A 138,442-nucleotide genomic window follows, 5' to 3' on the forward strand; every position below is an offset into this window, starting at 1 on the left:
TGGAACACGGATCAAGCATCTCGTGTAACAAGCCAGGATGCCCCGGCGCCTGTTATGCAATGCGTGCTTGGCCCATTTTCTGGTTGCAACACGCTTTCCTTGAACTCTGCTCATCCAATAAGGTGATTCAATGGGGGTGTTGAACTGCCACCTGTCTGACAGAGGAGGCTGCAATCTCTAGTGTGTTTACCTTTGCCTTGAGCTAGTCACATGGCTGGGTCACTGTGTAATCTGCGGATGAGGAGGAGAGGTCAGCCACGTGGTAATAGGGGGGAGGAATTGCACAAAACTTCTTCGTCATTAAACTGAATAACCTTGGTAGAAAAGGCATAGCAGCTCCCCCACCTTGCTGGGGATGGTGTATGCTACCAGCTGAATCGGCACAACTTGCAAAAGCAAAGGAAATCTGCACACTCCAGGGAAATGACCCGAGTCGGGTTGGACTCCCTCCTCAGCCCTGGAGCCGTCACCAGGGCTGTTCCCAATTGCCAGGCGGAGGCTCTGATGAGGCACTGTGAATCTGGGCCAAGTGCTAAGCTGCTGCAGTGCGGAGGATGCCTGGCATGGATACCCATCCGGCTGGCATGAGCCAAGCAGCATCAGCCTACGTGGCACAATGGGGTTCGAGCCATGGACTGGGAGCTGAGCTAAAGAGAACAGATGTGGATCTAGAGCCAGAAGCTTCACCACTGAAGATCAAGGAGAGTCCCTGGTGGCTCAGTGGCCGCTCCACACTGAGATCCCCTTCCAGATCCATACTGCCTGGGGGTCCTCCTGGAGCATCTATTATCCCAAAGCGCTGTACAAATTCTCCCATTACTAAAATGCAGCCACCGCTGGGGTAGGAAATTGCACTCGGCTTTAAACAGCTGCCTAGAACAAATGACGGTTGAGGTTAAGTTCAAATTTCTGTGCTAACTTCCCCACTAGCCAGACACAGGCATTCTTAGCCCAGAAAAGTGTCTCATGTAGTCAAGATATAAAAAAAAAAGAAAAGTATTTCTTATTTCACTGAAGGTGTCCTAGCATGCATCGCCTGGTGACATTGCAAATGCAGTGAAAAGCAACACCGCTTCTGGTGACTGACGTCCCATTCTAGGATATTTACAGTGAGCTAGGAAATGCCAAAGGAGGATTTCACAGAGAGGGAAAGGAATTTTATAAAAGAAGGGCTACTGCACTTCTGGGTCAGCTACCTCTCCCTCACCATGGCCTGGCTAATGGGGATATTCAGCCCAGGAATCTATACACTTGCCAGCTCCTCTTTCTACCTGGCTCACTGCAATGCTATGTTTCAGGGAGTAAAGAGTACCCTAGCCATCTGAAACAATAGCATTGATGAGTCAGATATGAGGCAAGTTATACCAGCCAGATGGAAAGAAGGGCCAGAAGGGATCATTAGGATTTTTAGGCCAGAAGGGATCATTATGATAATCTATTCTGACCTAGTGCATAGCACAGGCCAGAGACTAACAGCCGTGACTTGGTCATTCCAGTTTGACCCTGTTCATGTTTGATTCTTTAGCAGAATCTCTAAGCCCTTGCATCAGCCTGTAGTGTGTAGGTGTGTACTTCCTGGCTTCCAGTGGAGTGGGAGGGAAGGCAGGTACACTCAGTCTAGCACAACAGGAAATGCTAATCTGCCCTTGAAATGGAGGGGAATTTCGGGAGCCAGAATGCAGCCACCCAGGAGAAAAGGACTAACAAACATCCTTACTCTCCTGACAAATACTGCGGGCTCTCCAATGATCACGTGGCTGGAGGATCTTCAATACTTTCCACAGTATGCATCCGATGAAGTGAGCTGTAGCTCACGAAAGCTTATGCTCAAATAAATTGGTTAGTCTCTAAGGTGCCACAAGTCCTCCTTTTCTTTTTGCGAATACAGACTAACACGGCTGTTACTCTGAAACCTTAGATCTACGGCACCTCCAGCAGCAGGGGGCACCCTGGCACCGAGCTCAGGGATTGGCTCAGGAATCCATCCGGGGGACGCTAACCAGTTGCAAGAACTGGTGAAAGAGCAAATCTCGTTTACGTGAGGCCAAAAGCGCCTGGCGCGAGGATCTGAGAACTTGGTGTGATGGAGACACTGCTGCTGGCTAGGCCCTGTGGAATGGACCAGCCTTGCTACGAGGTCGCTGGCAAAGAACGGTTGCTTTGCCGGGTCTGGAGGGCAGCAGGATGTGTGACGCCTTCCTGCAGTTGAACAGCCCCATAACAATTGAGCGTCGGTGGGTCTCCCTCGCTCGTGGTGATGGCTGGATTCTAGGGTCTTAAATACCACAGGTGGTTCCAGTGAAGAGCAGTCAGGACTCCGCGTCTAGAACCGAATCAGAGAAATAACCAATCTGTCTAGAGTCCAGAAGAGGGTTCCTGATTCTAATTGCAACGGCGGCAGCAGGCTGGAGAGGCAGAACTGCAATTCTCCTGCAGCCACAGCAGCTCCGCCTGCAGAATTTCGAAATGTGGGCGTCGGCCAAGCGTGACCTCACAAATGCCAACTCTGCCCATCCCCTGAGGACAGGGCACTGCTGCTAGCTGCCTGGCGCTTGCAGGAGGTGCAGAAAGCTCCAGCTAAGGAACAGCTGCGGTCGCATTGTTTAGAACTAGGAAGAGTCCCATGCTGAAGGGCCATCGCAGTGCTCCTGTAATGCATACGTCGTAAATACACCACAGCCGGGCTGCTCCCAGAGACCGAACTCCCATCACCTGTAAACCAATGGGGGAAGTATCCAGAAGGGTCCAGGAAGGAACCGCAGGGTTTTATAAAGGAGAGCAGCCTTTACAGCCGTTGTCAGTTGCCAGCCCAACCTGGCCATTCCCTCTGATAGGATTCACAAGACTGTTAGCTGAGGGGGAAGCAGGCGATCTGAGGCTAGTTAAGCACTGGAATAGGGAGGTTGTGGAACCCCCATTCTTGGAGAACAGGTTCAACAAATGCCTGCCAGGATGGTCTAAGTCTAGGATAGGCCGCAAGGGATGGATTAGATGGTCTTTGAGGGCCCTACATTTCTATGATCCCATGGCATACTGTATCTGATCTTAGTAAAGCACTTGATACAGTATCTCAGGCTTACACATGAGATTAATTCAACTGAACTTGGCTACGAGCATGGTCGTCAAACAGAGCCTTGGTTTATGATCTGTGGGCTGACTTCCAGTGCCTGGAACAAAGGGCGGGATCTAGGTGCAGCAGGGATCTGGGCTGGGTTGGATTTGATTAAATAATTGGGTTGAGGAAGTAAACCTAGGAATGAAACTAGCCACTGATACTAAACTGGGAGGAGCTGCAAATGCCACTGAGGCAAAGATAGGCTACTAAGACCTCTAGAGAGACTGGAAACATGGCCAGGTAATGAAAGAAACAAAATTCCCCCTAGAATCATAGAGAAGTAGGACTGGAAGGTACCTCTACAGGTCATCTAGTCCAACCGCTTCGGGGTAAATGCAAAAGAATCTGACATTCAGCTATTTAGTAGGCAGGTAAAGTGGGAAGCAGAGATCTGAAAGAGACCTAGGGGTGGTAGCAGACAGCAAATTGGACACACATTTTCAACGTGATATGGCAGCAGGAAGGGACCAGTACAACTGGGTCTGGGGGGGAGTCTACGCAGAGGCATTGCAGGATGGGGAATTAATAGATCCATCTCTATGGATACGGCTACAAGCCCGCGGCATCGAGCCTATGTCGACACCAGCATGGAGCGGCTACGTGAGAGAGCTTCCAGCTGCAGTGACACAGCTGAGCGGCTGCAAGCTGCCTGGTGTAGACATGGCCCGAGTCTCAGAGCCCAGGTCAGCTGACTCGGGCTTGCAGGGCTAAGAATAGCAGTGCAGACGCACGTCTCCCCTGCCATTTTAGAGCCCCGCAAGCCCGCGTCAGGTGACCCGAGCTAGTCGTGGCCATGTTGCAGGTCTTGTAGTGCAGTGTAGTGCATAACGTGTATGGCTCTGGTGCAACTGCACCTGGACTAGGCTGGTCACTGCAGGCCCTCGGTTACCAGAAGTGCACGGACAAACTGGAGGGAATTCAGAGCAGAGGAACAAAAATGGCCAAGAGGGCTGTGGGACTGGTCTACCAGGGATGATTGAGAGGGAACAGGAGGCGAATCAATTCAACACCTGGCTTTCTAGCTGGAAACTTAGACTCGTAGACTATCAGAGTTGGAAGGGACCTCAGGAGATCATCTAGTCCAACCCCCTGCTCAAAGCAGGCACAATCCCCAATTTTTTTTGCCCCAGATCCCTAAATGGCCCCCTCAGGGATTGAACTCACAACCCTGGGTTTAGCAGGCCAATGCTCAAACCACTGAGCTATCCCTTCCCCCAAACTTCCTCTCTCTCTTTATAGTTGCAAGTGAGGATGGCCACTAAACCCACAAAAACAAGCACAAATGTACCCTTGTTCGCCAAGACCTGGATGGGCCATACCGTCTGAACCCCCCTTTCACCCCTCTACCTGGCCTGTGCAGGCACATGCTGGCTGGGGCTTGCACTGCTGGCATTGGGGGACATTCTCTGGCCTTATGCAGGAGGCCAGACTAAATGATCATGACGGTTCCTTCTGGCCATAGATCTCCGGACTGCACCTGTTCCAGGGATAACTGGGGGGTAGGACTCTGTAGCGGGCTCCTTCTCCCCAAATATTAGAGTGGGGTGAAATGTTTTGCCCAAAACTCCTTTCGGTGAAAAACGCAGATTCAGTAACACCAAAACATTCACCACGTCGGTCACTGGGAAGGGAAAATCAAAGTTTTGCTTTGCCAGCTTGACGTGACATTTTATCTTGAAATTTCCTTTACTTTTACTTTTTTAAAAATCCCCAAGTGGTCATAAAACAATGCTTTCTGTTTTGGCTGAAAGGGTGACAGGGGAATTCCTGTCACCACAATAAACCCATTTGCCCAGTCTGCAGGGGAGGGGGGACCTTGGCGTGGATGCATTGCACGCCCATGGCCTGATGGTCCTGCCCCATCATCAGCCTCCAGGCAGGGGCACAACCCCCATTCCCATCCCCCCAGCTACCCCAGTGCTCCAGCATCTGTGGGAATCCCAGCCCCCCCTGCAGTGAGAGCTCTGACTCCCCTCCTTGCTCACTCCATCCCCATCAGGGAGCCCCATAGCCAGAAGAACCTCAGCCTCCCAGCGTCAGGGGCCCCCCTCCTTAGTTCCCCAGGGCCAGATCCACCTGTGGGCATCCCCCTGATCCCACAGCCAGGGGCCACAGGGCCCAAGGACCCCCAATCTCAATAGCCAGGAACCCTTGGGCCCCCAACCCCCCATAGGTCCCCTACTCCTCCACTGCCAGGACCACCTGGGCCCCCACCTCATCAGCCCCCCCAAACCCCATAACCAGCCCCGCCACGGGGCCTCTACCCCCCACTTCCAGGAGCCCATCATCCCCCCCCAACCGCACAGCCAACCCCCCACGGGGCCTCCACCCCCACACTGCCAGGAGCCCAGCAGCCCCCCCCCATCCAGCCCCCCATGAGGCCTCCACCCCCACACTGCCAGGAGCCCAGCAGCCCCCCCCGAACCCCTCATCCAGCCCCCCACGGGGCCTCCACCCCCACACTGCCAGGAGCCCAGCAGCCCCACCCCGAACCCCTCATCCAGCCCCCCATGGGGCCTCCACCCCCACACTGCCAGGAGCCCAGCAGCCCCACCCTGAACCCCTCATCCAGCCCCCCACGGGGCCTCCACCCCCACACTGCCAGGAGCCCAGCAGCCCCACCCCGAACCCCATCCAGCCCCCCACGGGGCCTCCACCCCCACACTGCCAGGAGCCCAGCAGCCCCCCCCGAACCCCTCATCCAGCCCCCCACGGGGCCTCCACCCCCACACTGCCAGGAGCCCAGCAGCCCCCCCCCCCGAACCCCATCCAGCCCCCCACGGGGCCTCCACCCCCACACTGCCAGGAGCCCAGCAGCCCCCCCCCCGAACCCCTCATCCAGCCCCCCATGGGGCCTCCACCCCCACACTGCCAGGAGCCCAGCAGCCCCCCCCCCCGAACCCCTCATCCAGCCCCCATGGGGCCTCCACCCCCACACTGCCAGGAGCCCAGCAGCCCCCCCCCCAACCCCACATCCAGCCCCCCACGGGGCCTCCACCCCCACACTGCCAGGAGCCCAGCAGCCCCCCCCCGAACCCCATCCAGCCCCCCACGGGGCCTCCACCCCCACACTGCCAGGAGCCCAGCAGCCCCCCCCCCCAACCCCATCCAGCCCCCCACGGGGCCTCCACCCCCACACTGCCAGGAGCCCAGCAGCCCCCCCCCCGAACCCCTCATCCAGCCCCCCACGGGGCCTCCACCCCCACACTGCCAGGAGCCCAGCAGCCCCCCCCCGAACCCCTCATCCAGCCCCCCACGGGGCCTCCACCCCCACACTGCCAGGAGCCCAGCAGCCCCACCCCGAACCCCTCATCCAGCCCCCCACGGGGCCTCCACCCCCACACTGCCAGGAGCCCAGCAGCCCCCCCCGAACCCCTCATCCAGCCCCCCATGGGGCCTCCACCCCCACACTGCCAGGAGCCCAGCAGCCCCCCCGAACCCCTCATCCAGCCCCCATGCCCGGAGGCCCCCGGGGCTCCCCGCCCGCAGCCCGTGCCCGCAGCGGCCGCTAGGTGGCGGCGCGGTGCCCGCCGGTGCCCGGCTCCGCGGCGCTCGGCAGCGGCTGCCGCTCACTCGGCTCGGGCAGAGGGAACCTGCGCCGGCCCCGCCGCCCGGCCCCGGTGCGCAGCGAGCCCCCCCGGCCCCGAGCCGGGACCGCGGGCAGAGCCCCAGGCAAGTGCGGCAGAGACGGGGCGGAGAGGGGGGCGGGGGAGGCTCTGGCGGGTTGGGGGGCAGGATTGCGGGGGGTGGGGCATGGGGGAGGATTTGGGGGCCATGGGGGTTGGGGGGCAGGATCGAGGGGTGGGGTATGGCCCAGGATCTGGGCAGCTATGGGGGCTGTGGGGCAGGATTAGGCGGTGGGATATAGGGGGAGGATTTGGAGGGCTGCGGGGCTGGGGGCAGGATTGGGGGCTGGGGTATGGGCAAGGATCTGGGAGGCAGGAGTGGGGGGCAGGGTATAGGGAAGATCTGTGGGGTTTCGGGCCATGGGGCCTGGGGGGCAGGCTCAGTGGCCAGGGGAAGGATCTGGGGAGCTATGGAGGCCTGGGGGGGGGGTAGGATTAGGGGATGGGGTATTGGGGGAGGATCTGGAGGGCTATGGGGCCATGCAGGTTTGGGGGGCAGGATCGGGGGGGCTATAGGGGACGATCTGGGTAACAGGATTGGAGAGTGGGGGTGTGGGCGAGGATCTGGGAGGCTACAGGACCCTGGAGGCTGGGGGGGGCAGGATTGGGGGGTGTGGTATCTGGGGGACTACAGGGGTTGGGGGGCAGGATCAGTGGCCAGAGGAATAGGGGAAGGATCTGGGGAGTTGTGGGAGTCTTGGGGGCAGGATTGGAGTGTGAGGGTATTCAGAGCGGATCTGTGGGGTTATGGGACAGAGGTAACATCCATGGTGGGCAGGATCCGGGCACAGGGATATAGGGGAGGATGGGGGGTATGAGGCAGGAGTAACATCCATGGGGAGCTGGGAGACGGGGGGGGGTATAGTGGGATTATCCAGGGCTGTACAGGGCAGAGGTAATATCCTTGGGGTGAGAGGTATAAAGGGGTGTCTGGGGGGACTTTGGTGGGCAGAGGTCTAGAAGAGTGACATACTGGGGGCTGTGAGTGGGGCTGGATTTAGGGGAACGGGGTAACGTGCTGGAGGCTAGGATCTTGGGGGGGTGATGTGGGGGTGGATTTAGAGGAGTAGATTCTGGGGTGCATGGGTGTGGGAGACATATTGTAAAGTGTGAGATGCCAGTGTGTGGTCCTGGGGGCATGGTGGCATGGGGAGTGACTTGGGCTGCGTGTGTGTATGTTGGGAGCTATGGGTCAGGGAGTGTGGTGGATGGGTGGGCTGGGAGGCAGGGGTTATGTATGGGGGTGGCCAGGTTTTGGTAGTGGCCAGGTTTTGGTCGGTAGTGCAGGGAACATTCACTGCGTGGGCGATATAGCACAGAAATCCAATGGGATATTGATGCCTTCTCCCCCCCCCCCCCCCGAGTGCCCTCATGGATGGGTGGGGGGGAGGGCGGCGGGTGGTATGGGGAGTCACCTGGATTGAAGATTGGGGCCCCTTGAGGGGGCTGGCTGTGAGGCTTGGGGATTTCAGATTCATACCAAATTGCAGGCCAGTGACACTTGGGCTGGGGGCTGGAGGGGGATGCAGCAGACTGGGATTGTGGTGCTGGAATGCAGTTGTTTTTCTCAGCCAGCTGGGCACTTTCCCTTCTCCCCCTTCCCTGAGTGCGGGGCTGTGTGTGATGCAGGGATCTTTCACACACTCCGGACAAGCTTCCTTCGCTGGCCCCCTCCTCGTCCCCAATGAGCCCTGCGCCTCGGGGTGGCCTTTCAGAACGCCGGCTTGAAAGCAGGGTAACCAGGAGATGCTTCTTCTGCTGCTGACAAAAATAGTCTTGCAAGACAAAGAAACTGTCCAACATGGATGAGGAGCGCAGGTCCCCCCAGAGGCAGGGAAATTATTATGAACAACGATGCCATTTTCCTGTGCTCGTTGGAAAGTGGCAACCCTCCCAGACAGGCTCCTTTATATCCCCCCTTCCCCCTCCCTTAAACAGGAGCTTAAGCGTTGCCCGGAATAAAGGCCCAACTCTTAGTGACTTCGGTAGGGCTCAAACTTGAGCCTGGACTTAAGTGCTTTGCTGAATCGGGGCTGGGGGGGGGCAGGGGTGTCTATTGTGGCCACATTTCCCTCTGGTTTGTTATGGAGCCATGCTCAACACAGCGGATCTCTGCTCATCTTGGCATGGTTGCTCTGGGGCGGGCAGAAAACCAGTGTTTGTGGTGGTCCTGAATTTCGGTTTGGGCTCTGGAAAACGTGCTGATAGCCCACTGAGGGGTTTTTAAAGTCCGTTCGAATCTTTCCCTTCCCTTCCCTTGAGGGATGTAGTGTGTTCTTGTAGCTGTGAGATTTATTCAGCGATTGTGGCAGAATGGAAGAAAAAACAACCAGGAGCACTTGGAATAATTGATGTCTAGTCTGTGCTCTGGAGCGGAGTAGCTGCTTTTAGGTGCATTACCTTACTTCATAACTATGCATGGAGCGTCTGTATTAGCAGCTCAGGTAAGGATCCAAGCACGGGAGCTGGTATTAAGGTAATTTCAAAGGTGAATGGGATGGGATGTGTGAGGGGTGGGGAGGGAGAAGCTCTCCCCTGGGTTTCTGGAGTTTACCTGGGAGGCTGAAATTGACAGTTTGATGCAACTTGTTGTGTAGCTGCTGTAGCTTAAGGTACAGGGAAGAACAGTTTATCACTAATGCTTTGTAAAGCTGTTGGAGCTGATGGAGTGAAAGCTGCTGTAGAATTCAAACAGGAGAGGTCTGGTGAGAGTCCCCCCAAAGACTTGGTATCTGCTTAGCTATCAGAGAGTGTGTGTTTGTATCCACCCACCCTGGATAAAATAGTGCAGGGAGAAAGCTGAGTTTGGCTTCCAATCTGCTTTGCTGCCCTTCCTCTGGTGTTGAAAACCCTGTGTACAATATTAGGGGTGGGTGTGTATTTGGCTTGAAGGTAGGGTGAAGCTCGCTGGCTCCTCTCTGCCCTGTTACTTGCTTTGGAAATCGGTGTGATTAGAATTTCTATTTTTGTTGCTCTTGCTGCTTTGCGACCCCTTGTCATATTTTGTCAGTGCTAGGGCTCTGCTTTCATAAGGTCATGGCGAAACCATCTCCATGTGAATTTTCTGAATAAACTCTCTCTCCTCTCTTTCCCCCACCCTGTGGACCTCCCAGTCCCAACCCTGCAGCTAACCTGAAAATAAAACCTTCAAGCTGAGCGTTCCAGCAGCCTTGTAATAAGATGATGCCCTGAACAGACATCAGCTATTAGACTTAGGCTTTGCTCTAGTTTGTGACTTAAAAGAGAAAGAGAGAGAGAGAGAGAGAGAGGACTTCAGCAGAATTAAAATACCCGATGTTCTGCCTAGTGGGACTTCTGGGGGGCAAGCAGGACTGTGCTTTTAATGGAGGTCCTACACAAAGCTGTGTACGTGCAAATAACCTCGGCTGGGACAAAGTGCTGTGCAGCTATAGTAAGCTTTTGTCCAAGGTAGAAGTAATTTTCTTCTAATATTCATCTTGAAAGCTGAGTTAAAGGGGACATCAACTTACAGTTAAGCTACGGGGAAAAAACAAACAAGGTTTTATTCAACTTGAAGCCAATAAAAATGCTTCTATTCAGTGTTTTCATGGGATTTTTGAAAGAAAATGTATCTTTGAATAAATAAAGGGGAGGTGATTCAGTCTTGGGGTTAAAGCACTGGACTGAGGCAGTTTGGTTCAATTCCCGGCCCTGCCACAAGCTTTCTGTGGGACCTTTAGCGAGTCACTTAGCCTTTTTGAGCCTCAGTTTCCCATCTGTAAAATGGAGCCAGTACATCCTACCTCATAGTGCTGTTGCGAGGATCAGTCCACTCCGGTTTGTGAGGTGCTCTGGTACTGTAGTGATGGTGGGGCCACGTAAGCAGGTTGCCAGTAAGGAGTTTTGAAACCCAAACCTTGTGGCACAAAGAAACTAGAAGTAAAACTGGCACTAAGCACACATGAAACTGACTTAAATGGTCTTTCATTGTTCGAGCCCAGTGAAATGCAAACTGTCACAAAGAGCACGGCCAGGGACAAGCAGATTGGATCTATAAATAGTGGGAAACTCTTGAAGCCGGAGGTATTGCTCACAACAGCAGGGAAACTTGTCAACGTAAATAACGTGTCAAGAGTCTTTTTACATTTGGGGCCCCGTTTTCTTCTCAGCGTAACTCTAAAATTACGCTTCCACTTCTAACCTGAAAATAAAGCCCTGGCACCACGAAGCCTGTGAAGGGTTAACTGGAGGTCGCATCCGGCATGTTATGATGGAATGGCACAGCTTTGTCTGAAAGAAAAGACAAATGCGTGCTGCTGGGAACCTTTGCCGTAGCACTGTCAGCCTGGAGTTAGCTCCTGCGCTGCTGGGGAAGTGATCATTTCCCAGCCCTGTGCATCGTCTTTCCAAACGTACTTACCATTTGAGGGTTTGGTTGTTTTCTTTCCTTCTGGATTTTATCTCCAATCGCCTTGTGCTGGCTTTAAAGGGAGAGCGTGCCCCTCTGAGCAGGAGGTGGATGGGCTGCCTTGGTGTGCTGGAGTCTGGGGGGGATTGTCGGCATATTTATGCCCTGTTCCTAGTCTCTAAGGTAATGGAGCCACGGAGGAACTTGGTGCGAGTGGGAGCAAATCTGGCTAAGCTCAGTGGGAACTGTGCTCACTAAGGTCACAGCTGGACTGGTCTATTGTGCTGAACTCTAGTTTGAGTTTGTTACTGGGATTCCTCTTGCTTGGACAGATAGTCCAAGGTAGCAGAGAGGTAGGGTTGCTTGGGGAAATTGACCTATGCTATGGGTCTGTCTGGGGGGAGGGATAGCTCAGTGTTTTGAGCATTGGCCTGCTAAACCCAGGGTCGTGAGTTCAATCCTTGAGGGGGCCATTTAGGGATCTGGGGCAAAAATTGGGGATTGGTCCTGCTTTGAGCAGGGGGTTGGACTAGATGACCTCCCAAGGTCTCTTCCAACCCTGATATCCTATGATCCTATGATTCGCTGGCAAGTTCACTCGAGCTTTTTGGTTGTTGCCCCTCAGCCCTCTCCAGTCCACATGCAAAACTTGCACCCGAGATTGGTGATTTAAACCCCGGCTAACTGGGGGAGCGGGGTTAGAGCCCGGGTTCCACTTTCAGTGGGGCTGGTTATCTGCCCACTTTGCAGCGAACACACAGGCTAAACCATTCCCATGCTGCTAGTCCTCCAGTGCCTGCCCACAATTCCCGCCATGCGCCCAGGAGGTCAGACAAGTTCTCCCACGATTTGGTGGGAAGGAATCAGAGCGGCTCAGCTCACCGCAGCTCAGAGCACCCTGGGATGTGCCCCCAGAAGCCCTAGCGATACACACCGGGGAGCGCAGCGCAAGTGAGGACATGGTCACATGTGCTGGCTTTGCCACGTGTCTTCTTGCAGGCTCAACTTGGCTGGTTGGCACCTGTGCCTAACTCTTGCAGCGAAGACATCCCCTGTGTGTACATTGCAACATAAGGAAAATAACCAGCCCTAGCATTTGGGGGGAAAACTGGGGAGCAGTATGGGCAGAATATCCCTCCTGTGAAGGAAAGCTCTCACGATAAAAATTGCATTTCTCTGGGTTACTCAGAACCTTGGATTATGAAAACTGAGCTCTGAGTCGCCTCTCACATAAGCTCTTGAAGCTGGATGATATCCCCAGGCGTGAGGTCTGAATCAAGCCCTCCGCTTCGCCAGTTTCACTTTCAGGTTCTCATATGCCCTAGCACTGCTCTCCTTTTGTCCTTTCTGGTAAAAGGTCCTTCCCCCACCCCCGGCCGTCTGGCGTGTCACTGTGCAGACCCAAGCTAGGAAGGCACCGCAGATCGCTGGTGGTCCTCAGACCACAGAACTAACACAGGGCTGCTTTGTTTGGGTTTCTGATTAGTAAATACAAGAGACGATTCGTGGAAATGGCTTGCACATGCCCTTTCATGGGAGCGTCTTGCAAAGCTAAACGGCTTCCAGCAAACCCTCCGCTGTGCGAATAAATGACGCAAATTGTCCTGGTAAGGGATAGGGGATTTTTACCCCGGAGCTGAGGGACAGGAGCCAGGTAAACTTGGCTTCTGGCTTCCCCTGCTGAATGAATGAGAGCCTGCCTGTCTCTCCCCACAAGTTCTGAAAGACGGACCACTCCCCACCCACCTCCCTGAGTCCTTCAGGATGGCGCTGCTTTCCGGTTGTAGCGCAGGAAATCCCATGTGCTCACCACCTCTGTTCTGAGCTAGCTCCCTGCTGCGACCTCCCAGGGAGAGGCGGGGGCCAGTTACCCCGCACAGGCTGGTGGAGAGACTCCTGGACAGAGGCCTGGTGTATCAATACTGGCTTCTTCCACAGCACCCGGCCCTCCTGCCTCTCCTTGTGCCCCCTTCTGTCAAGCCCAGAGCCCCCTTGCCCTGAAGGAGTCAAAATCAAATCCCTAACACCAGAGGAGTGAGGGGGCAGAAGTTTGGGGAGGGGGAGGGGGGTTCGTGTCCCGTACCGGTGTTCTGGGAACACCAGCCCCAGGCTTGCTGTCACTCGTTGTGCATCTGCATTCAAGCCCTGGGCTGGACATGTTCCTCTTTCTAGCGTGTCCCATCAGCTGTTGCTCTGTGGTGCTCTGAGGTGGGGCTGGCTCTGGAGCGGGGATCCGTTTGCTGGCAGGAAGGAGTCTGTGGGCCCCGTTGTCTGGGGGCGGGGGCGGTGTTGCAGGTTGGTTGCTAGTTATTGGAGTGATGGAGCGAGAGCTGCTGGAAACTGAAGACAGCTGAACAAACAGAACCAGTGGACCCATGCGGCTCTTCTTCCGCTCCGTAGCAGTCGGAGAGGAGCTCCAGCCAGAGGGTCTGAGCGTGTCAAATCCTGAAGTGTGGGGCGGAAACAGGGATACACTAAAAGCCAGTTCATAGCCTGGAGTGCACATAATGCTGTCCTCAGCTCCCATTAACGTCCCTGGACAATTCTCAGCCATGGGCCTAGGAATACTCTTGGAGCTGCTGAAGGCAGATAACGAGAAGCTCCGGAGGCTGGCCTCTGAGTATGACTCTGTACATTTCACTTTCTGAGCCTGATGCGTTGCCGTGAGATGTTCTTCCTGATCCTAGCAATTCACTAATTTATTCCCTCTCCAGATTAGGGAGGTAACGAGCTAGATCAGCTTTTGGCTCTCAACCTAGCAGATACTTCAGCCCCTTTCGCGAGACAAATAGCATCTGTTTGACTAATCCCCAGTGCTGAAGAGTACCAGTGTTCCAGAGAGGAGTGGAGATGCCGATCTTTGGGTCTGTGGCACAGTGAACCTGGGTGCCCATTAGGAGGTGGCTGACCATTTGGAAAGGAGTGTGTGTGTGTAGGGGAAATCGAATGTCTGGGAGGGCTGAAAATCAGCTGGTGTGAACTACCAAGAATACGGAGGGAGCTGATCTAATGTGATCCCTTCTGACCTTAAACGCTGTGAAACTGTGACCAGTGTGCAAGGCACAGATGTAATCAATTATGATAACCTAATGCAGAGTAACCCTCCCCTTTTAACTTCTGCGACACATACCTAAAACTCAGGAAATTCACTTGAGAGCCAAGCTGTCTCCACTACTGACTGATGGCCGGTGGCTAATGTAGTTACCAGCCATAAGCCAGAGACCAGTGCTCTGGGGAGAAAGTCCCAGCGCACCAGGTGTCTCTAAATGGATGAAGAGTGTTCGTCTGAAGTTCACCGCTAGTCAGCATCCCTCTCTGGAGAAGCCTTGAGACGCTAAGGCATTGCCATTACACAGCCAATGGAGAATGTGTCCAGGGTGGATTTCTACTCGCCAAGAGCTTGCTATTAAAACTGTCTAAAAGTGGAATGGAATCTGATCTAGTTCTACTGTCCAAACTGAGAAAACAGAAAAGGACGACTTGTGGCACCTTAGAGACTAACAAATTTATTTGAGCATAAGCTTTCGTGGGCTACAGCTCACTTCATCAGATGCATTCCGGGGGGGGAGGGGGAGACACACCTTTTGTAGTGATAATCAAGGTGGGCCATTTCCAGCAGTTGACAAGAACATCTGAGGAACAGCGGGCGGGCCGGGGGGGCACACTCTCACAGATCTTGGGAGACAGGCCAGTCCTTGCTTACAGACAGCTCCCCAACCTGAAGCAAACACTCACCAGCAACCACACAACAGAACCACTAACCCAGGAACCTATCCTTGCAACAAAGCCTGTTGCCAATTGTGTCCACATATCTATTCAGGGGACACCATCACAGGGCCTAATAACATCAGCCACACTATCAGAGGTTTGTTCACCTGCACATCCACCAATGTGATATATGCCATCATGTGCCAGCAATGCCCCTCTGCCAGGTACATTGGTCAAACTGGACAGTCTCTACATAAAAGAATAAATGGACACAAATCAGACGTCAAGAATTATAACATTCATAAACCAGTCGGAGAACACTTCAATCTCTTTGGTCACTCGATTACAGACCTAAAAGTGGCAATTCTTCAGCAAAAAAACTTCAAAAACAGACTCCAACGAGAGACTGCTGAATCGGAATTAATTTGCAAACTGGATACAATTAACTTAGGCTTGAATAGAGACTGGGAGCAGATCGGTCATTACACAAAGTAAAACTATTTCCCCATGTTTGTTTTCCCCCCCACTGTTCCTCACACGTTCTTGTCAACTGCTGGAAATGGCCCACCTTGATTATCACTACAAAAGGTCACACGTTCTTGCTTTCCTCTGCAACCGTGAGGGCTAGAAAAAACGTATGTTTTTAAAATGAAAGCAGCGATTCTCATGGAATAATGTGACTCCAACAGCTGGGGATTCAAAAAACATATTGTGAGATTGCTAATCAAACCACAAGAGTTGACAGTGCTGAGTAACAAAGGCAAGGAAGAGTTTTATTGGTCGACAGTGTCCCTTTGTTGTTACCATTTCTGAGTGTGATCCTTCAGCTAGAAATCATACGGATTTACTTCTCCTTTTTTGGACCCAGTACATCGTAATCCATCCCTCAGTTCTTGTTGGCTTTTGTGAAGAGGGAATGCTGAGAGCTCTGTTTCGAAGTACTGAGTGCGTGTGCTGTCATCCATCACTTTGTTTTTCTGCTTCCCAGTAAGTTCACCTCCCTCCCCCTTCTTCTCTCCTGACACGTGCAAGATCAGAACATGAGATGCTGTTTGCACTCCAGCCCTGCTTCTGAGGGGGCAGGTTAAAGGGGCACTGCGCAAATATACAACACGGATTAGATTTTGAATTTCTTCCCCATTCTTAGCAATCAAAGAGGGTGTTATATGGGCAACTCCTGGTTTTAAAGCTTTCAAGCTCCTGGCAGTAGCCAGGTCTCGGCTTGGGTGCTGATTTTGCTCCATTGGATGCAGTAGACTGCTCTGGCCTGTTCCTGCTGTAGTCTCCCTGGTTAACTGCAGGGCTGATGTGTTCCTGTCTCTCTCGGGTCACTTCTTCCAGGTTTTGTGCAGGGAAGTGGGGCTCTGATTTATTGGAAGACATTCCGCATGTCTTTTTATCTTCTCCTATTTGGCCATCCCTTCCTGAGGTTTTTTTGCATGGCACATTCCAAGCCATTGTCCAGTTAAGAATGGGGGGGGAAAGTGTTTTCCCCTCAACCCCAGATGGCTCCCATTGGTGCTTTAATACGTGTGCTGCCCGCTCCTCCCAGTCACCCACAGACCAGCAACGGTCAGTTGTGGGAGGGTGTCCGTTCGCGAGGCTCTGATTGCTTCCAGAGGAAACCAGCACAGCAAAACTCCCACTGGCTCTGCACAAGGGAGGTGTCCTGGGCTCATTCACTCGACGTACTCCCTAGGCGCCATTGAGGTCCTGGCGTTCGAACTGGGCAGAAAACCATTTTTTCGTCTTGGCAAATTTTTCAGTATTTTGAACACTTTTTTTGGCCTGAATTAGTCAAAATCTTGCACCTTTTCACAAACTGCAACCCCCCCCCCCCCCAGTATTTTGCATTGGGTCAATGAAAACGTTTTGATTTCAACCTTGTTTTAACTTCTTTTTTGGGGGGTTTTTCTATACATTATCTGAAATTTCCAAAGGAAAAGTCGTATTGAACCGAAAAGAACATTTCTTTTGGAAAAATGCCCAAACAGGATGCGCTGGCAATTTTGAAGCTCCCCTCCCCGGCTCCCAAAACAGGGACGTCACCAGACCAGGCCCTTTCCCATAAAATAACCCCTTTGTTTTTGACAAATCAGCAGTGAAAAAACTTTTCATTGATGAATTCCCAGTGAGCTCACCTGACAGCGCCAGCTTCGCCTGTGCCCATCCGCCAGGGGCTGAGGAAGATCACGGTACGCTCACTGCCCTAGGATGCGCCATACCCCATAGTAAGCAGCAGGCCGCCTTCTCCCTCCTCCACCCCTCTTCCTTAATATAGTTCCCCCATCTCTTCTCTTAGGCTGGGATGTGCCATTGGATCCTCAAGCCACCACGTTCCCCCTCTTTTCTTCCTGCTGCTCTCTCCCAAAAACCAGCCTTTGTGTACCTGCTACACGTTCGCCTTGAGATGAATGAATTGTGGGCCACACACTGTAGGGCAGGGGTTCTCAAACTGGGGGTTGGGACCCCCCAGGGGGTCACGAGGTTATTACATGGGAGGTCGCGAGCTGTCAACCTCCACCCCGAACCCCACTTTGCCTCCAGCATTTATAATGGTGTTAAATATATAAAAAAGTTTTCTTAATTTATGAGGAGAGGGTCGCACTCAGAGGCTTGGTATGTGACAGGGGTCACCAGTACAAAACTTTGAGAGCCACTGCTGTATAGGAAGGCTGCAGTTATACAGCGTTAATCATATGGTCCGTGACTGGGGCTTCTAGGTGCTGAGATAATACAGAGGACGATATAAGCAGACATTAGTTTCTCTTACAGAGGTTTATAAGCCACCTGGAGCAGGTGATTAATAGAAGGCCTATAAATGGGTTAACTCTGTATAAACTATTCAGAAGAACGTTCAGGCTGCAAAGTCAGGAGGTGGCAGGTTTAAGATGGCCGCATGCAACCCTAATTCAGCCCCCTCGGGGGCATATGCATTATGGCATTAAAGACAGTTGAATACTATTCCCGCTGCCCCTTTCGTGCAGAGCTGCTCTAGGGATGAACCAGGGTTGGGTAGCGAAGGAGGCTACCTATGCAGGACCTGTGCCTCATTTGCATAAGGCCCCATGGGTCAAGCACCTAGGCCTGAATCGGTGCTAGCTTCATGCTGCCACCCAGCACCAGCTGTAACCTGCTTACGCTCCACACAGACCATGGGATGTTCCGCCTCAAGGGTTTGACAGACAGCAGCTTCGTGGCTCCTGATTGGCTCCATGCCCTATGTAAACCCACGGGGCGTTCCATGAAGTGTCCTGCCACGGGTGTGGATCTCCTGTTGGTGCCATGATTAGTCCTGCTCCCGAACTCCTGGCTTTGACCTTGGCTTGATATGGACTTTGCCTCCTGACCTGGACCCTGAAATGTAACTCAGAGTCTGACCCTTGGTATCTACCCTGGCCTGGAACCTGACTATGAACTCCTCTGCTACTTGCAGACCCAGGTTTGCCCCTGCTCTGACCCTTGGTCCTGACCGCCCGTGGTAGGATCCTGGCAGTTTGTTGCAGAAGTTGGAAGGTGTGTAATGAATGAAGATGGTCTCTTGGGTAAGGCAGCAAAATGCTGCCCTGGACAATTGGATTCTTTTCCTGCCTCTGCCACCGAGTTCTTATGTGACCCTGGGCAAGTCACACAAACCCAGCTTTTCCCAGGTGGCCACTAGCTGTGTGTTCCTCATTTTCTGGGTGCTCAGCACGAAACACCTGGGGCTGGATTTGCAGAAGTGCTAAGCGCTCACAGCCGCAGTGGAAGTAGAGGGAGCTGTCCTTTGAACACATGTGCTATGACGATGCTAAGGACTCTGGAAAACAATGGCCTTGTTGTCTCAGATGAGGCACCGAAAATTAGTGGATGCTTGGCCTTAATCTCTGTGCTTCAGTTCCCCATCTTTAACAGAGGGTAAGAATCCCACCTACTCTCGGGTGTGCGATGAAAATGAATTCCTGTTTGTAAAGCACTCGTATGCCATGGTGAGAGAGCATCATAGAAATGCCCCAGCAGGAAGTTAATAACTTTGTGCTCATTGCAGGCTTTAGAAGAGCTGTGCTTAAAACAGGCCTCGGGCCACACACTGAACAAGGAAGAGGGAGAAAAAATAGTGAATAACTCTTCAGAGGCAGGGTCCTGTTGGGGGGGTAATTGTCTGTGGTTGTGTAATTAAAGACTGTGTCGTAACGCATGTGCCCGAGGGGGCCGAATCAACCTTAGTACCGGCGTTTCTTAACTTTGGAATGCTGGAACGTTAAGACAGCGTAACTCTGTTAATTCCGGTTTCTTTGTGATTTTCCTAAGTTTTATTTTTAAAAGCCCCAGATTCATCTGGAACCATATTGACCCCAGCTTGGTCAAGAGCAGGCTGTGGACCTTCTGATCCACAGCACAGACGTCTGCCACTTGAGCTAACGGAATAATAAGAGCAGTAATAGGCTGTCATCCTCTATGTGGAGTTGCCAGTAGAGGGGAATGAGGCACGCACTTTGCCAGTGGGCTTCACAGATGTTTGCTGACAGCAGAGGAATGGAGAGATTCAGGACTCTGGGTACAGTTCTAGATTTTGGAGGGGGAATGTGCTCTAGTGGTTACGCTTCCACCCCAAACCCTGTGTCTGTCCCCCAGCTCTCTCTCCTCCTCCCCACTCCCACCCATCCTGGCTCCTGCTCTCCGTCTTCTAGCTCCTGCAAACCCTTCCTCCCACTCCTTCGTCCTCTGCGTTTGAATCAGGTGCTTCCTCTGTTTCCTCCTGGTTGCCCGGATGCCAGAAGGGGAAGCAGGAGAGTAGACAGTCTCCCTGATCTCAGTTCTGGTGCCCAGTGCCACAGTGACCACCGACAGCGAGAGGAGCAATTGCAGGGAAAGTCCTGCTCAGCCCCTGCGGCCCTGGGACAGAGCATGCTCCGTTGCTCTGTGGGGATGGCGTATGTGCAGTCCAGTTGCATGTCGAAGCTGTGAGGGGCTAGAGCATGCTCAGTGCAGATGGCCTCTCGGGAGAATTTAGCTGCCAAACTTTAACAAGCCTGTCCTAGTGTGTGTGAACTGAGAGTGCACCTGTGGCTCCTCCCCCTTCCCCCACCCCACCCCAGGCTTATCATTTGGCCAGATGTGGGTGAATTTTCACAGGAATGGCAAAAGACACGTCCCTGGCGCCAGGGTGACACCTCCCCTCCCCTGCCACGTTTCAAGGCCCTGCTCCAAAGCAGAAGCACCAGAGCTTCTTAAGAAAACACGGGGAAGAATTTTTTTTAGCATGGGCAAAATGTATTTAGCTGCAGCTTTCACAAAATAATTCCGCCTGAGGAGCGGACGTAAGACGCAGCCTGGAAGCGACCCCTGGGGTCATCAAGACCTCTGACGTCGCAGGGGCCCGGGACATAGCAGCCCGAAGGATTTAAGTTTAGCAAAGTTGTAAACAATGGAAAACTGGGTCTTATTGTGCAAAGTGTTGGACAGCTTTGACTATAGGTGGCACTACCAGCCGTGCATATGACACCCTTCGTATAAAGTGTGACCAGATTTATGAGAGTGATGCAGTGAAAGAAGACGGGACGTGGTTGGCCTACATTTAGTTTTAGCCATATTAGCGTGCAAGTGTTTTTGAGCACTTGTGTGTTGCCGTCTTTGAATGTACTATCTTGTAGTCTCCTGCTATTCCGATTTGTATTTTGTTAGCGCTTTCACAACTCTTACTACAGAAGAGATGAGCGCATAATTCCAATTTATTTGCTTGCATGTACTGAAGGATAAAGACCATTCATCTGTTGACACAGGGAGAGCCGCGCGAGATAAGGCAGAAGGCACGGCCGTGTTTCAAGGGAGTATAATTGCATTTGATTAGTGCAGAGAGCATGGCAGAGCGGATCTTCTGAGACTTCGCCCTGGCGCTGATCTTTCAGAGTCAGAGATCAGGGACACGAGGGAACATCAGAGGCCCTACTCTGCAAATCTTTGTACAGTTCTCCAATGCAAGTATCGTTCCCTGAAATGCTGGGACAACTCATTAACTTGCCGCTCTCACTACAGCTGCTGTGTCTAGCATTCGTTGGGTTCGTTGAGGAGGAGCTGAAGGCGCAGAGAGGCACCTCGCTGTCCTTCCATGTGCTTGTGTACTTAAAAAAAGCATTTAGCCTGTTTTACTTAACTTAGAAAATGCTGCTCAGAGAAGGTCCCTGAAGAATGGATTGAGCTGCTATGTAACACAGAGAATAGAAGATGGGACCTGACGTTTCCCTCTGGACTATCCTCTTTTTTTTTTTTTTTAAATTAATGCTAAAAAAGGGGAGCTGGCTCTGGTTTCAAATAAGCCTCCAAGCTGGTTTTGAGAAGCCCTTAAGCTAATTCTCGGGTGCATGTTGGCTGACTTGATATCAGGGCTCCTGGCCTCTGAACGTGGGCAGGTTTGGGTGTTGCAGTTCCATAATCCAGTGCCGCCCTCCAAGTAAAAAACCGCTTTTACTGGAAAAACGAAGTGAGCTGTGCAAGATAGGTCCCAGTGACATCACAGGTAGATGCGAGGTGATTGGTCATCTCTGAACTAGAGCCACGTGTGGCGATGAGTCATTTCTGTGCTAGGCTCCGGAGCCAACCCGCAAGCCAGGAGCGGGTCTGGTGACTCTCAGGGCAGGTATATAAGCCTTGCAGGAGCCATAGCAGCTCAGTCTGCCGAGTGTCACTTCCTGGCTTGGGCCTGTCCCCTGCCTGATAGTGGTGACAGACTCTGCATGCCTTTGCCTGCTCCAGCCCTACAAGTGCCTTGTTCCGACCCCACTCTTGACTCCTGGCTCCAGCTCCGACCTCTGGTTCCTGGCCTGGCTGCGACCACACTGACCACTGGGCCGGACTGCCGCTGCTCCAACCGCTCGGCCTGACCCTCCGTGTCTCAGTTTCTGGCAGTAGGGTCGTCTCTAGTTGAGCAGTATTACACACAGAATTACCCATGGTTCCAAGTAACTAGGGGTGTGGGGAAGGCCAATGAGGAGCGCTGGATCTACTAGGAATCACTGCAGGTCCAAGGGTAGCCTGGTGATTAAGGCACTGGAGTGGGATCTCGGAGATTGGGATTCACTTCCATATGTCACCTAATCCTACACCTCCATTTCCCATCTGTAAATGAGATCGTATTCCCTCTGGCTGTCTGGACTGCAAGCAAGGACTGTCTCCCACTCTATCTACACAGTGCCTAGCCCAATGTCTGAGGCATTTGGGTGCGACTAGAATATTAATTCTGGTCCCGGCGATAAGATGTAGGTCCTCAAGTGTGAATCTAACCTAAACAGCAACTCCAAGGGAAGGCAGTAACTCACTGACTCGAACATTTGCCTGGCTTGCTAACGTAGAGGAATGTCCTTCCTCCCGCTGATCACTGCGTTACAGATCTGCCATTTTAAAGTGATCTGTGACCGTTAGCATTTTCGGGAGTTCTGGGGGATGGAAAAGCTGCTTGGGGCAAGTCTTGGGGCAATTTAGAGTTAATGGGAAACTAAGCTGGGTAGCCTTTGGAATGTAATTCACAGCTCCTTATAGGGCACCTGTCTGCAGGTATGTCTTTTTGCAGTGACTGTGGGAGAGAACAATACAAAGAGATCCCATTGTGGGAGGAGGCTGTGCGTGGGCGGATTGTGTTTGAGTCAATGTCGCATATGCTAATAACACTGGTGTGGGAGGCTGTTTTCCAATGGGGAGCATTCGCTCTGATTGTACGAGCTTGTATATATACTTATGAATGAAGCTGCGTAGTTGGATGGCCTTGCGAGGCTTTACACTCGGCTTGATGTCATTTCTCTGCTTGTTTTTCTAAAAGATCTGCTCTAGGGATTATTTTGGGGGCAGTTCTCTGGCCTTTGCCATAAAGGGAATCAGACTAGATAATCACACTGGTCTCTTCTGGCCTTGGCATGTATGAGAATAAGAATAGTGGTGGGAAGGGGGCTCACAGATCCCCTGGCATGAGGCAGAGAGTCCCTAAAATAGACGGGGATGGAAGGAAGGCAACAGGGAACCTGTGGGGGCAGGGGGAATGGAGAGATGGAAGGAGCCCAGATGCGCTTCTAATGGAACAGGTGACAAATCTGGGTTCTCTTAAAAGCTTCTTCCATTCCATAGCTCTTAGTGTTCTGAATAAGAAAGCTGGGTCTAGCGGTTTCTGGGCTATCCTTGCCTGTCCTGAGGCAATACTCTTGTGATAGTGCCTAGAATCCTCAACCGGATTGGTCTCTGTTCAAGCCAAGGTACAAACATGGCAAATGGCCTTCCCTGTCCTAAAGCGCTTACAATCCTAGAGTAACATAGAAAGCTAAGGTCGGTTAAAAACATTCCTATCCAGTTGGTTGTTCCATCTAAAGTTGTGGGAGCCATTCCCAAAAGTGAATGCAGGTTTGCTGGGTGAGGGGTAACAAAATACATGAGAAAAATGGAGGGCCCCCTGCCCTTTTGTTTAATAATCACGGAGCAATTTTTAGTTTGATTTCTGACCTCTAAGAACAAAGGAATAGGGTTTGATTTCAATTTGGACTCTTTAAAAAGCTGCGACATTTGCAATGTATTTTGTCTCTGGCTTGATACCTTTACCTGCTGGTCTGGTGGCCTATAATATGGGAAGAGAAATCTGTTGACTATGATTTGATTGTGCTTTTCTTAACGAGGGCTTGCAGGTTAAGGCAGAATATTTTCAGTAGAAGGCAGAATATGTATCCCTAAGTATCTGAGAGTTTATGAATGAGAGAGCAGGATTGTGGGAATGTTCACAGTGAATTTTAGCCTACTGGATTTAAGGAAATAAATGTATATCCCCAAAACGGTGGCGTGGGGGATTTCTGTTGTCCTCCGTGACAGGAAGAGATTTCAGCTTTTGACACAAGTGCTTTGTTTGACATGCTCAGTCGAAAACTCTTGGGAGCAGTGAGCATCTTGCTGGCACAAAAGCTTGTTTGGGAAACTTTTCATCTGTGTAAATGCCTTGGAACTCTTTCAAGCCACACAATTTAATAGCCAACAGCAAGCACAAGGGTAAAAACTAGGAGTGGGGGTGGGGCAGCCTAGGTGATAACTACAGTGCAGTGGTGACAGGGGCTGTTTCTACTCCAAGCTGGAGCCTAGCTTTCAGAGCGCTAGGTAGCAGTTTCATTTAAGATGTCCCTACACCAGTCCAAGAACAGCTTTTTGCCGGCAGGCCCACTCGACGGGATCACAGGCTTTTTCCACATGCAGTCTGGTGATCGTTAGGCCAGAAGGAACTCAAATGAGGCTTCCTTGCCCATTAAAATCGATTCTTTTAAGTGTAATAAGGCTTTGGACAGTTGGCAGGTGGGACTGTGGCTTCTTGAACAGAGTACTGTGCTTTAAATGTAACGGCTGGGCATTGGGCACTGACTTTCCGGTTTGATGCCCCCGGATTTGAACGGACACTAAAAACGTAAAGGCCAACACAACTTACTCTGATCTGGAGTGGCGCAGGAGTGTCTTGACTGGCGGAATAGCATGCAGCCCATGTGGGCTTGTGCTATGTCTGAGCCACCCTCTCCATTCCCTTTGTGTGCAAAGCTCATCACTTTATGAGAAGTATTTAGATGAGCTCCGTGTTACGAAACTGTGGTCTCATGGGGTAAAATCCGTTCATGAAAATCGGACACAGCAATGGCCAAAGTGCAGACCTATGACTGTTAATTTTTAAATGAAGTGAACTGAGATGAATATGAACCGTGTCCTCAAGCTGCAGCTAATCTTCCTGATTCACCCTTGTAACTGAATTCACACCACTCAGCTTCATGTTTTGCGTGGCCCATGGGGACTGTTTTCCCCCCTAGGAACAGAGACACTGTCATGGGTGGAACAGATCAATGGCCAACTCTAGCCTTGTGTCTTTTCTATTCCTGTGATCCCCCCAAAAGTATAGCCAGGCCGGAAAGGAGAAGGTGGTGTGAACAATGGTGGCAGGAGAACACAGTCGGACACGTCTCATGGTTGGGGGCTGGGTGCACAGCCCTGTATCGCACTGTATGGCAAACCTGAGCCGCTATCACTCATTAATATCAATATTAACTGCTTGGATGATAGGGATCAGGGAACAAGTTTTAAAAGTAACAGATGCTTCGTTTTCCAGCAGAACAATTAAGCGAGGGTTACATCAGCGTAAGAATCAAGAACAGCTCCACCGAAGTGAACAGACGCTTGCGTAAGCAAGATCAGAATCAGGCCCCAAAGAGAAGGTAAAGGTGCACTTCCTGCCTGCTACCCCAGGGGCTCTTTCACGCTGTGATAAGGAAATACCTCACATGTGGGAAAACACCTCAAGTGAGCACTGAAGGGACAGCAGTGAAAAGTGGGGGCCCACAGGAGCCAACAGGTCCGCACTGACTATGGATTTGTTTCTTTGCTCAACACTGGCTCCCTTGCCTTTGAGCGGGACCTTTCTGTTCTTTCACAAACGGACGGGGCAGGCTAGAATCACTGCAGCTTTTGTAAGACCCTCTCACAGTGCTATGTGGTATCTTCTTTCGGTCTGTCTACACTGCAGTTAAAAATCCGCAGCAGGCCCGTGCCAGCTGATGTGGGCTTGCAAGGCTTGGGCTGCATGGCTGTTTAATTGCAGTGTAGACTTCCAGGCTCGGGCTGGAGCCTGGGCTCTAGGACCTTGCGAGGTGGAAGGGTCCCAGACTTCAGGCTGCAGCCCCAGCCTCAATGTCTACACCACAATTAAACAGCCCCGCAGCTGGAGCCCCTCGAGCCTTGGGCCAGCCATGGGTCTCTACTGTAAGGATATGTCTACACTGCAGTTAAAGTACTCAGTAACAGCTGGTGGATACCACATGCATGCCACAACTGGGTTCTTGGGAACACTCCTTTTCCTTCTCAACTCCCAGAAGTCTGACACAGGTTTCAGAGCCCTCTGTGAAGACATCAAGAGGCCCCACTGTGTAAGTGCAGGATCAGAAGACAGATAGGATTTCAGCTCCTGAGTACTGTAAGTCATTCCATTTTCTTAAAAGGAAACTTTTAAATTAGAAGCAGAAAAATGTAATTAGGATCAGAAACTAAGCAAGGAGCTTGCCCCAGGAAAAACAGGCTGGCAAGAGACATAAGCTGTGCTTTAGCCAGGAGTCCTATGCAGCCAGCTTAAAAATATCAGCTTAAAAAAATAATAGCCAAAACACATGCTGCTGCTGAGTGTGTTTTCAGACGCTGAGCTATTGGTTATTGTGTGAAGGTCCGGGTAACGGCAGCACATGGAAATGTAATCCCTCTGCATGGGCCCTGGCCGGGAGATTTTCAAAAGTCTGTTAGACGCTAACCTATTTCCCTGCACTATTTTATCTGGAGCAGCCATAATAAGTAGAAAATTGATATATTAACGTAGCAATGCAATTACACCCGCTAGAGTAAAAGTTAAAAGGGTACCTATTGTCATGCTTCAGGGCACAGCCTAGACTTGCGGAGTAGGGTCAGGAAGAAAGTCACCACATATACAGCCACGTCATGGTATAGTCCAGTTCAGCATTGACTTTTGAAGTGGAACTTTCCCACTTGATGATCCCGCTCTCAGTTGGCAGTGAACTTTATGTGGCTTTGGCAAAGCCCATTTCACAACAAAGTATTGCCCCGTTTCTCCAGGAATGCTGCAAAACTCCCCCTAAAAAGGGCCCTGTCAAGATAAAAAATCAAATAGGTTCATGCCACTTGTGTATGGGACTTTAACACCCCTGCGTGTTGGAATGAGAGTTATAATGCCCTCGTTTATCTTGTGCTGGCTGTTGACATCTGGGCTCCATGTGGTTAACGTGATGGTTCTGGAGACGGGTTAGTTTTGCTCTCCATTTCTCACGTGTTAGAACAAGACTCTCTGGGTTACCAGCTTGGCAGGGGAATGCTGGAATGTAAATAAACTGTGTAGAATTTTTTTTTTTTAGTTGAGTAGTTTAAATACCAGGGGCTTAGTCTCCTGAGAGCTATTATACTTTGGTCTAATCGTGAACGCTGTGGAGAAAGTGAATAAGGATGTGTCATTTACCCCTTCACATAACACAAGAACCAGGGGTCACCAAATGAAATGAATAGGCAGCAGGTTTAAAATGAACAGAAGGAAGTATTTCTTCACACAACGTACAGTCAGCCTGTGGGACTTATTGCCAGGGGATGCTGTGAAGGCCAAAACTATAATGGGATTCAAAAAAGAACTAGATAAGTTCATGGAGGATAGGTCCGTCAATGGCTATTAGCCAGGATGGGCAGTGATGTAACCCCATGCTCTGGGTGTCCCTAAATCTCTGAAGGCTAGAAGCTGGGACTGGACAACAGGGCATGGGACACTTGATAATTGCCCTGTCCATTCCCTTTGAAGCATCTGGTACCGGCTGCTGTTGGAAGACAGGATACTGGGCTAGATGGCCCATTGGTCTGACCCACCCTGGCCATTCTTATGTCTTAATTCTCGTCTGTGATATGCAGGAGGGCAGATTAGATGTTCTGGTGAATCTTTCTGGCCTTAAACTCTGTGGCTCTGGAGAACCTGGGGCAGGCCAGCGAGTGCCAAGGTGGCTTTGGGCCTCCCTAATTTTGACCTTCTCCAGGAACCTGCGCAGCCCCTCCAAGTGAATTGGATCCAGCTGCCAGTCGGCTGCTCTCCCTCCCGTCCCTACCCCTGCGTCAGGTGGGCTGTGTTGGGCTGCTTATGTTGGCCTACACTGGGGAAAATCTCCAAAGGGCTGTTCCCCCCACCGGGACCCTCTTGCTGAACAGAATTGGATCGATGTTCAGGGTGGCAAGGACTGTCTTGTCTGGCTTAGACCATCTGCTTGCGGCTGCCCAGTGCACAATAGCTTGCATTGTTGTGGCCATGGATAACTGGTTTCTTTCATCCTGTAGCTTTTCCCCTCCTGAGCTGCGGCATGCGTGGATGCTGGTGTTAGAATGTAGGCTGGCATGTTCTGTGGCAGACGTGGCCTGAATATACCTCTAGGCTGGCTTAGGCCTGAGTGTGACCCGCAGAGCTGAGATGCATCTGTCCGGTCAGATCTTGCAGTTCTGTTCGTTTCTCTCTCCCATCATCCCTTTCTGGGATGAAGGGGGATCAGTCAAGGTAGGAACGGAGGTGGGGGCAGTCGTGTACTGGCTCAGGGAGGAAGTGCTTGGGGCCTGCCTGGGTATCAAACTTCCAAAAACAAGTGAGCTCTGAGGCTGGGACAGAATCTTGCCTTCCCTCCCCATCGCTGATTTCTCCCGGGGAAAGCCATGCACCTGGAGAACCTGCAGAACAAACCCAGCTTCCTGTGGGCGTGAAATGCCAGCCAGCCAGTCCCCCCGGTCCGTGTGGGCACTTCCTTGTCACTGCACTGCGACGTTTGTATTGCCCCAGCTTGAACTCACTCTGCTGTGTGACTCTCTGATCCTTTGCTGAGGAACAGGGTCTGGTTTCTCTCCGCCTTCCCCATGCCAAGGGAAGGTCTCTGAGCACTCGGGTTTGCCAGTCGAACAAGGCCAAGGATGAGTTAACATCCCCTGCTTGCAAAAAAAATAAAAAATAAAAAAATAAAATTTAAACCCCAGCAGTTCCTCCTTCTATATCCACTGGGTAAAAAATTAACCAGCTTTTACAGCTAATTGGATGATTGTCCTTCAAGACAAAAAGCTACCCATTGATCGCAGACAAAGGAGCGCTGGGAAGGAGGTGTAATTTCTGCTCTGCAAAAACACCGAAAAGCTGACTTCATAACCCCTACATTGGGAAGACGCGCACACCCAAGAATCCGGGTCTGCCATTAGCATTTGCTTTGCCCTATCTGGTTACGTTTTAGACTGCTGTTTGAGCAGAGTTTGCTTTGCGATAAAGAAAGGCCCAGCAATCTTTCCTGAGGCCGGGTTTGGCCGGCGGTCTGCCAGCTTTCTAGGGGAGGAGATGGCAAGGACACAAAGTTCAGGGCTTATTTATTTTTGGAAGACAAACTGTGAACGCCTGTCTGTAGCCAGGCAAGTGGCATGATTTTTATTGATCTGTTTTTCGTCTGGTGCATGGAAGACGAGTAGCCCTAACATTTACCAGCCCAGATGTACAATTTACTTGCATGCCTTTTTTGGGGCGGGGAGCGATCTGCTGGCTTCGGACAAACGATTTCATGTTCTTGCTTCTGCTTGATGCAGCGTGGTCAAAGCGGTGCGCAGGGCTCATGTGCAGGAGTCCCAGGGATCTGTTGCTTGGGTGCCCGAAGCCGGCTTGCATGAAAGCACTTTGGTGTCGCAGCTCCCGGCGGCGTGTGGCACACCGTGCGCCCGCATATGCCAGTGCATCCAAGGGTACTCAGACAAATGCCACCCTGGTGCTTGCCCTTGGTCTGTGCGGAACTGGGTGTTGTGTCTTCCCTCGCTGGCACAGCGACTGCTCAGATAGGGGCTGTGCCTGTCCAGTTGGTCCCCCCAGTGAAATTCCCCGCATCCTGCCCACCCTTCAGGGACTGCCGAGCCCCTCGCTGGCTCGCTATATGCAGGCCAGAGAACGGTCCTGCTCCAGACTTGGTTTGTCCATCGTCCAAAGCAGCGAAGAAACACCAGTACAATGAAAACTTCCAGTGCGTGTGCAGAAACTCTGTGCATCCCCCTAGGGTTCCTTGCAGCATTGTTCTGGGAAGGCCTCCATTTGGATCCATCCCAGCTTTAGCCCCTCCAGGAAAACTCAAGAGAAGGAAACTGTTAGCGAAGATCCAAACCCAGGAATATCCTAGAAACATAGATTTCAAGGCCAGCAGGGGCCATTGTGATCATGTTGTCTGCCTGCCTGTACAGCACAGATCAGAGAACTGCCCCCCAATAATTCCGAGAGCAGAGCTTTCAGAGAAAGATCCCATCGTGGTTTTAAAAATGGTCAGCGATGGAGAATCCACCATGACCCTTGGTAAATTGTTCCAAGGATGAATTATTCTCACCATTAAAAATGTACGCCCAATTTCCAGTCTCTGGTGATGAGCAAGGGTGTGCCAACTGCCTGCAGATCTGGTCGCCCCATCTCAAAAATGACATATTGGATTTGGAAAAGGTACAGAGAAGGGCAACCAAAATGATCAGGGGGATGGAGCAGCTTCCATAGGAGAGATTAAGAAGACGGACTGTTCAGCTTGGAAAAGAGACGACTAAGGGGGGATATGATCGAGGTCTGTGAAATCATGACGGGCGTGGAGAAAGTCAATAAGGAAGTGTTATTTACTCTTTCCCATAACACAAGAACCAGGGGTCACCCAATGACATTAATAGGCAGCAGGTTTAAAACATACAAAAGGAAGTACGTCTTCACACAACGCACAGTCAGTCTATGGAACTCTTTGCCAGAGGATGTCGTGAAGGCCAAGACTATAACAGGGTTCAAAAAAGAACTAGATAAGTTCCTGGAGGACAGGTCCATCAATGGCTATTAGCCAGGATGTGCAGGGATGGTGTCCCTAGCCTCTGTTTGCCAGAAGCTGGGAGTGGGCGACAGGGGAGGGATCACTTGGTGATTACCTGTTCTGCTCATTCCTCTGGGGCCCCTGGCATTGGCCACTGTTGGAAGACAGGATGCTGAGCTGGATGGACCTTTGGTCTGACTCTGGATGGCCGCTCTTATGAAGTAGCCCTGCAGAGGGTGCTGACTTACGTACTGATTGATCGCCATGTACGCTGTTGGCTTTGGCTCAGTAGCAAAGTTCAGAACTCTGGGTCTCTGGATCACCTTAATCTTGCAGTGATGTGTTTCCAAATCTAGACTTTGGAGGGTCTCTAACTCCAGCCCCAGGCCCATCTGTTGGTGGTCTGTATAGAGCTAGGGAAATAAGACATAATGGGCGTGAGCCATTCTGAGACTCAGCACTGGATTTGCGTTGCATAGGCCGCCATACAGCAGTCGGCTGGCTTGGACCACTAATCAGCTGGGCTGATTTAAAATCAGTGACTGAGGGCGGAGGCTCTGTGTGCTTTTTTATCAGTCTCCCACACCAGCCGGTTCTCCCTTTCCTGTGCTGCACCCAGAACTTGCACCGCTCTGGTGAGCTTTTAACAGAATGCACAAACGTACTATTGTAAAAACGAAGGGCAGCTGTGTCTGGGGGGGAATGGCCACTGTGCGTGTTTTAGGCAGGCTGGGAAGCGAACTGGCGTCTCTAAATAGATGTGAGAAAGTTACAAGCCATTAATAAGCGGAGCCGAGATGGGAACGGATCTCATGGGGGCATCTAAGCAAGGCCACTTTCTGTGCATGCCTCGCAAATGAAAACAAGATCATCCATTTCTCGGTGGGCCGCGGCGGTTTTAGAAGTGCTTTGTGGGAAAAGGAATCCAGAGGGGAATATTCGGGCGACTTGTTGTTGCAGGAGGGGAACAGTGACAGCTGCGTTCAATATCCGCACGCAGAGCTAATGAGGAGCTTTTTAACGGCCGCTGGTGCACAAAGGAATGGGAGAAAGTGGCAGGCCCCAATGTTCTGTCTGCAGCTACTGCCAGGTGGGAATGGATTGCTACGGGGGAGGAGGGTCAGTGTGTTACAGCTCCCCCTTGATTCTTTCGAGGCCCTGAATGCCAGCATCAGACCCCAGCGGGAGGAGCAAGAACTCAGCACCTCTCGCAATCTCAGGCCAGAGGCTTTTGACCCCTGATCCAGCAAAGCACTTTTAAGCACGTGAGTACTCCCGTTGGCTGCTCATAGAGCCCTGGGACTTGAAACAAAGCACGGGCTCTGCCGGGCTGGGTCTGCAGAGCCGACGAAAATGGCTGCGCTGATGTAATCGCCATCCCGGAGCAATGGGCAGCGACACAGGACGGTGGTTTAGTTTTTCCTATTTGGCCATGAAAATTAAAACGGCTCCCACTGTTAGCTCTGCAAAGGAGGACAGTGCTGGGGACGGACGTGGGGCGAGCGGCCGTCTGGCTGGTGAGGGCTTCCTCCTGGGAAGCAGATTGGCCTGTGTAATGGGGAAAAGAACATCCTGTCAGGATCCTGAGCTTGTCAGAGCTGTCACTGCTAAATTCCCTGCTCTTTTGACTAGGCTAGTGCAACAGAGCGGAGCCCAGACCCCATGCTGGGGGGAGGGAAGGCATGCACGGCCAGTCTCTGCTCTGATTACTGTTCAATAAACACTTGAATCAACCAGTAATTTAAAAATGCCTTGCCACTCTAGAGTAAACGGAGAGCTTAGATTCTTCAGTGTCTGACCCGGCCCTGTCGGGCTGTCAGCTACAGTAGGGGCTTCTGGTTCAGTCCTTCATCTTGGTGTTGGATTGGAGAACAGGGTTGTTTCCAGTTACCGACTCTCCTCCTAACGCAGCTGCTATAATACTGTACCTTCCTGCTTTACGTGGGCGGTTCCCACCGGTTGCCCGATCCCGAGGGTTTGTACCCCTCATCCCTCTTGGAGGCTTCGCTTGGGTGTCTCAAGGCAGTCCAGTGTTTGCAGAATTGGACCCTTTCCGTACCCAGCCCTCCTGAAGGGCTGCGTGCATTGGGCCTGGTTCTCCATTGCCCAGGCCAAGTGGCCGTGTGGATGATGAGTAGCGTTTGCCACTCGCTCTGCGCGGGTGTTTCTGATGAACACAGCGGGGGACAGTCTGGCTCAGTACATCCTGCTGAACTGGAAGCCGGAGTCCAGCTTTCTGACAGCTGGGCAGTGAGGCGTGGGATGGTGGATGGGCCGTTTCTCCTGGAGAGACGGGAGGACAAGCCAAGGTGAAGGATAGCGTTAACCTGCTCTGGAGAAGCTAACGTGGCCGTCGTAAAAGAAGTGATGAAGTTGGGGCTGAATCTACAACAGAGTGGAGAGTAAAAGGATGGGGGGGGAGACAACTACAGGCAGATGCTATAAACTGGGAGGACCAGCAAGGAGTCTCTGGCCGTGCTGTACTCTGCCCAGCGCTGCTGAGCTGGCGGTTGGGACGATGGCAAAGCACCTCTAATCTGGGTACCTACGTGGCCTCCAACACTTTGTCCTGTGGTATTCGGAGCAGGAAGCACAAATGCCCATTTCCTCCTAGGTGGGAGGGTTGTAGGTATGTTCCTTTGGGAGCTGGTTGAAACATTTTCAGTAAAGTTAGGGCTGTGTGGGTGTGGGTGTTTAAATGAAAAATGGCTTCTTTTTCCTGACCAAAATATAAATATTTGCAGAAAAAATTAATTTTGATCAAAACACTGTTTTTTTAAGACTTGAAACACAACTTTTTGTCTTTGTTGGTGGAAATTCTCACTTGATCTTTTACCCCCCCCCCTCGCCCCAACCCCCTCTTTTCCAGCTGGGATGGGGGAAGAGTAAAAGAGCAAGTGGGTTTTTCCCCCAACAAAATCATATTGTCGGGTTTTTTCACCAACAAAATTTATTTGACGCTTTCATGGGCCGATGGAATTTCAAACAAAACAAAAACACCTTAGTTCCTTGCAAAATATTTTGCGAAATATACTCCCCCTCCTTCTCCTCCGCCCAGCTCTGGTGTGCTTCCTCAGAAGCATATTGCATTGGTCCCAGAAAGACACCGGTCTAGAGACGCTGCTGGGCTGAAATAGCTCAGTGATCGTGAGATAGAGCAGCGCTGCCCGTGGTGGAGGGCAGAGATCTCTCTTCTTTGTGTAAGTTTAAAACAAAAAATCCACGCAAAGATTTTGCTCCACACACTTAAAATCCAAACTGCCCCTTTTTGCTCCCAACTGCAGGGGGCAGTCGGTGGCCCAGCGACTCCAGAAGTCTGATCTCAGAGGTTCCAGTTACTGGAGTTAGAGATGAGTTTCCCCTTTGTGCTCCGTGCAGAAATGCGCAGGCTCACTCTCGCCCGTCATTTCTCTCCTTGACCCGCGTCTGAGTCAGCCAGGCTCCTGCGCGCCCCTCTGTAACGTGGGAGGATGCTTGGGGGAAGACTGTGATCTCGTCTGTGCTTGGGGGGAGGGGACGGAACAGGCTTCATTAGCAAAATGATGGTGCCACCCCCAAGAGGTGGCTTAATGTGACCCTATTTTGGGGATGGGGGAGTAGTAAAATGGTATAGAAATATTATACTGAGAGAGAGAATTATAGAGAGAATCCACTTAGTGCTATCAGGGATTGAAATCATAGGTATGCACAGAACAGGTCCAGCACAAGCTAGCTCCTTCCTTCCTCTCCTATCCCCCTCTGCCCCCATTCACACCTGTCTTGGTAGTGTGCTCCAGCTCGCGTCCCAATAAACTGCACCTCTTGGGATATTTGAACAGCCTCCATGGCTCTCACGGGACTGCCTAGGAAAAGAGAGATGACCGTGGCAGCTCTAATGGCAGGTGTCACCAGGTGGCGCTATCCTAGTCATCCACGTTCTTAGCATGTGAGCAAGTTTTGACTCTTGGGGAGACATGCTGCCATGTTGAGTTTTGTGTTATGGGAGGTTTCTGCGTAGAGGCAGCCTGAGGAGAGAGGTTGCTATGCAAGCAGGAGAGTTTGCTCTCTGCCTTGGTCTCCAATGCCTCAAGGAGGAACAGGGCGCTGCTATTGGGCTGAGATTCCTGGAAGAAGGGATGGCTTTGCATGCTCTTTTGACCACCTCTGTTCCAGGACTGGTGTGTGTGTAAAATCAAGGAGTTACCCTTGGAGTGTACCCGAATTCTTTGACTTTAATTTCTCCTCTGCTGGGAAGCTGACCAGCAAGACTCCAGACATCAGCGACTGCTCAGCAGAAATGTTTTAATGGGACACTGGTGTCAGAAGAAGGGGGCAACACAGCCATCTTATGGGACTGGCTTTTGATCTTGCCTGGAAAATTCACCCCTCCAGCTTTTCTCTCCAGGCCTGGAATCTCGTTTAGCCTTTTTAGAATTTGTTTGTTCTCTGTTTCAGATCTAATGAAATATTTGCTCTTGGGAAAACATCTGCAGCAAGCATGTTTGAACAGTGTTCTGGAGGGCTAGGTAGTTGGTGTGTGTGTGTGTATATATATATATAAACAATATACATATAAAGAAAATCTTAAGCAAACCAATCCACATGAGTTGCTTTATCAAGAGGTCTTCTATTCAGAGTTCTTGGCCCATCTCTCCTGTTCTCATTAGTTCCTTTTAAAATTAGCAGGCAGCTTCTGCGGGAATGGCTATTCCTGCGATGGGATTGGAACTGAACAGTTTAGAGGAGATGAAGATTTTGTTCATTAGAGCCCAAATGAGAGGCAGAAACGCAAAAGCGGGCAATAAAGAGACATCAGCTTCAAGGTTTGGTTAATGGCCTTTAAAACCCACCTCCCCAGAGTCTGGCCTGTGCTGTTTTAAAACAGGAACTAGCAGGCCCCAGGGCAACGTCAAGGATTTTTTGGTAAATTACAAAACTCTCGATACGGATTAGCTTTTGCCACTCGATATTCTGACTTACCCTGCTTGAGACCGGCAAGCGCTTTGAGAAGTAGCTCGAAAGCTTATCCCAGGGCTGCTGCTGCTTCTGTGAACGCCTCTCTATCCTCCCCATGAAACCGAAGAGTGGAACGAAGGGGGGGGGGGGGGGGAGAGGAGGGAGTGGGAGACGCTCCGGGAGGGTGTTTAAAGCTGCTCGCTGCAAGTGCAGAAGCAACGGAATGAAACTGTGCAAAGAATGACTGACTCGTTACCTAGGTGGGCATGGGGAGACCTTTCCGTTGTTCGCTGGAAATAGCTTCTTTGCTCATGACTCGTAATCAGGCACCACTCTAATGTTTTGGTTTTTGTGCAGGGGGAGAGGGGGCTTGGTTTCCATTGCTGGGCTCCCCCTGGTTTGGAAATGTGCTGATGTTTGCTGGCACAGAGGTGTCTTTAAAGGTGACGGCGTGGGGTTGGAGGCAGAGTTGTAGCTGTCTGACGTTCGCCCTCGCTGATGCTTTTCCGGTTGTGCTTTACTGGAGCCTGTCTTGTCTCCCGAGTGGCAATGAGAGGCCAGTTCTGCTGTTGCAACCTGTGTGCAACGGGGTCAGGACTTGCCTGAGTCTCATTCTCAGCCCCATGGCCAAAGAACCACTGCAAATCGTTAATCCTAAATCTGTGTTCCTAATGAGCCGGCCCACATAAGTGGATCTAAATCATGATGAGTTCACTAGGGTCGGGTATTTCCTCCCTCGCTGGCTATTGCGGGAGATGCTGCATAAGGGGCACCTGACTGCTGGGACAGCCAGGGTTCCCCCTTCTCCAGTGCACGTGAGGCCTGATCCTCTGAAGCGAGCATGTGTGAGACTAGATGTTCTCAGTACGCGCGGCTGTGTCTCGCTGAGCGGCTGCTTCTCCAGCAGTAGCACTGACAGCTTTGCTGCTCAGACCTGCATCCACATACTCAGTGCAAGGCCTTTCCCACCCTCTGCTTTTTGCTCTGGTATCAGCCAGCCGAGGGTGAGACAAGCTGGTGGGTCCCGGTCGGGTTTCTAATACAGCAGCTCCACTAGCCCTCTCGATAGGGGGACCAGGACTGGATGGGCACGAAGGGCGAGTCCGTGGAGGTGGTCTCGTAACAAGGTTGAGGTTGTTGGTGGGGTGGGGAGGGATAGGCCGGCCCTGGTGCTGGACCTGCCCTGGGATGGCTGGTCTCTGAACCTGGCCCCGGGTGCATAGAGTCCAGGGCCAGGTGTCCAACCCCCTGGAGAATAGGAGCCCTGCATGAATCGTTCGGCACTACCAGGGGTCTTACCCTGGGTGTTTCCACAAATGCATCCTCCATTGGCTTATGATCAAGGACCCGTGTGAGCACGGAGCATTGTGCTGGCAGAGAATAGAGAAGGGCCTGGGAAACCAATTCACTCAGTCTTGCTTCCCCCCCCCTCCCCGCTTCAAGTCTCCAAAGCCCAGCGGCAGTGGGAAGCTGAGCCAGCTGGCAACGTGCCGCTGTGAAATGCTCTTTGCTGGAAATGTCTCTGCTGCGTTCCCGAGAGCCGATGGCTACAACCCAGTGCTGGGCTTGGCGAATGAGGCCGGGGCTGCAGGTAACTCCTCAGAGGAGACTGTCTGGGTCGCACCAGGGATGTGGTGCCAGCAAAGGCTGGTGAAAGACGTTCCTGAGAAAGCAGGGGCAACCAAGGGGCTGGAGAGCGCAGGGGACTCTCCCACCCATCTCTCCCTTTCTGGCCAGGTGGGGGCGCTCTGGGTGGCAGACCCAGGGTTCCACTGTGCGACGCCTGACACCGTGCAGTGCCTGTGAACCTGAGGAGTAAAGCATAAGACAATATCCAGTCACAGCTCCGGGGGGAAGGTCAGGACATTCCACAGCCCCTCGTCTTGCAAAAAATGCCCTCCAATCTTCCAGGACCACGAGTGTTTGGAGTCTGTTTCGCTTCTAGGCACTTCCCTTTCTCTGGAGGCGATGGGCACTATCAGGACAGGATTGTATCCTGACAGCCCACTAGCACCTTCTTTCAATGTGACTCGTTTGGAATGCGAGGATCTGACCGGTCGCTTCCCAGCTTACGGCTGCCTCTGCTGCTTAGCCAAAGGCCTTAGCCTAAGAACAGGGCCTCCGACTGGCACAGTGAGAGAAGGCCCTATACAGTCAGACAGTGATTTTGATTCTCTCTTTTATGCCTCTGTAACTAGCTAAGTGATAAGAATACACCTAAATTCTTAGAGTACAGGCCTTTACAGGCAGGCCTGAATATCTATAGCCTAACAGTGTGGCTTTCCCGCGGGCACATGGTGAGCCTTCAGCCGGGAGGACTCAAGCTCCAGGGTTGAGTGGAACAAACGTGTTCCCGTGACTCTGCACGTGACGAGGCCACGTGTCTTTTCCGTAGTGCTGGCGGGCGGGGCAGGGCTCATGGGCGTCCAGGCTTCCAAAGCTAACCACAGCTACTGGGGCGGTAACGGGAGCTGATTCTCCGGGCAGTCGCCTGCCCTGGGCATGGCTGCGTTGGGCATATTAGCAAGAGTCTGATTTTCAATCTCTCTATAAACGGTGGGTGCATAGCAGCAATTCTGCAAGGGAGGGAAACCCTGGGCAAAAGCAGACGCTGCAGAGATGACCCGAGAACGCAGCCAGGTGGCTTCCTTGGGTGCGCTTTGCTCGGAAGCATCTGAAATATTCCAGCTCCCTGAAAGGAGCAGTGCCGAGAGAGACAGCCCTGACAGAGCCCTGTGGAGAACTCTCCACCAAGGAAGCCGGGCACTGCAGTGACAGCTTACCTCGCCGGCCATCTCTCTGAAAAGCTTCTTGCTCCATCTGCATTGGGAGCAAAGGAAGTCAGTCATGCCCACAGGCACAGGGAGGGAGTGCCGCTGAGTGGATAGAGCCGGGCGCTGAGCTGGGTGGCTGGGTCCATTCCTGGTTCTGGCAGACTCTCCACATAACCTCGTTCAAGCCACTCCAAACTGGGTCGAACGGCCACCTCACCGGTGTGTGACGCTTGCGCCATGTTTGTGACGCACCTCGGGCCCCCTGGCTGCAAGAAGCTATTAAAGCGAGGGTCCGTTTAAAAGGCCGGGGGCTCCCTGCCTGTATGATGCGGGGTCAGACACAGGACAGGGCTGAGTCTCTCTCGTGTTCGCTCAGATGGTGTCTTTTCCCGTCAGTCACATTGGCCAGTATTTTCCGAAGTGCCCCACTGGGCTTCCAGACGCACCCGGCCGGTGGGGTTCTGAGCTCTCGAAGCTCCAGCCCGTTATTAGATATTTCCTGGCATTCCCCTCCCCACTGGCCGTGCCCCCAGCGGATATTTAAAGGCATATTTATATAGTGGAGCCAATTTTCCGCTTAACAGGCCCCAGGGATGAAACCAGAAGCTGTTGGTTTATGATGCAGCAGGGAAAACATCATGTAAGTTCTAGGCACAATCCTAGCCATTCAGCCGATGGAACGAGCTGAGGTTTTGGGGATCGTCTTGACCAGAGATAATCAGGGTTAGACTTTGCACCCGTCTATGATGGGAGGGTCGGGAAGGTTGGAACTGGTTGTGTCACAGCTTGTGTGCGAGGACTGATGATTCACTAGAGGCCCCTTAGAACATAACATAAGAGCGGCCAGACTGGGTCAGACCAAAGGTCCATCTAGCCCAGTATCCTGTCTGCCGACAGTGGCCGGTGCCAGGTGCCTCAGAGGGAATGAACAGAACAGGGAATCCTCAAGTGATCCGTTCCCGGTCGCTCGTTCCAAGCTTCGGGCAAACAGAGGCTAGGGACACCATCCTTCACTCCACATGAGTCTCCGTTAGCACCTTGATCCCCCAGTAACTTGCGTCATCCTGTCTTGGTGAAAGAACTTAATTGTCAGACTCTGGGTCAGACCCCAGACCTTGCCCTTTGCTCCTCTGCCAGGAAAGGAACTAACGGCTGGTACAATTGTCCGAGATAGCAAATAGAAGGGTGCGCAGAAGAGTCCCCTAACCTCCAGTCGTGTGGGGTTGGGGGGACCCTGTTACCTCACACTGAGCTTCCTATAACCAGAGAAGAGTTGGAGATTCAATGAGGTTTGTTGGGCACCTCAATATGGCAATCTAGTTTAAGCTGGGAAGTGATCAGACGCTGTGGGTGGGCAGCTGGTGTGCTGAGACCCCTGCCTGTTCTGCTGTGTGCTGACCACTATCACCTGATTGTTTCCTTCTGCTTCCCCTCTTGGAGCAGGGACTGTCTTTGTTCTGTGTTTGTACAGCGCCTAGCGCCTTGCTGCCCTTCTCCACAACCACAATACGTATACTGACTGTGGTGATGGCAGCTGTTGCACTCCCCCTCAGGCAGTGGTCCCCACATCCCCAGCCTTGCTCTTTCCCCAGCCCCGCTCCACCCCCAGCCTTGCTCCTTCCCCACTTCTGCTTGGCTTCGAGGCCCGGGCCAGCCCCATGGGGGACAGGGAGGGAGCGCTATGCTTCCAGGACAGCTCCACCCGCTGGCCCAGCTCCGCCCCCAGGCCCAGTTCTACTCTGCCCCTGCCCCGCCTCCGGGCCAGATCCGCCCCCAGCCCCAGTTCCGCTTTGCCCCCAACCCAGCTCCGCCTCCAGGCCCAGCTCCGCCCCCAGCCCCAGTTCCACTCTGCCCCGGCTGGGGGAGGTTGCAGACAGATTCTGTTAATGGTAAGGTTGGGCACAACTGGAAAAGTGTGTGCCCCACTGGCCCAAGGCTTACAGGTGGCAGCCCCGCTAGGCTTGCTTAGCCTTGAAGAGTCCCAGACAGGGCTTTGGAGCAGAGCCCCGAGCTGGAGCACGGCGCAGTGGAGCTGCAGGTTTTTGCCTGGAGCTGGAGCGGAGCCGGAGAACAGCTCCAAAGCCCTGGTCCCAGAGGAATAATTATCTAGCTGGGAACCTCAAGGGCATGTCATATGCGTCAGGCCCTGCTTTATTACCCTGACCTTTAGTGTGAAAACAAGGGATCGTGTGGTGAAACACCAGCATCATAGACTTGGGTTGCACAATGTTACGGTGCGGCATCCTGCCTCGACCCCTTTCCTTGCACACTGTGCTGTGTTCCCCACCCCGGGGGCCGGCTGTGTAAGGTCTTCGGGGCAAGTACTTGTGTTTGTAATGTATCTCGTGCCCTGAGCACTCTGGGCACCTAATCTCATCACCCTAGTTACCACTAAACTGGCTGGAGTTAGCTGCTGCAGAAGGCCAGCAAGTTAAATCTTGTGTGGCTGGATTGGTTTAATCCTCCCACCTTCTTTGTGGACAGCAGGAAGTGGGCTTTTCCCTACACACCGCATTGCTTAATTGGCTCCCTCCATTACAGTTTTACACCTTCCTCTGAAATGCCCGGCTGGATTAGACGGGTTTACACAACCGGATCAGGTTACTGGCATGTTGCGTGGGGTTTTGGCCGGAATTTCCTCCCTGCTGGAACGGAATCCAAGGCAGATGCTGAATTTCCAGGCAACTTTTTAAGGAGAAGCTGAAATCTAGTGGAATAATGGTGGGAAACCTGCTCACCCTAGAAACAACTCGGCTAAGGTGCCAAATTGCCCCTGTATTCTCCCACTGCTCCTTTTCGTTTTTGGTCACTGCCTGAAATGTCTTCACCTGAAGGCCCCGTCCGCTCAAGTCTCCCCGCTGTGACTTGCAACTTCAGAGACGCCTTCCCCGTCCCGTCTCAGCGCCCGTCCTTCATCTGAAGGCATAGGACACGGCTGCGTCAAAGCTGAAAAAATCTTGTTATGAGGCTCCACGTGTTAATTGCAGAGAGAATGGGCCAGTAAAGGATGTCGCCTCCCCTTACCTTGTCTCTCTCAATTGCCAAAAGAGGCATGAATCCAGCTGTACAGGAAAGGGCTGCCTTTGAGAACAGATGTTGCCTCATGAAAGGAGGCTTCCAGCTCCCTCGGGCTGCAGGAGGAGGTAGGGAAATTGAAAACATCTGGATCTTTTCAATCTCTTCCCCGCATGGTCAGGTTTGTTCCTGGCTAGCTTTTCTCTTCTGAAGAGGCTGGCCCAGGCTTTGGTTTTTAAATGTGCTATGCAGGGAGCTACACTCCTGTTGCCTTAGTTGTCCACTTGCATCACATCCAATAAACCTTTCAACTGAAGGGGAAAGCGCCCTTCTGGTTTCGGGTTTCAAAGTGGCAGCCGTGTTAGTCTGTATCAGCAAAAACAAGGAGGAGTCCTTGTGGCACCTTAGAGACTAACACATTTATTTGGGCATAAGCTTTCGTGGGCTAAACCCCACTTCATCAGATGGAACGCTTGCCGTGTTCTTTGTCCCTGTCTGGAGAGGCGTCTTAGCAGGGCAGGTCTTCACGACAGAATTATTTCGGTGTACCTACGTTGCCCCAGGGTGTGAAAAATCCACATGCCTGAGTGACTTAGTTACACCGACCTAAACGCCGGTGTAGACAGCGCCGACATAGCTACCGCCTCTCGGTAGGATTAATTACACCGACGGGAGAGCTCTCTCCCGTCGACGGAGAGCATCTTCATTGAAGCACTGCAGCTCTGCCGATACAGTGTTTTAAGTGTAGACCTGCCCTTAGAGTCTGTCGACACTGCAGTCAGGAGGTGTGATTGCTGCACGTGTAGACATAACCGAGCTACCTTTGAGCCCCCTAAGCTGATGAAAGTGGAGCCCTAACTTCTAAGGAAAAATTGCAGAATGAGCCGTATAGGATGAGCGGCTGCCCCCTTCTGTCTCTCTCCACTGTACCCCACTTCCTTTGCCATAGCATGAGGGTTCTCGCTACTTCTCCCTCGTGCCATCTTCCATTCAGCAGGGACCGGCAGAGAGAGATTGGTCCTTCCTGGGTGATGGGTGTGCTGCCTCTCGGTGGAAAGGGCCGAAGAGTTGTCCTGGGGAGGAGTGGCTGTCCCTGGGGGCGTCTGAGCCGGGCAGTAAGAGAGCTTGGGTCATGCAGCTCTGGAGCTGATTGTGCCAGCAGGAGCCCTAGGAGCTGCAGAGCTGGTGAAGGTGTCTCAGCTCCGCACCTGGCTGACTTAGGATCCCCAGCTGTTGTCTGGTTCCTCCTGTCCCCCGCCCCCACCTCCAAAACTGCCATTAGCTGGCCAAAAGCCCTGGGTCCCCTTAGCCCTGGTGGCCTGAGCTTCCTCTGCCACCGGCCAAATGGGTCCTGCCCGTGGCTGCATTTCGTGGGGCATCACTAGAGTTATTTGGGTAAAATGAAAAGCTCCCTCCATCCCCCCGTTCTGCTACTGCGACCCTCCGCCCTGCTCTGCTGCCGACACAGAGCGTGCCACGCAGTGCAGGGGAGTGCCTGGGCTGGGGCCTAGAACTAGGGGTTGTGGAGGTGACCTGGTGCGTGTGAAGCACGCGTGCTGTGTTAAACCAGGCCTGCTTGTGTTCCTCGTGCCACTGGAAATGGATCCTCCGTGCCATAAGGGACGTGGACTGTGGCTCTTCTCCTGTCCCAGGGCAGACAGGGAGCAGGGGAGGCCTCCTGTCTAAATGCACCTTCTGTCAGGCTGGACAACCTTAATGCGGCTCTTCCCAGGAGAACCCTCCTCTCTGATCCAGTTCAGCCACCTGCCTTCCCAGGCCCCAGCAGGATGTGAGAGCGGAGTGGAAAGTGACTAACCGAGCAGGCAGAGATGCACCCAGATTAAAGCTCACATCTCTGTCCGAGATTAGTTCCGTGTGTGTGTGTGTGTATCTGTCTGTCTGTCTGTAGCTCTCTCGCCTCTGGAAGTGCTGATCTCTGCATGACGACCTGGTGAGCAAATCAGCAGAAATCCCTTCACGTGAGCCGATATCATTGGCAGTTCAGACACCCTCACAGTATCTGCGTCAGCGCTAGGCCAGCCAACCATGGCGGACCCGCTCTCCCACTTGCTTCTTCCTCAGGCCAGCCACGGCAGGGAGTGGTCTTTGCTAAGGTTCTCCTAGAACGGCCTGTTGGGGTTTTTTAATCTTTTCATTGGTTTCATTTTCAGAGCCAGCAATTCCCTCCTTTCCCCCTCCAGCTCTGCCATGTGACTAAGATCAATTGTTTCTCCTACATATTACTCTTCATGCAGGTCAGCAGTGCAAAAAATGGCCTGAAGGCGAAGGAAGGAAAAGTTTAGGCCAGACTTTAAAGAAGATAATTCTCAGCCTCAAGAGCCATCAGGCCAGAATGCCTAGGGAAGCTGGCAGAGGTACCGTTGCTGCAGATCAAAGCACGTTGGATTTGAAGTTATGGGCAATGATGTAGCAAAAGGCAGATGAGCCGAGGTCTGGCAAGCCCCTTCTGCCCTTGTGCACAGCCTGTCACCCCCTCAACTCCCACGGTGCGCTTGGGGTGCCCAAGGAATGTCGGATCAGATGCTACGCTCCCTTGAGTCAGGAAGCAGAGAGAGCAGCCAAAGTTCCTCCAGCCACCTGGCCACGAAATAAGCTCTACTTTCCTGAAACTTTGCCAGGTGCAACCTTGGGTCATGGGCGATAACGAATTTGGTGGCTTCTCCCCACTTCTGTGCACATGTGCCACCTGTCTGATGCAGGGTTTCTGGGTGGCCTAGATCTGGACTAGCGGAGAGGGGCCCATGGCTCAGAGTGGAAGTGAATTGTCTTCACCATGCCTGAGCCCCGGGACGGGAATAACACAAGGAATACTGTGGACCAGGGCTGGATGGGAAGGTCGTCCGGGACCTCCCTACCTGGCATGTAATTCAAGCTCCCCGTTAGGTCTGGTACAATGTACTTAACTCTGCACACGTTGAGAACAGCCCATTGAAAACGCAGCTCGCTGCTGGTTTAACTTCCAGCTGAGCCAAGCGCGTGCTGCTCCAGCTGATCTCCAGTTAGACGCCCCGACGGAGACCAGCCTCCCTGTTACCCCAGGCACGGAGGCGTTCTTGCTGTGAAAGTCAGGCCTCTGCAGCGCAGCCCGGAGCTTGTTGCATAAACACGGACGTTTGTGTTGGTACAGCCTGGCTGCAATGAGCTACCGTCTGCAAATATCCTCCCTCGAACGCTGATCGCTGGGTGGTCTCCAGCATGCACTGGCAGCATGGGGGGTCTGCCAGCGAGACCAGTGCCAACTGGTGAGTGAGCGGTGGCAGCTGGTCTCCTCCAAAGGAAAGCCGCTCTGTGCATCTGGGAGAGAGCGAGCACCGAGCGGTTGCTATTCCAGACAGATATCCACGCTTTCCCCTCTCAGTGAATCCCTTCCAGCAGCCCAGGCTTGAGTGGGCCGCAGTCAGAACCATGCTCCATAGGCCCGTAGGGTTAGAAGGGCCCGTGAGCTTTGGCTAGTCTAACCCCTTGCCAGGATGACTTAGTACTTTCCAGCGGTCGCTCTCGAAGCCGTGGGTCTGTAACCCAACTTTGGGAAGCAGGGAAAAGCCTACCTGCCTTCCCTGGCCTCCCGTGGTGAGTCAGCGGTGGAGTGGGGAGTAAACCCAGCGGCCTCCATGAAGCCGTTGGCTAGCACACTTACAGGCTGGCAGGCAAAGCCTCAGGCTTGCTACCTGCCGTAGGGCTGAAGTCAGAATTCCCGTGTACGATGCCGCGGGTACACCTGGCCCCTTGGAACAGGGTTGTTACCGTAACCCCCCATGCAAAGGCCAGGTGCCAGCGCCCACAACCGCTGCCCGTGCTGACCGGTTGTTTCCCCGTGCTTCTGCTGGCTGTCACTTGTCTCTGACTCAGGTTGTAAGCTGTTTGCGGCAGGGAAGGTCATTTCACGGTGTGTGTGTGTGGGGTGTACAGTGTCTAGCGCAGCAGGGCCTCGATCCAGGATCGGGTCCCTCAGTGCTAGCGTAATAGAGATTATCACGTCACCTTCCCACAGAACAGGGGTTCCCAAACTTTTTGCCGGCACAATCCCATTGTAATGAATTATTTCCTCTGGGGCCCCAGACAGCATGGAGGGCACCATCATGAAGAGCAGTGGGGCGTGCGAGGTCACGCTGAGTGGAGCAAATGGCATCCGCCCTGCACTAGGGATTGCGGCAATCCCAACTGCTGATGGGGTGATGTCATTTGGGTGCATGGCCCATGGTTTGGGAACTGCCGCTGTAGCACCAGTCATCGGAGGGTCTTGCAAAGCAGTAAGTCTCCCAGTGCACTGGGCCATGGGCATTGTCCCTCCTTTACCTAAGGCTAATTGACATGCCCAAGGGCAGTTAGTGGCAAAGCTGAGGGTAGGTCCCAGGAGTTCAACTCCAAATACCTCCCCTGCTCTGACCACTGAGCCGCCCTTCCCGGGCAGGAGTGGCACCGGGACAGTGACATCACGGCCTGCCATGAAAGGAACCTTGTTGGTTTGATTTCCAGGGAGCCTGCTTCAGGGGCAGCTTGGAGCAAGGCACTGCGCCAAGGCACAGAGTTTACGGCCGGAAGGGACCACAAACCCAAGAGGAAAGCCATACCTTGTGGGGATCAGTCATGGGGAGGGACTGGAGGGACCTGAAAGCCAAGCCTCTCCCGCTTCCCATTCTGAAGCAGATGGATTCCCAGCCAGTAATGGGAACCAACCCCTCCTGTCCCATGGGCTCCCCTCTGCTCCAGAGGCTGGTGGCAGGCTGAGAAATCTTTCTCCATAACACTTCTTGCAGGAGATGGAGGTCTCTAACCTACACCTAAAATCTCTAGAAACTGTAGGGGCTGGCCGTGCTGCCCTGGCTTGCAAGCAAAAGCAGGGTCCGACCAAGAGAGAGCCAGCCTGCTGGCAGCGGGTGACTGTAGATGGGGACAGAAGACTGGACGGCTGAACATTGTACTAGGAGTGAGGAACACCTGCCCTGCCTCCCCCCATGGCTGTGGGAGATTGCTGAATCTCTCTGTCACAGCTTCTCTATCTGCGAAACGGGGACAGACCCTCCCAGAGGCATGGAGGATCCAGGGCTGAACTGCTCTGAAAGGGGGAAAGCCCTGTACCCGGGCCAGTGGTGCCCTGATGCCCCAGCATGCTGCCCCAGGGCGCTAGGCTGCAGGTGCCATCTGCTGGGCAAAACTTAAACCCAAGGCTCTAACCACGTGCAGCCATGATATATCCCAGTGTTTCTCAACCAGGGGTCCGGGGGCCGCGAGCAGGTGTCAGGGGGTCCTCCAAGCAGGGCCAGCATTAGACTCGCTGAGACACAGGGCAGAAAGCCAAAGGCCCACCGCATGGGGCTGAAACCCAGGTCCCTGACCCCTGCCACCTGGGGCTGAAGCGGAAGCCTGAGCTTCTTAGCTTTGTGGGGGTCCCCATGGCATGGGGCCCTGGGGAATTGCCCTGCTTAATGCCGGCCCTGGCTTTTACATGCAGAAAACCAGGCGTTGTGGCACAGGTGGATCATGGAGTTTTTATAGCATGTTGGGGGGGGCCTCCGAAAGAAAAAAGTTGAGACCCCCTGCTGTATCCCCCGGGGCCACTCAGGAGTCAGGAGTGGTCTGTCTTTGTGTCCTGCCAACATTTCACTGCCTGTCCTAAAATCCCTGCAGCTGACACAGCTGCTGCATTGTCAGTGGTAGGTGTGAATCACACACACACACACACACACACACACACACACACACACACACACACACACACACACACACACACACACACACGTTTGGATTTTGAAAGGTGCTGGTGAGAGATTAACCTGTATACGGCCAGTGCTGTCGAACCACATAAGCGGAGAGTAAAATTGCCTGGCTACGAGCCAGCCTGCCAGGCCTGTGATGGTACAGGGGTACCGCTAACGTGCGCTTCCCTCGCTTTGAATCATTAAAGTGACCGAGTTCCTGCTGTGACCGGTGGCTCGCAGAGACGCTAAACGATAGCTCCGGCTCTTTGTGATCCTTTGGGACGAGTCGGCGTTGCTCAGAACGCCTCCAGAAAAGCTGCCACGATAGAAGCTTGGAGAGACTCGCTGACTTACTCGCAGTGCTGGAGAGCACTGAGACGCTGGCAGGGATCAGAGGTGACGGCTTTTATTGGAGTCTGAACAGCTCGGAAGCTGTGAAATGAAGAGAACAGAGTCTGGCTGCCTGACTCGGCTACTGTTCCTCTCTGTGCCCACCCCCCTGGTTGGGAAAGAACCTGAAATGTATGCAATCGCTCGCTGCCTCCTGCAGTATCTCGGCCTCCCTCCGAGCTCTGCGGCTTCCCGTAAGCGGGTTCAGGGCTGGTCAGAGAGACCTGTAGGGGAAGACGGGGGAGAGCTGCAGGAGGTGCCAGTCACCTCTGGGCTGGTAGTGGGCGTATTCCTGCAGCGTGGCAGTAGGGGGCGCTGTCTTTCAGGTGAGACTTAACCCACAGCCCTGGTATCGTGGGATTGTCTTCCATGGGGGGCTCACAGCTGCCGCGTTCCCCCGCTGCCCTCTGCTCCCGATTTAGCTAAAGCTTAAAGCTGGAGCAAACGGTCGGCCCTGCCAAGTCTCTCCTCCCTCCTGCACGTGTAAGTGGCTTTGCTGTCCCTTGGGACGGCCGGGTAAGTTTCTGGATGATAAGGAAACCGCAGTGCTATATCCTTCCTTTCACGCGGCCGGAGCAGTGTGACTGTTCAAGCCAGAGGCAGTGGGCAGAGCTGCTCCCTTTGGTGTCGCTAGCTGTCTGCCGGCCCTTGCTCCCCACACTCCTTCAGCCTGGGCAGGTGCACCGGAGGGCCCTGTTTCTTGCCACAATATTCTGAATTGGAAGAAGACCAGCTGCAGCAAAACTCAAAGGGATCAGGAAGCTGGCGCGCCATGCTCACTCTCTGCTTTGGTGTGAGGAGGAATTCACACCTCTCCCTAGACTTGCTAGAAAACGACTCGGCACTTGGGGGGGGCAGGAAGATTTTTGCTGATGGTTTCCACCTCTGGCTTACGGTTTAGCAAGTTGCTGCAACTGGTTTGGCTTAACGATAGCAGCGTGTTCAGTTAACGACGGCTGCGTTGCATGTCATGAATCAGGGGCATTGCACCTTCAACGCCATGGTGTGGCTGTGATCACAACTTGCTGTCCTGGAAACGAGCTAAAATTGTCCAAGGGGTTTTCCCTGGTGACCTTGCCTCACCATGCACAGATGCAGTTGGGGGCTGGTGCAGGAGTCTGGGACCACCTGCGTTCTCTTGCAGTGACCTCCCCAGAACCTTAGGCAAGTAGCTCTGCCTCTAATGATACATATATATACTGTAGATAGATAATAAGACAGAAAATAGCATATTGCCTCCATAAAAATCCCTGGTGTGTCCAGATCTTGGATACTGCATGCAGATCTGGTTGCCACATCTCAAAAAAGGTATTTTAGAATTTGAAAAGTTACAGAGAAAGGCAACAAATATGGTTAGGGGAATGGAAGAGCTTCCACTGGGACTGTTCAGCAGGGCCGGCTCCAGGCACCAGCAAAGGAAGCAGGTGTCTGAGGCGGCCAATAGAAAGGGGCGCACTCCTTGCGTTATTGGGGTGGCACGTCCGGGTCTTCCATTCCCTCTCTTCCTCTTCAGCGGCAATTCGGCATCAGCTCAATCGGGTTTTTCTTTTTTCTTTTTTTCTTCGCCACTTGGGGCGGCAAAAAAGCTGGAGCCGGCCCTGCTGTTCAGCTTGGAAAAGAGATGACTTATGGGGGATATGACAGAGGTCTATAAAATCATGACTGGCGTGGAGAAAGTGAATTGGGAAGTGTTATTTACTCTTTCCCATAACATACAAACCAATAAAACTAACAGGCAACAGATTTAAAACAAACACAAGGAAGTATTTCTTCACACAGGGCACAGTCAACCTGTGGAACTCTTTGCCGGAGGATGTTGTGAAGGCCAAAAATATAACAGGGTTCAAAAAAGAACTAGATAAGTTCATGGAGGACAGGTCCATCAATGGCTATGAGCCAGGCTGGGCAGGGATGGTGTCCCTAGCCTCTGTTTGCCAGAAGCTGGGAGTGGGCGACAGGGGATGGATCCCTTGAAGTTGCCCTGTCCTGTTCATTCCCTCTGGGGCCCCTGGCATTGGCTACTGTTGGAAGACAGGATACTGGGCTAGATGGATCTTTGGTCTGACCCAGTCTGGCTGTTCTTATGTTCTTACATAATTCTTTCTTGCCCCCATTTGTAATTGGTTATTAGTGTTATCCGTTACCCATCTCCATAGTGTCTGAGTGCCTCCTGAGCAGTTAAAAAGAGACAGCACCCAAACTCTGTCTGTTCCTTCCCTGCCTGTAGAAGCAGTTTGGTTGGTTCCCAGGGTCTCCTGTCTGGGGTTAGCGGGTGGGTGGCATATGGAAAACACTTTCAGGGACAGTTAACTCTAAGAAGCGGGTGAGGCTTTTAGTCAGGGAGGTCTCTTGCAAGGGCGAATGAAAGCCCTGAAGTTGTCCAGTCCCTGGGACCGTTCTCCCTGCTGCCCTTCTCCCCCACACCCCCGCTGGCGTTGTCATTGTTCCTGTAGCTCAGAGCTGACCGAGGAGATTGTAGTGGTAGAGGATGTGCCGATCTCCCTGGGAACCGGGGCCAATTGCATGGAGGGATAGATAGACCTTGAACTGGAATCTATTGTGGGTTCAAATTGGTAATCGCAGTACACTGGAGGGGTGACTCCACCTAGGTTGCTGTCTGAAGCATGAATTCTCTAATGCTCCTCAGCTTAGATAGGTCCAAAGGTTAGTAATAAATGCATTGCATCTTCTAAAAACCCAGACCCGGGATCAGGCTTCATGACATCATGCAGCAGGGAGTTCCGCAGGCTGCCCGCTCCCTCAAGTATTTCCTCTTGGATTTTTTTGGCTTTAATTTGGTCCTAGATTAGCTTGTTCTTTCAGGTGGGGCAGGTTAGTACGGTAGGAAAACAAAAAACTAGCCAAAACGAGACTGAAATATTGGCCCTAAATGCCCAATGCATTCCATAGGACTCTGTGCTGGACGCAGAGTGCAAATAGGGACTCTGGTACCACAAGGATGGCTGGAAGTCCCACTTCTTCTTTTTAATTATATTTATTACCTTGATTATTTCAAATGAAGTGCTCGGATTGCAAGGTATAATAAAACACGAAGGATCCTCTCCTTCTCAAATTCATTGCAGTGTTAAATGTGACGTGTTTGTGCATCTTAGCATCTTGCATACAAAAATCTGGGGGAGCAGGGATAAATCAGTTTATTCCCACGCCACCTCTTCCGGAAATGGCTGCACCCAAGCCTTTCAGACGCTGTAGTTATGATGCAGATAGAATGAGTAACTGAGCCGTTACCCAGCTGCACGGCATCTTCCGATTTCTGTAATACGTGGCCCACCGTTTGCCTGTGGGAGAATGTAGCGATGTAGATCTTTTTGCGTTTGGATTTAATGAGGATAGCAGGCTTCTGGGGTTTGGTAAGGTGCCATTTCTATATGAATGTCTTTCCCACAGGCTGTGCATGTTTATTAAATGTAGCAAATTAATACCGTTGAAAGAGGAGAACCTATCAGAACAGAATCCCTAGCCAGAGGGAGTGATGTGTAGTGACTAGTGCAGGCGACGCTCAGAACTCCTGGGTTTCTATACTTACCTCTGCCACTGACTCATTCTGTGTCTTGGAGTAAATTGCGTCCCCTCTCTTTGCCTCAGTTTCCCCATCTATCAGCAGGGGATAATACTTCTCATAAACAAATTAGGGAAATGCAACCTAGATGGAGCTACTATAGGGTGGGTGCAGAACTGGTTGGAAAATTGTTCCCAGAGAGTAGTTATCAGTGGTTCACAGTCATACTGGAAGGGCATAACGAGTGGGGTCCCGCACGGATCAGTTCTGTGTCCGGCTCAGTTCAATAGCTTCATCAGTGACTTAGATAATGGCGTAGAGAGTACACTTATAAAGTTTGCAGATGATACCAAGCTGGAGGGGGTTGCAAGTGCTTTGGAGGACAGGATTAAAATTCAAGATGATCTGGACAAACTGGAGAAATGGTCTGAAGTAAATAGGATGAAAATTCAATAAGGACAAATGCAAAGTACTCCACGTAGGAAGGAACAATCAGTTGCACACAAATGGGAAATGACGGCCTAGGAAGGAGTGCTGCGGAAAGGGATCTGGGGGTCATAGTGGATCACAAGCTAAATATGAGTCAACAGTGTAACACTGTTGCAAAAAAAGTGAACATCATTCTGGGCTGTATTAGCAGGAACGCTGTAAGCAAGACACGAGAAGTAATTCTTCTGCTCTACTCTGTGCTGTTTAGGCCTCAACTGGAGTATTGTGTCCAGCTCTGGGCGCCACATGGCAGGAAAGATGTGGACAAATTGGAGAAAGCCCAGAGAAGAGCAACACAAATGATTAAAAGTCTAGAAAACATGACCTATGAGGGAAGATTGAAAAAGCTGGGTTAGTTTAGTCTGGAGAAGAGACGACTGAGAGGGGACATGAGAACAGTTTTCAAGCACATAAAAGGTTGTTACAAGGAGGAGGGAGAAAAATTGTTCTTCTTAACCGCTGAGGCTAGGACAAGAAGCAATGGGCTTAAATTGCAGTGAAGGTGGTTTAGGTTGTTCATTAGGAAAAACTTCCTAACTGTCAGGGGGGTGAAGCACTGGAATAAATTGCCCAGGGAGTTTGTGGAATCTTCATCGTTGGAGATTTTTAAGAGCAGGTTGGACAAACACCTGCCAGGGATGGTCTAGATAATAGCATGAGTGCAGGGGCTGGACTAGGTGACCTCTCAAGGTCCCTTCCGGTTCTATGATTCCCTGTCTCATGGGGCTGTTGTGAAGCGTAATGTTTGGGGAAGTGCTTTGAGATCCTCAGGTGAAAGGACCGGCGTGTTCCACTCCTCAACTTCTCCTCTGTATTTCAGGAGCACGATCGTGGTTTGCCGTGAGACACGCAGGAGCCGGCGGGGCGATCTCTGTGAGCTGGGCCCCCATCCACTGCCAAAGAGTTTGTGTCGGCAGAGCAGCGACCTCGGTCACCTGGGAAGATGAGAAGCCGTATGGCCTGTTACCTCTTGGTCCTGTTGGCGGCCGCGACAACGGGCTACCCCTCTCGACGATCCGCCGTGGATTTGGACGCCACCCCAAGGATGACGATCTCCAATAACGGTAAAGAAGCCCGGTTTGACTCCTGCCCCGGGAGTGGTAGGCCTTCTTGGGGCTTGCGGGGGGGGAGAACCTGCTCGGAGAGCCATCAGCCTGCCCTGCATGCTGTCTGGGGGCTGCTGCCAATTGCTACATGCCAGATCGGAGCTGTCAGCACGGCAGCATCTGCCTGGCCGATGACATCAGTATCTCCGCTTTCCCAGGCTGCCGTGGCACAAGGACATATGGCCGCAGCCGCTTGAGCACGGAGGCTCTTAGGCGAGGCTGCCTGTTCCTGGCTGCCTCTGCTCAGCCCCCGGCTGCTAGAGCTTCCCCGAGCAATTGCGTTAGACTGACCTTCCCTATGACATCCCCACCTGCTTCCTTCCCGGGGGCTTGAAGGGAGGATTTTGTCTCCTCTGCAGAGGGGCTGGCCTGGGGTCCACCCACCATCCCACGTAAACCCCAATTCAGCTCATAAGGTGGAGCGTGAACCTTGTCCTGGCCCCTCTGCCTAGGGGTGAATTCTGCCTGTGGTGAGCTGGAGGGTGGTCAGATAGGTTGTCGCAGGCCCACCATGGCATGGCTTTCTTGGCAGGACTGGTTTATCCAGCCTCCTGCATCATCTGCCCCCAGCCCGTGGACTGACTCCTGGTTGCACAGTCGGAAAGGAGTGGGAGTCTTGCAGTTATCTTGGATAGACAGAAGAAGGCTTGGCCTTTGCCCTGCGGGCTGGCTTGGTGACATCTCATCTGAGATGCTGCTAAATACTTCACGACAGTTTGGAAGTGAAGCTGAGGCAAGAGTCTCTACCTTACAGGGATGATGCGAGGTCTGATTAATTAGCTAACATTTGCACAGCGTTAATTTAAAGGCTAATGGAGCAAGGAGAATTCAATTCTCATGGAAAAATAAAACCTTCAATTAACTGCAGCAATTTCTTTGCAACGGAAAAGGGTTGACTGAAATATCCCTGCAGAATGCTCAGGAGAAGCCGAGAACTTGGTTAAAAGTTCATGCTTGAGATGAGTAGGAGGTGTCCCATGAGTGCCGTGTGGGCTAGCGAGTTTAGCTCAGGGCTCGGAGCCAAGAGGTTGGTCCCAGCTTTTTCACACATCTACCGCTGAGGGTGTAACTGCTTTGAAAACCAGAGAGATGTTTATAAACCTTTAGCCACAAAACAGTTCGGGGTCATTGTTCCATTTTACATAAGAACGGCACCACTGGGTCAGGCCAATGGTCCGTCTAGCCCACTACATGAGAACAACCAGACTGGGTCAGACCAAAGGTCCATCCAGCCCAGCACCCTGTCCTCTGACCGTGCCCAGTGCCAGGTGCCCCAGAGGGAACTAACAGAGTTGGCAATCATCACGGGATCTATCCCCCTTTGCCCATTCCCAGCTTCTGGCAAACAGAGGCTAGGGACACCATCCCCACCCATTCTGGCTAATAGCCATTGATGGACCTATCCTCCATGAACTTAGCTCGTTCTTTTTTGAACCCAGTTATGGTTTTGGCCTCACAACATCCCCTGGCAAGGAGTTCCACAGGTTGACTGGACGTTGTGTGAAGTAATACTTCCTTTGTTTGTTTTAAACTTGTTGCCTATTAGTTTTATTGAGTGACCCCTGGTTCTTGTGTTATGTGAAGGGGTAAATAACACTTCCCCATACGCTTTCTCCACACCCGGCATGATTTTACAGACCTCTCTCATATCCCCCCTCAGTTGTCTCTTTTCCAAGCTGAAAAGTCGCAGTCTCATTAATCTCTCCTAATATAGAAGTTGTTCCATCCCCCTACTCATTTTTGTTGCCCTTCTCTGTACTTTTTCCAATTCTCACATACCTTTCTTGAGAGGGGGTGACCAGATCTGCACACGGTATTCAGGATGTGGGTGTACCATGGATTTATATAGTGGCAATTCGATATTTTTCTGTTTTATTATCTATCCCTTTTCTAATGGTTCCCAACATTCTGGTCGCTTTTTCGACGGCCGCTGCACATTGAGTGGATGTTTTCAGAGAACTCTCCACAATGACTCCAAGGTCTCTTTCTTGAGCGGTAACAGCTATTTTAGATCCCATCGTTTTATATGTGTAGTTGGGATTATGTTTTCCAACGTGCATTACTTTGCATTTATCAACATTGAATTTCATCTGCCATTTTGTTGCCCAGTTTTGTGAGTTCCTTTTGTAACTCTTCCCAGTCAACTTCGGACTTAACTATTTTGAGTAATTTTGTATTGTCTGCAAACTTTGCCACTTCACGGTTTACCGCTTGTTCCAGATCATTTATGAACATGGTGAACAGTGCTGGTCCCAGTAAAGGTCCCTGGCGGGCCTTGCTATTTACCTCTCTCCATTCTGAAAAGTGACCATTTATTCTTACCCTTTGTCTCCTGTCTTTTAACTAGTTACTGATCCATGAGAGGACCTTCCTTTTTATCCCATGACTGCTTACTTTGCTTAAAAGCCTTTGGTGAGGGACCTTGCCAAAAGCTTTCTGAAAGTCCAGGTACACTATATCCATTGGATCCCCCTTGTCCACATGCTTGTCGACCCCCTCAAAGAATTCTAGTGGATTGGTGAGGCGTAAGTTCCCTTTACAAAAGCCATGTTGGCTCTTCCCCAGCATATTGTGTTCATCTCTGTGTGTGAGAATTCTGTTCTTTATTATAGTTTCAACCAACTTGCCTGATACTGAAGTTAGGCTCCCTGGCCTGTAATTGCCAGGATCGCCTCTGGAGCCTTTTTAAAAAATCAGTGTTACATTAAAAAGAACAGAGGACTTATGGCATCTTAGAGACTAACAAATTTATTAGAGCATAAGCTTTCGTGGGCTACAGCTTACTTCATCGGATGCATAGAATGGAACATATAGTAAGAAGATATATATATATATATATATATACATACAGGTTTCAGAGTAGCAGCCATGTTAGTCTGTATTCGCAAAAAGAAAAGGAGTACTTGTGGCACCTTAGAGACTAACCAATTTCTTTGAGCATAAGCTTTCGTGAGCTACAGCTCACTTCATCGGATGCATTCAGTGGAAAATACAGTGAGGAGATTTATATACACACAGAACATGAAACAATGGGTGTTACCATACACACTGTAAGGAGAGTGATCACTTAAGATGAGCTATTACCAGCAGGAGAGTGGGGGGGGAAAACCTTTTGTAGTGATAATCAAGGTGGGCCATTTCCAGCAGTTAACTGGAACGTCCCCCCCCCCACACACACACACACACTGCTCCTCCAACGTTCCTGTTAACTGCTGGAAATGGCCCACCTTGATTATCACTACAAAAGGTTTTCTCTTCCCCCGCCCCCGCTCGTAATAGCTCATCTTAAGTGATCACTCTCCTTACAGTGTATATGGTAATACCCATTTTTTCATGTTCTGTGTGTATATAAATCTCCCCACTGTATTTTCCACAGTATGCATCCGATGAAGTGAGCTGTAGCTCACGAAAGCTTATGCTCAAATAAATTGGTTAGTCTCTAAGGTGCCACTAGTCCTCCTTTTCTATATACATACAGAGAACATGAAAAGGTGGATAAGAGGCAAATTAATTAAGATGAGCTATTATCAGGAGGAGAAAAAAACTTTTGTAGTGCTAATCAAGATGGCCCATTTAGACAGTTGACAAGAAGGTGTGAGGATACTTAACACGAAGAAATAGATTCAATATGTGTAATGACCCAGCCACTCAAAGTCTCTATTCAAACCCAGGTTAATGGTATCTAGTTTGCATATTAATTCAAGCTCAGCAGTTTCTTGTTGGAGTCTGTTTTTGAAGCTTTTCTGTTGCAAAATTGTCACCCTTAAGTCTTTTACTGAGTGGCCAGAGAGGTTGAAGTGTTCTCCTACCCGTTTTTGAATGTTATGATTCCTGATGTCAGATTTGTGTCCATTTATTCTTTTACGCAGAGACTGTCCGGTTTGGTCAATGTACATGGCAGAGGGGCATTGCTGGCACATGATGGCAGATATCACATTGGTAGATGTGCAGGTGAATGAGCCCCTGATAGCCTGGCTAATGTGATTAGGTCCTATGATGGTGTCACTTGAATAAATATGTGGACAGAGTTGGCATCGGGCTTTGTTGCAAGGATAGGTTCGTAGGTTAGTGTTTTTGTTGTGTGGTGTGTGGTTGCTGGTGAGTATTTGCTTCAGGTTGGGGGGCTGTCTGTAAGCGAGGACTGGTCTGTCTCCCAAGATCTGTGAGAGTGAGGGATCATTTTTCAGGATAGGTTGTAGATCTCTGATGATGCGCTGGAGAGGTTTTAGTTGGGGGCTGAAGGTGACAGCTAGTGGCGTTCTGTTATTTTCTTTGTTGGGCCTGTCCTGTAGTAGGCGACTTCTGGGTACTCTTCTGGCTCTGTCAATCTGTTTTTTCACTTCAGCAGGTGGGTACTGTAGTTTTAAGAATGCTTGATAGAGATCTTTTAGGTGTTTGTCTGAGGGATTGGAGCAAATGCGGTTGTATCTTAGAGCTTGGATGTAGACAATGGATCGTGTGGTATGTCCTGGATGGAAGCTGGAGGCATGTAGGTAAGTATAGCGGTCAGCAGGTTTCTAGTATAGGGTGGTGTTCGTGTGACCGTTGCTTATTAACACTGTAGTGTCCAGGAAATGGACCGCTTGTTGGTCTAGGCTGAGGTTGATGGTGGGATGGAAATTGCTGAAATCATGGTGGAATTCCTCAAGGGCTTCTTTTCCATGGGTCCAGACAATGAGGATGTCATCAATATAGTGCAAGTAGAGTAGGGGCATTAGGGGACGAGAGCTGAGGAAGCGTTGTTCTAAGTCAGCCATAAAAATGTTGGCATACTGTGGGGCCATGTGGGTACCCACAGCAGTGCGGCTGACTTGAAGGTATAAGTTGTCTCCAAATGTGAAATAGTTGTGGATGAGGACAAAGTCACAAAGTTCAGCCACCAGGTTAGCTGTGACATTATCGGGGATAGTGTTCCTGACGGCTTGTTGTCCATCTTTGTGTGGAATGTTGGTGTAGGGGGCTTCTACATCCATAGTGGCCAGGATGGTGTTTTCTGGAAGATCACCGATGGATTGTAGTTTCCTCAGGAAGTCAGTGGTGTCTCGAAGACAGCTAGGAGTGCTTGTAGTGTAGGGCCTGAGGAGGGAGTCTACATTGCCAGACAATCCTGCTGTCAGGGTGCCAATTCCTGAGATGATGGGGCGTCCAGGATTTCCAGGTTTATGGATCTTGGGTAGCAAATAGAATACCCCTGCTCGGGGTTCTAGGCATGTGTCTACACAGATCTGTTCCTGTGCTTTTTCAGGGAGTTTCTTGAGCAGATGGTGTAGTTTCTATTGGTAACCCTCAGTGGGATCAGAGGATAATGGCCTGTAGAATGTGAATTTCGAGAGCTGCCGAGCAGCCTCTTGTTCATATTCCAACTTATTCATGATGATGACAGCACCTCCTTTGTCAGCCTTTGTGATTATGATGTCAGAGTTGTTCCTGAGGCTGTGGATGGCAGTGTGTTCAGCACGGCTGAGGTTATGGGGCAAGTGGTGCTGCTTTTCCACAATTTCAGCCCATGCATGTCGGCGGAAGCACTCAATGTAGAAGTCCAGTCTGCTGTTTCAACCGTCAGGAGGAGTCTAAAGGGGCCATCTTGATTATCACTACAAAAGTTTTTTTTTCTCCCGCTGATAATAGCTCATCTTAATTAATTAGCCTCTTACTCCACCGTTTCATGTTCTCTGTGTGTATATATATATCTTCGTACTATATGTTCCATTCTATGCATCTCATGAAGTGGGCTGTAGCTCACGAAAGCTTATGCTCAAATAAATTGGTTAGTCTCTACGGTGCCACAAGTCCTCCTGTTCTTTTTGCAGATACAGACTAACACGGCGGCTACTCTGAAACCAGTGCTACATTAGCTACCCTCCAGTTATCTGATACAGAGGCTGATTTAAGCAATAGGTTACGTACCCCTGTTAGTAGGTCTGCAATTTCATATTAGAGTTCCTTCCAACCTTGGGGGTGAATCCCATCTGGTCGGGGTGTCTTAAATTACACGGTAATTCCAGTTTGTTCCAAAATCTGCTCTGTTGACACCTGAATCTGGGACAGTTGTTCCGATTTGTCACCAAAAAAGAAGGACTCAGGTATGGGAATCTCCCTCCTCTCCTCAGCCGTCAAGAATGATGCAGAGAATTCATTTAGCTTCTCTGCCACGGCCTTGTCTTCCCCGAGTGCTTTTTGGCACCCCGGCTGTGCAGTGGGCCTAATGACTGTTTGGCAGGCTTCTTGCTTCAGATGTACTTTAAAAAATCTGCTCTTAGTTGTGTTCGTTGCTCTTCTATTCTTTTTGGGCCTGCCGAATTATACTTTTACACTTGACTTGCCAGAGTTTAGGGTCCTTTCTGTTTTCATCAGTAGGATTTTGACTTCCCGTTTTGAAAGGATGTCCTTTTGCCTCTTTTACTCTGTTTTGCTAGGAGGGCGGTTTTTTGGCCCTCTCACCGTTTTTTGTTTTTCTTCGGGGGAGCCTCTGTTATCGTGATGTTTTAAAAGTTTCCAAAAATGTATTGATGGGGCACAGAGAGGGGAAAGGAGTAGCCCAAGATCACCCCCAAGAGCCTGAGCCACTACACACTAAAATCCTTCACCTCTTCCTGCAGGAGGGGAAGTTGCGGGTCGGGGGAGGGCTCCCTTCTTGTGCTGCTTTTTCGAAAAGAAAATCCGAATGCGTTATTTCTTAACAAGGCTTCAGCCAAAGTGGGCTGGGCCCCGCCCTCCAGGAGCACATGGTTTGCTAGATGATGGCGGGGCGCGAGAACGTGCAGGGCTGAAGAATAATTTCTGTGCATGCTTAGTGGGTATCGGTGGAGCTTTTGAGCAGAGCCTGGACGAGCTCCCTCCCCCTTCGATCATCTGTGCGCTTTGCCTGCCTGGGTTGAGCTGCTGCTGGGACACCTGGCGCGATTCGGGGCGATAACTCTTACGGCTCCACGCAGCAGAGTCCTTCCTGGCCAGAGCCCAGGACATCCAGGAGAGCTGACGAAAAGCCCATGCACCCCAAAGAGCAAGAAATGCTGGGGTTACCTGCAGTCCTACCTTTGAAAAGAAATCCTAGGAAATGAAATGCCAAAAACTTTGCTAAGGTGGCCCTGGTAGGGTTGCCGGGTGACCGGTTTTCGACCGGAAAGCCTGGTCGAAAAGGGGACCTGACAATGTCCGGTCAGATCTACTGACCGGGCACCCAAAGTCTGCTTACTTTGGCCCCGTTGCGCACGCTAGCAGTTTGATGTTGTTCCTCCGTCAGCCGAGGGCACGTCTACGCTGCGGTTCCCAGCCCGGGCAGACAGACTTGCACCAGCTCCGCTCTGCTCAAAATAGCCGGGGCACCGTTGCAGCAGGGGGGCCGGCTCAGGCTAGCTACCCAAGCTCGGGCTGATTGGAACTTGGGTGGCCATCCCAAGCCGCAGCCCGTGCTGCAGCATCCACGCTGCTGGTTTTGAGCGCGCTGGCTCGGGCCGAGCGCATGCGAGGAATTGCGGCCCCCATAGAGGCCCTGAGCTGACAGGCCTGTGTCCCTTGCACCTGGCAGTCGAGGCTCATGCTTCGACGCGTGGAATCAGCTGGCGACATCGTTAAAAGTGGTGGCCCAGGGTCGCCTGTGTGTTGTTTCTTTCCAGCTAGCTGGGCTTTAGCATGTTCCTCACTCATCTAGCCTGCTGATTTGATTGCAACCCCCCCCCCCCCGCCCCCCTCCGAGGTTCAGGGAGCTGGGCTGCTGTAGGAACCATAATGCTTTCGCGGGCTGCCGCTTAGCTCTGCAGCCGTGGTGTCGCGTGCCCTGGATCGCCCAGCGTGGGTTTGCAAAGGAAGTTGCAGCTACAGACCTAGCGGAGCAGGGAGGCCCGGGGCGGGAGGAGAGAAACGAGCCGGTTTGCCTTTTCACTTGATGATGACTGTCAGCTTGTGTGGGATCCGCCTGGTGGGTCACAGATGAGGAAGTTAAGTGGCTGTGGCTGGTGTCTGAGCGACGGGCTCTAGCAGCTGGGCGAGCGTCCCGCCATGGCACGGAGACAGCGCGGGCACGTCGCACGCATTAAGAGAGATTGGCAATTAATAGTGTTCGAATGGCGCTCTGGAGGCTTTTCAAATAAGCCCAACACACCAGGTGATTAAAATCCACTTAGCGCGGGCCTGTCCGCCCAGCAGAGCCCGTATTGTGCTTTCATGATCTGGGTGCAAGCTTGCAGCCATGGACGGTGCTTGGGATTCGCCGTGGCTCTTTGGAGCTTTGGCGGGTGTTCCTGCCTATGTGTGTTGTGTTCACAGGTATCGTTGGGCAGTATAGCCTAGTGGGGAGGGACTCAGGAGACCTGAGTACTATTCCTGGCTCTGCCATTGGCCTGTTGGGTAGTCGCGGGCAAGTCACTGTACCTCTCTGTGCCTCAGTTTCCCCATCTGTGAAATGGGGATAATGCCCCCAACTTCCTTTGTAAAGCGCTTTGAGATCTGACGAGAGACAGCTCTATAAGAGCTAGGAATTCTTCTTATTAGACAGTCACCTCCATCGCCTAGGCTTGGAGCAGACAGGCGGGTGTGGGCATGAATTAGCGAGCGGATTCTGGGCGCTCGCCTCACGTCTGAAAGATTGTTCCAAGCGTCCCCACTCTGTTTGGATTGTTCGTCTCTGTACGTGGCTCTCAATCCACCCCACCCTCCCAGTGAGGTTTGGGAAACCGGAACGCACTTGTTTTTCTTCGCTGAGTCAGATTGTCTTAGGGTGACCAGATGTCCCGATTTTATAGGGATGGCCCAGATATTCTGGGCTTTTTCTTATATAGGTTCCTATTACCCCACCCCATCCCGATTTTTCTCACTTTCTATCTGGTCACCCTAAGCTGTCTAGAGATCTCTGTACCTGCCACAACCCCGAGCAATTGACAAAATAAGGACGTTTCCTTCCCAGGGAAGTGCGTGGGGGTGCGTGTGTTTTGGGGTCACTTTTTATTGGAGTAGCATCTAGAGGCCCCCCTGGAGTGTACAGACCAGAATCCAGATATTCCTGGAGCCCCTTTGCCAGTTGGCTGTAAGACAAGGGGAGGGGATGTGACTTGTCCACTCAGGATCACCCAGCAGGTCAGTAGCAAAGCTGGGACTGGAATTCAGGTCTGGGTCCAGTGACCTAGCCACTAGGCTACGCTGCCTCTCGCTGCACAGCGCGGCCCTTCAGTTTTCGGCTGTATTTGGCACTCCATGAAATGCAGAACCAGTGGGAGTGGCTGGAGCTAATCCTAGCGCAAGCTGCCCTCTTGTCGCTCTGGCCAAGCACCGCCGGCGTGATCAGCCGCCCGCCCTGCGATTCCAGGCCTGTTGAACACGGCCCGTGCCGCCCGCTGCCGTTCGCCCGTTTCGTTTGCAAAGGCTTTGCCCTGGGCCAGCGTGTCACGGCGCAGGTGACTGCTCTCCCCCCGCAAGGGATGGGTGCAGATAGCTGCGTGGAATCTCTTTCCTCTGAGGTCACTGTGTCCCCAGAATGTCACGTCTTCGTGTGAAGCATTGAGCACGTCTCTGGGTTTCCCCAGACCGCTGTGAGCCAGGGGACAAAGGGCTCTGGCTGCACACAGGAGCCAGGCGGGGTGGGGGAGGAAGGAGGTGGCTTGTTCCCGCACCATGAGACGGTGCGCCTAGATCTTCCTGGCCCGGCCATTCGCGGCCTCCTCTGCACGCTCTAAGCAGCGGTGAAACCGAGCCGGGGGACAACCTCCAGTAACTCTGGCACAGGGGGGGCTGTGCGCCGACACCCCGTCTCGCTGCACCAGCCGGTGCTGCACACTCCAGCAGGGGTCCCTGCGTCCCTTCCCCTTTTGAAGGCTTTTTGCGCGTGTGACCTGCAGGCTGGAGACAAGACATTAACTTCTAAAATAAAGGCCTGGCTTGGTGAACCACTGAGGACGGAGCCAGTCCAGCCCCTAGACATATGCATGCACACGACGTACGTGTGTATGTGTGTGTGTGTGTGTGTGTGTGTGACTCCTCCCATACACCCCCGGTGTGCACCTGGCATGCACGCACTGGGGGGAGAGAGACCACGGGAGGTGCTAAGATATTCTTCACACTTCGACAGAACAGCGTCTTAAGATGCAAATCTGCAAACCACGGGTGTGTGTCCCTGTGTCAATCTGAGGCCTGTGAATAGCGGTGCTTGTACAGAACACTTACGTGCAGAGTATAAACAGTTGGAGATCACACGTTCCCGAGAACCTGCTTGGGTTGGGGTGTTTTGAGCTCCCTGGCTCTGCCCTCTCCTGACAGCTGCAGGGGCCACACCGAGAGGGGAACAGTGCGGGGCAGGGCTGAAGCCACCTCATCTTACCTGATTTGGTTCCATCCCTGGTGATCTTTGGAATCCTAGAACCACTCCCCGAATCGGAGCACAAAAGTGAAATGGCTCCACACTGGCTTGGTGGCGTTTCATGACGGGCAGCTTTGTACCAGGGCGGCTCCTTACGCCCATACTGGGGCCTGGCTAGAAGTTGGAATAGCCCATAACTGTGGATTTGTGAGTTCATGGCCTCTTGGCCACCCAGGCATGTTCAGACCCTGTGGAATCCACAGAATCTCTCTTGAAACAGAAGTTCTGGGGATCAGGGACGTGGTCACTGGGGAGGAGAGAAATCCAGACCCGTATTGGTCCCTGTCTGGGGTTTTTCTCCGTAGAGCGTGTGGAGTGAGTGCTTCTTTCCCTGCCCTCTGGGTGCGGGGAGCCCGAGATCTGGGCAGAGGGGATGGCTCCTGAATGAGCTGGGTGGTCAGACAGGAGCATGGGGGCCATTCCAGGAGTACTGTGGGTGCAGCCCACGGCACAGCGAGATGCACCGTGCATCACTGGATCTCGCCCTGAAGTACAACAATGGCTGGGCACGTGGCCTGGATCAGAGAGGAGTTAAATTCCATCCGAACGAGGGAGCTGAGCCTGCTCTGTAGGCTCGGGAACGGTGTAACGAGGGCCTTGAAACAATAACGGGGTCCCGAGTCATCTTGGCGTGTTTCCTCTCGTCTCACAACTCTGTCTTTTGGAGCTAGGGCTTCTCTCCTCCATCTTGTTTGTTCTTCTAAGGTTCCCCGGGAATCCACCTCTTCTGCCAGGAGGGATCCCCCGGGGCTAGTCAGATCTCCCAAGGAGCTGTGTGATGAGTGCATGGTGCCCACACCTGCCCTCCAGGATCTCCCCGCCGAGGTGAGTAGCTCCAGGCAGCTTCCCCCCTCGCTCCCAGCTAGGAGCAGGAAGGCATGACGGCCCGGGGGACAGCTGGGCTCCCAGCAGGGAGCTATGCAGAGCTGATCCCTGGCTCTCAGCCCCCCCCCCGCCCCACCCCTCTTCTGTGGGTGGAAGCGCTTCTGGTGAGGACAGAAGGGTAGTGTGGACATCAGCCACCAAAATAATTACTGCATCGGCTGTTAATCGACCTAACAAAGCTTGAATTAAGCTTGTAGTGTAGACGTGCTCTGTGAAGCATAAGGAGTTGCACGGGTTGCAAGAGACCATTCAGAGTGAAGTGGGCGGTTAACACTCCTGCTGCCCCGGAACAAAGGAGAGTTAGTGTGATTCAGATTGTTGTGATGAGCTGGTAAACCAGCGTCGCAACTGAGTCCATGGCTTTTGGGGCCTGGCAGTTATGAATTTATGGGCTGGTCTACCCTAGAAAATTCCATCGACCCAGCCACGGTGCTCAGGGGTGTGAAAATCCATACCCCTGAGCGAAGCAGTTAAGCAGACCTAATTCCCAGCGCGGACAGCACTAGATCGACACAAGAATTCTTCCGTCATCCTGGCTCCCTCCTCTCGGGGAGGTGGATTGCCCAGGCTGCTGGGCGACCTTCCCCGAAACCCCGTTGGCGTAGGGAGCGTCTACACTAAGCACCGCAGCTGGGCCGCTGTCGCTTTTGAAGTGTGGATGAGGCCTGAGCCCCCGGGCTGGTCTTTTGAAGGTGCTGCCCAGGTTTCCTTTGAGGAGGAGGATGGAGAGGTTGGGGAGAGAGTGTGAAAAGTTACAGTCGCCCTTGTTCAGGTAAAAAACAGTCTACGTGTTTCTTGACGGTCAGGGGCCGCTGCACCCCACCCCCCTTCCTGCCTCCCTGAAGGTCTTGCCCCACTTCCTCCCTCTGAGGACAGCTCCATCTTGTAGCCACCAGCTTTCGACCCAGCTCTTTAGAGCTGCCCCTCGATGGTCACCAGCATCATCTGAAGCCCCTGTGCTGAGGGCCGAATGTGACAGTCTCTAAAAACAGCCCCTTGCAGCACCACAGCTCCCCACCTGGGCTGGCCCCCGTCACCTCTGCTCGCTAGAGCTGCTGAAAGGGCTCGTTTCAGGCGGGAAGCCCAAGGGGAGGTTTGCAGCTGCAGCCGGAGGGGAAGAGGCTTTCCAGCCCTGTGTTTGGCCAGGAGTCCCCCTGTGACGCATCTAAATGTGTTAACAAGCCATGACCCCATCAGGCAGCCTCCCCTGGGGATCAGGAAATACTGGTCTAGACTGAACATCTGGACGCTGTGGCTTATGCTGCAGATGTGACCCTCTTTATGGAACGTATCCCGTGTTAAATGCAGAGGGGGTCGATTCATAAATTCTGGTCCGGGAGACTCTGGGATAAATTCAGAGTAAATTCACTGAAGTCCGAATTGAGCGATACTGCGGGAAATTTGTAACAGATCAGAATCTGGGTTGCGGGGGGCCCTGCGTGTGCCTCAGGCACTGGAAATATAGCTGCCCTAACATGGATTCAGGGAAGAGGGAGAGAGAGAACGCATCGTTTGAGGAATAATAATCCTGGACTTCCCTGTAGGGTAGGTCTATACGTGCTTCCCTGCCGTGGGCCCCACAGCTGTTTCTGACTTTTGCCATGGAGTTCAGCTGTGCTGGGCAGAAGGATGGGTGGAAAGCAAGGCGCTTTCTATGAACGAGGGACCAGCGCAATCTGAGGTTCTGTAAACAAGAAGCATTGGACCTGCAAGGGGTAGCTAGATGGCCAGCAAGGTAGAGGTGGGACAAAGATGGGTCTTATTGACTAGTGATGGTGAAGTGGTTGAGATGAACTTCTATGCCCCAGAAAGTACCAGGTGGGCCGGTGCGGAATGGGTACCAAGTACCAGGTGGGCCGGTGTGGAATGGGTACCAAGTACCAGCTGGGCCGGTACGGAATGGGTACCAAGTACCAGCTGAGGCCGTGTGGAATGGGTACCAAGTACCAGGTGGGCTGGTGCGGAATGGGTACCAAGTACCAGGTGGGCTGGTGCGGAATGGGTACCAAGTACCAGGTGGGCCGGTGCGGAATGGGTACCAAGTACCAGCTGGGCCGGTGCGGAATGGGTACCAAGTACCAGGTGGGCCGGTACGGAATGGGTACCAAGTACCAGCTGAGGCCGTGTGGAATGGGTACCAAGTACCAGGTGGGCTGGTGCGGAATGGGTACCAAGTACCAGGTGGGCTGGTGCGGAATGGGTACCAAGTACCAGGTGGGCCGGTGCGGAATGGGTACCAAGTACCAGGTGGGCCGGTGCGGAATGGGTACTGGTCCAAGTACTAGCTGGGCCGGTGTGGAATGGGTACCAAGTACCAGCTGGGCCCATGTGGAATGGGTACTGGTCCAAGTACTAGCTGGGCCGGTGTGGAATGGGTACCAAGTACCAGCTGGGCCCATGTGGAATGGGTACCAAGTACCAGGTGGGCCGGTGCGGAATGGCTGACCTACCCAGCAGGGTAAGGTGGAGTATGTGACCCTCAACTTCCTTTCTCATTGGTTCTTGAATCCGTGTGCTGAAGCGTTAGCTTCCTGCCGTGCTGACTTGGGAAGCAGTTGACTGCAGGTGCAAACAGAGGCCCATTTTGGAACAGATGGATGCTTCAGGCGTGGAGCACAATTCTGGATTTTTTCCCAGCTGGTTTCTCGCTGTCTTAGCGCCCAGTTCAATCTGACACACTGCTGTGTTTGGAGGGGGCCTTTCCGAACCTCTGCAGGGAAACACGTTTTAAAACTCCCTGACGGAAGACCATTTTCCAATTATTCTACAATCTTCCTGCGGCCAGGTGGAAGCTGTGAGACAGCAAGAGGGGCACAGGGCGGGTTTGCTTTTAGGCCTACAATGTTTTGGAGTGGTTCCGTCTAACTTTCCCAGGCCTGTTAAATTGCCTCTCGCACTGTAGGCTGCATCCCTGTAAGGTGAGCAGAGGGAAGGAAGGGTAAAGCTAATCTCTGACTCTTGGGGCTCCAATATACATGTGCCACAATTGTGGCAAACAGGAAAGCTTTCAGCTCTTCTAGCAGTGAGCTTAGCTGCCTGAAATACGGCAGCTCAGCAGTGCCCTGGGTTATCAAAGTTAGAGGGGGCTTAATGGGCTGCCTAGGCTTTTGGAGATTTCCTTTGGACTCAAACAGCTGCCAGAACTAGCCACTCTCTGAAGCAGCTGAGTGCAGTTCTGGTCATCCCATCTTGACAAAGATATATTACAATAGGAAAAGATGCAGAGAAGGGCAACAAAAATGATCAGGGGGATGGAACAGCTTCTGTATGAGGAAAGTTTTGAAAGACTGGGACTGTTCACCTTGGAAAAGAGACGACGAAGGGGGGATATGATAGAGGTCTATACAATCATGACAGGTGTGGAGGAAGTGAATAGGGAAGTGTTATTTACCCCTTCACATACCACAAGAACCAGGGGTCACTCAGTGAATAGGCAACAGGGTTTAAAACAAACAGTACTTTTTCACACAACGCACAGTCAACCTGTGGAACTCATTGCCAGGGGATGTTATGAAGGCCTAAAATGTAACTGGGTTCAAAAAAGAATTAGAAAGTTCATGGAGGCTAGATCGGTCAATGGCTATTAGCCACGATGGTCAGGGATGTAACCCTGTGCTCTGGGTGTTCCTAAACCTCTGACTTCCAGATGCTGGGACAGAATGACAGGGAATGGATCACTTGATAATTGCCCGGTTCTGGTCATTCCTTCTGAAGCGTCTGGCATTGGCCACTATTGGAAGGCAGGATACTAGGCTAGACAGATGATTGGTCTGACCCAGGATGGCTGTTCTTATGAAGATCATAGGGACCGTGGGCCCGATCCCGCTGGTGGACCTCATCCCAGATCCATTGCAGCTGGGCCCTCTTCACCAGCTGATGTGTCTGAGCCACTTGGGCAATGACTTGAGGATGTAGGTGACCACATCCCAAGTCACAAGGAGCCTGAATTTTTCCCCTAGAGGTTCTGAGCACCCTCCCGGGGAAAATCTGGTTTCGGAGGCCAGTGTTGAACTCAGATCTCAGGTAGCCTGGGGAATAGTCTCTCCCAAGGGAGTAGGGGATGTGCCATCTACGGGGATACTTATCCGGAGAGTGGAGGAGAATGCTGCTGGTCTCTCTATCACACCCTGGGACCTCCCAGATGTAGCTCCTCCTTCCTTTGGATGCAGTACGGGAGCCCCCTAGGAGCTGGGCCCACTGCTGTGTGCTCTGGGCAGGGGGATAATTGCTGTGGACCTGTCTCCTCCTGCCAGGCTGCTGGAGCACGGGTGGGAGTGCTGGGGGCAGGCGCACGGGCACGCTGTGTCGCTGTAGTCCGCACCGCTGCATCGGCGCCACTCTCCCGGCCGGGTAAGGCGGGAGTGCTGGGAAGGTGGTCCGGGGTCCCGAATAGAGCCCTCTCTGTCAAAGAGCTGCAGAAGGAAGCTGGGGTGTGTCCTGTCTGTGCCGGGGATGCTGAATCAGGAGCGAGGACTGCTGGAGGAAAAGCAGGCACCGAGCACTGCAAAGTCCGGGTGACGGGGAGCCCGGATCTGGGCAGCGGCCCGGTGAATGAAGGTGGCAAAGCAAGCTGGGCTGGAATCGGCGTGCCCACTGGGCTCTGATGTGGGGTGATCGGAAGGAGCATGAAGTCCAGCATGGGGCTCGGAATAGACTGACCGTTCAGGGCACTGACTCCCCATGTCCCCGCGCCACGGCTGTTCTGTGCCTTCTGCAGGGCGGGCACGGCGGGAAAGGGAACTTAGCACTTTGATAAAAGCCTGGCTCCGCTTCAACCCTTGCGTTGCCCTGAAATCCCACCCCCTGGCTGCTGCCTCTGTGCCAGGGACGCCGCAGGTGGGTCCTCTGCCGCTGGGCCTGGCTGGGAAGGGCGTGGAGGACGCCGGTCCCTGGAGTTCTACACGCACAGCCCAGGTGACCGACTCTCTCGCGCCTCGGGGAAGAAGCTGATGGGGGCAGGGAGAAACTGCTTTCCACTCGCGTCCGCCTCCCCTCCATGCACCCAGGTGCACTCTGGGGCCTTCTGGCTCACTCCTGTCACTGCCAGAGCCCGGCTGGGTGTGCCGTAGCCGACCACTGCTCGCATGGGCCCCTGCCGAGACGTGAACCGGCCACTGTCAGGCCTCAGCCCCGTTCCTCCACAGAAGAATTCAGGGTTCCGTGGAGTAAACCGGCTTCTCCCTCTCCCTGGCTGGAGCACGCCGAAGCAGGGCTTGGCGCAGGGTCACCACGCAGCCCCGCTGTGGCGGTCCGTCCTGCATCCGTGGCTTGCAGGACCAGCGAAGCCGCCTGCGATGTATGTTGTGGGCCCCCTGCGCCGTCGTGGAAGTGTGACACCCAGCGCTGCAGCCCATCTGCCACGTCACCCCCAAGTGCATTGCAGCCATCATCTGGCCAGGCCAGCTCTGCCCCTCCTCGAGCTCCGCGCTGCCCCTCCTCCCCCAAAGCATTGCTTCGCCCGATGCTTCTCCCCTCTCTAAGGACCGGCGTCTTCCCGACGCGTCGCCCGTCGCTAAGGCCTGACTCTGGCAGAGCCCCTTAGTGTAGATGAACCGTAAGGCAGCTCTGCCCCACCTCCCCGAACCCGATGTCAGGCCGCTGCTAGAAGTGCTCTTCTGCTGGCATAGTTACGTCTCCATTGGGGATTTTGCCAGCAGTTATGGCAGTTCGGGATGTCATTTTTTCACACCCCTGGCCAGCAGAGCTATGCCAGCCTAACTCTGTAGCACACACCCGGCCCCAGGTGTGTGACCAGCTACCAGCTGTCCTGTGCAGGGAGGGGCGCTGCTCGGCTGTTTTCCAGGACAATAACACTCGAAGTCCCCGTTAACCCTTTGGAGGAAGGCTCAGCAAACCTGTGGGCTGGGCTGGGCCGGGCCGGGCCAGCTGTTTCTCTTGCCCTTGCAGTGATGAGCTTATTGCCCACCGAGAAGGGGAGCGAGCGTCCCTTGGGGTTGGGACATTGCTGTGCGTTTTACGCCGGGTCAGTCGCTTTCGGGGGGGATCCAAGAGCTCGCTCTAAAAACAGAAATGCTCCTCTGGCTCTGTGCGAGCGTGGTGGTGAGCCCAGGCCGGGATCCACTCACAGCAGCCTGGGCTTCTCTTCCTCTAAAGTGACTGTGAAGGGCACTATCATCCAGCCCACCTGTGTACTGGGAGTGCAACACAGCCCTCCCTTCCTCTGATCAGCCGAGCTCTCTCCTCGGCTCGGTCGCTGCAGCAGAGCAGAGAGGGGGAAGAGGTGGAACGGGGACCCAGGGAGAGCTCCTGCGTGTGGGATCTGTGCTAAGGGAGCCAGCTTCTCCGCTCCCTCGGGGTGGCACCATCGTTTGACTCCATCGGCAACTGCGTAAAAATCCTTATCAAGGCCACATGCACAATCAGACCGTGCCTGGGTCCTGCACGCAGCCGTTCCCGAGACCTCATTTCACTGCAGAAGGCAAAACTGGGTTAGGCTGGAAGCTGCTGGGAAAAAGGGTCCTTGCAGATTCCTCCCTCTTCTCCATTGCTGGAGTGAAAACCTGCTCCTCTGCCCTCCCCTGGGACAGGTACAGCACAGACCCCGCCCCCCCCAAGCTTTCCTCCCTCCCCCATGTCCTGGCACTGTGCTTTACTCCGTCCCAGGGCCCAGTCTGCTGCTGGTAAGGGGGGACGGTAGGCTCCAGGCCTTCTTAGCCAGGGCCTCTCTGGGGATCAGTCATGTTGGAGCCTTTTGTGCTATGGTCACCCAACCCCCTGGACCCATCATCAACCGGTTTTATCCCCGGGCCACAGAGCATGGCCAACCTGGGGCGGACCCCAGCATCCAAGCCAAAGGCTCCATTGTCCAGCTCTGGTCTCTGGACCCACTGGGTGTGTTATCAGCAGGCAGACAGGTCCCAGGGATGACAGCTCCTTCCTGGGCGACTGCCCTGGTACCAGGCCAATGGGGCTGTTAACAGGCTCACTCAAATCTGCCAGCAGAGACCGTCATCCACATCGGTGGAGCTGACTGGGGCTCTGTAGCTCCGGGCCTCGTTAGATCCTGATTAAGCAAGGCACCGTGTGGAATCTCTGGATCTTTCAGCCTCCTGCTTGTTTGCCTTCTGCTAGTTTTATTTCTCTTGCGCCCTAGACGCCGATCAGACCAAGATTGCTTCTCCGCCTTTAGGAAACACCCAGATCTGCCAGTCAGTGTCGGCTGCTGCTCTGAGCAAAGGATTGGGGAGGAAGCAGAATTTGAATCCTGGCTGTGCCATTGCCTGTCCATGGAGACTCCGGCCCAGCCCTCTGCATAGGTGTTGAGTGAATGCGCCAGCCTGTCACCTGACCTGCATTCCCATCCCTCTACCATGGGCCAACCCCCATTGGGCCAAATGTTGCTCCTGGTTACACTGGTGCAAACCCGCAGTCTTCCCCAGAGGTTGGATTTGGCCCTGTCTGGCCAGCCACAGCACATAGGAGTAGCTCATTTCTCCCACCGTTCCTGCGTTGTTGTCCCCCCCGCCCCCCAGGGCTGCCCCTTCTTCCAGGTGCTGAGGGGGAGACCAGCTGCCAGCTGGTTTAGGGGGGGCTTGGGTCCGGAACATGCTTGTGACCCCCTTAAGACTTCTGTAAGGCATTTGACTTGGTACCACCTGACACGGTGATTAAAAAAACAGAAAGCTATCAAATTAACATGGCCCACGTTAAGTGGATTAACGGCTGGCTAGCTGAGAGGTCTCAAAATGCAATTGTCAATGGGGCAGCGGCACCCAACAGGGGTGTTTCCAGGAGGGTCCTGTTCTTGGCCCTCCATTATTTAACATTTGTATTAACGACCTGGAAGGAAACATGAAATCATCACTGATAACGTTTGCAGATGACACAAGAATTGGGGGGGTCTGTGTAGAATGAAGCGCACAGGTCACTGATCGAGTGATCTGGATCCCTTGGTAAACTGGGCACAAGCAACCAATGTGTTTTCATATGGCTAACTGTAAATGTATCCGTCTGGGAAGGAAGAATGCCACCGTGCTTACAGGACGGGTGAGGCTAGCTTGGGAAGCAGCAACCTGTAGATTTGGAGGTTGAGGTAGAGAACCAGGGGACCCTGAGGTCTCAGCGCAGTGCTGTGGCCAGACATCCGTAAACAGGGGACTGTCCGGTAGGAGCCGAGAGGTTATGTTCCCTCTGGATTTGGCGCTGGTGCGACCGCTGCTGGGATCCTGTGGCCAGGTCTGGTGCCCACCATTCAAGAAGGATGTCGATGAATTGGAGAGGGGTCAGAGAAAAGCCACAAGACTGATTAAAGGGTTAGAAAACTTGCCTTGTAGCAAGGTGATCCATCTATTTTAGTTTAACGAAGAAAAGCTTAAGGGGTGACTTGATCACAGTCTGCAAATATCTGCATGGGGAATAAATCTTGAATAACGGGCTGCTCAGCCTAGCAGACAAACGTCTAACACCATCCGATGCCTGGAAGCTGAAGCTAGACAAATTCAGGCTAGAAATAAGGTGTCAGTGTTTAATAGTCAGTCATTAACCATTGGAGCAATTTACCAAGAGCCGGAGCGGATTCTCCATGGCTGGCAATTTTAAAATAAGGCTGGCTGGTTGTAGAACATAAGAGTTTCTAAGAGATCTGCCCTAGGGATTATTCTGGGGCAGGTCTCTGGCCTGTGCTAGACAGGAGGTCAGACAAGATCTGGTCCCCTCTGGCCTTGGGAGCTGTGAGTCTCTTCCAACAGTGCTGTGGCAGGGGGAGGAGGGGTGGGGGCTGCCGTTGGGGTGGCCCATGGCCAGATGAGCCCGTGGCTTTGGTTCTGTACGCGCTCTGGCTGCTAGGGTGATGGCAGGCTGGCTCCATTGCCTCGGTAGCCCTTACCATCTGCATGGCTCTCTTCCACCTCGCTGCCCTGCCCCTGGTCCCCATCTGGCGCTGCAGGGAGGAGGGGGGGGGCCTCGGGCGCAAGCCACACGGCTTCCTGCAGTGCAGGAGTCTCCGTCAGCTGCCCGTGCTGGCCCCCACGCAGCGACCCTGCAGTATCCAGTCGTAACCCTATAGCCTGATAACACGCGTAGCTTGTCTCGGTCCTTAGCAGGGGTCTCAGCACATCCCAGGGCGCCATATGAACCAGAGGGGCTGCAATGCCGCTGCGGGGCAAGCGGTGGAGCACAGAAAGGGGGCATGGTCGGGTTTATGTGGCTCTGGGATATTACCCGGGCTGAGCTCCACCCCAGACCTGTACTTCCCCCCAGGCAGCACCTGCCCATCCTGCCCTGTCCGCTCCCCTCCCTCCACATCCATCTTCCCAGCTCCCAAGGCTGGGGGAGGGAGGGAGCTGGTGAGTAGGAGGTGAAAAGCTTCAAGGAAACTCGGAGGATCTCACAGAGATCGAAACCTGGGCCCCAGGCAGCTGGCGGCCCAGCAAAGGGATGGCCGCTGGGGGATTTATGATGAGAGCGATTTCTGCTCTCCACGCCCACGTGCAAACGGCATCTCTCCCCCGGTTCCCAGGCCTTTGTGCCAGCGCATGTATCCTGCTGTCCCAACCCAGAATCTTACACTGCAGGGCCCCGGGCAGGGAGGACAGAATCAGTGAGCAGAGGGGGCTCGTCCAGCTCTGATTCCTTGGAGCAGAGTGGGCTGTGGGACTGAAGTAACACAAATCAGATGGGTGTCGCGGCTTGGGCGCGGGGTGAGGCGAGGGACCCGCAGGTGGGAGTTCTGGGCTCCAGCCTTCCCATAGGCTTGGGCCCCCTTAGCTTGGGGAGGGCAGTGAGCTGAAAAGTTGGCATCCTCCCCAAGGGCCCTTCCCCCTCTTCCCCCCGGCTCCTGTGACTAGCCGAGGGAAGATTTGCGTGGTCCCAGCCTCCAGGCAAATCCAGCCAACCCAACCCAGGCCGTGAGCGCAGGAAGCATGTGGGAAGCACGAGCAAGGCGAGGTCTCAATCCGGAGCGGCCCTATGCTGCCAGCAGCTGGTGTCCTTCCATCATGCTGGAGCCTGGGTGGGTCAGGCTGGCTGGGGACGCTCTGCGTTAGAAGAGAATAATCACTCCAGGTGAACGTGGTAATGTGGCAGTTTCTAAGTGTAAGCGGGGGAACAGTCCTGCTATTGTGGGGAACTTTCCTGGCTTCTGCACTACCCTGGTGAAGTGGGCTAGCGAAAGGATCTGAGTCCTCGCTCCCACTTCCTTTACCCAGTGGCCTCCCTGCCCTTGAGGACTCCCCTTCCACTCTCCTGTCTGGCAGAGTCCTTGTAACCCCAACAAGGCTGGGCCCAGGATTCCTGGTGGGCTCGACCCCCAACCCTGCTGTGGTCACCTAGGACAGGGGCTAGGGTGTCCCCACTCCGGGGTACTCTCTCTGCCCTGGGCACTTCTCTGACCCACTGACCATTACAAACAGGTTAAAGCAAATGCAAGTTATTTAATCAACAGTTAATTTTAAAAAGAATAGGGGAAAATGGGAAAGATTAAAGGAAACACATCACCCTGCTCTGTGGCAGGGAACATCACAAACAGTGTCTCTGGAACGTCAGGGCAGTTCACAGTCTGTTCCTTGTAAGTCCCAGGCCCCTTCTCCGGCCCTGGCTGTGCTGCAGGGATGCTGTGGGCTGGACACTCGCTCTGGTGGTGGCCACACGCTCTCAGGCTCTAGGTGGCAGAGCCCTTCTTCCCAGTGTCGCCCCCGCCCTGTTGGGGTTACCAATCCCCCTCTGAGTCTGGCTTGCAGCCTCCTGGCTGAGGCATCTCCCTGTGCTGGGCCCGCTGCCCAGGGTCCCCTCTCGCTCTCCCCAGCTGCTCACCGCACCCAGCTCCGGACTGCTCCAGCCCCAGCTCCACCACTCGGTCTCTGCACTGCTGCTGCTCTGCCTCCAGCTCCCTGGGCTGCTTCTCTGGCCCCTCTGGCTCTGGTTGCTGCAGCTCTGCTCCCAGGACAGGCCTGCTCTGCAGGCTGCTTCTGTGACTCTGCTCCCAGCACTGACCTGCTTCCTGGGCTGCTTTTCTGGCCCCTCTGGCTCTGGTTGCTGCAGCTCTGCTCCCAGGGCAGGGTCTGCTCTCTCTGGGCTGTGCCTCTGGTCCCTCTGGATCTGGCCCAGCTCTGCTCCCCAGCTCAGCTCAGGCCCCTGCTTTCTCCTTAGCTTGGCCCAGCTCTGTCTGACCCAGGCGGACCTCCCTGGCCTCCTGACTCCCTGATTAGCCTGCCCGCCCTGTCATTCAGGCTGACCTGGAGCATTGGCCTCTCCCCATTGCTCCTAGGGACTGGCAGTCTCAGGGTCCTGATTCCCCAGCGACCCTTCCCCCTTTTAGTACTGGGAGCTAGCAACTAAAACACCCCCACTGAATGTTCGTAAGGGGTCAACAGTCCCCTTACATAAGGCATCGGCAGCAGGCCCTCCTGCCCTGTTCCTCTGGCCGTACTCTGGCAGAACTCCCGGTGCTTTGCCTGGGAGGCTGCTGGAGAGGAGAGCTCCAGCTTTGGGCCGTTGTCACGACCCACTGGGTGGGAAGCTACGTAGAACGGGGTTCCCTCCCCAGTCATTCCCTCAGAGCAGAAGCACGCTCCGGAGCGCCTTGGCAAGGCAATCAAAGGACGCCCCAAAAAGCAGGACAAGTGGCTGCCAGCCCTCCCGGCCACGTGGCCTTTTGGGTCTCTTCCCTGTGCCACGCAAGCCTGACGGTCTCAGATCCGGGCAGGAACGGTCAACCGCCGGCTCTCCAGGGAAGCAGCGGTTGCCGGGGTGCCATGGCTTTTGCACTGTCTAGCGCTCCAGGGACCTTTGAAGAAAGCATGCCGTTGCCTGGCACCGCGTGAGGTCACTGACTCCGAAAACCAGCAGGGAACGCGCATGCAGCAACTGCCGGCAAGTGCCTGATTTCCCACGTCGCAGCAGATGGCAGCCGGGGTCCTGTCGGTGGGGAAGTCACCTGGTTAATTGCAGCTCTTGGCCTCAGTTGCCTTCCCTCCCCGCGGCCGGAGCCTAGAAAGTCGTGTTTGTTTCCTGGCCGCTTTGGAGAGTCGCTCTGCAAGGCAGGTGCCTGCCATCTGTTCCCACCCCCCTCAGCCAGGGTTCCAGCAGCCTGGAGGTCAAGATCAGATGGTTTGTGCTTTGCTCGGGCTGGGGGGGATCCTTTATTTATTCTGCACAGGCCTGTTTGTTTATAAAAGTTTAATGATGCAAATACCTTGCCTGTCTGAATTCCAGGTTGTTTGGGCAGGCGATTGTGCACCTCAGTTGTACGCACCGTCACAGTGATGGCGTGTGCAGTCAGAAAGGCCAGTCATTTAGTGGACTGGAAGTTCTTTGGGGAAGGGACTGTGTCTACCTCATTGTATGTACAGCATCGTGCACAGTGGGCCCCCAATCCTGAGTGGGGCCGCTGGGCAGGACTTTACAATCAATATTACATGTGCAAAAGAATAATACCTGGTGTTTCTAGCAGTCTTCAGCAGCAGATCTCAACATGCTTTACAAAGGAGGGCGGTATTATTATCCCGATTTTACAGATGGGGAAACTGAGGCAAGGTCACCCAGCAGCCCAGTGACAGAGCTGGGAGTAGAATTTAGGTCTCCTGAATCCCGCTCCAGTGTGTTATCCACTAGGCCATCTGCATCCAATTGTGTGCCTGAACTTTGTGAAGAACTGGCCAGTAGCAAAGATCTCAAACCCCCTCACAGCCATTGCTGGCTTTTCATGTAGGATGGGGATGGACGGATGGACAGACACACACTCACTCACTCTCTCTGTCTCTGTCTCGCATTATCTGCATTGTGCCAGCAAAACTGACGCACAGAGAGGTTAAGTGACCCGTCTAAAGTCACACAGTGATTCCGAGGCAGCGCTGGGGACAGATCCTTGTTCCTCGCTCTGCTGTTTGTTTAGTGCGTTGTTATTAGGGAGCAGGACCCTGTGGTGCTAGGCGCTGTATATACACACCCTGAAAAGACAGCCCCCGAGCTTACAAGAGATGTGACGTGCTCTAACCACTCCACCGTGCTCGAACAACCAGCTCTTGAGTGTTCCTGCCGAGCAGGGAACGGGGAGAGGATATGCTGGCCATCTCTTTGCTCCTTCTCCCTGGCACCCGTTGAATCCAGCCCTGGAGCCACCTTCCTCAACCCGTCCCTTTCCCCTGCTGGGCGGGTTTGAGTTGGTGCGGGCCAGCTGCCAGGCTCTTGCTTTGTGAGAGCTGATGAATTGCTGCCAGGTGGCCAAACTCCCCAGCCCCACCCTCTCTCCGTCCAAGTGAAATTCGGGTGAACTGGCTGCTTCTATCGGTTGTCTAATGTCAGTGCTTTGGAGAGTGAATCCTGGGAGTCCAGCTCTCGGCCCTGGTTGGCTGGTTACATTCATGGGCGTGGGGCTGGAGCCCAGAGTGCACCACACTAGCCTCACCTGTTCTGTTTCACGAATAACTTTAGTTTCTGCAGCGCCCTCCAGCCCAAAGGATCCCAACGTGGTTTCCAAACTTCAACTGATCTGCAGGGCCCGCTTCCACCGGCCTCCGAAATGCAGCCACCTCTGGGGCGAAACCTGGCAGCTATCTAATGGCCCCGCGCAACGGTACATAACAGTTCCATCCTCTGCTAGTCCTGGACTGCTTCCTTGAGGCCAGACAAGATGATTTTATGGTCCCTTCTGGCCTGAAAAGCTGACACAGGAATTCCACCTCCCTGGCTCTTTTCCTGCACTTTCAGCTGGATGCGGAAATGTGGCAGAGAGAAATCTGCTCTATGGCCGATGACCAGCCTGTTAAGACCTCAGTTTTGTGCCTCCTCTGGAGGCCCCTTCGCATCGCTGACTCAGTGCTGGGTCAGAGGGAAGCGTTTTTCCTCCTTGCAGTCCGCAGTGGCACTTCTGCGCCAGCCAGGTGACCCTCGGAGGTTTCCCCCTCCTGGGATCCCAGCACCGAGGGCGGAGTCCCTGGGCCAGGTTACAATCTCTCCCTCCCCGTTGCTGGGGGACGGATCCCTCGCAGAGCGGAGCTGGCTGCCTCACAGCCATTTGGGGATCGCCTTTGGAGCCATGAGGGGCGTCGTGCCAGCCACGAGCTCCTCTCCCTTGAGCTTTGGCCTTCAATAACACCTGGCATGCCTGAGAGCTGCATGGGTGGTCTGAGTGGTGTCCGTCCACGCCCGAGTCCCTGCTGTCAGCTCTGGCTCTCGATATCTCCTGTCTCGAGCGCAGCCTCCCAGAGGGGAACCTGGGGCACGGAGAGAGGCAGCGATGTGCTGACGTCCGCTCAGCGGCGGAGTCAAGAATCAAACCCCGGTGGCCTGATTCCCCCGCCGGTGCCTTAGCCGCGGGCCTGGGCCTTGGGGGCAGGCTCAGCAGAGGGGCCAAGGGCCCTGACACAGGCTGGAGTGAAGCCCAGCGCCACGCTGAGCTGTCTCAGGGAAAAGCTCCTTCACTTCTCCCACCTAGCCGGCGACCACAGCCGACCACTCAGCCTCCGAAGTACCCCTGGGGGAAAGATGCGGGCAGCCGATGATGCCACTTGTGCAAACGTGGGTCCAGTGGGGACTACGTGGGCCAGTGCATAGACCCTGACTTTATTTTTCCCAGTGGGTCTCCACCCACAGAGTTGGTGCCTATGGGCCAATGGATAAGGCACCGGCTTGCAAGCTTGGATTCTGCTCCCAGCTCTGCTGCAGGCCAGGGCGACCCTGTGCACGGGGGTGAAAGCTGCATTCCCTGTTCTGTACCAAGCTTTCAGCTCTAAAGGCTGCAAAGGGCTCTGGGAGAGCTCAGGATCGAGTGGTGCGTGTATGTGGCTGCGATGGGCCCATTGCGCCTGCTCTCCAGAGAGTTATGAGCCAGCCAGCGGGGGCAGCAAGGTCCCCCATGCTTCCTGCACCTAAACGGGCTTGGCTCTCCTAGCACTGGGCTGGCTTGGCCCGCCGGGCTGGGGCCTGAAAGGATCTCTCAGCGGCGCAAAAGGGGGAGGGGGGTGAAGCCACAGACAGACTCTGCCATTGTGGGGAGCTCATCTCCTGAGCTGCTTCACCCTTCAGCACCTCCAAAGCCCAGCTGGCAGGAGCCCCCGCCTGGGGCTTTTGGTTAGTTACCTTCTTTCTGCAGGCCCCTCAGGATTGGGCCCAGACGCTGTTCCCACGCAATGGCTCCTCGGCGGCCTGTGTGAAATTAGAGGCAGGAAGCACCCCGCCCTCCCCCTCACTGTTGGGCTCGATTGTGCCCCTGGTGAGCAGCCGCAGCAGGGGGACGATGAGCTGGGTGGGCCACAGAGGCTGAGCCCCTCTTTTCCCCTAGCAACTTACTAAACCCTTGGAAAGCTCCCTCTGGCGTGGACCTGGGCCCCGGGAGCACCTCATCCTTTGTCCCTCCAGTTTCGAATCGCAGCTCCTGTGCGCGTTAGACCCAGGAACAAGACACAAACCTCAGACAGCTGCCTGTGGGCACCTGTAGGGAGATGGCACTGCTGGTGCTTTAAGGAGTGGGTGGAAAGGTTTCGCTCTTTTCCCTACAGCCGCAGTCAGGTTTCCGTGCGTCTTCCTTTTGTGCCTGGCTCTATAACTCCTAGACAACACTATTCCTTGATGAATTCCAGCCGGACTCTGTACACAGCCCTCAGCCGGGCTCTCCAGGGACGTGTTTTCTTCTCCTTCCAGCCGTGGAAAGACACCAGTGCCATAAACGGTGTGATTTGTTGTAACAGGACCCAGACACTAATGGCTCCTGAATCTAAAGAGGGATTTTAATTAATGAAGAAAACTTTCCAACACGAGACTGAAAGCAATTAGGGCCGTTTGCTTTCCACAAGACCTTCCTCCTCATTTATTTCTTTTGTCCTCTTGGCTCGTTAGCCAAGCTGGTTAAATAATAATACTCGATGTGCACGTTCAAAGTGCTTTACAAACGTTGGTTAATCCTCACCCCGGGGGCTGCTTTCAGTTTCTTCAGATGAAAAGGTCTTTTTTTGGGTGGAAAAAAACCAACACTTTTTAAAAAGAAAGGTGCGTCCCATTTGTGTGGCAGTGTTTTGTTTCCCCACAGCCAGGGGTTTGGGCAATGGAAATGGAATGTTTGGGAGAATGTTTTCAGGAATTTGGGGGGTGGGAAGTGCATACATTTCACCCACAAAACTTAAAATGTGCTCGTTCGAACACTTCCGAATGAAGGCAGTTTTTAAGTTGTTCGCTAAACGGGTTTCCAGCCGGCTCTGCCCCAGTCCCTTCCCTGGGCTGGGTAAGGACCCCACGGTTCCGCTTCTTAAACCAGGGCAAAGAGAAGGTGACTTGGTGAAGGCCTCAGAAGGAAGCAGTGGCAGATCCAAGATAAGGAGCTGGGGGTTCCTGGCAGTTAGTCCTTCGCCACTACACTAAATCCCTTCCTAGGCCACTGGCTTTTGTTTTCATTTTTCCCGCCATGCTGTGAGCCCAGGGACTGCGCGGGTGTGAAATGCCACAGGGAAACATTCTCCGCTTTGCCCAGCGGCGCGTGCGTCCTGCGTCGCGCTCCGCTGTGAAATGCGACAGATCGGCCTGTCTCGCGGCAGCAAGGCCTGGGGATTCCCGAGCCACCATCTGGCTGGAAACGGGCCCCTCTTCGTGGCCCACCAGGCCCAGTCTCCTGGCTTAAAACCTGCACGATATGGCAGACTCTGGCTGGAGCCGTCTCCCGCTCGTGAGGGGAAATCCCACTGAGGCCTCGTCGCCGGGCAGAAGAGGCACCAGTTTAACTAACGGACACAAACGCTCATATTGCTGGCCTGGGTGGAGACCGTTTCAGCCGGGTCAGAGGGGCTTCGCCGAACTCAGGGAACGTACACGCGACAGGCCCGGCACCAGCACTGCATCGGGCTGCCTGCCGTGGGACTCCCCAGCTTCAAAGTCTAGTTAAACCAGGGCCGTTGTACCGGGGAAAAGGTGCCACCCACAGACCTAGCTTATCCCCCCTTCCTGCGTGGGCAGGGCGATGGCGCAGCCGGTAAAGCACTCCGGCTGCAGCTGCCCCGGCGGTTACAGCCGTAAGGCTCCTGTGGCTGCTTCCCCTGCCGCCGGGTGGGGCTTTCCCACTTCTGCTTACGAAGCCCCAGCCGGCCTCGGCCCCCGCAAGGGAAGCAGCAAGCCGCCAGCCAGCCCCCACTTCCCGTCTCTCCCTGCCCCTGGGCGTGAGCCAGGCTGGCAGCTCTAAGGGGAACTGAACGGGCCACGGCCACAGTCATGGGCAGCCCTGCCAGCTGCTGCCGCTTGGAAAGGTGCCTCCTCCCAGCCGAGATCCCCTCTCCCATGTGGGCCCTTGATGCAAGCCGATGTGGGGAGGTCCTATAATGCACTAAAGCCAGGGGGCAGGGGAGACACTCTGAGCAGGGACTCACTTGGGCTGGCTTTGGGCCCATCTGCTGCCTCAGTTTCCCTCTAGGCTCCAAAGTCTCCGTGTTCATTTTTCAGGGCTTCCCCTGGCTTACAGCCTGGCCTGCAGCCTGCCTTGCCTTCCCTCCAGCCACACGACTCCTTGGTGGTCCTCTGAGCGGGGGCTTTTCACCCAGCAGGCTCCTGCTCCCTGCATGGCTCTCCCTCTCTCCCTGACCTCAGGCTGCCCTTCTCTTCCCCCTCAGGCCTGGTTTCTAGCCCCCTGCTGCGTCCTGTAAGCCCCACAGCCATTTCGTCCACCTGGAGAGGTGGCTACCCCTGGCCTGAGCCCCCAAGTCCCTCAGACGGCCAGCTCAGCTTGTGAGAAGCTCCCTTTGCCAAGTGGGAATTGAGAGGGTATAACAGTCCGGGGATGGGCTCCTGGGAGTCCCTGATTCCTCGAATCCCTTCCCCAGCTTCCTTCTGCATTAAGCTCTGGTTGTTCACCCTCCCTGCATGTCTCTGCTCCTGTTCCCTCCTGCTCTCTCTCTCCGCTCCCCTCCATCCTCCCTCCCACTTTCGGCTTTGCCCCTTCACGCTGTCCCCTGTGCCCACGTGCCTTCCAGCGGGATGCCCTCCCTAAACCAGTCTCCCTCCTGAAACCTCTCTCCTGCCAGGATGCCCCGGGCCCAGCATGCAGTGCTGTTGTTGCATGCTGGGACCCGCTTCTCCACGGACCCCCCACCTCCGGGATAGAGGAGCAGCAGCTCTGTGTCACCACGCAATCCTTTGGGCAAAGTCGGGGAGGGTTGGGGGGGCCTGCGTCTCCCGCACCAGCACCTTCCCCACCCAACTCCACAGCTGCAGGAGTTTGCTGTTCCCGTCTGACTGTACAGCACAGATTCATGTTTCTTATGGACAACGCAAAGGTCCAGATACGAGCCTGAAATAAACCCAGCTGTGCAGCAGCAGCCTGGGGGAGTGACAGCCGAGTGCCGGGTAGATGCAGCACTTAAACACAGGTTGGTGAGAGAGAGGGGTTCCCTGGAGCTGGGGGACCCGATACAGCAGCCCGACAAAGAGCAAGCGCTGAATCAAAGTGACCAGGACTCAGCATCGACAGCTGGTGTGCGGCTCGCGGGCACCTCCAGAGATGAGTCACGCTGGCTCCGGGGAAGCAGCCTTGTCCTTCAGCTCCTAATAAATGCAGCTCAGAAGCAGCGATCACATCTGCCTGCATGTGCCCTGGTGCGTCTGCAGAAGGGCATCGGTTCCTCTGCTCAGACTCATCTAGACGCTTGGTTTCCTTTTCCCACCCCGTGTAGATCAGCTGGGTGATCTCTCAGGGTCCCTTCCAGCCCCACATTTGTGTGAGTCCGGGAGATTGCTCCAAAACCCACGTTGCTGCCTACGCATCCCGACGCTGAGTGCTGTCCGCAGGTCCTGCTTTGCTTTGCCTGTCTACGGGAGTGACAATTCCTCTGCAGTTTAGTTCTGCCCGGCCGCTCGGCGCGCACACGGCCAAAAGATCCCAGGTCCGTCCTCTTCTGGAGGTGCAAACGGTTTCCCCGCTGTGCACGGCCAAATCCTGAATCCTTCTCCCCCCTTTGAAATCTCACAATAGCACCCAGGAACCTCCAACCCGTATGAAAACGTACGTTCATATAGATCTGCAGATACCAGAGAAGTGGATTTCCCTTCTAATGTCAGTGAAATTATCCACACTCCTGTCTCATGCAGGTACATTAGAGGTGCAATTCACCCCTGTTTGGTGGGCTAGGACAAAGGGCTAGTCCCAGAGACCTAGATCTCTCTGGGCTGCATGGGACCTGGGCCTTCTTGTAGGGGCAAATTTCACCCTAGATGACCTGAGCCAGCTAGCCAAGTGTCCTTTTCTAACACTGCCCTGTGCTTCTCCCCCCGCAGAGTTGTCCGACGTCCGGCGCTTCAGCAGCCACGCCCTGAACTACACCACCCTGCTGCTGGAGGACGAGAAGGGGATCCTCTACGTGGGTGCGCGAGGGGCCATATTCGCCTTAAACTCCAGCAACATTGCCGATGGCTCCCAGAGGGAGGTGAGCAATATCCCGCCTGGTCTTGGCTCCCTTTGCAGCAGCTTTGGCTGAGGTTCCTGAATGGCCAGTGGATTGTTTTGGGTGCGGCAACGATGCTGCCTGTAGGAGCCAGCTGAGGTCACTCAATTAGGGTGAACTGCAAACAGAACGGGGCAGACAAACCCCTGGTGGATGTTCCAATACGTAGATTTACCAGAACAGCCTCTGTCTTACCTCACTGGTTACTCAGAAGTCCAAACAACGCCATTCCCTTAAAGTGCCCAGCCTCCGGCCTCCCTCCAGACACACATGTCAGATATGATGATGATTACTGAAAGTGTTATCTCATCATATAAAAGACAAGGGTCTTCCAATCCCAAAGGATCAGCCACACACCCAGGTCCAATGATAACTTAGATCTTACCCAAAATTCATGCTGACAGCCAATGCTTGTTAATGAAACTAAAATTTGTTAAAAAAGGAAAGAGAGAGAGAGTTGGTTGAAAGATCAATATACAGACAGACTTGAGTTCAATTTCTTGAGGTCCTGATACCTAGCAGAGATGGTGAGTTTGTAGTTGCCAAAAGTCCTTTTAGAAATAGTCCACAGGTTACAGTCCAATGTCCATATTCAGGGTGACTCCAGTCAGTGACTGGGGATCTCAATCCTTATGGCTCAGGGTTTCCCCTTCTTGAAATCCAAAGCAGATCTGAAATGAAGAAGGATCGTGTCCCAGGATCTTTATACATTTCCAGAAGCCTTTTGACCTGAGAAGACAATTGGCTTAACTTTCCTTCTCCCAAACATCCTGGCAATTAGCACAGGGTCATTTATCCATTAAACAGGTTACCACAACCTTCAAAGAGACATCTAGACAACAGTGCTATTTCACTCAAGTGTCTTCCTGAATATTAATACTCCTTTTTTTTTATCTTTGAATCAAAGCCATAGTAATAGACAAGACTTGTTTGCTGACATCACAAGCCCTGAGCACACAGCTCCTCTTCTCTCTCTAACAATGAGGCTGCATTTCAAAGCTCTGTTCATTTCCAACTCTTCCTAACCAGTCTTTAAAGTTCGGCCCTGGGTCAGGTCAGTCTGGGAGTTCATTAACTCTTTCTGGCCCTGTGTCACCTTTCAATGAGATATTAGATTACACTCCGAACGTTACAGATGCTGAGTATCAGGCATCTGCAGCTGGGCAAAACCAAGTCACTGGTCACTTGAAATCTTCTCCTTGGCTCCTAGCTGCTTTTTTTTTTTTTAAATGACATATAGGGGTCAGATTGGTGTGGGGGGAGGGCAAGGTGGTGGTATTTGTCTAAGCTCCACCCACAAATATAAGCCCCACCCACAAAAATATGCTCTGCCCGTGTGTCCCCAAAACGAGGCCTGGCTCCCAGGAGAATGTGTGGATCGGTGACCTTCCCTCTGCTTCCTCACACCAGCAGTGACAGAATGAACAAGGCTGATGTCTGAATTGGCGTCACTGGGTGTCTGAGCTAACCCGTGGCAGAGCTGAATGAGGCGGCTTTCACTTCCTCTAGCGATTGCCCCAGGCTCTCTGCCTCAGTGACACTTGTCACGTTTTCAAGATTGTCTTCCTAAGGAGGACAGCTGCAGCCTTTTTATTTTGTTCTACAAGCTGAGATTCTGGAGAGCAATTAACAGCTCTGGTTGGATGCTCGTTAGGGCTGGGTGAGACACGGTTTTCTAATCCCAGGAGAATTTTCAACAGTCTGAAAAATGTTCCTGTCCCAAATTGTAGAAAAAAGTCAAAATGTCCAAAATGTTCAAGAACCAAAGATCCACTGTCCAGGTCAGTCCAAACGTAACGTTTTGACTTTTTTAGCCTCCCCCCCCCCCCGCTTTTTTTTAGTGTAAATTTACAGACATTTCTTAACTAAAAGTAATTTTGACAACAAACCGAAACGTTCCGGTTCGCCTGTCTCTGGTCTCTTTGACCAAAGGTTTCCAAGTCTGGTGTTCCGTTGATCCTGACCGAGTTTCGTGAATAGTTTGGGTTTCGATAAATTGGCTTTTTGGGGGGTGGGGGGGGACACCTGTTCATCAGAGAGTTCCCAACCTGGTGGCGCAGGGAATGGGGCATGTGCTGGCTGTTTCTGAAGCTTGGACTTAAAGGGCAGAAATGGGCCGGGTTCCCCTAGCTGTTCCCAAAGCCCCCTGTGTTGTTGTCCAGTTGACTGGGGTGACGACCATTGTTCACCGCACCTGCCCTCTCTCTGGGGCAGGAACAAGAGCTTTGCATGCTAGTGGACGACTCTAGGCTGACAGCCCCAGAGGGGACGCCTTTTACAGGTGCAGCAGCCGCAGTGCAAGCAGCTCCACTCCCGCCCACAGGACCAGGAGGCCGAAGGAGGGTGTTCCTTGGCAGAGCAGGCAAAATTGACTCTCAAGTCCATGAGAGAGGGAGGGTGGGCATGTGGCTAACGCACAGGACTGAGACCCAGGAGATCAAGGTTCTTTTCCCAGCTTTGCCTCAGGATCCCCACGTGACCTTGGGCAAGTCACTTCTGTGCCTCAGTTTCCCATCTGCAAAACAGGGCTAGTAATCTTTCCCTTGTTTGCCTGGCTGTGTCTATGGTGAGCTCTTCAGGGCAGGGACCTTCTCTCATTATGCACAGCGCCTAGCAGCAGGGGGCCCGGATCTCGGCTGGTGCTACCGTGATTCCAGTCATTAGTAACAATGACCAGGCTCCGTCATCTCTCCGTTGACTTAGCTGAGCTAGTTCTTGGTACAAAGTGAGTTTGCTCCCAGCAACCCCCTCTGCCTGACCAGGGTGCAGATTGCTGCTCCTGTCCTTCCCCGGGGTCTCCGTCCCCACCTGGGGCCAGGCCATCACCCCGCGGGCGTACAGGTCCATTTCAGTGACTTGCCACCACTCCTGCATATTGGGGTTGGTCCATCTGTCCTCCCAGCTGATGCCCTCAAGTGCTTCTCCCTCAAAAGCTCAGCTGCTTTACCTCCTTCTTTTGGGGTACATGCCAAGCCCCCCGGCAATGCCGGCTGTTGTCCGCTGAGCAAGGTGGGCTGGGGAGAACACCCTTCCTGCAAATTCCTCCCTGGGACCTGGCACCCAGCAGCTGAAACCAAACCCAACCCAACCCATGGTGCTATAAAGCACCCGGTCTGGGGTCACAGGCGTTAGGGCCAGACGGGGCCCCCCGGTAGCCTAGCCAGACCTGCTGTAGAGCACAAGCTGTTCACCCCCACCCAGCAAGGAGCCTAGGAATCTGGAGCAGGCCAAAGTCCAGGCTGTTTGCCCCAGGCAGAGCGTGGCGGGTGATTGGGGTGCAGGAGGGGGCTGGAGGGAGCCGGGGGAAGCGTGTCCTCAGCAGTCAGCCCTTCCTCGTGGACTCTGCTGGTCCCCAGCCCAAGCGCGGCCACTTGGAGGAAGCGCTGCAAGCCGCACTGCTGTGGCCAGGCTCTCCGCTAGCCCCACTGCCCGCTGTCCAGCCTCCCCTGGCAGCTTCTTACGGCTGAGGCGGGCGGGGATTGTGGAGTCCTGGTTCCCTGTGCCGCGGAAGAGCCCTTTGCTTTCATCTAAAGCCGCGGGCAGTGCGTCCAGCCAGAACGGCGACGGGCACCAGGCAGCATCCGTGCCCATCTCGCAGAGCCCCTTACCCCCAAACCCCACGTGGTCAAACACATCTGGCGCCCAGCTCCTCCCCAGATGTGTCCCCAAGTGACCTTTAACCCCCGGGCCCACTGGCCCCCCCACATGCCATGCTCCTGGGCTGCCATTGCAACACGGTCCACTGAAGTCCATGCAGCCTCCACGCCAGGCCTCGCAGGGCGTCTGGCCGCCCGGCAGCTGGGCCGTGCCGCGACCGAAGGAGCCGTCAGCAGCGGGTCCCCTTTGCAGGCCTGTGGGTTTACCCCTGCCCTGCAGCTGCCTGCTATGGCTTTGTCTTCGTTTCCTTTTCCATCTGCTGTGGAAATGGCCCGGAGCGGCGCGGCGAGAGACGGCGAGCCACCCGCGAGCTCTGCGCGGTCGAGCGGCTCGCCTGCTCTCTGGCCGGGAGCGGGGCGCGGCGGAGACTCCAGAGATGGTGCTGGGGGACGCCGGCGGGCGGACGGGCGGGCGAGGGTGAGCTGTCCTCTGGTGGAGGGGTGGTTTGGTCCGAGCTCGGGCTAGCTGCCCGGCTGCTGTGGCAGCTTTTGCTCGTCTGTGGCCGGCCGGGGGCGTGCCAACGTCTCTCTGGGAGCCTTGCGACTGTCCTCCGTGAATTGCCTGGCGGCCTGAGTGCGCCGCGCTGGGCTAGGCCAGAGCCACCCAGCAGGTGCCAAAGGCAGCCGCTCACTTGCGAATCTGTCCACTCCTCCTCCCCAAACTCATGGCGTAGGCAGCACCCCCGCCCCGGGCTTTCCCAGCTCTGAATCCTGTAGGCCCACACCTTTCTGCCCAGCCCGGCTCCTGGGAGCTCCGGGGGGAGCAGGCCTGGGGTGTTGCGGGGGGAGAGGCATAGCCTGAAGGCAGTGGGGCAGCCCTGCGGCCAGCTCAATGTCTCCCCAAAGCTGGACGCCTCGCCCCGTCCTGGATCCTTCTCCGCCTGTCTGGCTCACGCCCCTCGGTCCAGTGTCCCCTTCCTTGCAGCCCCAAGCCCCAGCACCCTCCCCCAAGCCGTGACCTCTGTAACCCGCTCGCGGGTGCTCCTGCTGCTCCCCTCCCCCAACAGCCCATCCCGAATGCTGCCGCTAAAGTCCTTCCCCCCCCCCGCCCATGCTGGGACACCCCCCTCTCCGGATCCCCTGGCCACCCCCTCCTGAAGGAACTTGACACCTGCCGAGCGCCCCTGACTCCCTCCCCTCCAACTCTGCAGCTGCTGCTGGGTGCCTGGGACAATGGGACCCCCCCCTCAGGGTGCTGGCTCGATGGGATGAACTGGGCTGGCACATCCTACCCCAGCCCTCTCTGCCCAGGGTCTCCTGCAGTGCCAGCCCAGAGGCCCCGATGAGGGACGTTGTCAGAATGGGCCTGCAGGACTGGTGGTAGCCGACAGCTAAGGATACGTGCCCACAGGTGGTTGGGAGGTCAGACCATTGCAGGATAGAGTTAAGGCTTTCCAGCCATTAAGTCCTTCCAGATCCTGTTGTCCTGGACACACACACAGTCTTTTGTGTCCCAATTTTAAGACATCCCTCCCCCGCCGCCCCCTGCTGACGGGAGCAGCGGATGCGATTTCGCAACCTGACAAATAGGCGGGTGATGAATGTTGTCTCTGCGCCAGCCTCAGCGGAGCTGCCCTCCCCCGCGAGGCGCCAGTCCGTCCGGAGGTCTTACCGACAGCCACGCCGTCTCTCTGCCAGCCCCGCTGCATTGGCAGGACGGTGTCGCTGGGCGGTGGAGGGGCATTTTTGCTTCCCGTCTCTGTCTCTCCGAGCCTTTCCCACGAGGGGCCCCTGGGCTTTTGTCACGACGGCAGCAGTGTCCCAGTTGCACGATCGTTTTATTATGCATATTATGTATTTATTATGTATATTATGGTGGCACCCTCTCTGGCCCATGCCTCCTCTGGCCCAGGACGTGGTGGGTTTGGGCACTAGAGTTTCACATTGGTGGGCAGTGCCCCCTCCTGGGGTGGATTCTCCAGGGCATAAGCTGGGTGGTTTAAGCTCCTTCCGGTTCTGTTCAATATCTTCATCCTTGATTTAGATGACGGCATAGAGTGTCCACTCATTCAGTGTGCGGACGATACCAAGCTGGGAGGGGGTTTGGCTTTGGAGACAGGATTAAAATTCAAAATGATCTGGACAAACTGGAGAAATGGTCTGAAGTAAATAGGATGAAATTCAATCAGGACAAATGCAAAGTACTCCACGTAGGAAGGAACAATCAGTTGCACACATACAGAATGGGAAATGACGGCCTAGGAAGGAGTGCTGCGGAAAGGGATCTGGGGGTCATAGTGGATCACAAGCTAAATATGAGTCAGCAGTGTAGCGCTGTTGCAAAGGCAAACATCACGCTGGGATGAATTAGCAGGAGCGTTGTAAGCAAGACACGAGAAGTAATTCTTCTGCTCTGCTCTGCGCTGATTAGGCCTCAACTGGAGTATTGTGTCCAGTTCTGGGCGCCATATGGCAGGAAAGATGTGGACAAATTGGAGAAAGTCCAGAGAAGAGCAACAAAAATGATTAAAGGTCTAGAAAACATGACCTGTGAGGGAAGATTGAAAAAATTGGGTTTGTTTAGTCTGGAGAAGAGAAGACTGAGAGGGGACATGAGAACAGTTTTCAAGTACATAAAAGGTTGTTACAAGGAGGAGAGAGAAAAATTGTTTTTCTTAACCGCTGAGGCTAGGACAAGATGCAATGGGCTTAAATTGCAGCAAGGGAGGGTTAGGTTGGACATTAGGAAAAACTTCCTAACTGTCAGGGGGGTGAAGCACTGGAATAAATTGCCCAGGGAGGTGGTGGAATCTCCATCGTTGGAGGTTTTTAAGAGCAGGTTGGACAAACACCTGCCAGGGCTGGCCTAGATAATACTTAGTCCTGCCATAAGTGCAGGGGACTAGACGAGATGCCCTCTCAAGGTCCCTTCCAGTCCTAGGATTCCGTAAGTGGGACAAAGTGAACTCGTCAGTCCGGACAGTCTGCCCCTTTGCTTTGCGCGGGGAAGGCAGGGAACTCAAAGCACTAAAACCCCAGTCTGGGAAAGGCATTTTCCAGGTGAGTTGGGTGCTTCTGCTGCTCAGCGGGCCCCCGGCCTGGGATTAATAGCAACCAGGTCTTTATTTTAGTCAAGAAGCGCGGAAAATAAATGGACCCAGGTATGGGGCTGTTCCTGGCACTGTTCAACCTGCCATTAGCGTTTACCAGCCTCGTCGGCTCTTTAGGGGCTTCGGTGACATCACTCCAGGGCGTTGCGGGGCAGCTATCGTCTCCACAGCCAGGAGGCGCCGGTGAGTAACGACCCCTTTTCCCTTCACAGATCCGGTGGGAGGCGTCTCCGGAGAAGCAAACCGACTGCCTCCAGAAGGGCAAGAACAACAAGGTATTTGCGGCTGGGTCTCTGCACGTGTGGGGGGGCGCGGGCGGCCTGCAGGCGCGGGAGTCGAGCCCCCGCGTGATGCTCTTTCTTCCTCTCTGCAGACCGAGTGCTTCAACCACATCCGGCTCGTGCAGAGGCTGAACGACACTCACCTGTACGCCTGCGGGACCTACGCCTTCCACCCGCTGTGCGCGGCCATCGTGAGTGCAAGCACCGCGGGGGCGGGAGGGAACTCACGAGGAGGGAAACCCTGGCTGGGTGTTGGATGCTCCCTCCATCTTTGTTCATCGCTCCGTGCTTCCGGCCCCGTCACAGGCTTCTGTCGCTCTTCGGTGCTCTCCCTCCCGGCCGGCAATATCTTCCTGGCAACAAGTTGCCGCCAGCTCTCGTGGTTGATCCATGGACCAGTTCAACGCAGGGAGCGGGGCATTGTTAGCCAGCAGGGGGCGCTCCAGCCAGCCCTTCTTTGGAAGGGTTATGGGCCTGTCACTTTATGGGAAGGAGAAAAACCCCTAGGGTTGAGTTTTTCTTCTCGAGGGAGCTGTTTGGATTGGTTCACGGCCCCGGCTTGTGGCTGTTTTAGAAACGTGAAGATGGGGGGAACCGTTTTCAGGAAACGTAAAGGGGAAAAACGAAATCCAGGGACATCAGTGTCTTTATTTGAGCGTTCCCCTCGCAGCGTCTGCAACCCGAATCCCCCTGCCCAGGCCCTCCCGCGTGACAGTCACAAATTAAATGTGGCTCGCAAGGAACATGGCTGGATCTTGGCCTCCACCTCACGCTGCCCCACCCAGCGCAGGGAGTGAAAGAGTCCATTCTGGGCTTTCTGTTCTTCACCTCCGGTCTTTGGTAAACAGAAGAGGGCACATTTTAAACCAGTGTGTGGGCTTGCATCTGAAGGTCCCTTCGCTGATGTCAGACGTTGTGGACACGGGCATGGATAGGGGTATCAAATTTATAAAAATAGTCAGGGCTGGTGGAAGGTTGCCTGACACTTCCCATTATAAGACCCTGTTTTCAGTTGCTTATGACCGTGTCTGTCTGGTAGCCGCTTGCTCCGTTAGTTAGTCTAGGCGTCTGGTTGGAAGAGCCAAGCCCTGGTAGCCGCCAGATTCCACCGTGTTCCCCAGCCTGCCGGTAACGATGGCGCGTCCCGGTGGGCTGGCTTCCAGCAGTGACAGCATGGCACGCCCTGAGACTGGCAGGGTGGGTGGGGATGGTGGCTCTAGTGCGTGGCCTGGGGGGAGCCTAATGAGCGCTGGAGCTCTGCATCCCCAGGCTGCCAGCTCCCGCCCGGCCCGAGTTGGGCAGTGGCTGACCGTCGTAGCCATTTGGGGGCTCTGTGATTTGCATTGGTGGGGGGCAGTCTCTGCCCACTTGCCTGGTCGGGAAGTGCCCACATCGCAGGACGTTGCTGTGGTTGTCTGCCCCTGGAGGGGGGTCCTGCCAGCTCACGGCCTGGGGAACGTGGGGGAACCTCACCTGTCCCTGATCCGTGGCTGCATGAAGGCCCCTGGAGCTGTGGGTGCTGCTTTCATGCCGTCCTGCCCAGCCCAGCGGCTCCTCACCCCCTTGCTCCCCTCTCTCTGCAGGATGCCGACAGGTTCGCGCTGCCATCCCACTTGGAGGAGGGCAAGGAGAAGTGCCCGTACGACCCCGCCCGCGGCTACACCGGCCTCATCGTAGGTAGGTGGGGCTGCTCGCCTGGGGTTCCCCGGGGAGGTCGCAGCTCGATCTGGCTCTGGGCTGTCGCTGAGAGAGTTGGAGCAGCCAGGAAGGTTTCCCCCTGCCCCCGCCCAAATCTCTGTGCACCCCTCAGGGGCTGGAGCCAGCCTCCCCCCGCCTCTCCTTTCACAGCCAGTCACCTCCCCACAATGCCCACCTGCCCCATGGCATGCCAGTTCCCTTCTGGCCCGAACCCTGCCCGAGCCCTAACGAAGGAGAAATTCTCCTCCCCTCCCTCTCCCCCGACAGGGTCTCTGCGAGGGTCCAGCCAGGTCCCGATGCGATCAGGGCTGGGGAGCAGTGTCCACGGGCACCACCAGGTCCACGTTACGTAGGAGTCCCCAAAGTGGGTCCAGCCTGGCCATGCGGCTTCCCCTTCCTCCACCCTCCTCCCCCGGCCCCGGGGCTAAGTGACTGGGATGCGGGTTGGGCCACACGTGGCTAAACAGCTGGGGGACCCTGACCCATCCTTCCCCACCCCCGATCTCAGATGGCGGGTTGTACACGGCCACGCGGTACGAGTTCCGTAGCCTGCCGGACATCAGGCGCAACCTGCACCAGCGGCCCCTGAAGACGGAAGAGTCCCCCGTGCACTGGCTAAACGGTGAGATCCAGCCCCCAGGAGAGACCTGACCCTCCCCCTCCGTTGCCGGCTCTGAGCCCCCCTTCACCACCAATGGCACTGCTGCCCCCTCCGGGTCAAACCCTGCCGTCCTCGGGCAGAGGAACGCCCAGGGGACATTTAAACGGGCAGAATAGACTCGTCTGAGTCAGCCCCGCGTGACCTGGGGTCTGAAGGGCGTCCTGGGGTCCGAATCTCGGCTGTGCATTTGATCCGCAGCCCGGCACCTCCTCGCTGCCCATCTGGCGTGTGGCACAATGCGGTGCACTCGGGGGGGGTTACACTGCCCTCCGACGAGCCCAGGCTGGGCCGAGGGCGTCAGCCAGACTCACGAGGGCGGATCGTTCCTGTGTGCTTCCGCAACGCCTCGCCCACCTCCAGATCGGCAGACGGGCGGCTCTCGGCGGGCCCGGCAGTGGGGCAAAGATGCACGTGGCTCGGTGGGGCTGCAAATATTCACACAAACAGGGGGGCGTCTCTGCTCCTTATGCCCGCCTCCCCCAGAGCGCCAAACGGGCCTGAGCCATGGAGAGGGCAGAAGCTGGGGCCTTCTCCGTTAGTGGAGAGCAGGGCAGAGGGGGCATCTGTCGCATGATGTGCCAGGGTTGCTGGAGCCTAGGGCCGTCCTCGCAGCCTTGGCACTGATCCCAGCAAGCCGCCTCTGTGCTCATTCCCCGGGAGGGCGCGGCGCTGGCCACGGAGCGGGCGGCTCTGCTTTGTCCATACGGCTGAGTTCCTTCCTCCTCCTCGTTTGTCCCTTCAGTCTTTGCCCTCCGCCTCTTTTTGGGGGGTGTCCTGGCGGTGATCACTCTCCAAACCTTTTCACACCCTTGCCCCATGTTGAGTGGCAGCCCGTCCCGCTGCCAACCCTGGCAAGAACCTACCCCTGGGAATCTGGGTCACTCCGGTGACAGGACACCCTGAACCTCTTGCCATGTCTGGGCGGGCGGGGTGCCCGAGATCACTAAGAGTTGGGGGGTTCGCTAAGCAGACCAGCATGGGCACAGAGGCCAGCTGGAGTGCTCAGAGCTGGGTGGGGAGGGGATGAGACACAGAGTTGACTAAAGTGCGGATCTCAAAGCTCTTGTCAGGCCCTGCAATAACCCTGCAGGCAGAGGGGTGGGCGGTATCATCCGTCCTTATTTAGAGTGAAGGAAGCTGAGACATCCAGAGGGAAAGGGACTCAGGCAGTGGCAGAGCTAGGTACCAATCAAATCCACCACCCGCCCCGTGGCGGGGCGCGTCTGACGCCGGTGCTGTTTGCAGATGCAGAGTTCGTGGCCTCTGTGCTGGTCCAGGAGAGCGTGCACAGCCCAGTGGGGGACGATGACAAGATCTACTACTTCTTCATGGAGCGGGCGGCCGAGGAGAGTGCCTCCTTTGACAAGAGCCAGGTGGCCAGGGTGGCCAGAGTGGCCCGGGTGTGCAAGGTGAAGAGACACTGCCGGAGCTGGGGCACGCAGCGAGGGCTGAAAGCTGGGCAAAGCTTCCCAGGGAAACCTGGAGGCTGGTGGAATGATGGGCCCTGGGCATGGCCGTTAGGCCAGGAGGGATTTCATCCTCGCAAGGGGAAGCACCCTGAATGCTGGTGAATTCATAGCCACCCTTGGCACCTTTGCCGGACCAGCACTGGACCCTGGCACCTCCTCCCCAGGTGCATACAGTTTGGGCTGCCCCTCGCTGCTGTTATCACTGATGACGGCTTTTATGGCCCTCCCTCCCGCCCTGTCCACCAACCCCCTCTGCATCTATTTCACGCCATGCCCCTTGCAAGTGTTTGCCCAGGGGTCCCGGTGCCGCTCCGGAGTATCTGGGCCGGCTGTGTCTCTGCAGGGCCACATCTCTGGAGAGGAGTCCTCCAGCGACAGCTACGAACGGGCAGCCCGAGATCAGTTAGTTAAGCACCGGTGTTGGTGCAAGAACAAATGGCTATAAACTGGCCATCAGTAAGTTTAGGCTTGACATTAGGCGAAGGTTTGTAACAATCAGAGCAGTGAAGTTCTGGAACAGCCTCCCAAGGGGAGCAGGGGGGGCAAAAACCTCACTGGCTTCCAGACTGACCTCGATACGTTTATGCAGGGGATGTTCTGATGAGATTGTCTACAGTGGCACGTGGCCCATCTGCGACTGTTAGCAGCAGGGATCTCCAGTGGCCAGTGATGGGGCACCAGATGGGGAGGGCTCTGAGTTGCGACAGAGAATTCTTTCCCATGTGTCTGGCTGGTGGGTCTTGTCCACATGTTCAGGGTCTATCTGATTGCCATATTTGGGATTGGGAAGGAATTTTCCCTCTGGTCAGATTGGCAGAGACCCTAGGGGGTTTTCTCCTTCCAATGTAGCGTGGGACGGGTCAATTGCAGGTTTAAACTAGAGTAAATGGTGGATTCTCTGTAACCTGAAGTCTTTAAATCGTGATTTGAGGATGTCAGTAACTCAGTCAGAGCTCAGGGGTCTATGACAGGAGTGGGTGGGTGAGGTTCTGTGGCCTGCGACATGCAGGAGGTCAGACAAGCTGATCACAATGGTCCCTTCTGGCCTTGAAGTCTATGAGGCCCCAGCCCTTGGCATCGGCACCCCGCTCCCACCACCAGACTGGCATGAACCAGGCCTTGGGCATGACTGCCTCTGGGGGACGTGAGGAGTTTTAGCCTCCTGCAGCTGCACCCGGCACAAAGGCCGATGAGACGCGTGGATGGGAGCTGGCTGAGTTCTCTCTGGTCAGGGCAGGCAGGAGCGGGCATGATGCGGCGGCTTGAAGCAGGAGACGGAAGAGGCTGGCGTGATGGGCACTTCAGACAGGAGCTAAATACACCAGGGTGAGGCAGGTTGTGGGGACGACACAGCCTGTCCTCAGTCCCGACATCCATCGGGGCAGGAAGGCGAGCAGCTGGGTGTCCGATGACCGCTCCTCGGAAATCTTGATACTCGGTCCGCTCCCTCCGCATGAGGGCTCACACCAGCGCCCGACGCTCTCACTGCGCCTGCCCGTGGGCAGGCTCTGCAATGGGGTAATGCCCCCGCGGAGCTAGCAGTCGCCTGCAGGGTGTGTGGGGGCTTGGACTGTCCGATCGCTGGGGCAGGCGCAGAAGGGGCTCCTCAGAGAGCTGCCCAGGTCTGTGCCAGGTGTGACGGCTGCTGCAGGGTGGTGCGAACGCGAGCCGGATTCAACTCACAGCCAGCCCAGAGCCAAGTCAGGTGGCTGGCTGCCGGCGATGCAGAGTCGCCCCGCCCGTGTACATGCAGATGAGGATTGGTCTTGTGGCTATCCTGGGAGCCTGAGGCACGAGCCAGGACCCCGTGGTGCTAGGAGCTGTACAGACACAGAACAGAAGGACAAGCCCTGCCCCAACAGCTTGCAATTGAAATGCCGGCTGCACCGGGGTTCCTCCCGCTTTCCATCTGGGGAGCCCCTTTCCCTGGCCTGTCTGGGGCCCTGAGCAGCTGCAGGGAGAGAGGGGGTTGGGAGCACCCCAGTCCCGCGGGGCTCAGAGCCTGTGATGGGGTCAGCCCAGGTGACAGCCTCGCCCTCTCCCAGCGCTTCCCTTCCCTTCCCTTCGCAGAGCGACCTGGGTGGGAAGAAGATCCTGCAGCGGAAATGGACGTCCTTCATGAAGGCCCGGCTGGTCTGCTATATCCCCTACTACGAAGTGCTCAAGGCCGTGCACACCGTGGACGGGGGCAGCTGGCCCAGCACCGTCTTCTACGCCACGTTCACCTTGTCGGCTCAGTGGTGAGTAGGGTCCTGCTTTCCCCGCGGGGCCCACAGGCTCGTCCCCAGAGCAGGGTGATGGAGCCACTGGGGGGACGTGGGCTGGAGCAGTTCAGCCGGGTCGCCTTGTCCCTTGCGGGCGACCCCGAGAGCTGATGGAACGGCTGATCCCCTGCCCCGGGCCGCACGGGCGCCTGCCCCGGTCGCAATAGCTGGTTCTGGCCATTCCCCTCATGGACACATCACAGCTCCTCCCCCTTTGCAGTCCCCAAACAGGTCCTCTTCCACTGCGGGTTCTTCCAGAAACTGGCCCTCAGCAGTGGGCTCTGTGCTTTGTCCACTGCCAGCATCTGACCCGTTCCCCCATCACAACCCTGCTTGGCCAGCCAGGCTGCCGGGCCGGGACCATGTGCTTTCAGCTCCCTGATCTGTGCCGAGCCAGGCCCTGCCTCTGGCTCTCTCGGCGCACTCTGGGCGGGCAGATCCTCCTCCTAGCACCCGCTTCTGAGAGCTGTGCACAGGCCGTGCAAACAGTGTTCCCAAACCAGTCCCTCTTTCCTATAGACAGCCCGGGATATACGCAGCTCCAGACAGCCTACTAAACCACCCGTACGCCATCCCCTGCCTCAGTTTCCTCCCCACTCTGCAGGATTTGCAGCGTCCTTGCAAGGGTCCTGGACCGCCCTTCCCCTCTCCGTCACTCTATGTGGGTTTAAAGATTCGTATTGACTCTGGGCCTGTGTTTCCCCTTCATGGGGAAATTCCACTGCTCCAAATCCTCCTCCTGGCCAACCACCTGGGTAGCTCTGGTTCCCCCAGCTCAGGCAGGCTCTTCAGCATAACCCTTGTCCTGCCAGAGCGCAGACGGTAAGGTTAACAACTTCCTTTGTTCAGTCTGCCACTTCTTCCAGACCAAGGGGTGGTGATAGAGACAGGGGACCCCATGGCTGACTCACGCCTAGGGTGACCAGATAGCAACTGTGAAAAAACGAGACGGGGGATGGGGGTAATAGGCGCCTGTATAAGAAAAAGTCCCAAAAAGAGGGACTGTCCCTATAAAAACGGGACATCTGGTCACCCTACTCGTGCCCCATTGAGGCATTCACTGATACAGGAATTTCACCCAATGAACCAGACTACCTGAGCTGTACATAGCCAAATCCCACAAAGCGTGTCCCCCCACCCCACCCCAAAGTGATGATCCACCTTAGTGTGCGCAGATCTGGCCACACTCCGCAGCACGGGAACGTACGTGTAGGGACCGTGAGAAAAGCCGAGCCCGTCGTGTGGCTTCGAACAAGCTCTTCGTCGCAGAGCGACGCGCGTCCGCACCGTCGCATGGGGCGGCTCGGGGCTGGTGATGGCACTGGCGTCACAGCTGACGTGTTCCTGCGAATGGTGCGAACAAGACGCAGTGTATAAACGTGTCACTGGGAAAGCGCAGGCCTGGGAAAACCCAGTGCCCGGAGCTCAGGAGGACACTGGGACGGCAGAGAGAGAGGTGGTGTTTTCCCGAATTTGCTGGATTATTTCCCAAGCGCGGCACTCCTGCTCCACAGGGGGCTTTCTGCTCTCACCGTCCGTTCCAAATACGTCGGGCGTTGCAAACGTTTGGGCCCCGGTTTGCAAAGCTTCATTTGTGTGCAGAGGGCAAACCTGGGGAGCAGGGGATCGACGGGGCACAGAGAACCCATCCGGAGCCCCAAGGCTTCCCGCAGCGCGGTTAATCGCTGCTGCGTGCGTTACATCGCGGGTGGCAGGGGAGGGAGTTGAACCCTTCTGGCAGGCTTCCTATCTCCGCCTTATCTGGTGGAAACGCAGCCCAGTTAAACAGGAGGTTTAGCAGGAACGGGAGCTATCGAGGAGCCGGGGTGGATTTCACTTGGGCATATCCGCGCTCCAACGGCCGTTTTAATGGAAAAGGGCATTTCCTGTTGGTTATTGACGTCGACATGAATTCTAATGAATCGCTGCCTGGCTAATTAGCTGGGCCTGCCTCTAGAAGCCTGACACTGATCGTGGCTATTTATAGCACAACGGGACAGGGAGAGCAACTGGGCGGTGGGGAGGGGATGGTTTCTATAGAGAAATTCATTAATGATCACTCAGGCGGCTCGTTAACCCCCCAGGAGTGGGTCTGCCGGGGGAGTGTGCAGGTAGCCAGGACGAATCCAGGTGGGAGAGGGTTAAATTAAAAGGAAAGCAGCCGTGGCACCTAGCCTAGTAGGGGTCCTGCTCCACTCTCCAGGGAGGCAGCAGGGTGAAGATGAGCGGGTCCTTTGCGGGGAGGGGAGGAAGCATCTCGAGGCAGCAGCAAGCAGTAATCCATCCCACTCCTGCTGACCAGGGACCTGGAAACCACCTCCTGAGCTGGGTCTCCCCCAGGTCCCCCCCCCCCCCCGTCCCCAGTGCCAGCTTCTCGCACTGAGCACACTGGGCGAGGAAGGGGCAGCGGCCCAGGGCAAGCGTCTCCGGGGATCACAGGGCCACCCTGCTACCAAGCCTGGAGCTGGGCGGTCACCGTCCCAGCTGTACCGTAAGCTGGGCAGAGGGCGCTGGGCCGGGGCTCAGACCTCCTCTGCGACCTTGGTGAGATCAGCAACTGGGAGGTGGGAATGGGGCCAGGCCAGCAGTGAGGAAGAAGCCCCCTCTCACTCCACCCAACTGTGGGGGTGGATGCCAGGCTGTCTGGGGTTGGGAAGGAATTTCCTCTGGAGGCACAGGGGCTGTAGGAGCCAGCGGGGCCTTGAGAGCCAGCAGGGGTCCCCCAAGCCATGTGCAGAGGACTGACCGCTCACCAGGGGCTGTGCTTTCTCGGCTCTATGTGACGGCCGCTAAACAGAGGATCTCCAAGGGTAGGTTTAACAGAGTGGGGAAACTGAGGCACACATTGTGGCTGGGGCTCGTCCTGACTCCTGGAGTCCTTGAATGGCTGCTTCTCTCCACCTCCCATCCTGCTGACGTGCCAGCTTGCCAGGCCCGGCTGGGCAGCATTCCTCTCTGGTGAGGGCATGCCCTGCGGGCTGCGGGCCTGCCGCGCTCAGCACCTCCAGCAGGCCAGGTCTGGGGCACCCTTGGGATCTCCCTGGAGAGCCCTGCGCTTGGGAAATCGCCAGCCCTAAGGCTCCCAAACTTGGGGGCTCTTCCCCGACCTGCAGGGGCTCTGCCTGGCACTCCCCCACCTCCCGCTGAGGCAGGAGACGTACAGCGGGTGACCCTGCTATTGCCGTGTACCCGTTAGCCGTGTACCCGTTCCCTCCGAGCCCATCTCCGGTGCCTTTGGGGCTGATCTGCCCAGGCTGCTGCGGGCAGGGGGTGGCAAACAGCGCGGGGGTGCGGCGACGTCCCTGCCGGAGCGAGGCAGCTGCTGGGAGCAGAACCGGAACCACCTGGGCTTTTGCTGGTTCCTTTTGCGGAGCAGCCCACCTGGGAGACCAGGACCAGAACAGCACGGGGGCTGCGGGTCGGGATTGAGGGGCGTTGGCAGAGCTGTGTGCTGCCCGGATTGGTGAGGTTGCCCATCTGCTCCCTATGCTGGGGTTGGACAGCGGCTCTGTGTCGTTTGTGGACACACTGTCCATTCCCCCGTCCCTCCTAGGGCCTGCTGCGCCCACGTCCCATCCTGCCACAGCTCTGCCAATGCCAGCTGCCGCTCTGGCGTTTGTCAGCCAGGGCCTGATGGAGCAATGGGGGGGCTCTCCGTTTTCCATTCCCTTTCCCTGGAGAGACAGTTTTGGGCCTCAGTTTGGAAACTGGGGTTCTCTGCCACTGCCTTGCCGTGTGACTCTGGGCAAGCCCCTTCCCCCTCTGGGCCTTGGGTTCCCATCTGTAAAATGGGCATTATGCAACAGATCCACTTTGAGGTCTCCAGCTGCAGGTCCGTGGGATGGTCCTGTTGTCATTTCAGAGAGGGCAGCAGCTCCTTGTCCCCCTCCAGGAAAGCCTGGGTGTTTGTAGCCGTTTCTGTAGGCCCCAGCTCTCAGTGAGGGAGCGGGCGGCGTGGTCAGTGGCTGGGGCGTCTGGCGGACGGAGCAGGGAGGTGTGTGTAGCCCGTGGGGCGGCCACGGGTTGCTGATCCTGTCGCTGTCTCTCCTAGGAGGAGCATGGAGGCATCCGCCGTCTGCCAGTACAACATCTCTGAGCTGCAGAGGGCTTTCGAGGGCCCCTATATGCAATACCAGGACACCACCCACAAATGGACCCGCTACGACGGGGAGGTGCCAGACCCACGGCCGGGCTCTGTAAGTGACCTGGAGACGCCAGTGCCCCCTGTTGGGCTGCAAACATGCCCTCGGGCTTCATCCCCAGGAGGGATTGGTGAGGGGCCACGAAGGCCTTGATGCTGGTCCCAGCTCTGCTGCTGACTCCCGGCCAGGCCCACCGGTTCCAGCATGCATGGCTCCCTCCTTGGGGCGTGGGGGGCAGGGGTTGGTGCTCGCGCCCCAGCAACTTCCTGAGTTTTGGGAGGCTGGGGGGGGAGGGCGGGAATCAGCTGAACAGGAGCTCCCAGGGCGATGCTGGGGCCAAAAGGGCTAATGCAATCTGGGGCTGTATAAACGGGAATCTCGAGGAGAAGAGAGGTTATTTTAGCTCTGTATTTGGCCTTGGTGCGACCGCTCCCGGGGTCCTGTGTCCGGGTCTGGTGCCCGCAGTTCAGGAAGGATGTTGATCAACTGGAGGGGCTCAGAGAAGAGCCGTAGAATGGTTAAAGGGTTAGAAAACCTGCCTTGTAGTGACAGACTCAAGGAGCTCCGTCTGGCTCGCTGAACACAGAGCAGGTGAAGGGGGGACTGATCACAATCTGTCAGCACCTAGGTGGGGAATAAATATTGGTTAACGGGCTCCGCAGTCTGGCAGAGGAAGGTCTAACACCATCTGAAGCTAGAGAAGTTCCGACCGGAAACGAGGGGTAAATGTGAACAGTGAGAGTAACTAACCACTGGAGCAATGTACCAAGCGCCTGGTGGATTCCCCGTCACTGGCGGTTTGGAAATCCAGCCTGAGAACTTGTCTGAACGCTGCTCGAGGAGGGATTTGGGGGCAGGTCTCTGGCATGTGCTCTGCAGGGGGTCAGGCTTCTGGCCCTGGTGTCGAGGAAAGCCCTGGAGTCTGAGGCCGGAAGGAATCATTAGATCATTTAGTTTGACCTCCCGCAAAGCACAGACCAGGTGTTTCACCCCGTGCCGAGGCCAGGTACAGTCGGACTGAAAAGAACAGCAGCGCCCAAGGTGCCACCGAGACCCGTGCAATGGCCGGGCACTGGTTAGGTGAGACATGCCCAGGTGATCCCAGAGGTGGCCGCCTTGCCCCAGCGGGCAGGCTGCTACCCGTCCCTAGCCACCTCTCCTCCCCGCTGCAGTGCATCACCGACCACTCCCGCGAGCGCAGCTACCGCTCCTCCCAGGACCTGCCCAACGGCGTGCTGGACTTCATCAAGCTACACCCGCTCATGTTCGAGGAGGTGAAGCCGGCGCGGGGGGAGCCCCTGCTGGTGAAGAAGAATGTGCTCTACACGGCCCTGGCGGTGGACAGGGCGCCGGCCCTGGACGGCCAGCAGTACGACGTGCTCTTCATGGGGACGGGTGCGTCGGCGCCACCCCTCCCCCATGCCAGGGGCTGGGGGGGCAGTGTCATCTGGGGGCCCTGTGTCACTCGCCCAGGCTGAGCGGGACGGGGGACCCCAGTGTGGCTGGGGTGCCCGGGCGAAAGCTGCCACCGGAGACGGGACCCACAGACGAAGGGGGGTAGCAGAGAGCCCCATCCCCCCATCGGGGCAGCAGCCAGAGGCCCAGGCCAGGGGGGAAATTAGCAGTGCGGTTGCCCGGCCCCAGCCCTGGCCTATGGGCACAGCACTCTCCCCCCCGGTGCCGCCCTGACCGTGCCCCTCTGCCTTTGCCCAGGTGACGGCTGGCTGCACAAGGGGGTGGTGATCGGCTCCGCTGTACATATCGTGGAGGAGCTGCAGGTCTTCGGGACCCCCCAGCCCGTGGAAAGCCTGGTGATCTCCAAAGGCCAGGTGAGATGCTGCTCCGGGCTGCACCCCGACTCTGCTGTGGGGGACAGAGTAGAACTGGCTCCCCGAGGGGGAGGCACCGTGGACACGCTGCCCCTCCAGGGGCCCTCTCGCTTGTAGAGGGCAGAACAAAATGGGCGTGTTGAAGTCCGCGGCTGCCGCACCCCACAGCCAGGCCCATTGAAATCTAGTGGCGCATCGGGGCACCCCCTGAGGGGGGATCGGGGCGGGCGAGACGGGCAAGGAAGGAGGGGCAGGGAGTTCTGCCGGCTGGAGCACGGGGCCGGGCGCCAAGACACCTGAGTTCTATTCCAGAGTCTGCCACTGACTCCCACCCAGCCGCTGCCCCTCTGTACAGTTGCCCAGGCGGGGGCAGGAGAAACAGCTGCCTTTGCATGGTTAGCTGGGCTGCCAGGCCCTGGCGCTGCAGGGCGGCAGTGAATGGGGCCCCCGCGGCCTTTCCTGGAGCCCGTCTCCCACCCAGCCACGCTTTAAACTCCTTCTGGGGCAGCTGGCCAAGCAGAGAGGCCTGGCGGTGGGTGCCCGGCGCTCCCTGGGGCCCGTCTCGCCCAGAGAGCTGCCAGCACCGCAGGGTGGCTCTGATTAGCTAGCCTGGCCCCCTGCCCACGGCGGAGGCGCGGCCTCACTTCTGCCTGGCACTGGCTGACCCCAGCTTGGAATGCCAGAGCTTATCAGAGCCTGGGTGCCCTCGGCTGCCTGCCAGCCTGCCCGCCCCAGGGAAAGGGCTCAGAGCTGTGCTGTGGGGCAGGGCACCTCCCCACACCCCAACGTTAACCCCTCCTCGGCGAGGCACTGGCTGACCCACGTGGGGCAGGGGGCTCTGCTGAATGAGAGGGGCATCCCTGGGGCCCCTCCCTGCCCTCGGGGTCTCAGCCCCCCTCTCTCCATCCCTGCTGTCCTTATCCGAGGCCCTGGGGAGGCCCCCCCGTGCCCCTGCTGGCTTTCCAAGCACAGGCCTCAGCAAGCCAGAGGAGGCAGCAACGGCAGAGCCAGGCCCTGCCGCCAGCCCAGTGGGGCAGGGCCTGGGGCTGTTCCCCCAAGGCCATTGTTACTGGGGTCTCTGCATGGGGGAAGGGAAACCCCCCTCTTCGTAGCACCCCCATCCCATCCCCTCAGTCACGGGGTGCAGCCCGGATCCTAGGAACCAGGCATCCAGGAACCGTACTGATCCCTTTGGTGCCACCCAACCCCGGGCCCCCATCGCTTCCCCAACACCACGGGAGCGAGTCGTTCGGGGGGTGAGCCCCGTCCCAAGGACACACATAGGTCAGTGACACAGCTGGGAGGAGAACCCAGGAGTTCGGGCCCCCAGCCTCCAGCAGGGTAGTTTGTGTAGCGAGGCTGGGCGGCTGCATGGGGGGATAGGGAGGGGTCGGGGCTCTGTGGCTTCGCTCAGGCCAGGTGCTGGCTCTGTGCTCTGCTCCGGGTTTCCCAGGTGGCTTTAACGGGGCCGTGGGAGTCTGTCCTTCTGTCTGAGCTCCCACCCAGGCCTTGCCATGGCGTGGCCTGGGGCGGGACCCAGGGGGCGAGAGCAGCGCCCTGTCTCCCTTCGGCCCCTAGAGGTCACCGACCAGGGGCGATTGTGGTGCTGGCTTTGTCCTGAGACCCCAGCTCACCTCGGCCCCCTCCCAGACATGCTGACACCCAGCCTGCCTGATGGGGCACCGGGGCACGCCAAGCCGGCGTGGCCCCTTCTCAGCCCGAGCGGCTGGTCAAAGTGCAGGCTCTGGGGACATCCCAGCTGGCGGCATCGTTTGCTGCACTCCTGTATATTTACAAGGCGGGTCACGTGTCCTGCCGTGCCGCACGCGGGCGGAACCGGGAATGAAGGGGCGTTTCCCAGCTTCCAGCCTCTGTAGCCAACAGACCCCAAAACTCTCCGGAGCTTTCCCAGGGTCCCGCTGTGCCCAAAGGCAGCCACTGGGCTTCCTCACGGCTTGTCTCTGCCTCTCTCTGTGCCGCCTGTTCCCGGTCTGGATGTCTTCTCGCGCCCTACACGGTGCCCAGCGGAGCTGCTGCCCGGCTGGGGCTCGTTTCTGGGCAGATCCTCTTAGGCCTCAGTTCAGGTGTGTGTCTTACGATGCCCTGAGGGACGGCGCGTTCCCACCTTAGTGTGATCGAGTTTCCGCCGGCGCGTAACACCGGGGTCTCCGCTCTTTGCCTGGCAGAGAAGCGTGTACGTGGGGGCTGGCAGCGGAGTCCTGCAGCTCCCCCTGTCCAGCTGCGCCAGGTACGGCTCCTGCTACGACTGCATCCTGGCCCGGGACCCCTACTGCACCTGGGACGGCGAGGGCTGCCGGGAGCTGGCCGGCGCTGCGGACAGGTACGGATCCGCTGAGCTGCCCCAGGCCTCCCAGTGGGGAGGTCCTGGCCCCTGCGCGGCCTGCCCCACCGAGCTCCTGCTGCCCGGGTGAGACACGGCCATGGGGTCAGAGAGGCTGCCAGCCCAGCCATCGTCCCTGCTCCAGCCTGGGCTGGAGTGATGCTGGGTCCCCTCCCAGCCGGACTCGGAACTGGATCGCTGCCATGTGCAAACGCTGCCCAGAGCCGGGTGCGGATGGGGCACCGCAGCCTCGCCCGACGCCGCCCGGCAGGATGGCTCACCCTGTCAGGGTGAACCCCCATCCTGGTGTCTCTTGCTAGGGGCGCGTGCCGAAACATTGGGACTTCCCTATGCCCCGGCCCACCAAGCAAACCACCCCCCTGCCAGCTCCACCGCCCGGAGGTTCTGCGGTGCCATCTTAGCCCCTCGTTGGCACTGGCGGCCCCTTCCCAGAGCTGGCCCTGGTGCTCAGGAAGCCCTGACTTCTCACCCCGGCTCCCTTGCTGCCCCCGGGCACTTCCTTCACCCAGAATGGCACCGTTAACCGGGCTCTGATCAGAGCTGGGCTGCTGGGGACCAGCTAGTCTGTGTTCATGTGTGTGTGTGTGTGTGTGTGTACCTGTCTGTGGGCGGGGCTGCGGGCAGGGCTGCATGTGCGTGTGCGTGTCTGCAGGCGGGGCTGCGTGTGCACGCGTGTGCGTGTCTCTTGGGGCCTTTGGCCACCGACCCCCTGCTGACACAGCCCGTCTTGCTCCTCACAGGACCCAGCTGACCCAGGACGTGCAGCACGGCAGGGAGGGCTGCAGGAACGGCTCTGCTCAGGGTGAGGCTCCGCCCCGCGCCTGTGTGCTCATGCTGGGACCATCCAGCCTCCCCCCAAGGAGGCACAGGGGCCATCTGGGCCCTGGCGCCTTGGGGCTGTGGACAGCACCAGCTGCTCTGGCACTGCCCAGGAGAGAAGGGGAAGCGTCCCGCTGGCCCCCTCACCACCCCCACCTTCACCCTCAGTTCCCCGGGAGGGAGGTGTCCCCTGCCTTGCCCAGTCACTGCGCTGGGGGGGGGGCTGCAGTCCCAAGGCATTCTGGGAACTCTCACGGCTCAGCCATTGCCTTACCATGGCAGTCACTGGGGCGGGGAGGGGCAGTCCCAAGGCATTCTGGGAACTCTCACGGCTCAGCCATTGCCTTACCATGGCAGTCACTGGGGCGGGGAGGGGCAGTCCCAAGGCATTCTGGGAGTGCTCTCTGGGCTCAGCCATTGCCTTACCATGGCAGTCACTGGGGGGAGGGGGGACGGCAGTCCCAAGGCATTCTGGGAGCGCTCTCTGGGCACAGCCATTGCCTTACCGTGGCAGTCACTGGGGCGGGGGGGCGGCAGTCCCAAGGCATTCTGGGAGCGCTCTCTGGGCTCAGCCATTGCCTTACCATGGCAGTCACTGGGGCGGGGGGGGGGGCAGTCCCAAGGCATTCTGGGAGCGCTCTCTGGGCTCAGCTATTGCCTTACCATGGCAGTCACTGGGGCGGGGAGGGGCAGTCCCAAGGCATTCTGGGAGCGCTCTCTGGGCTCAGCCATTGCCTTACCATGGCAGTCACTGGGGCGGGGGGGGGCAGTCCCAAGGCATTCTGGGAGCGCTCTCTGGGCTCAGCCGTTGCCTTACCATGGCAGTCACTGGGGGGAGGGGGGGCAGTCCCAAGGCATTCTGGGAGCGCTCTCTGGGCTCAGCCATTGCCTTACCATGGCAGTCACTGGGGGGAGGGGGGACGGCAGTCCCAAGGCATTCTGGGAACGCTCTCCGGGCTCAGCCATTGCCTTACCATGGCAGTCACTGGGGGGAGGGGGGACGGCAGTCCCAAGGCATTCTGGGAGCGCTCTCTGGGCTCAGCCATTGCCTTACCATGGCAGTCACTGGGGGGAGGGGGGACGGCAGTCCCAAGGCATTCTGGGAGCGCTCTCTGGGCACAGCCATTGCCTTACCATGGCAGTCACTGGGGCGGGGGGGGGCAGTCCCAAGGCATTCTGGGAACGCTCTCCGGGCTCAGCCATTGCCTTACCATGGCAGTCACTGGGGGGAGGGGGGGCAGTCCCAAGGCATTCTGGGAACGCTCTCCGGGCTCAGCCCGCGGCGCAGGCCGTGGGGCGCAGGCTGAGCTCCGCCCCTCCCGTCTCTCCCCCCAGCGCCCCCCGTGCAGAAGAACCGGACGGTGCTGCGGGGCGACGACGTGCTGCTGCCGTGCGAGCAGCGCTCCAACCTGGCGCAGGCCACGTGGCTGGTGAACGGCACGTCGGGGCTGGCGGCCGGGCAGGGCCACTTCCGGCTGGGGGCGGACGGGCTGCTGGTGACGGACGCCCTGCCGGAGCACAGCGGGGAGTACGGCTGCTACGGGGAGGAGAATGGCCTGCGCTCCCCGCTGGCCGCCTACGCCCTGACGGTGCTGCCAGAGCCGCCCCAGGAGCCGGCGGCGCCCACGGCCCCCCCGCCCCCGCGCACCGCCCGCCAGGCCTCCCCCGACATGAAGTTCGTCTACATCGCGGTCATCACGGTGCTGGGTGGGCTGTGCCTGGTGCTGAGCACGGTGCTGCTCCACGTCTCCTGCCTGCAGCGCCGCAAGGGCAGGTACGTGCTGGGCGCCCCCCGCGCCCCCTCCGTGGAGCTGCAGACGGTCTCGGCCAGCTGCCTGGGCAGGGCCCGGGAGGCCGCGGAGGAGGAGCTGGGCCAGGAGGCCGGCTGCCTGCAGATCGTCCCGGGCGAGGCCCCCCCGGCGGCCTCCCCGGCCAGGGAGACGCCCCCGGCGCCCCCCCCGCCGCCCCCGCCCCTCCCGGCCGAGTTCACCAACGGCATCGCCGCCCTGCCCAACGTGCTGCGCAAGATGAACGGCAACAGCTACATGCTGCTGCAGCAGGAGGAGCCCAGCCCCTCGCCCCTGTACACCACCTCCTTCGCCGAGGAGCTGAGCAAGATCCTGGAGAAGCGGAAACACACGCAGCTGGTGGACAAGCTGGACGAGAGCTCCGTGTAGGGGCCCCCGGACGCCGGTCGGATTCAGTCCCCTGTCCCCGCCCCCCCCCACCAACCAGTGTTACACAAACCCACGGGAAACTACCTCTGGAACCGAAGCGCGGGGCCGGGCCTCGGGGCGCCGGGATCCCCCTCCTGGGACCGCTTGGGTTCGGACACTGCTGTAAAGAGACGTGGATTGAAATGGGAATTCTATTTATGGATAAAAGATGACGATCCGGAAACGCGGCTGTGTCAGGGTGGGGCGGGAGGAGACGCCTGCCCGGACGCTGGCCTCGGACCGCTCCTGCGGGAGAGGTGGGAGCTGGCCCCTGTGTGCTGAGAAGAGGTAGGTGACAATTAATAAAGCCCTGCCTGAGAGCTGCTTTCTAAGGCCTCTCTCCCGCAGGATGGAAGAACTCAGCTGATTCCCTGCTAGGGGGCTCCATGCCCTTGCCTGGGGGCACGGCGCCGGGGGAAACTGGCTGCCCCACTCTCTTGTAGCGTCCCAGCGCCAGGTCCGGGCTGAATGCTTTGGCCGTTGCTTGCCAGGGGCTTGCCCAGCACTGCGGCTTCAGCACTTCATCGGCTGCCGGTGCGGGGTTGGTTCTGGTAGAGCAGCGTCTAGCTGCCCCAGCCGAGATCGGGGCCCCGTCGTGCTGAGGCTGGACGGAGACAGTCAGACGGTCCCTACCCACTAGGGCACCCGGTCTAAGCCGAGGAGACAGACCAGTGAGGGGAGAGAGAGGGAGCGCCATCCCCACCATTCAGAGGGGAGCTGAGTGACTCGTCCAGGGAGTTTGTGGCAGAGCAGGGATTGAACCCCCAGCTCCCGGGTCCCAGCCTAGTGCTTGAACCAGTAGGCTAGCCTGCCTGACGACGGCTGTGTGGTTTGTTTGCTGAAGGACCTTGGAGCTTCAATATGCAGAATACGTGTGTGTGTGTGTGTGTGTGTGTGTGTGTGTGTACCAGGATGGGGGGTGCACAAGGACGGGGGAGGGTGTGCACAAAGGATGGGAGGGGGGATGTGCACAATGATAGGGGAGGTGCAGGGGTGCAGAGCCCTGTGACACACGTGGAGGGGCGGGGGGTGTCTACGGATACCTGGCTGGCAGGGCAGTCCAATGGTTTGACCAGCAGGCACAGGGTGGCTACATGGCTCACACAGGGTGACCCAGCCCTTCTCCCATGAGGGCGGCCTCCCTCCTCCCCCGCCCCTCCTGTGGGTAGCACTTTAGGGACAGTTCTCAAAGTCTGAACAAATTACATTGGGATTATTTTCTGTCTCCCTCCATCTGTCCCACCAGGGGCCATAGTTCCCTGGCTCCCGGTGCGCAGTGGGGAGGAAGTTCCCTCCCACACACCCAGCGTGGGGCAGGGCTCCCCATCCCAGCGGGCGGTGGGCCCATGGTGAGGGGTCAGCCTGCAGAGCCCTGGCGTCTGTACTGGCAGAGAAGCACTTTGTGGCCTTGGGCAGCGTGACGTCAATCCTGGCCCTTGGGGTGATTTGGGGGGTGGATTCCCCATGGCAGGAGGGAGTTTCCCATCTGCCGGCTCTTTGAGCTGCTCCGACGTGGGGTGCTGGGCTCAGCCCTGGGGGTGACAGGTGAGGGGGCAGCAATGCACTCCAGTGCGACTCTTGCACGGCTCTCCCCTCCCTCCACATGTGTCATGGGGCCCTGCAATTCATCATGCGTGTGCAGATGGGGGGACGCACAGAAAACCACCCCCCCCCCCCCGGCTCTGTGGCCAGCGGCTGCTTCCAGCCTGGGCTGAGTCTGTTTGACGTCCCTGGGGCCCTGGGCAGAGTGTGTGGTCCTAGCCAGCCCCAAAGCGGTCCTGGCCTGGAAGAAAGATGCAGTGCCCCCCATTTCCTGTGCCACAGACATGGCCCCTGGGACCCGCTGGGCCGAGAGACAGAGACGGGGAACCCGGCGCGGAGGAGAGCTAAAAAGGTAGGATCCATGCGAGCGCTGCAGAGGGGCTCGGGAGGTCGGTCCCTGCCTGGAGAGCTGAGCACATGGCAAGGGGAGCCCGTCTGCAGGGACTCGGGGGTAGGCACCTCGGGGTGGCATTGCTGGAGGGCGGGCAAGGGAGCAGGGCACCTGCTGCAGGCAGCTGGAGCTGGCAGAGTCCAGGCACCAGACAGGAGTGGGTCAGGAGCCATTGAGCAGTGGGGACAAGGCGAGGGCTGGAGGAGGAGACGGGAGCAATGGGACCCATCAGTGCCAGGCTAGTCTGTCGCCCAGCTCCTGCCGATGGGGTTGAGCCCATGTCCCACCTGGCTGCACTGAGCCCTTCCAGTGCAGCGCCCCCCTGCCTCGGGCCGGGCAGCTGGGCTGGTTCCAGCTCCCTCCTGCGGCTGGATCTGGCCAGGTCGGGTTTGCAGACCGCCAGCCTCTCCCGGGGGCCTGTGCTGAACAAGGCCCTTTTCCTCCAGCCCGTTAACGAATTGCTTTGTCCCATCGCTGACCCGGGGCGGCTGGGCTCCCCCTTCTCCAGGCCAGAACGGCTGGGCCAGACCGAGCAGATCTGGGGACAGGAGCCAGACCCATGGCCCCCATCCTCAGCTGCTCCCCATAGCAACCTGCCTCCGCATGCCCCCCTCTCCAGGAGGCATGCCCCCCTCTCCAGGAACCACCCCCACAGCTCTCTGCAAGGCCCTGGGCCATGGCCTCCTTTGGCAGCAGGGCTGCACCGCTCGGCATTCGGGACAGGCCAGGCCGCCCAATTGCAGATTCCAGTTACGAGACCCCGGGGCGGGGGATGTAATCACCCCTGCTGGAATTTGGCCGGGACGCCAGGGCCAGCACCCCCCGCCTGCCAGGGGAGCTGTCGTGCCCGCAAGCTGAGGGGCTGTTTTACATCTCTCCGGCCACCTCTGAGCAGCGCGGGGCCGTGGCTGGCACTGAGCTGCCTGGGTGATGGGCATCTGATGACAACTCTCTGCCATCTGCATCGGAGCGCAGAGTGCCACCTGCCAAGCAGCCATGGCCACTGCTCTCAGCAAGGCAGCATGTCTCCCCTCCACTTCCCGACACCCTGTCCCGGCCCTGCTTAGGCTGCCCCCGCGGGCGTGGCTGTCGACTTCTCTCCCACCTGCCCCTGCTGGCTTCCCACTGCCCGCCTCCTGGCGCCGGTGCCCATCCCACGGGCAGGGGGAGGGACAGGTTTGGCAGGCCGTGTCCAGCGTGGCAGGGGGGTACAGAAATAACAGAGAGGGAAAGGCGACGGGGCACGGGGGCCAGGGTGGTATCTGTGCAGCACTGGCAGGACGTGCCCAGCCAGCCAGGAACCGGCAGCTGATGGCGAGGGCCCGGTGCCACAGCCCGAACCCAGCTCCTGAGGAGAAGGACTGGGGCCAGACCGGGCCCTGGAGCTGGAACTGGTGAACCCAGCTGGTTTTACGGGCGGAACTGAACGGCATTTCCCAGTGCAGGGGGTGTCCCGCTCCGCTTAGGGGGTGCAAGGGGGCATCCCTGTTCTGCTTGGGGGATGCAGGGGACGTCTCAGCTCAGGGGGTGCAGGGGGGTGTAGCTTGGGCTGGGGACCCTGCTGCACATTCTGTGCAAACGCCTTACACAAGCCCTTGTCTGTCTCTCAGCAGGAGCCCGTTAGTCTGTGCAGAACGCCGACGTGGTCGTGAAGGGGCTGGCTCCAACGCGGGGCCCTGAGCTGCACCGCCACAGGCCGGAGCGCAGGGCTGGGGGGCGCCGGCTTTCAACACAGCCTGACGTGGTGGGGAGAGAGCTGTGCCTGGCCCCTCCATCCCCAGCAAAAGTGGCCCTGAGCTATCCTAGCGATGCCAGGCTGCAGCCAGGTCGTGGGGCAGAGAGTGGGCAGACAGGCCTTGCAGAGTGAGTGCGTAGGGGTACGTGTGTGGGGTCACTGCAGCATGGCCGTGGAGTGGTGCTTTAGGGGGGGTCACAGCAGCGTGGCCGTGGAGTGGTCCTTTTGGGTGGTCACGGCAGCGTGGCCGTGGAGTGGTACGTGTGGGTGGTCACGGCAGCGTGGCCGTGGAGTGGTGCGTTTGGGGGTCACGGCAGCATGGCCGTGGAGTGGTACGTGTGGGGGGTCACGGCAGCGTGGCCGTGGAGTGGTACATATGGGGGGTCACGGCAGCGTGGCCGTGAAGTGGTACGTGTGGGTGGTCACGGCAGCGTGGCCGTGGAGTGGTGCGTTTGGGGGTCACGGCAGCATGGCCGTGGAGTGGTACGTGTGGGGGGTCACGGCAGCGTGGCCGTGGAATGGTACGTGTGGGGGTCACGGCAGCGTGGCCGTGGAGTGGTGCGTGTGGGGGTCACCCCTTGCCTGTGGCAGTGCCCTCCCATTGCCAGGCCCCGCCGGCCGTTGGGGACCAAGACCCCAGGAGCCAGGCTCAGCACAGAGGACGGGGCAGGTGAGGGGGCAGGGTGATGTGGCACTTAACCAAACAGCCTCCTTCGTCCTCACAGCCAGGGGAGGGCCCCATCCTGTGCCCTGTCCCAGTACAGGCGCTCAGGTTACGGTGGTGTAGCTGGGAGCAGGCGCTGGTCCTGGGTTCCAGCTCCCCTTGGCTTCCGTTGTCTGCCTCCTGGGTCTTTCCCGCCCCGGCGCCACCTTCCTGCCCATCCGGCCCCAACGCCCCCTGCCTATGGAAGGCCAGAACGGAGCTGGGCAGGGGCGGGCGTCGTGACAGGCCCTGCTGTGTGTGTGCGTCGGCGTGCGTGTGTGTGTGTGTGTGCGCGCACGCTCAGCTCCGCGGGCTGGAATGGCAGACACGCCACGTGACCGTGCCTGCTCACGAGCACGCCTGCCGCCACGGGGATCCCCTTGCAGGGGGGGTGTTTTGGGAGCACAAGCTCCGGGGTTCTGGCCCCCGCCGGTGCCGAAGACCTGTGCGCACCGCCTGGGTTTATTCCAGCCCCGGACCCCCGGAGCGTGCGGGTGTGCGCCACACGCCAGAGACCGGCCCCCTGCTCCGCTTGTTGTTACAGCGCCCGGGACCGCGCTCGCCTGTCCCGAGAGAGGCCGGCTCCCAGCTGAGCTCCACCGCCTCCTCCGTCCGTCCCCGCTCGGCCGCGGCTTCACCCCCGCAGAGCCGCCGCGCGGTTCGAAGTGACTGGTTCGCTAACGAGCACTCGGCGCCCGGGCCTCCAGCGCGGCGTGGGAACGGCCGGCGACGACCGTCGCTTCAAACGCAGGGACAGTCGGCCCCGGAGCGGCCGCTGGCAGATGGCCCCGAGCGTCCTGGCGAGAGAGAGAGACTGCGTGGCTACGGCAACGCACACACCCCCGGCTCCAGTGGTACCTGGCCAGCCCGCTAGGCAGCGCGAGTTACCGCGTCGTCTCCTAAACATCACAGCCACCGAGAGACCAGACCGGCCGCGCCGCGCCCTCTGCCCAGCCAGCGCGGTGGGAAGGGGCCCAAGCGACGGGGCTGGCTCTGAGTCCCTCGGGGCACCGCTCCCACCGGCTGGCAGAGCCCCGGCCCGCTCTCCTCCTCGGGAAGCTTCGCAGGCTCTCTCGCCGTGGGAGTTCGGCACCAGCTCTCCCCGGCTAATTGACTTTGGCCTTCGCTCCGTTACCAGGCTGCCTGGTGTTCTGCGGGGGGAGGAAGAGACCACCCATGAAGCCGCTTCGAAACCCTGCTGTGGCTGGAAGCAGACAGCTCCCGAGCAAGCATTCCCCCCCTGCGCCCATCACCTTGTAACCAGAGCAGCGGAGGTGTATGCAGACAGGTCTGCTGGGCAAACACCCCCACGGCTCCACCGCTCCCAGCTGTGGGCGAGCTCTCAGGGTGGGTGGATCTTCCTCCCCCCACCACTCAGGCCCGGTGCCACCAGGGCAGCTGGCACCTGAGCCTGAGACCACTCTGGCAGAGCAAACAAGCTGGCTCTTAGCCCATGGGCCAGCCCCTAGAGGCAGATGGGAGCTGTGGATGTCCCGTGCATCCTCCCCCAATCCTCCTTTGCAGCATCGGGCAGCATCAAGCAGCGTCTGCCTCCCTGCCCCCCACCTCTCCCTCTGCGTGGAACGGGCACCCCGAGCACGCGGACCGCAGCCCTGGGGTTGGAGAGCTGGAGCTGGGGTCAGGCCGTGGTTCCTCATGGAAGTGAGCAACAGAGGTGGTTCTTCTGCCTGGCCAGGGCACGACAGCCCCCCCGCCAAGCACCTGCGCCAGGCCTGCGAGGGGCTGCCAGGCTGCCCACTCCTGTGGTGTCTGAGCACCCGCCTGCTCTAGTTTTAAATGGCCCAGGCGATGGGGCTCCCCACAGCCGCCTCACCCTCCTGCCTGCCTCGCCATACAATCGCAGGGAAAGGCTGCGCTCTCTGAGGGTTCCCTCACTGGCACCCCCAGGCCCTGCCCAGCTGATGTGGATCTCTGTGAGCTGCAGCTGGCGCTGGCTTGCCCCAGGGGATGCCCTGCCCCACATGAGTGGAGAAAGGGCTGGGTGGTGCTTTGCCTGGGGCAATAATGTCGCTGAGTCTGCATGGCTCAGGCTGTCCCCCGCTGGCCTGCCATGCTGCCGGCCATCCTAGACCTGGCCATGCCAGGCTCAGTGCATGGGAATGGGGGGCGGAAGGGGGAGGAGAGGCGTGTATAGAACATCCCTCGTGTGGAAAACATTTCAAGTGGGAGGGTGTCTGGGTCAGTGATAGCAGCAGCAGATTGTGAGTCAGGATGTCTGGGTCCTATTCCCAGCTCAGGGAGGGGACTGGAAGTCAGGATGCCTGGGGCCTATTCCCAGCTCCGCCACTGACTCACTGGCTGACCTTGGGCAAGTCACCTTCCCTCTCTGAGCCTCAGTTTCCCCTCCATAAAGCAAGGGTAATTTCTCCCTCCCTGCTGTTGGGAGGTGCGGGGAGGGAGGTTTCCAGCATTGGGACAGTGTGGTAGAAATGTAGAGCGAGCCGGCTGGTGATCCAACAGCAGTGGCCCTAGGTGCTGCTGTAGCCATCCCAGGCTGTTGCTGCGGGGTTGGTAAGGCTGGTGCTGTACCCCGCACCCCAGCATTGCTGGGCCTTGCCCATTCCCCAGCCGTGCCCGGGAAAGGCCCCGGTCAGCATGGCTCGGGGAGCACAGCACAGACCCAGGGCTGTGTTTGCGTGCCAAGGGGTTGTCTGGGGGGACTTGTGTTCTCGAGCCCTGCTCCAGCGCAGATCATCAGCCAGCCTTGGCGCCCGGTTCCTGGAATGGGAAAGGGAGGGAGGAATCAGCGTGGCCGGGGCTGAATCCGTGGCTGATCCCCTGGGAAGGAGCAGGGCTGGAGCCTTGCATAATGGAAGCACCTCGTCTCCACGATGGCTTGATCTAAACCCTATGTACCAACCCGGCTGCCCAGCGGCCTGCCTCGTCCTCAGTGACATTCCACCATGGACAGTCAAAGCAGCAGCGTACAGCACCTTGCATCTGGTTGCCTCTGCCCCTAGCCGCTCAATAAACCTGGATCTGTCTGAATGAGCCAGTGTGGTGTGAATCTGGTGTCGGGTCCATTCTCTGCTAGTGTGTGGCACCGCTGGGGTGGGGGCAGAGCTGCGAGGGTAAAGAGGCACCGTTCATTAGGGCACTGCAGACCCTCCAGATTCAAACCAGGGAACCCATTTGGCGTCAGAGAGCTCTCTCTGGCCATTGTACTGGGACGGCCCCGGGGTCACCCCACGTGGGTCCATTGGACCGTCTCTGCTACAGTATAAGAGGGCAGTATGTGGCTCTTAGCTACTGGTATGAGCCCCCGGCACTATAATGTCTAAGTGCCCTCGGTAGGTTCAAGGGTTAACAATGACAGTGAACTCTGCTGGTGGAGACTGGCTCAGCTGCGTTGTCCTCACTGGAATTGTGCTGATTAACACCAGCTGAGGATCTGGCCACCAGCTGGCACTTCCCTCCTGTTCAGATTCTGAGACTGTGCCCATCACCGTGGTATCTGGCCTCTTTGACCTCATAGGCTGAACCCAGCCCAAGGTGTACGGTTCTGCTCTGATGCTGAGGGGTGTTCTAGGTGTGAGGCTTGGGGTCAGGAGAGGGGGGCAGGATCTAATATTCAGATCCCAGCCCAACTGCCCCTCAGCCGCTGGGAGCTCCATGCCCAGGATTGGGTTGGGCGTTTTCTCTGGAATGGCTGGGAGCTGTTACCACCTGGCTGGTGGCCCTCGTGCCATGGGTAGTGGCCTCCGCTCAGCTCCTAGTGCACAAAGGTTCACCAGAACGGTGTTGCCAATGCTCATATTTGGTGCTTCTCCTAAAGCCCCGGCTCCAGGAGTCCAGTGATTAGGAGAGACTCTCACCGAAAACGGGACCCAAGTGTGACTGAAAGAACTGAAGCAAAAAGGCAAAGAAAACACCCCTTGAATGTATTAGGGGTACCCCTTTTATCCCACCTGGGGGGTCAAAATCCAGGGGTTCATTGGGTTGCTTCCGTTAGGCTGAGACAGCGACCATATGAATCAGGGGTGTTCTTGGTGTAAACTTGTATAGTGACCCCGGCCTGCTTCTCTGGACAAGTGAACAGCAGCTGGCCAGTCCCTGGCTAAGAAACCCCCATGCCTGCCCTCCCACCAGCTCTGTGCCCAAAAAGCCATGGACTGCTTCCCATCGGGGACACACTCACAGCTGCCACATCCACACCCACAGTCTCCAACTGCCCTCCAGGGACCGGCCTCAGCCCGCGGGGCTCAGTGCGGACGCACCCGCAGTCTGTTACCGCGGGTGGCCCCGCCAGCGCCTGCAGCTGGTCTATCCCCATGAAGGGGCGTGAGGTGCTGTCTGCTGAGCAGGGTGCCTGGCCGCCCTGTGGCTTTCCCGACGGCTGGGATGGGCTTTGGGCCCAAGACTCCCGCGGCCGGCACAAGGGGAGTTTTCAGAGGCTGACGGTTTTAAGCCAGCCTCGTGATCTTTGAACCCTAAGGGTTGGCCAGGCCGAGAAATGCCCCTCTCCTGGCCCACCACCCTTTGGCCCAACGCCGGCTCGGGCAAGCCCCCACCTTTGGATGGGGGGAGCTTCCCAGCCAGCCGGTGAGCCCTCCCACTCGCTGGCCCTGGCAACCTACCTCATTCAGCCCTGACAGCAGCTGGCCCTAGACCCGTCACCTCCTGAGCAGTGCCCCACAGCTGGGTGTGACAGACCAGTGAGGAGCTGAAGTTTCTGGAGCAGCTAATGGCGGGGGGGGGGAAGGGGGGGGGGGTGTTAGCTCAAGCTGTTACAACGGCAGCCCATAGCAATGTGGGTTCAATCACGGTGCTGCGGGAGCTGGGGCACCCCCCGCCCCCAGCAGCTTTGTTAAGGTCTGCGCTTGTGAGGCCTTCAGCTGGGCATTGGCATTAGACTGCGCCCTGCTCTAGAGAGGAGCGCCTTCACAGCCGGGGTTAGCAGCCACCAAAAAAATGACACAGCTTCGTTCTTCGGGGTGTAGGACGAGGAGGCAGGACACCTGGGTTCTCTTCCTGGCTCTGCTGCTGAATCGCTGCGTGAGCAGGATCAAGTCCCTCCCCTGCACACCCGGTGCCTCAGTTTCCCCATCTGTAACATGGAGCAAATGATCCTGCCTCTCCTTTTGAAAGCGTGTTCACACCTACTGATCAGTGCTGCAATCCCCAGGGGGTTCTGGCACTACGGGCCAGCCCAGGATTACAGTCAGTAGCAGGACTTTGTGGTGGCACCTTGATATTACGGCCCCATTGTGCCAGGCGCTGTACAGGCACAGAGCGAGGCAGTCCTTGCCCCCAAGAGCTCACATGCTAAACAGATGAGAGGTTTGAGGGAAACTGAGGCACAGAGGGGGCAGGGACTTGCTCAGGGTCACCCAGCAAGTCAGTGGCAGAGATTCCCAGGCAGCTGGTTGCTTTGTGTCTCAACACCAGATAGCACCGGGGTGGTGGGATGCCCAAGCAGCCGGGGGGTCAGCAGCCATGCTGGTTTACGCCTGGTGTCTCCGTTGTTTGCCCATCCCCTCAGATTGCCCGGGACCATCTCTGCCTTGCCTGAAGCTGAGGGGGGATGGGTGTCCCGCCCCCAATCACCCCCCAGTTGCAAAGCCCTTTGCTGAGCCATCGGCTCCCCCAGGGGATCAGCTGCTGAGAAGGAGCCCAGCCCCTTCCAGTTAGCTAAGCCCTTTGGGGCAATGAAGGCGACTGGCCCTTGGCGCCATGGCCAGACTCAGTGGAGAAGCCCAGGTCTTGGGGGGGGGGGGCTAACCCTGAGGCCTGGCTGCTCCCCCCTGGCCAGGAGGGCAGCTGGGGGAGCTGGCTAGCAGGAAACGCTTCACCCTTGCCGTGGGAGACCCCATCCCGGAGCAGAGTGTGGCCCAGAGAAAGGGGTGAGAACCCTGCAGAAACGGGGCGAAGCCCCCTGCGAAGGTCTGATCCTGGCCCTGCCAGAAAGCAGCCACACCGGGTCACCCCAGGGCTCCTCATCGGCATGGAGGAATTTAACCCTGGCTGCTTGTGGTAGCCCAAGACCCCCACCCCCACCCGCACGGCCACAGGGCTGGGACGGTTCGCGGCTATTAGGATCTATGGGGTCCGGTGCCGTAGGCCCTCGAGGGGCCAACCCGACTGGGCCCCAGCGTGCCAGGCGCTGCCCAAACACTGCAGAAAGGCCTGGTCACAAACAGCCCAGCTGAGTTTTAGGCGGGCGCAACTGCCTCTCACCGGCACAAGCTAGCGGCCCGGGGAGGGGGTGTTGGGGGGGGTGCGTGGCAGAGACTCGCTGCTGGGACTTCCCAGGCCTGTGCTTGGACCTTGCCGCCGGACGCACATGAGGAGTGAGGCGGGTCCCATGCATGCAGGCCCTGGCGTCCCCGGCTGGGCCACATCCCGATAGCAGATTCCAAGGCACGTCCGATGCCACGGATTAGCCGGGCTGGGGGGTCTGCGGCTCCAGGGGGAACCAGGCACTCTGGCTCCCCTCTCAATTTCTCTGCGGCTCTCCCCGGGCCATTGTCAGGCAGGAACAGCTGGGTTTAATCAGCCAAGCCAGGAGCCCCGGGGGGTGATCGGCTCAGGAAATTCCACTTTGCAGAAACACTGATCCCTTAGTAACCTTGGGAAAAGCTCAACCCCTCAGCAATGGGGCTGCGCCGAGGGTGGCAGGGTGCAAGGACGGTGCACGCTTGGACAGAGGGGTGGGGAATGAGATCTCCGCCCCATGTCCCCCCCCCACCGCCACCCATGGCTGCTCTTTTAACACCACCGAACAGGGACTAGCCGGCGGGTCCCATCCCCGCAAGGGCTGCGAGCTGCGGCCAGGAGCGTCCAGCCAGAGCCAGTGCTGGGGATGCTGCCGACTAAGCCCTTGAGGGCCCTGCGTGTGTGGGGTGGGGAAACCCCTCGGCCCCGCCCCGGTGGGGACAAGGAGCCCCAGAGCCGGAGTCTGGGCGCAAGGGAGTTGGTGGCTTCCTCCGCCCACCCACCCATGTGAGGGGCAGAGATGCCAACGCTGGGAGATCGGTGTCCCCACATGAGCTGGGTGCTGTGCTCCCCTCCTGCCCCATGCCGGGGCATCCTGCCCAGCTGAGCTCCGAATCCGCCCCGCGCCAGGCTGATCTGCACAGGCCCAGCCAGGGAAGGGTTAAGGGGCTGGCTCTCTCAAGCCCTGTGAGTGGGCCAGCTGACTATAAACCCCAGGGATTGGGGGCAGGGGAGCAGTGTGTGCTGGGAGGAGGCGGCTCAGAGCATGGGGCCCTGCACTGGTAAGGCTGGTTTTACGCACCTGGGGCTGAGCCTTCTCTGCACCATGCAGGTGGTGGGAGGAAGGATTAGCTCCTGCATAAGTTCTCCTCCTCCTCCCCCCAAGCTGGCCTGAGGAGCCAGGAGACCTGGCGGGAGGAAGGCAGAGCCGGATTGCTACCTGCTGGTGCCAGGCTCAAGACCCCCAAGACCGCTCCTACTCGCTGGCACAGGGGGTGAGCCCTGGTGTCCGGGCCACGCTCTGACTCGGGCCATTGCACCCCGCCTCACCGGTGAAGGAGCACGGCATGGCTTCCTGGCCTAAACTGCACAGCAGTGTTAAAAGCGGCAGCCACGGCCTGCCCCAGAAGTGGTCGCATTTCAGCAGTGGGTGGAGTGTTTGTGCTCTGGGGCCCTTGGGGATCCTGCAGGGTGAAAGACGCTGTCGACATCTGTTAGTGGGGCAGCATACTTCAGAGCTCACTGCCCCCCCCCCCCAATCTCCCTGTGTACCCCCTCTATAGCTGGAGCTCTCAGCAACTCCCCACGTCCCCCCCCCTTCCATGAGGGGTTCTGTTCCCCCCCATGTCAGGGTCCCCTATTCCCCACCCCCATGGCAGGGGCTCTGTGTGCACCCCAAGCCTATGGAATGGGGGAAGGGGTGGACTGCAGGGACCTGGAGTCAGACACAGCCCCGTGGTAGATGGCCAGCTGTTCACCAGGGCTCCCCCAATCCTCGCTGACTGGAAGCGGGGGGTGGATGAGGGGGGGAGCCGTGCTGGCTGCTGGGCAGCCCCCCGCAATTGGCCTAAGGGAGTGGGGCGGTAAGGCCCCATTCTCCTGTGAGAGGCTCAGCCGGGGGAGGGTGTGAATTGGGGCCATGCCCCGGCTGTTTGAGCTACAGCCCCTTGCAGAGGTGCTGGAGGCCGTGGCTGTACTAAGGAACTGGCAGGGGCTTCCTGCCCGCCCCACTCCGGAGCCTGGAAACCTGGCAGGGCTGCCAACCCCCTCACCCCGCGGGCTGCCCTGTCTAGCCATGTCGGATGCCGCCAGCTTCCTCCCAGGGCAAGGGGGTTTGGGGCCCCCAGGGAGCGGAGGAGCCAGGCGCCCCCTTGGCCAGAGCAGGCCTGGGTGGGCCGGCGCTGCAGGGTGGGGTGGCAGGCGACAGAAGGCGCGGCCAGGGAAGGGCTGGATGCGCCAGCATTGGCCAGACGGGCGGCTTAGTCCAGACGCCTGCCCTTCAAGTGGGGGACTGGGCTGGTGCTGCCAGGACCCCCAACCGAGCTGGGGGGTGGGGGTTGGCGTGGGTCTGCCCAGAGCCATGCTCAGGCCCTGCGGGTCCCTCCTGCTGGTGACGGGGGCATGACCCAGCACAGCATGGCATGACTGCCCCGCTGGGCCCAGGGATGGCTGTGGGGGCAGGGAGCACAGGGCAGGGGGTGGATGGGCTGGTGGGTGGCACGTCCCTGTGCCAGCTGAGGGGGGGCGGGGGTCATGTGGGGGGGGGGGGAGAGTAAGGGGGGTAGCAGGCCCCTAGCTCTCTGGTCAGTGGCCTTTGCTAGTTGTTGAGGTGAAGCCCCTGTTTGGCCTGTCCCCTGCCCCCCACACCTGCAGGAGGAGGCCAGGCACCTGGCTAGCACAGGCTGGGGAAGGGGCTGCTGGGCCATACAGCCCACGGTAGTGCCCCTGTCCTGGCTGGAGCTGGGCAAGAGCAGCCAGGTTCCAGGTGCTTCAGCAGGGGTTGGGGGGGCTGCACCCCACCCACCACTCTCAGGGGAGCGTGGTACAGCCTGCCTGGGTGCTGCCCTGCCTTGGGCCTGCCCTGGCCCGGGAGGGGACTGCGGGGTCCATGTCCCTGGCACCGCTCAGGGCTGGTGGGTGGGTGGTGGCCCCTGCCCCATTTCTGTGGCAGAACCCCCCCCCCCCCCCCCGGTCTCTGTTCATGCCGACTGGCCAAGGGCTGAATGGGTCACAGAGACCCCAAGCGGTGCAGGGCCAGCGTGGGGAGGAACTGGCTACCACGGATCCTGCTCTGCCAGCAACCCAACTCTCCTACCCCAGGGCTGCTGAGCCCAGGCCCCTCGCTGGCAGGAAATCCCCTCCAAGGTGCATAAACACCCTTCCACCTTAGGCCAATCGCGGGGGGCTGCCTGGCAGCCAGCATGGCTTCCCCTGGGACAGAGCCCCCTCATCCACCCACCTTCCAGTCAGCCAGGGATGAGGGAGCCCTGGTGAACAGCTGGCCATCTACCACCTGGCTGTGTCTGACTCCGGGTCCCTGCAGTCCACCCCTTCCCCCATTCCATGGGCTGAAGATCAGGGTCCCCCCCGGGGTTTTCTCCAGAGCCGCACCAGCCTTGCAGCAGGACCTGAATTTCTGCTCCTCGTCTGGCCGTGTTTCCGGGGGGAGGGCAGCCATTGCTCTGAAGGCCTGCCAGATCTCCCCATCACAGCGAGAAACGCTGCTCATTGCTTCCTGCTGCAGGAAATCGGCAGCAGACCCACCGAAGCAGCGTGGAGAATCAGGCGGAACGGCCTGGCGGTGGAATGCCCCCAGGGCAAGTGGGGGGACAACCACATCTGTTGGGAACTTGAAACCCCCCTCGACAAGAAATGCTTCATTTATTCCCCCCGTGAACAGCCCACCAGGGGCCCATGCCTGGGAGGTAACGCTGCAAGGCCTTAAAGCTGGGATGGGAGAAAAGTTCGGGACTTTGTGGAGGTGAGTGTGGGGGCTGGGACTGAAAGAACAGCTGCCTCCCATAGCTCCTTGATCCCCTGGGGTGTTACAGACTCTCGGGGTAGAGATCTCTCCCCCTGAAATGCAGCTGTCTCTGGGGTGGAACAGGGCAGCTGACTACTAGACACAACAGGAATTAGGACTCCTGGTTCTATTTGCTGCTGAGTGACCGGGGCAAGACTCCTCCCTTCTCTGTGCCTCTACTTCCCCATGTGCAAGGTGGGATAAGGGGTCTTTGCATCCCAGGGGCTTTAAGTACTTGGAGGTGTTCAGCTGCAAGGCCCCTGTAGCGCCAAGAGTTACTATTAACGATGGGCTGGGTCAATGGCTGACACTTCTCAGACGTATTTAACCCATGGATCCCTGGATCTGAACCAGAGAGGTGTGTCGTTCCCCCCACACCCCACACACACACACTGCTCGGTCACACTCTTTCCAGCAGGTCACACTTTATTAGGCTGCTGCTCCAGTCTGCGCAGGCTCTGCCCGGGGAGGGTGCTCGGCTTGTTGGTGAATGGGTGCCACTGGCCCTGGATGCTGGGGTTGTCTGTGTGGAAGGGCTTGCGGATGCGAATGATCTCCAGCCCCGACTGGCTGGCCAGCTTCTGGACCAGCTGCGTTATCTCAGCCACCGTCTTGTCAGCGATGATCTCTTCCCTCACTGCCCCGTTCACTGGAAGGAGAGAGAAGAGCCCAGGGAGTTAGCCCAGACCTGCTCTTACCACCGGACACGCAGGCTACGCTCGGCACGGAGGTCTCTGAAGGCCTGGGGGGCAAAAGAAATGCAGTGGCAAGGCTAGTAATAAAGCACACGTCTGCAGTGCCTCATTTAAAGGGACCCCAATGTGAGCTACATGGACTCTGACCCCCTCCCCCACTGAAATGCAGCCACCTCTGGGGTGGAACATGGCAGCTGTTTGCAACAGTACACAACACTTGAGGATGGGATGCAAAGGAGAAACAATTTAAACTACAGGGGGCTTGGGGTGGTAGGTCACCCTCCCCATTTGGAATTTGGCAGTCGAAATATTGCCCTGATCCACGCCTGCTTAGCTGTAGGTCTGGGCACATGGCTGCAAGCCAGACTCCTCTGTCCTTCCCACCCAGCTACCCCTCGGAGGGGGATGCAGGAGAGACTCCTACACTTCTCATAGAATCATAGAATATCAGGGTTGGAAGGGACCTCGGGAGGTCATCTAGTCCAACCCCCTGCTCAAAGCAGGACCGATCCCCATTTAAATCATCCCAGCCAGGGCTTTGTCAACCCTGACCTTAAAAACTTCCAAGGAAGGAGATTCCACCACCTCCCTAGGTAACGCATTCCAGTGTTTCACCACCCTCCTAGTGAAAAAGTTTTTCCTAATATCCAACCTAAACCTCCCCCACTGCAACTTGAGACCATTAGTCCTTGTTCTGTCATCTGCTACCACTGATTAACAGCCTAGAGCCATCCTCTTTGGAACCACCCTTCAGGTAGTTGAAAGCTAGCTTCAGGCTGAGGGGGCGTCTGGCTTCTGCCCCCAGTGGGAGGCACAAGGATCTGCATCTTGTCAGCTGCATGCGTCATCGAGCCCTCGCAGGAATAACAGGGCCCGTGCTCCCGGCAGCTCAGCAGGAAGGCCCCTCTCTCGACACTGTCAGTGTGTCTCCGTGCTGGCACAGCACAGCGAGGGGGCCGTCTTCATTTCTCTCGCCTCCCACCAGTTGCGTGCCTAGCCCTCCCAGGGAATCAACGCAGCCCACGCCCAGGCAAGCCCCCTTCCTGCCAGACCCTGGGGCGATTCTTGTGCAAGCTGGGAAGAGGGGCAGCCGCTATTCTTAGCCCAGCGTGATGCGATCTGCAGTGGCAGGTCCCGTTCCGCGAGCGTGCGCTAGAGCCTCCTGGTTCCTCATGGCCTGATTTTCAAAATCCCTCCGCAGCCCCCTCTGCTCAGCTCTCTGGCTGTGCTGCTGAAAGGGGCTGCGCCGGCCGTGGGGGGAACTGAACAGGAGAGCTCCAGCTAGCGGCAGGGCAGGTTCTCCCCGCACCAAGGCGCCTTGCCTCTGCTGAGCGTCGGAGAGCGGTTCTGAATGGGCCAGTTCCCGGCTAAAGGGCTCCGGCGTGGGTTCAGCCGTCTTAGGGAGCGCTGCGACGGCGCTGGGGGTGGTGCAGGCAGCTGGCCCCCAAGCTGAGACCCTGCCAGCTCGCTGCACACAGGCTGCAGGACTGCTGGCCTCAATACACCTGCCAGCGGCATTCAGAGGTGTCAGTCAGGATGGGCTGACAAGTAGCCGCGGCCCTTGCACTGGGCACGATTTTTGATCGGTGCTCTGGCACCTCACGAAGAGCCAGACAGGAAACACCACTGGCCTGTTAGCTGAAGGGCCAGCAAAGGACTCCTGCTTCCCTGTAACAACACCCGCGTCCCTGCAGTGAACCCAACAGCCCCACTCCAGCCTGACCAAGGGGAGAATGTGCCGCAAGGCCCATGCGGGAGATCCAGGGCCAGGGGTCTCTCCCGAGACCCTCCCACCAGTTATGGAGAGTCAATGGCACTTGTGGCCATTAACCCCTTTGCTGCTGGGAGAAGAGGCCTTGGCTTTCTCCAGGATGGGAGTGATCTTAACGAGTGCTCAGTGAATGGAACACAGCCGGGTAACGTGCTCCCACCAGGAGCCTGCCAGAGACCTGAGGAGGGGGCAGGCTGGAGGACAAGAAGGGGCGAGTTCTCCTGTAGCTCGGCACTGGCAGGTTTCAGCTCCCCTCGGAGAAGCATGTGCAGGGACTCAGTTGGTGTCAGACTGTCCTGGTGAGGACAGCCCAGTTCTCTTCCAATCGCTCCCGGTGTTCAGAGCCTGCTCTGTGGGCAGGGGGACGCAGGGCTGGGGAAGGGAGTTCCCTGGCGGGCACGGGGAGGTTTAAAGCACCAGCAGGAAACTGCACTTTAAGACAATTGCTGATCCTTACAGAGCTGCTTGGGTTTGCCAGCTGGGATAGCCATGCTCTGTGTGATGCCCGGGTGGCAGCCTGGCTAAGGGGAGTATGCTATGGCACTCCTGAATAAGAACAGGGCTGCACGCAGGCTGCAGACAGCCATCGCCTTCAGCCAAACCACTGAGCTCTTGAATGCTTCCTCAGTCAGAGACCAGGAGACAACTGGCCATGGGGCTGCAGGCCCAGCAGGGTGGGAGAAGGGGAGCCTGATCGGGGCGGGGCTCAGCAGCAAAGGGGATTTGCCCAGTGACCAACCCCCTCCTCTACCCCTCTCCCAATTACATCTACCTCCTCCCCTCGCCCTGCTCCAGCCCATCCTAAATGCTGCCCCTGAACATCACTTACTCCTGCACCCTCACCCGTTGCGAACCACTTCTCTGGCTCCCCAAACTGCTCCCCCTTTGCCTTCAGGGCCTTGTTACTCCTCTGCTGGCATCCCCTCCCCCCTTTCTGCTCTCCCAGTGACCCCAGCCTCCATAGCTGCTCTACCATGTGCCTCTGTCCCCACGGCTTGGTATACCCTTCCCTTCAGAAACCTCCTGGGCAAATGGCTGCCCTCCCCTGGTCCACATCACTCCTCAAAACTTGCTTCTGCTGCATCACCTACAAGGAAATACTTACTTCCTCCCCCGCCCCCCCCAGGTGTGACCGACTGTGCCATCTGATCAAGTGCTAACGGGGCTCTCCTCGCCAGATCATCTAAGCAACTAACCTGAGTGATCTTCTTTCAGCAGCCTGGGTCCCTTCTTATCATGTGTTATATCCTCCCTTGTCTGTCTAGTCCATCATTCAACCTGTAAGCACTTTGGGACAGGGTCCTCTCTTCTGCCAGCAACCTAGCTGCTTGGGGGCACTGTGCAATGATCTCACCATTTCCAGTGAGCAAAACTCAGAGGCAGAAGTGACTTTCTGTACAGCTACTCCAAGCTCTGAACTGCCAAACAATAACCTACTGCCAGCAAGAGCTGATTCTAAGAGGACATGTCTCAGATAATGCATTTCCACACGTGATCACATGTCAATGCCTCTCTAGCCTTTCTGTCCACAGCAAAATGCTGAGTGCTTTGCATTTTCTTCTCCAGATACAGTTCTTTACTCTGCTTTTTGTCTTATTTGTGCATCTGAGAAATCTATTCAGGGAGACAGCACCACCTACCCTTCAGAAGCCGTACTGCGATGCTAAGGTAGTACTTCCCTGGCAAGATGTTAAAAGCCCATTGAAACTGCCTAGATTTCAAATTAGCAGTGTTGCTATAACCACGCACCTGCCAGGAAATGGGACAGACAAGGTGGGTGAGATAACTACTTTTATTGGACCAACTTTTGTTGGTGGAAGAGACAAACCTTTGTGCTACGCAGAGCTGTTCTTCAGGGCTGATCTCTGTGTAGGTTGAAAGCTTGTCTTTGTCTCCTCCACCTGCAGAAATTAGGCCAGTAAAAGACTCTCACATGCCTTGTCTCTAGTGGATTTCAAGCTGATTTAAATATAATTTCAGGTCCTACATCTGGTCCTGACCAACTGCTGTGGTCTTACAATCACAGTTTTAAATTGTTTTTTCTCTTCTTTCCTGCTGCAAGAGACCCCAAACAGGGGAACTGGAGTACATGAGGCATATGTGCTGTCAAAAGCAAGCTTACACAAACTTCCTTTTAGTTTCTTGTTAGTTCTCTTTGTTGCTTTAACAGATGCATGATTTTCAGACTATGACTAAACTGGGTGTCCATTTAACAAAAGCTATCATTTTCTTGGGCACTTTGACAGCACAATATGAACTGCATTATACTTCCAAGAGCTTTTTCCCCCAATCCAGCCATCTGTCTGGTCTGGGTATAGCTTTACTTCGTGGAGTTTGATTCTCTCCATCCACAAAAGACTCGCAGCTCTACCGCCAGAGAAGTCCGTTGTCATAAGTCTGGAAGCTGGGGCTTGTCAGTGCTTGAAAATTAATTCAGATTAAGATAGCATGTACATTTAAAGCACTCTAGCTAGTCCTGAATAATTCCATGTGTGGACACTCTTATTCTAAAGTAAGAATGCTTAGTTCTGGTTTAACTCCACTTTCAAAGAGGATTAAGTTATCTTTTACCTTCATACAGCTCTTCCCTTTAATGCAAGTCTCTTTGATCTGGGAGGAAGCACCCTCCAATGTGATGCTTTAAAACCTGTTTTCCGGGATGACTGTTAAATACCAGGGGAATTCTCAACAAGTCTCCCCTTCATTTAAGTTGGAAGCAGCATGTTTCATACTCACAATATTCTGCGACCACTGTGGGACTTCTGCATTTCTGTGGGGACACATACACCACCACACCAGGGTTCTGCTTGGCAAAGTCCAACACCTTCTCTTCTATGTAGCCTCTACAACAAAAAAGCAGGGAGAAATCAGAGGTGAGGGGTCAGTACTATACCACCTATATGTGAGCTCTATGACCCACCGTACAGAAGGAGTCAAGGTACAGGTGTGCTCCCCCGACGTAGGGACCACCCACCTGGCACCTAGCAGCCCGCTGAGTGAGACACGGGAGCCAGGATGAAAGGTCTGAGTGCAGGGAGTAGGAGCTTAGTGCACAGATTTTAATCTGTCCTCCGTGAGTGCTCAGAGTGCCTGGGGGTCAGGGGTTGCCTGTACGTACCCCCCCTCCCCCTCCCCCTCCCCCGCAGGGTAGCGGTCAGGGGTCGGGGGGGTCACGGCTCCTGCCCGCCCCGGCTAGAGGTCAGGGGTCGGGGGGGGGTCACGGCTCCTGCCCGCCCCGGCTAGAGGTCAGGGGTCGGGGGGGGGTCACGGCTCCTGCCCGCCCCCGGCTAGAGATCAGGGGTCGGGGGGGGGGGGTCACGGCTCCTGCCCGCCCCGGCTAGAGGTCAGGGGTCGGGGGGGGGTCACGGCTCCTGCCCGCCCCGGCTAGAGGTCAGGGGGGGTCACGGCTCCTGCCCGCCCCCGGCTAGAGGTCAGGGGTCGGGGGGGGTCACGGCTCCTGCCCGCCCCCGGCTAGAGGTCAGGGGTGGGGGGGGGTCACGGCTCCTGCCCGCCCCCGGCTAGAGGTCAGGGGTCGGGGGGGGTCACGGCTCCTGCCCGCCCCGGCTAGAGGTCAGGGGTCGGGGGGGGGTCACGGCTCCTGCCCGCCCCGGCTAGAGGTCAGGGGTCGGGGGGTCAGGGCTCATGCCCGCCCCGGCTAGAGGTCAGGGGTCGGGGGGGTCACGGCTCCTGCCCGCTCCCGGGCTAGAGATCAGAGTGCAGGGGTCGGGGGGTCAGGGCTCCTGCCCGCCCTGGCTAGAAGTCAGGGGTCATGGGCTTACGGCTCCTGCCCGCTCCCAGGCTAGAGGTCAGGGGTCGGGGGGTCAGGGCTCGTGCCCGCCCCGGCTAGAGGTCAGGGGTCGGGGGGTCAGGGCTCGTGCCCGCCCCGGCTAGGGGTCAGAGGTCGGGGTCACGGCTCCTAACCGCTTCCGGGCTAGAGGTCAGAGGTCGGGGGGCCAGGGCTCGTGCCCGCCCCGGCTAGAGGTCAGAGATCGGGGGGCCAGGGCTCGTGCCCGCCCCGGCTAGAGGTCAGGGGTCGGGGGGCCAGGGCTCCTGCCCGCCCCGACTAGGGGTCAGAGGTCGGGGGGTCAGGGCTCGTGCCCGCCCCGACTAGGGGTCAGAGGTCGGGGGGTCAGGGCTCGTGCCCGCCCCGGCCAGAGGTCGGGGGGTCAGGGCTCGTGCCCGCCCCGGCCAGGGGTCAGAGGTCGGGGGGTCAGGGCTCGTGCCCGCCCCGACTAGGGGTCAGAGGTCGGGGGGTCAGGGCTCGTGCCCGCCCCGGCCAGGGGTCAGAGGTCGGGGGGTCAGGGCTCGTGCCCGCCCCGGCCAGGGGTCAGGGGTCGGGGGTCGGGGGGGACGCACCTGGCCCCGCGCGAGGTCTGCCCGCCGGGGCTGAAGACCAGGCTGAGGCGCTGCAGCTGACACACGTAGCGGCCCAGCCCGTTGCGCAGGACGCTGCCCAGGTAGCGGCTCGCAGTCCCGCGCGCGGTCATGGCGCCGGGCGGCTCTTCCGGCTCCGGCCCCGCCCCGGAAGTGACGCGGGCTGTTGTGGTTCCGGGGTCGGGGGAGGATGGCGCCTTCCGCGCGGCACGTGCGGGGCCCGAGAGCGGGCGGGGGCGCGCGGGGGGCGCCGGCCTGAGGGGCGGGTCCGGGCTCAGCGCTGCTGGGGGGAGGGGCGCCGAGTCAGAGGGGGGCTGCCGGGGGGGCAGGAGGGGTTGAGGTGGGAGGGGGTGCAGGGAGACTCCGGGGGGGGCTGCCGGGGGGGCAGGGGGACTCCGGGGGGGCAGGAGGGGTTGAGGTGGGAGGGGGGGCAGGGGGACTCTGCGGGGAGGCTGCCGGGGGGGCAGGAGGGGTTGAGGTGGGAGGGGGGGCAGGGGGACTCTGCGGGGAGGCTGCCGGGGGGGCAGGAGGGGTTGAGGTGGGAGGGGGACTCCGTGGGGGGGCTGCCGGGGGGGGAAGGAGGGGGTTGAGGTGAGAGGGGGTGCAGGGAGACTCTGAGGGGGGCTGCCGGGGGGGCAGGGAGACTCCGAGGGGGGGCCAGGTGAACTTGGGGCGCCCTGTGCTGGAGGCTGGCCCCGGTGGGATGATGGGGGTGCCCCCCTCCAGAGCCCCCCTGCGCCTGCTTTCTGCGCTCGCCGGCTGGGCGAGGGGCCGGGGAGCCCCGCGGAGCCTGGGGGCCCTGGCTGGCCCCCCCCAGCGGCACTACAAGAAGGGGACGCTCCCTGCCTCCGAGGGCCCCATCCCGCCCGTGACCATCACCGAGATCCGCCAGTACCTGCGAGCCCAGGGCATCTCCTTCCACGACGGCTACAGCTGCCTGCATGCGCCCAGCCTCTTCGTGGAGGGGCCGGGGGAGCAGCAGCAGCCCCCCACCGGCAGCGCCCGCTACAGCCTCTTCATCGACAAGACCACGGGCAGCTTCGTGTGCACGGCCACCCTGGCCGAGGGCACTTGGCAGGACTTCCAGGCTAGCGTGGAGCTGAAGCACAAAGGAGTCCCTCATGCTGGCCTGGAGCAGCTTGACTGGGTGGACCAGACTGGGGAGGATGCCCGCCATATCTGGGACCGGGCCCTGCCGCTCTGGGAGCTGCTGGATGAGGAGGAGACTCGGACGGCCAAGGCCATGTTCGGCATCTCCAAGGTGTCGGACGCCACCCTAAAACGCTTCGGGGTGCGCTACCTGAGGGCTGCCCGCACCCTAGTCTTCCCCTGGTTCAGCCCCCGTGGCACCGGCCTGAAGGGCCTGAAGCTGCTGGGGGCCGAGTGCCAGGGGGACACGGTACGTTACGTGGAGAACACTCTGCCGCGGCCGAGCGCCTATCACAACCTCTTCGGGCTGCCCCTGATCGGCCGCAGAGACACAGAGGTGGTGCTGACAGGCCGGGAGCTGGACACCCTGGCACTGTACCAGGCTACTGGCTTGCCCAGCTTGTCCTTACCCCGGGGGGCTACCTGCCTGCCTCCAGCCCTGCTTCCCTACCTAGAGCAGTTCAAGCGCATCACCCTGTGGCTGGGCGAAGACCTCCGCTCCTGGGAGGCTGCCAAGCTCTTCGCCCGCAAACTGAACCCCAAGCGCTGCTCCCTGGTGCGACCCGGTGACCAGCAGCCCCGGCCCTTGGAGGCTTTCACCCGCGGCATGAACCTCTCCAAGATCCTCCGCTCCGCCCTGCCTGCCGGGCACAAGTCAATCATCTCCTTCCGCCAGCTGCGGGACGAGGTCTTTGGGGAGCTGTCCAACGTGGAGCAGGTGGCCGGGGTCAAGTGGGCCCGCTTCCCTGAGCTGAACAAACTCCTCAAGGGCCACCGCAAAGGGGAGCTCACCATCTTCACAGGTGACTGGCTAGTGGCGTGAGGGAGGGGGCTGGGAGAGTGGGACTCCTCTGACACCTTCGGCCTCTGTGTTTGAGCACTTCATCCCTCTGTCTTTCTTTGACCTAGTCGGGGTGTGGGGTCTCTCCGTTCCTGCAGAGGTGCTCTTGTCACTCCCCTTGTCATTGATAGTACTCCTATAGCCAGGACTCAGTCGAGGTGGCTCCTACAGACTTGTGGGTTCCTGTTTAATCCTCTCTTCCCCACCTGGAATTGCTGGTAATGTCATATCCTGCACTGTAACAGCTGACTGGGATGTTACCAGGAGCCAGTTTGATTTCCAGTGAGGAATGAGCAGCAGGAGCTGCCAGACATTGAAGCGATAAAGCGCCTCTTTTCATACCATTGGACTTAGAAATTATATTCCCTCTTGTTCCTGCCCCCACTGGAAAATGTAAGATACCTGCAGAAGTTTCTGAAGGACTCTTGGGCGCAGTTGATCCTGTTGAAGTCCATCCAGGTAAACGTGGCTCAGTTTCTTTTTTCCAGGCTGCTTTAAGTGAGGTGTAAATTCCCTGTGCATCTAGCCCGCCTGTTACTGCAGGCATGGTCACGAGAGGTCGTACGCTAGTCCCGCATCACTGGTTTCATCTGGAGAACCCTCTTGTGAGGGTGTACGTAACTCAGCGCAGAATCTGGCCCTTCAGCATTAGAGACAGAACAGACCTGTGGGGTCTCATTGAGTCCTTGACCAGTGGAGGGCTGGGCCCTGCAGTATATTCCCCAGTGACTTCTCCACCCCAGATAAGTGGCTCCCAACTAGGGAGGTTCTTCCCTTGTCCTAGTCTCTATTAGGAAGAGTTTCCTGATGTTCACCCCCCCGCAGCATTCTCTGGCCGGCAGGGCAGGAGAGCCCGTCGGTTCCAGCTCTCATTGAACCTATTTCCGTTGAAACAGGCCCGACGGGCAGTGGGAAAACGACCTTTATCAGCGAGTATGCCCTGGACCTCTGCATGCAGGGGGTGAACACCCTGTGGGGAAGTTTTGAGATTAACAACGTGCGCCTGGCCAAGGTCATGCTGACCCAGTTTGCGGTCAGGCGGCTGGAGGAGCAACTGGACCAGTTCGACGAGTGGGCAGACAAGTTTGAGGACCTGCCGCTCTACTTCATGACCTTCCACGGGCACCAAAGCATCAAGTAACGTATCTGCCAGCAGCCCCGCTCTTGCACGTCCACCCTCGTGAGACCTTTGCATCACGTTCACCATGGCGGCAGTGATCTGCCCCCAGAATATTTCCTATTAATATAACGTGCTGTGGGGCAGACGGGGGCACAGGGCGGTGAAGGGAGTTCCCCAGGATCACACAAGAGCTGCCAGCAGAGTCGGGGTTAGAACTAGGCAGTTCTTGACTCCAAGTCTTGTGCCCAGTCCACTGGGCCACACCTCCAAGAGGGACCTGGAGGGTCCTGTGTTGCCATGCAGACTGTGATCTGGGGCGCTTAGATGGGCTGGATGGAATCACCAGAGCCATTTGGTACCTAATGCCGCAAATGCCTGCCGTCTGCTGCGGGTCACTTGAGGGAACACACCTTTGCCTCTGGGGGAAGAGAACAGCAGCAGCATTACAGACAAGGAAGGATCAGGCCTTTCGTTTGGCATCTTACAGCTAAAAGTGTGTCTGTGATGCCTTCTGTCCAAAGCACCTTGTGAGTGTCGATTTAATTAACCACATGGCCCAGCCCTTTAGATCGGGGTGCAAACCCCTTGTGTAGCCGGTAGGCTGAGGTGGTGACTTGCCCAAGGTCTTGCAGTGAGTCAGTGGCACAGCTAGGAATGGCTCTTCAGAGTCCCCGTCCCATGCTCCAACCACAATCCCCTCATTCCTCCTCTCACCTTCACAGGAACCAGCTTCTCTGGTGCCTCATTTGCCTGGGCTGAATGCGTGTGACTGAGGCACCTTCTTCTCCTTTCCCCCTCAGGACGGTGATAGAGACCATGCTGCACGCAGTGTACATGTATGATATCAGCCACGTGGTCATTGACAATCTCCAGTTCATGATGGGGCAGGAGCAGCTCACTGTGGACAGGTGACCCTCTTCCCTCTTACTTGGTGCGTTCCACTCATGCTGCTTCTCCCTGGCCTAGAACCTCCTCATGCAGTCCTCTCCAGTGTAACCGTGGAACCTGGTTCCTTAGGGCCCCATCTCACCCCTCCTCCTTCTTCTTACCTTGACCCATGTGTGCCAGGGAGCCTTTCCTCATCTAGAGGCACTGCCTGTATAATGTCTTTAGGGAATTTGGTTTTATTACTGTCTGCATTGTGGCAGCACCTAGGGGCCCTAAGTCATAGACCAGGTCTCATTGTGCTAGGCGCTCTATCGATAAAATACCTTTGAAGAGAATGTCCCGTTAGTCAGTGCCTGCAAGGTGAGCCCTGGCATTTACACCCTTTTCTGGGTTTAGATTTTTTGGTGCAAAGTGTTTTCTCGGCTGGGAATCTTATGTGACAAGAAGATCAGGGCAAAAGGGGGGAAAGCATTCCTTCAGGTGGGTTCGTATTAGGAGATACATTAAAAGCTGTTTTATCCGGCATGTTAGGGGAATGGGGGATGCTGGTAAGTGAAAAATGATGCTTAAGTAAGAGGGAGGGAGTTTGGTGCATGGCTGGGGGTTGGGGCGCGGGAGGATGTGTGCATGGCACAGACCCTGAGAGGGAGTTTGGGTGCAGGAGAAGGCAGGGAGTTGGGGGATGGGAGTGGCCACGGGGTACCAGATATGGGGAGCACTCACCGCAGGCGGCTCCCTGCAAGCGGTGACCTGTCCCAGCTGCTCCTAGGTGGAGGCATGGCAAGCAGCTCTGCGCGCTGCCCCAGCCCCGCCCCAAGTGCTGCCTGGCCAATGGGAGCTGCAGGGCCAGCGCTTGAGGGCAGAGGCAGCGTGCAGAGCCGCCTGTCGCGCCTCCGCCTAGGAGCAGACGGGACAGGTCGTTGCTTGTGAGGAGCCGCCCGAGGTGAGCGGCCCCCAGATCCCGCACCCTCTCCTGCGCCCCAACCCCCTGCCGGCCCCACGCCAACTGGACTATAAACTGGACTTTCAACGAAGATCAGAAATGCTGGTTTAGAGAGCTTTCTGGTTGGTGAAGTGCCAGATAAAACAGCTTTTAGTGTACCAAGGTGAGTCCCTTTCTGATGTGACTTTGTGTGTGGTGCTGCAGTGTTTGAGTTATGGTATAAAAACCTCATGGATTAAAAATGGTTCATTGGTGGGGGGATATTTAAATTATTTTATTTACTAGAATGATTTTGTGCTTCTCCAGCCCCTGCAGGATCTCAAGGAGCTTTGCAAATGTAGCAGCCTGATACACAGACAGTGCACAGGGGTCACTTCAGCCACTGCTGAAATGCGGTCTCTTCTGGGGAGTGAGGGGGAGCTGTCTGACAGTGCTCAGCAACACCAGGTAGCATTTTAGTGCTGGAAGGGCGCTTACTGGACTGAAGCTGCAGGGGGTTATAGGGAGGCAGAATGCACCTGAGTTGGCGTTTGGCCCCGGATTGTGGGGTCTTTGTGACGCACAAGAGATGAGCACTTTGCTTTCTATGTAGCAGCCTTTCCTTTTAAAGAGGCACCGCTTGCTGTTTGCTGCAGGACCCCGTTGTGCCAGGCACCGTAAAAACACAGCAAGAGACAGTCCCTGCCCCGAAGAGCTTAGTCCAAAACTAGATTGACATTGAGATTTCTCGAGCGCTCGGGTCCCCAGGAACCAATCTCGATGGGGATGACACAGGACCGGGCCCTTCATCTTAGCGCCTCAAAGTGCTTCCCAAACATCAGTGGCCAGAGCCTCTGCTGATACGATTGGGTGCAGCTCCACTGAAGTCTACCCACCGGCACCTGTCCCATCCTCTCTCAATCCTCGTGGGGCAGGGAAGCCTTAGTAGAGGGGTACATTGAAATGCAAAGAGATTAAGCAACTTGACTAGGGTCATGCTGGAGTGTGTGCCAGAACTGGGAATAGAGCCCAAGAGTCCTGACTCCATCTTCTGTGCTCATCACTGCCTGGCGCTCTAGCTGCTAGCAGGAAGGATGGCTTAGTGGATAGGGGACCACCTGGGACTTGGGTGCTGTGGGTTCAGTTCCCCGCTCTGCCATAGACTTCCTGGGTGACCTTGGGCAAGTCACTCAGTCTCTATGCCTCAGTTTCCCATCTGAGCAATGGGGACAGTAGCTCTGCCTTGCCTCCCAGGGGCATCGGCTCCATCAGTGAGTCTGAGGTGCTGAGGCAATGGGAGTCAGACAGTCCCTAGAGAGATGGGTAATCACCAGGAAATGAGAGACGAAGAGAAACAGTCTGTATCAGGCAGGGCTCATTTCACTTCCTAATGGTAGTGTAAGTTCCCCTCTTTCCTCAAAACTGCATCTTGCCCTCACTTCATGCCCCACTGCTGTTGCAAACCAGAGCTGAGGAACACCTCTGTCTGGCTGTCTGTTTACCATCCCCAAGCCACACGTGAAATGACCCCCTCTGCTTGCTAGCTGGGCAGACAGTGGCATGTTCGATGCCACGCTTCTGGCTCTTAAGCAGGGCCTGGTACCCTGCAGGAGCGGGTCTTGTGACTCTCCAATGTTATGCTATCCCTTTGGGTGCCGTCACTGCCTATAAACTGGAATCGCCTGATTGCCTCTGTGAGAAGGGATGAAGACAGGCTCCGGGGCTCTCTGGATTGCAGGGAGGCTGGTCTCTTTATTCTGCTCTCAGATTTCAGCCCATCCAAAACCCCAGTTTATTGCTGAGATGGAATAGTGGGGGCTTTATCTGGTAAAGAGCTCTGCTTTTTAAAACTGGAGACTGCATGACCATGCCTGTAAGAGTCATTTTTTTGTTCAAAGTTGGTAACAAGTGTTATAGGCTAATTAGGGTGCGCGGAATCCAGATACGGTTGATCCCAAGCTGTACGTTGTGTACAAAGGCCTCTGCAGAGAGAACAAGGTAGCACGTGGAAATCACTGACGGTTCAATCTTTATTACCTTTGTGTTTAGGATTAACAAACTTCAGTTGAATTTTACTGAGCTACAGGATGTAATAAAAGTGAGCAAACAGTATGCACAGTCTTTATCAAGATATTGAATTTCAGCTTTTATTTGGCAACGGGTACTAGGAATATTTGAATGTAATACCACCAGGAAAGAGCGTGTTTATGCAGCTCTTATATATTGAGCATTACCACCTTGAAACAAAAAAGCTGATTTAACTATGAGAAACACAATGCCTAATCTGGAAATACCTGCTTTGAAAACAAGTGAAGTACTTTCTTGACTGAACGTTAAGAGAACATTTGAATGCTCGTGTGTTAATGTTGTACTAGATCACGAAACTTTGGGTCTTGACAGCGGCAGATTGAATCAACTTCGGATTAGGTCTCTTGTTATGACACGCCTACTTATTTAATGCAGCCATCCTAAGTGTCAGAGACATTGACACAACCTTGTTCCAGTTTTCTACTTTTGCATGCTCCTGCACAAACAAGCCGTGCTGTCCTGTGCCCACATCACTGACTTTTGCACCCTCTTGTGCAGCCACAGAATATGGTGGTATTGGTGGCAGTGACCACCAACTCTGTCCTCCTGTTTCCAACCCATTGTATTGCATCTTCTCTTTACTGGCTACTGCCTCCCTTATTCTGTGCATCCTTGTTCACCTGCTTCACGCACATCTTCTCTACTTGATTCCTGGCAAATAATCCAGAGACTAGGAACTCAGGTGGCTCTATTGAGACTTACATGCAGTTCCATGTTTTACTTACAACTGTGACCAACTGGAGTGTCGTAAACCACTGCCCCATCTAACTGCTGTTGCTTTATTTGTAAAATATATCATCTCCAACACTTCTGTGTTAATTTTTCCCTCACTACAAAGCATGATGGGCTATGAAACCAAGGCCAAGCATCTGAGAAAATGATTTCACATATTACAGGAAAAATAACTTCCAAGCTATGATTAACTTATTGCTAATATTAAGGTCTATGGATGACTGGCTATTATAAAGAGTTGAATACTAGGGTGCAAAAGGTATTAAAACCATGATGTGTGTCATTTCAATTCTGTTCTTAAGAGACTGAAAGGGAATTATGCCAGACAATGTGACAAGTTCAAGCACACCCAGTTGGTGTTTCAAACCTTTCTGGGGAATTTTAGCGGCTATGTTTGTTTGAGGGTCTAAACGTCAGAATTCAGCTTGGTGACAATCATTTTCAAAATCAGCAGGTTCCAGTTGTGGTAGAAGAAGTTGATACCAGCTTTTAACAAAGAGTGCAACTAGACCCCTTCTAGAGGATGGACTGAGATTTCTGTCTAGTCTAATGGTTTGTTTGTTGGAGCAGGAATCTGGCAATCAGGACTCCTGGGTACTAGTCCCGCCTCTACCTGGTTGTGTGAACGTTGGGGAGTCACTCCCCTTCTCCCTGCCTCCATTTGCTCATCTGTTAAGTGGGGATAATGGTCCTTTTAACCCACCACCTCCATGGAGCTGTCGATGTGCAGTGTTTCTGAGCACCACACAATCATTAGCATATTTATCCTCACAGCACCACCATGAGGCAGGGCAGGGTTGTTACCCCATTTCACAGATGGGGAACTGAGGCACAGAGAGGCTAAGTGATGTGCCTGAGATCACCCAGTCTGTGGCAGAGCAGGGATTCAAACCCAGCTCTCCCAAGTCCTCGGTTAGCACTCCAACTATTAGACCATCCTCCTCTTTAATTGCACTGTCACTGTTTGCAAGAGGCTCATTGCCTGTGTGTGGGAAGCACTTCCCGGAGCCATGCCATGAGCAATGTCTCTTCCTCATCTCACCCCTTTGCTGTCTTGCTGTTCCAGGCTTGCGGCCCAAGACTACATCGTGGGTGCCTTCCGGAAGTTTGCAACGGACAACAGTTGTCACGTGAGCCTGGTCATCCACCCTCGGAAGGAGGACGAAGAGCGAGAGCTTCAGACGGCCTCTATATTTGGGTCTGCGAAGGTGAGTGGCTATTGGGAATAACCCAGGATTGGATCTGCTCAGGCTGTGTCAGCAGCTGGCCAGGAGTCATGTGTCAAATGGAGCAATTTACAATTGCCTGTCTTAAAAGAGTTTATTTGAGCATAAGCTTTCGTGAGCTACAGCTCACTTCATCGGATGCTACAGCTCACTTCATCGGATGTAGCTCACGAAAGCTTATGCTCAAATAAATTGGTCAGTCTCTAAGGTGCCACAAGTACTCCTTTTCTTTTTGCGAATACAGACTAACACGGCTGCTACTCTGAAACCTGATAAAAGAGTTGGTGGCCCATGCGGACTCCATCTCCCAGAATGCAGTGCTCTGTCGTGATGCGTCTTCCTGGCTGCCGTGGCCCTTGTATATGGCTTTGCTTGCGCTAGAAATGAGCCCGTGCCCATGCGGGGCTGTTCCCTACAGCACGGTCCTGCTGGTCACTGGTAGCAGTTCCTGCACTTGAGTCACTGATAACTTCTGGTCTCAGCCCAGAGAGGAGCGGGTGTCTTGTAAATTGTGAGTAAAACTGGTTTAGGCAGTTCCGGGTCTGGCACCTTCCCCTAGTATCTAGACCCCACTTCCAGGCACCTACGTGTGGAAGTTCCGGTGGGTTTGTATTGCAGTCCTGGTGGTGGCGGCGCTTTATCCCTTTGGGACCAGAGCGGGTTAGGAGCCCTCTTCAGGGAATAAAATCAGGGAATAAAATCAGTGAACAGCGGGATGTCAGCTAGGGGCATGCTCTGGTGAAGGAGAGTGTAGACCTACTCTTAGTGTGGGAGACTGGGGGGATGTGTGCATGAACAACCCTCCCTGAGCCGTATTGGGCTCTCTAGGTGATGTGGGAGCATGCAGTCTCTTAAGGGGGGGTGTATACGAAGGCGAGTCCCGACACACAGCGGGGCGTCGGGGCCACACCAGGCTGCAACAGGCTCTGTGCCCTCCTGCGAGCCCCAGTCGTACATCTCTGTTCAGTGAGTTTGTCCTCATGTGGCTTTAAACGGAGAGCCCTTGAGTGCGGCTCCGAGCCAGTGGTTAGACCCGTCAGGGTCTGCCTTCATTAAACGCTTTCTGATGTGCCAGCCACCCTCGAGGAAGTGAGGCTGTAATTTCCTTCT

At 56.2% G+C, this 138,442-nt stretch overlaps 3 protein-coding genes across 10 annotated transcripts in view; 2 read left to right on the forward strand and 1 right to left on the reverse strand.

The window, feature by feature from the left end:
- The first annotated feature begins 8,020 nt into the window (after positions 1 to 8,020).
- Positions 8,021 to 114,559, forward strand: SEMA4G (semaphorin 4G). 6 transcript variants are annotated; one of them, XM_037904866.2, is made up of 17 exons: positions 8,021 to 9,185; positions 51,838 to 52,081; positions 82,563 to 82,711; positions 89,648 to 89,710; positions 89,809 to 89,907; positions 91,300 to 91,393; positions 91,923 to 92,036; positions 93,321 to 93,484; positions 95,615 to 95,784; positions 99,860 to 100,004; positions 101,123 to 101,345; positions 101,664 to 101,779; positions 103,966 to 104,120; positions 104,882 to 104,943; positions 106,296 to 107,464; positions 109,001 to 109,070; positions 110,720 to 114,559. In XM_037904866.2, exons 2-15 carry the CDS (start codon positions 51,961 to 51,963, stop codon positions 107,135 to 107,137), a joined length of 2,517 nt encoding a protein of 838 aa, XP_037760794.1. In that variant the 5' UTR covers positions 8,021 to 9,185; positions 51,838 to 51,960; the 3' UTR covers positions 107,138 to 107,464; positions 109,001 to 109,070; positions 110,720 to 114,559. The 6 variants fall into 6 exon arrangements, with proteins under 6 accessions (XP_037760794.1, XP_043407595.1, XP_043407596.1 ...); XM_043551660.1 differs by lacking the exon at positions 8,021 to 9,185 and adding an exon at positions 24,916 to 25,014; XM_043551661.1 differs by lacking the exon at positions 8,021 to 9,185 and adding an exon at positions 30,877 to 31,439.
- A 7,375-nt stretch (positions 114,560 to 121,934) lies between these two features.
- Positions 121,935 to 128,525, reverse strand: MRPL43 (mitochondrial ribosomal protein L43). Of its 2 annotated transcripts, none has more exons than XM_037905523.2 (3): positions 128,349 to 128,525; positions 126,729 to 126,835; positions 121,935 to 122,175 (listed from the first exon to the last, which is right to left on the reverse strand). In XM_037905523.2, exons 1-3 carry the CDS (start codon positions 128,477 to 128,479, stop codon positions 121,946 to 121,948), a joined length of 468 nt encoding a protein of 155 aa, XP_037761451.1. In that variant the 5' UTR covers positions 128,480 to 128,525; the 3' UTR covers positions 121,935 to 121,945. The 2 variants fall into 2 exon arrangements, with proteins under 2 accessions (XP_037761451.1, XP_037761449.1); XM_037905521.2 differs by lacking the exon at positions 121,935 to 122,175 and adding an exon at positions 124,785 to 125,893 and having other exon boundaries at positions 128,349 to 128,524.
- A 453-nt stretch (positions 128,526 to 128,978) lies between these two features.
- The window catches only part of TWNK (twinkle mtDNA helicase), a 13,349-nt gene continuing 3,885 nt past the window's right edge, over positions 128,979 to 138,442 (forward strand). Inside the window, exons 1-5 of one of the 2 annotated variants that reach the window (XM_043551516.1) lie at positions 128,979 to 130,318; positions 131,253 to 131,493; positions 132,277 to 132,384; positions 137,173 to 137,314; positions 137,577 to 137,842. In XM_043551516.1, coding sequence (XP_043407451.1) covers positions 129,070 to 130,318; positions 131,253 to 131,493; positions 132,277 to 132,384; positions 137,173 to 137,314; positions 137,577 to 137,663 — 1,827 coding nt within the window. In that variant the 5' untranslated portion in view covers positions 128,979 to 129,069 and the 3' untranslated portion in view covers positions 137,664 to 137,842. Of the gene's footprint in view, positions 130,319 to 131,252; positions 131,494 to 132,276; positions 132,385 to 137,172; positions 137,315 to 137,576; positions 137,843 to 138,442 lie in introns of those variants that run through there. The other variant, XM_007066909.4, reaches the window with a different exon arrangement.

The sequence above is a fragment of the Chelonia mydas genome, chromosome 7 (assembly GCF_015237465.2).
Source record: "Chelonia mydas isolate rCheMyd1 chromosome 7, rCheMyd1.pri.v2, whole genome shotgun sequence".
In the NCBI taxonomy this organism is placed as follows: Eukaryota; Metazoa; Chordata; order Testudines; family Cheloniidae; genus Chelonia; species Chelonia mydas.

Excerpts from the sequence above, each read along its gene's own strand:
- SEMA4G (XM_043551657.1), top strand. The coding sequence starts at position 86,387 with ATGTGTCCCCAAGTGACCTTTAACCCCCGGGCCCACTGGCCCCCCCAC. Across the intron at positions 89,711-89,808 it reads AGAAGGGCAAGAACAACAAG|ACCGAGTGCTTCAACCACAT; the intron begins GTATTTGCGGCT and ends TCCTCTCTGCAG. Across the intron at positions 104,944-106,295 it reads CAGGAACGGCTCTGCTCAGG|CGCCCCCCGTGCAGAAGAAC; the intron begins GTGAGGCTCCGC and ends CTCTCCCCCCAG.
- MRPL43 (XM_037905521.2), bottom strand. The coding sequence starts at position 128,479 with ATGACCGCGCGCGGGACTGCGAGCCGCTACCTGGGCAGCGTCCTGCGC. Across the intron at positions 126,836-128,348 it reads CAGACCTCGCGCGGGGCCAG|AGGCTACATAGAAGAGAAGG; the intron begins GTGCGTCCCCCC and ends TTTTTGTTGTAG. Across the intron at positions 125,894-126,728 it reads CACAGTGGTCGCAGAATATT|GTGGAGGAGACAAAGACAAG; the intron begins GTGAGTATGAAA and ends TAATTTCTGCAG.